At 30.9% G+C, this 144,179-nt stretch overlaps 5 protein-coding genes across 8 annotated transcripts; 3 read left to right on the top strand and 2 right to left on the bottom strand.

The window, feature by feature from the left end:
* The first annotated feature begins 7,063 nt into the window (after positions 1-7,063).
* mop (myopic) lies at positions 7,064-17,990 on the top strand. Its single transcript, XM_065505249.1, has 11 exons — positions 7,064-7,366; positions 7,617-8,369; positions 10,149-11,370; positions 12,552-14,116; positions 14,579-15,199; positions 15,261-15,800; positions 15,862-15,990; positions 16,068-16,249; positions 16,313-16,500; positions 17,108-17,227; positions 17,291-17,990. The coding sequence occupies exons 1-11, from the start codon at positions 7,283-7,285 to the stop codon at positions 17,401-17,403; spliced, it is 5,517 nt and encodes a 1,838-aa protein (XP_065361321.1). The 5' UTR covers positions 7,064-7,282; the 3' UTR covers positions 17,404-17,990.
* An 11,585-nt stretch (positions 17,991-29,575) lies between these two features.
* Positions 29,576-65,996, bottom strand: Mgat4a (alpha-1,3-mannosyl-glycoprotein 4-beta-N-acetylglucosaminyltransferase a). Of its 2 annotated transcripts, none has more exons than XM_065503980.1 (3): positions 65,780-65,996; positions 30,958-32,980; positions 29,576-30,787 (listed from the first exon to the last, which is right to left on the bottom strand). In XM_065503980.1, exons 2-3 carry the CDS (start codon positions 31,886-31,888, stop codon positions 29,907-29,909), a joined length of 1,812 nt encoding a protein of 603 aa, XP_065360052.1. In that variant the 5' UTR covers positions 31,889-32,980; positions 65,780-65,996; the 3' UTR covers positions 29,576-29,906. The 2 variants fall into 2 exon arrangements, with proteins under 2 accessions (XP_065360052.1, XP_065360051.1); XM_065503979.1 differs by lacking the exon at positions 65,780-65,996 and adding an exon at positions 41,866-42,214.
* Positions 65,997-67,838: 1,842 nt separating this feature from the next.
* Positions 67,839-76,147, top strand: DCP2 (decapping protein 2). 2 transcript variants are annotated; one of them, XM_065504918.1, is made up of 6 exons: positions 67,839-69,154; positions 71,473-72,572; positions 72,687-72,905; positions 72,974-73,978; positions 74,607-74,925; positions 74,989-76,147. In XM_065504918.1, the coding sequence occupies exons 1-6, from the start codon at positions 69,103-69,105 to the stop codon at positions 75,477-75,479; spliced, it is 3,186 nt and encodes a 1,061-aa protein (XP_065360990.1). In that variant the 5' UTR covers positions 67,839-69,102; the 3' UTR covers positions 75,480-76,147. The 2 variants fall into 2 exon arrangements, with proteins under 2 accessions (XP_065360990.1, XP_065360989.1); XM_065504917.1 differs by having other exon boundaries at positions 74,607-76,147.
* An 11,607-nt stretch (positions 76,148-87,754) lies between these two features.
* Positions 87,755-91,381, bottom strand: LOC135954352 (uncharacterized). Its single transcript, XM_065504495.1, has 4 exons — positions 91,244-91,381; positions 90,360-91,190; positions 90,144-90,290; positions 87,755-90,091 (listed from the first exon to the last, which is right to left on the bottom strand). Exons 1-4 carry the CDS (start codon positions 91,349-91,351, stop codon positions 87,842-87,844), a joined length of 3,336 nt encoding a protein of 1,111 aa, XP_065360567.1. The 5' UTR covers positions 91,352-91,381; the 3' UTR covers positions 87,755-87,841.
* Positions 91,382-92,275: 894 nt separating this feature from the next.
* Positions 92,276-111,477, top strand: fwe (Calcium channel fwe). Of its 2 annotated transcripts, none has more exons than XM_065503923.1 (5): positions 92,276-92,511; positions 92,714-92,834; positions 102,190-102,397; positions 102,485-102,592; positions 102,893-103,609. In XM_065503923.1, the coding sequence occupies exons 1-5, from the start codon at positions 92,509-92,511 to the stop codon at positions 103,026-103,028; spliced, it is 576 nt and encodes a 191-aa protein (XP_065359995.1). In that variant the 5' UTR covers positions 92,276-92,508; the 3' UTR covers positions 103,029-103,609. The 2 variants fall into 2 exon arrangements, with proteins under 2 accessions (XP_065359995.1, XP_065359994.1); XM_065503922.1 differs by lacking the exon at positions 102,893-103,609 and adding an exon at positions 109,998-111,477 and having other exon boundaries at positions 92,281-92,511.
* The last annotated feature ends 32,702 nt before the right edge of the window (positions 111,478-144,179 follow it).

A 144,179-nucleotide genomic window follows, 5' to 3' on the forward strand; every position in this document is an offset into this window, starting at 1 on the left:
CGAGAGAACTAGTACGTTCTATTAGCGAGCAAGTGTTTCATAACAAGCTCAGTTAATTTGGACTCAATAGCACCCCATTTTCTTACCACGTTGAAGGGTCGCCTGGCAGATGTGGTCGTGGTTATTGCGGTTCCCGGAGGTCAGTTAATTTGGACTCGATAGCACCCCATTCTCTTACCACGTTGAAGGGTCGTCTGGCAGATGTGGTAGTGGTTATTGCGGTTCCCGGAGGGGTTTTCTTGTCAGCGACCTCTCTCCTTTATGACGATTTTTCTGAGAGCGATTTCGCTTGCACGTTTTTGCAGTACAGTACTGTGTCGTTCACTCACGCTGCAGGACATTTCGACCAAAGTTTCTTGACTAGAGGCTAATAGGTCGTCTTCTGAAGATGATCCGAGATCATCGGTTTTCTTCAAGGTGTTGTTGTTGTTATTGGGTTCATTTTTGGCCTCACGAGTAGACACTTAAGGGGATGAACCATCCATGCAGTGATCATGGACTAGACAAAAGTAGTTACAACCGGCAAGTTTCCTAGCACCGGAGGGGTGTTGTTAGCGTCTAATCTTCTTTTACCACTAATTAGCCATTCAGGTTATCGGTACTGCTACCAACCATGTTAACCTTACAAGTGGGGGAAGGGATGAAAAAGGGTGGAGAAGGGATAAAAAGGGATTGGGAAAGAGATGGGAGGATAACCTTTGTTTTTTGAGTTCATTATCTCATAAGTTGACCCTACAAAAGCGGTATCCACAACCAAGATAAAAACCACAGCCAGCACTAAATCCGCCACAACGAGATTGTTATCCAGGTGGCAGAAAAAATATTAAATTATTTGATGTGCCAACTCGGGAGCAAGTCACATACACAAAACATGAATTTTCCAAATATAAGCCAGCAATAGTCAACGATTGGCCTTGTGCTTTGTTAATGGTTATAGTAAAGGCAAGACGAAACGTGCACTGGAGCTGCTTGAATTTATGTGGAAAGTCGTTGGGAATCATCGGTACGCGTGGAATCAGTACATATTTGCTTTTGAATATTCCAAAGATTATTTCGTTGCATAATTTTGACGATCCATTTTGCGTGTACCTATCTGATTCAGTTTAGGTTTGCAAGGGAGCTTGAATATCTTGCTGATGCTCTTTAAAGAACGACGTGCATTGAGTTCTTGGTGTATAATAATCAAAAATATAAATATATATGTGCATATATGCACGTACATAAAATAGCTTATTGCAAGCATATATTGTATGTCTGCTTGCATGTTGTTACAATTTTTAGCCTCAACACCAAAAATTCTTTTTGGTTTGTTGCTTTAAAGAATTATGGCTGTTGTTGCAGTTTGTTTTATATTTATCCCTGCCCCCTGCACTTCTTCTAACACATTTGAAATACATTTTTCTGGTCCACCCATAACAAAGTAAAGTAAAATAAAATCTAACGAAAATATAAAAAAAATCCACATTCACTTACACACTCTGGTCATAATATGCACATACATAAATTTCTACATACTTTTCTTCATGTGTATGGTACACTCGTATGCATGAATACTTGCATATTTGAAAGTACCAGTTTGTATGTTTCAGTGTACATCATGTAACTATGCAAAAATGCCCTGTGGCATTTGTTTTTTAAGCTTTTTCGTGTTTTAAACGTCAAAAAAAAAACTAAAAAAAGAGAAGTGAAATAAAAATAACAAAAATGTAACGAAAATATTTTATTTTAAATTGTTAGGAAATGTTTACACTAACATTATTTAGTTATTTCGTGTAGACACGAGTACAATGCAAGGCACACAATACAAGTGACTACAACTTGTAATAAATAGTGTTTCCTCTGCGTTTTGCTTATTTTGGAGGAGTTTTCTTTTTTTTTTCCTATATTTTTCTAGAATTACTCTGTGAAAAAGTAAAAGAAATGTCGTATTTTGTCAATGTCATTCTCACAAAAGAATGCTGGGAAATGTGGTTTATTTATATTTTATTTATTTTTTTGTATTGCAACGGAAATATATGATTTTACGGTTTATGGTTTTAGTATCATTTGTGTGACCCTTAAATTTATAATTTAAGCCATTATTCAAAAGATATTTTTTAGTAATGAACATTCATAGTTTGTTAATTCATTAACAAATCTAACATAGATTGCAATTCGTAAGTTTGACAGCTTCTTTTTTCACACACGATTTGAATAAACATTAGGTGTGTTCGCGTACTTTCCACAAAAAAATGTCCTGTAACTTTATTTTAGAGAGTAAAAATAAATTACTCTCAATCTGAAAACCCTGTCACTATTTACATTTGTAAATACATTTAATTTCTTGTGTAATACATTTAATTTCCTATATAATCATATTGTTAGGGATACTCATCCATTAGGGATACTGGTGCAGCCGTCCTTAATTTCACCACAATAGGACCAGGCTTCAAATAACTAGGACCAAAACAGTGTTTAAAATTGAGATATTTACATACATATATAAATAGGGTTATGGGTTTTTTGCCAGTTTTTTTAAATTAAAATAAAAATTTTCGTTTCGGAATTTATATTGAAACGACAATAAAAAACTAAAATTTGTTTTCTATATAAATTCCCAAATGGAAATTTTTATTTTCTTTAAAATAAAAATGGTAATTTCCACTAAAACCTTCCTTTTGGTGCACCCTGTAATGAATCAAGGTAAATACAATATATTTAAAGATCACTCTTTTAGCTAAAATCGCTTCATACATTTCTTATTCCTCAGATCAATAGTTTAAAAAGATACAATTTTTTATAAGCAAAGGATTGCATATTTTTGTTTAGATAAGTTAATTACACAAAAAAAATTCGGTCCAAAAGTACGCCCTATATTTTTAAAAAAGCAGACCAAGGAATGGCAAAATTTAAATTTTGAAATGCCAATAACTCGGTATAGGCATTGAGAACTATCTTTCCAAAAATATGTATAACAAGTAAGAAAGTATGGTCGGTCAAGCCCGACCATATAATACCCTACACCAAGTAAATGAGTAAAAATATTTTTCTTTTAAAATATCAATAATTTATATTTTTGAGTGATTTTCGGAAGTGGGCCTTATATGGGAGCTATGACCAATTATGGACCGATCACCATAAAATTAGGTCGTGTGATTTATGTCTATATTAAAGTTAACTATGTTGAATTTTGTGTGTATACCAACATTTTTAAGCGATTTATGCACGTTAAAGTGATTTTCGGAAGCGGGTCTATATGGGAGCTATGACTAATTATGGACCGATCGTAACAAAACTTAGTGACATGAATTTTGTATATATAAAACTTATTTGGAGCTAAATTTGTGTAGATACATAGATAAATTAAACATTTATGACCGATAAAGTCCAATTTCGAGGGGACATTTGTATGGGGGCTAGGTGAAATAATGGACCGATTTCAGCCAGTTTCAATAGGCTTGGTCCCTGGGCCGAAAAAGTAATATGTACCAAATTTCATCGAAATATCTTCAAAATTGCGACCTGTACTCTGCGCACAAGGTTTACATGGACAGCCAGCCAACCAGACGGACGGACGGACATCGTTTAATCGACTCAGAAAGTGATTCTAAGTCGATCGCTATACTTTAAGGTGGGTGTTAGACTAATATTTTTGGGCGTTACAAACATCTGTACAAACGCATAATACCCTAACAACTATGGTGGTGTAGGGTATAAAAATCATTGAAATCGGATGGGAAACAAAAAAGTGACACGTGTTTAAAAATTTTACATGTACTTTGAGCCCCCATAAAAATATATAAAACACGAGAACAACAAAGATCCGTATTTTCAACGCATGTGTCAATCGACCCTTTTCTACGGAAGTGAAAACCTGACCCGATCAGGCAGCGGCTACAAGTTTTTTTTATAAATAAAAGCATTATATGTGGCATACATAATTGGTCAATTCACAAAGTCTCCTATCATGTCATAATTTCCAGCTCTTTTTCTTGATTAAACGCTTATTGGTCAAGTTACAAACGATTTTAGATATTTTGAATATATAAAAATCACAGATCGAGCTCTTTTTTATGATTAAACGCTTATTTTGGTCAGAAATATGAGTGATCACAGATCGAGCTCCTTTTCTTGATTAAACGCTTATTGGCCAAGTTATTATCGAATTTAGATATTTTAAGTTTTTATATAAAAAATCGAGTTTTGGTCAGAAATATGAGTGAATACTGATCGAGCTCCTTTTCTTGATTAAACGCTTATTGGCCAAGTTATTATCGAATTTAGATATTTTAAGTTTTTATATAAAACAAGTAAGAGTGCTATATTCGGCTGTGCCGAATCTTATATACCCTTCACCAAATTATACTTCAAAATTTTAAATATTTTTAGATAAACAAAATTTAATTTTTTTTCCAGTTGTTTTTTTTTAATTTTTTGGAAAAAAAAATTTTTCGATTGTTTTTTTAAATTTTTTTTTTAAATTTTAAAATAAAAAATTTTTTAAATTTTTAAAAAAAATTTTTTTTTTTTAAATTTAAAACATTTTTTTTTGTTTTTTAAATTTTTTTTTTTGAAAATTCGGGTTAAAATTTTTTTTCCCGATTTTGGCCCATTGTAGGTCCAACTTACTATGGTCTTATATAAGTCGTTGCAAATGTCTTTGAAATATCTATCATTAGATATCCATATTGTCTATATTAATGTCTTAATAATCCAGATATAGGTAAAAAAAATTGGTCAAAAATCGAGGTTGTCTTGGTTTTTTCCTCATATCTCAGCCATTTGTGGACCGATTTTGCTTATTTTAAATAGCAAAATTCTCGAAAGCATGTCTGACAGAATTATTGATGATTTGGATCCCGAAGATATCTGGGGTCTTCAGAAAACTGATTTCAACAGACAGACAGACAGACATACAGACAGACGGACATGGCTTAATCGACTCCGCTATCTATAAGGATCCAGAATATATATACTTTATAGGGTCGGAAATGAAAAATGTAGAAATTACAAACGGAATGACAAACTTATATATACCCTTCTCACGAAGGTGAAGGGTATGAAGGGTATTTGGTCAGAAATACGGCTGATCACAGATTGAGCTCCGTTTCTTGATTAAACGTTTATTGGCAAAGTTATTAGCGAATTTAGATATTTTGAGTTTTTATATAAAAATCGATTTTTGTTAAGAAATATGAGTGATCACAGATCGAGCTCCTTTTTTGATTAAACGCTTATTGGCCAAGTTATTATCGTTTTGATATATTTTTATCGCAATCGATAAAAAAAAAAGCATTTTTCTCCATTTTAATCGTTTATGATCATCGATCTTTCAATCAAAATGTGTCACTCTCGCTCTGCCCAGCAAAAACTTTTCTTACAAATAAGCCGAAAAATAAGGGGAATTTGACGATTCAACTACTTATTTTTCTACTGTAAGAAGTCATTATTTTTGTTCGCGATGTCCCAAATATTATCCTTTATATTTTGGCCAGAAATAAGTTGTTTTGTTAGTAGAGTTATTTATAGAATTTTTATTTACACAAAAAAATAAAAATAAAAAAAATAAGTCTCAGACCCGATTCGAACCTGCAACCTTCTGTTTGGTAGTCTGCCGTTGTGCTCACTACACCACTTCTTAGTTGTTTCATTGTGCATCAAATAATGGTTTTCACACAGTAATGCAATATTCTTTTCTGTTTTTCTAAAAATAAACATGCAATAAAAAAATTGGCAAATTGAAAAAAAGTAAGTTTTTTTGTTTTGTTTGTTTATTTTGTTTTTTTAGACTTTACTACTTAAAAAGTAAGTTATTAAAAAAGACATTATTAAAAAGACATTGTAGCATTTGTAAGCGAAGTTTTTGCTGGGTGTTTGTGCTGGGTGTTTGTGCTGCTGCCAGCGCGCTGCTTGCGGCGTGCAGTCTTTTTCCTTGAAAACCGGGTTCGTTGTATTTTATTTATGCGAACTTTAAAAAAAACGAATATGGGAATTTTTTGGCTATTTTTTTTTTAAATTTTACTACTATTTTTTACAACTACTCTTTGACTTACTACTACTACTTCAATACAACTATGTAATGATATTCTAATTCAGCGATTTTCTAACAATTTAATTAATCCACGATTTTTTTTCATGTATGACGAAAAAAAATTATTTTAAATTTTTTAGATGATGATTTTTTTTTTATTCTTCGTCTATTTTTTTAATTTTGGCTGCGACGACATGCGACAAATAAATTTGGTTTATTTTTTTTCATCCAAAAAACAATTTTTTCATTCAAGAAGAAAATTAAATATTTTTAGATAAAAATAAGAAATTAATTTTTTTAGGTGAAATAATGGACCGATTTCAGCCAGTTTCAATAGGCTTGGTCCTTGTGCCGAAAAAGTAATATGTACCAAATTTGATCGAAATATCTTCAAAATTGCGACCTGTACTCTGCGCACAAGGTTTACATGGACAGCCAGCCAGACGGACGGACGGACGGACGGACGGACATCGTTTAATCGACTCAGAAAGTGATTCTAAGTCGAGCGGTATACTTTAAGGTGGGTGTTAGACTAATATTTTTGGGCGTTACAAACATCTGCACAAACGCATAATACCCTCCCCACTATGGTGGTGTAGGGTATAATTATTGATATTTTAAAAGAAAAATATTTTTACTCATTTACTTGGTGTAGGGTATTATATGGTCGGGCTTGACCGTCCATACTTTCTTACTTGTTAGAATATTAATTTTTTACTTTCTGACTTTTAAAACCATTGTCGTGAAAACATTGTTTATTAAACCGCTAAACAAAATCTCTAAATTACCAACACTGTGTGTGTCAAGACGAATTTATATATGGTGACCTCAACTATACATCTGTCCACAGCTGATTTCCCAGGCAAACGTCAAGCTCAATACCTAAAAAATAATTCGCCGCATCAACTAATGTCAAACTCCATATACAAACAAATAAACGAATTCGCCTGATTTTTTCGTGCTGCCACCTAGAATAAATTCGCCTTGGTGTGTGTGAAAGAAAATCAGCCGACTGCAGTTTTTTTATTTTGTGTGTCAGGCAGAGATTTTAGCAAAAAAAAATCAGTGTAAAAATTATTTTCTTGTTATTTTGTGCATAACAAATTAAATTATTTAATCCAATCAAGCCGATAATTGCAAAACGCATAAGCGTTTCCATAAAAAATTAATCTAATTGTAAAGATATTAATGAGAGAATTAAATAAATAAGCGAAAAAATTACGACTGATTGCAATAAATTGACGGTGAAATTTTTGTCTACTAACATCAACAATGGAGGCAGTTCCACGACTGCATATGCTGTCTTTTCCCAATAAATCCAGTCCGGAAGGTACTTCTTTTGCTGGCTTAAAGAAAGTAAGTGGGGATTTCTTAAAATTAAAAGAAATTTTAAGCGAAATTAACAAAAGAAAAGCAATTGGAAAATTTTTCTTTTTCAAAGGGGAAAGAGGGAGGGGTGTCTGATTGTGAAAAACTGACTCATCTGTTTTTATTGTTTTTTTGTTGTTATAATTGTTTGTTATTCCACCAAGTGCATTTACATTTTTTAACAAGTCTTTGTTGTGTTTTATCTGTTTTCTTACACTCCCTTAAATCAATAAACTAGTACATTGCCGAATTTTATCAGGAGAATCCCGACAATTATTCCAAAGAACTTTATGCTTTAGAAACTTTACGCAATCAAGCTTTAAATACACCCAAGGATAATTGTGCCATTCTCAAGCGTTACTTTTGCCAGCTGGAATCATTGCTCAATCGTTTTCCCAAGTTGCGGGACAAGAAAGTCATCTTCCAATTCACCTGGAAAGATTTATACAACAGCAAGGTACAGGAATATAATGATATCGGCTATGAACAGGCGGCTGTTTTGTACAATGTTGCAGCAGCTCATACACAAGCCGGTGCTGCAGTTAATCGCACCGACATAGAGGGCATGAAGTTGGCTTGTACTCATTTCCAGTGTGCCGCCTGGGCTTTTGGGGAGATACGCGAACGTTATATTAATATGGATGAGTTTGGTGACTGTTTTACTACCGAACTGTTGGTGTTTATGCAACAAGTCTCCTTTGCCCAGGCTCAGGAATGTATATTGGAGAAATCGTTGATTGATAATCGTAAACCAAATATTGTGGCTAAAGTAACAGCTCAAATAGTGGTGTACTATGGCGCTGCCTTGGCTGCTTTACTCACGGGCGGAGATGATGGCCCGGTGGCTCATGTTGTTGATTCTGCTGTTTACAAGCAGTGGAAGAAATATGTTCGCTTCAAGATTTCCTATTTGAGTTCAATTTTGTATTTGTATCAAGGCCAGCATGCTGAGGAGCAGAGGAAAATGGGTGAAAGGGTTACATTATATGAGGTGAGTAAAATTAAACGTATTTTTTTTAATATTATGTTTATTTTAAATATGTAAAGAAGGTCTTGAATTATATTTCTCAACAATGATGTTTACAATATATCTTGGACATGTAAGGTTGCTGAAGACCTCCTTGTCAGGATAGAAAATACATTCCAATAAGCTTTACAATGTATTCTTTGAATTATTACATATTAAAAACAAGTAAGAAAGTATGGTCGGTCAAGCCCGACCATATAATACCCTACACTAAGTAAAAGAGCAAAAAAAAATTTTCTTTTAAAATTTCAATAATTTATATTTTTGAGTGATTTTCGGAAGTGGGCCTTATATGGGGGCTATGACCAATTATGGACCGATCACCATGAAATTAGGTCGTGTGATTTATGTGTATATTGAAGTTAACTATGTTGAATTTTGTGTGTTTACCAACATTTTTAAGCGATTTATGCACGTTAAAGTGATTTTCGGAAGCGGGTCTATATGGGAGCTATGACTAATTATGGACCGATCGTAACAAAATTTGGTGACATGATTTTTGTGTATATAAAACTTATTTGGAGTGGAATTTGTGGAGATACATATATAAATTAAACATTTATGACCGATAAAGTCCAATTTCGGGAGGACATTTGTATGGGGGCTAGGTGAAATAATGGATCGATTTCAGCCAGTTTCAATAGGCTTGGTCCTTGAGCCGAAAAAATAATATGTATCAAATTTCATCGAAATATCTTCAAAATTGCGACCTGTACTCTGCGCACAAGGTTTACATGGACAGCCAGCCAGCCAGCCAGCCAGCCAACCAGACGGACGGACGGACGGACGGACATCGCTTAATCGACTCAGAAAGTGATTCTAAGTCGATCGGTATACTTTAAGGTGGGTGTTAGACTAATATTTTTGGGCGTTACAAACATCTGCACAAACGCATAATACCCTCCCCACTATGGTGGTGTAGGGTATAATGAACTTACTGTCGCATATAGTGTACAAGACTTTCAAAAACGTTAAAGAATACATTACTTATTATGTTTCTATGCTGAAAGATAACAATTGTTAATTGAAAAGATTTAATTCTACCCAGTAATCAATCAAAAGTTTATGATATTACTGGGCAAGTCCCACAGCACACATTACACAGATATGAATCAGCTGGTTGCAGTAATATGGCAATAGAAAACATACAAAAGAAAATATCAAAATTGTTGTAGTTTGAAAAGGGCGACAAATATATCACACTCGTTGCCTATTAAAAATGGTGTTTTCTTCTCTCGCCCTGCAAACCACAACCATTAGAAGTGGTTGTAAAACATTAAAATAACACTACGGACCGATATTGCTTTTTGAGAACTATCATTTGTTTCGTTTCTGTGTAATCTGTGCCCCCAACAAAATGTTCAGGCCGACTATAGATTAAAATCGGTAAAAATATATTTGAACCCGAAGTTTTTTCATCAAGATTTATTTTTCACCAAAACAATTTTGGTAAAAAATTCGTGTTAAAAAATATTTTTCCCGATTTTAACAATAAAAAAAATTGTACCAAAATAAATTTGTTTAACCCAAAAATTTTTCCCTCAAAATAATTTTCATCAAAACATTTCTTTCATCAAAAATTGTTTTTATTAATCTTTATCTTAAAGTATACTTTGGTGAAGGTTCGGCACAGGTTTTTAAATTAAATGAATTCAAAAAACTTTATATTTAGTAATAAAGTTAATGCAGTATAATTTATTGCTACTACTTACTATTAACAAGCATTTTTCATAATTTTCTCAGGCCGCTGGTGAAAAACTCGAAGAAGCTCGCAAAGAATCCAAAGGTCTACCCGATATAAAAGAGATCAATGAATCGCTCATATTCACCGCCGATGTGGTTGAGGCAAAACGTAAAAATGCTAAAAATGAAAATGAGTTCATCTACCATGAATCTGTACCCGAATTAGCCACCATAAGTGCTGTTCAAGGTGCAAATCTTGTGAATGGCATCGGCTTTTCTGCCACAGATCCCGATGTAGCTGGTGAGGATATATTTGCTCGTCTAGTGCCGATGAAGGCCCACGAGGCTAGTTCTATGTACAGCGAAGAAAAAGCTAAGTTATTGAGGAAATATGGCGGTAAAATTGAAGATAAAGATGGAGAATTGGCCAGTTTCATGAGTTCTCTAACACTTGATAATCTTAATATCAACGAAGAGAAGGCCAATAAAATACCCCAGGGTATTGTGGATAGATGTGCAGCCTTGAATGCCAATAAAACCGCCATACCCGAACTCATACAATCCATGTCACGTTTAGCTGAAGTTTGTGGTGATGTAGAGGCACACCTTAGTGAGATTTCGATGATTTTACAGCAAGAGGAAAAAGAAGAAAAGGAATTTCAACAGTTGACCGGAGTGCAACGCACCCCAAATGCTCATATTACCGAATTAACCAGAGAATTCCAGAAATACACTGAGGCCCACAATAGGGCGGGCGAATCGAATGACACTTTACGCAAAGCCATGGAGTTGCACATTAACAATTTGAAAATCTTGGCCAAACCTTTGCAAGATATACAACAATCTGTGCCCAAATTAAGTTCAGAACTCAATACCGCCGAAGTTTTCAAAGATGTGAAACTAATTGTTAATAAAGTTAATGAAATGAAGGCCCAACGTTCACAATTTCATGCTGATTTGCGTATAGCTGTCAATGATGATGACATCACCAGTAAAATTATAGCCCACGATTGTGAGGAAGATTTGCAGTCTTTGTTTGATCGTGAAATGGCCAAACATGAACGTTTAACCCAGTTGATAGATCAAAATCTCTTGGCTCAGGAGAATATTTTAAAGGCTTTAACTGAATCGTATGCCAAGGCAGCTCCGGTTCTGAAGACTTTGGCAGATGTTAAAAATAAACGTGAAGGTTTCTTTGCCTCTTTGGCGGCCTCGTATGATGTCTACGAAGATTTGTTGGCCAAATCGGTCAAGGGTTTGGAGTTTTATAATAAATTATCGGGTGAGTTTGAAGAAAAGTAGCTTTTTGGAAAAGTACCTTTTAAGAAAAGTACCTTTTAGGAAAACTACATTTTAAGAAAAGTAACTTTTAGGAAAATTATCTTTTAGGAAAAGTAACTTTTTGGAAAAGTATCTTTTAGGAAAGCAACTTTTAGGAAAAGTATCCTTTAATAAAAGTACCTTTTAAAAAAAGTACCTTTTAAAAAAAGGACCTTTTAAAAAAAGTACCTTTTAAAAAAAGTACCTTTTAAAAAAAGTACCTTTTAATAAAAGTAGCTTTTGATAAAAGTACCATTTAATAAAAGTACCTTTTAATAAGAGTTACTTTTAATAAAAGTACCTTTTAATAAAAGTACCTTTTAATAAAAGTACCTTTTAATAAAAGTACCTTTTAATAAAAGTACCTTTAACGAAAAGTACTTCTTAAAAAAAGTACCTTTTAATAAAAGTACCTATTAAAGAAAAGTACATTTTAATAAGAGTTACTTTTAATAAAAGTACCTTTTAATAAAAGTACCTTTTAATAAAAGTACCTTTTAATAAAAGTACCTTTTAATAAAAGTACCTTTTAATAAAAGTACCTTTTAATAAAAGTACCTTTTAATAAAAGTACCTTTTAATAAAAGTACCTTTAAAGAAAAGTACTTCTTAAAAAAAGTACCTTTTAATAAAAGTACCTATTAAAGAAAAGTACCTTTTAATAAAAGTACCTATTAAAGAAAAGTACCTTTTACTAAAAATACCTTTAAAGAAAAGTACCTTTTAATTAAAGTAAATTTTAAAAAAGGACCTTTTAAAAAAGTACCTTTTAATAAAAGTACATTTTAAATAAAGTACATTTAAGAAAATTACCTTTTAAGAAAAGTACCTTTTAAGAAAAGTATCCCTTTAAGAAAAGTACCTTTTCAGAAAATATATCTTTAAGAAAAGTACCTTTTTAGCAAAGAACATTTTAAGAAAAGTACCTTTTTAGCTAAGAACATTTAAAGAAAAGTATCCTTTAAATAAAGAACTTTTAAAGAAAAGTACCTTTTAAGAAAAGTACCTTTTAAGAAAAGTACCTTTTAAGAAAAGTACCTTTTAAGAAAACTACCTTTTAAGAAAACTACCTTTTAAGAAAAGAACATTTTAAATAAAGTACATTAAATAACTTGTTTTAAAATCATTAATTTCTTCTTTCAGCCAATGTGCAAAAACTATTATCACGCTGCAAATCTGCCAGAGATGTCCAGTCCGAAGAACGCCAGCAACGTTTGAAAAGTGTTACTCACAAACCCTATCCATCACCCATACCCACCTCCCAATTATCCACAGATTCCTATCAGCTTAACAATACAACACCCTTAAGCAATCCCTCCACCACCTCCAGTACACCAAAATTACGTGACTACATGAATGCCAAGAAGGCAGCTAAAGAGAAAATTAATTCCACAATGCCGGCTAATGCAAATAATGCCTACAATGCTGGAAATCCTCAGCAATACATACCGCCAGTTAGACCCAATCCTTTGGGTTCGGAAAATCCTACACAGGCTGTATGTTCAGGTGGCAGTTCTTACTATCCGCCAACAAGTGGTACCATGCCACCTACAGTGGGACCAAATGAGCCACCACCACCTTATACACAATACTACGATGCAACTGGAGCTGGTTATTCTAATCCCATGTTTTTGCAATACCAACAAAATATAGCACCACCGGCTTATAAACCACAGGCCTCTCCGAATTCACAATTTACATCATTAAATGCCAATATGACAAATTTGACTATGCAACAGCAGCAACAAATTCTGGAAGCTAATAATACGGCCAATCAAATGTCATCTACTGGAAATTACCAACAAATGTCATACAATTCTTTGGGTAATAATCCACAAAATCCTCTTGTCTATCAGGGTCACAATCAAAATTATCTAACAAATCAACCAAGTTATATGACCAACCAGCAAACTTACCTAAATCAAAGCAATAACACCACACACTCGGTATATACATCTAGCGCCTCTCCCGCTCCTAATATGACCAACAATTCTTTATATTCTTCACAATCAACGGTTTCAAATACTTCTCAAATGTATAATACACCAGCTGTTGTAACTACAGCTGCCACTACCTATACACCCCAACCATATTTCTATGGTACTAATACAGCAGCAGCAAGCAATAATTTGAACTCGAATTATCAACAAAGCCCTCAGCAAAATAACTATCAATCACCCCCCACAAATGTACCTACAAATCAACCTTTATATGTGGCCACCAATCAAACGGGTTTGCCTACATCCAACACACTTTTGCAATCATCGGGGGCCAGTGTACCTCCTACAATGCAGGCTCCATTTGTGGTTAATAATTTACAAGCAACACAAACACCACCAGCTCCACCACAAACAAACCTACAACAAACCACACCACAATCTCAAAATCCTTTACAAGTTGTAGGCAATACACCAACAGTTTATCCGGCTGTAGCACCAGCTACAGCTGCTCTAACTTCGAACGTTGTTAGTACTACCACTACTACGGCCTCATTTGGCTCATCAGCATCACATTCTACCATGCATCCCGGTTACAGTTATAATCCTCAAACGGGCAATTTTAATTATAATAGTGGCTATCAGCAGGCTAATCCGGCAAATCAACAGTTTTATGGTCAATACACTACGGGAGCAGCTGCTACGAACACACAAGTTGGAACTACCGACTCGCAGAGTGCTGGCAAAATGAATGTGGCTACTGGATTTGATGTAAGTATACAAAGTTTTTAAAAGTTTGCAGAAAAATAGTTAAGATATGAATTTAGAATAATAAATTCATGAATATTCATGAATTTTTTGCTGAATTCATGTGATCAGGAGAAACTGATTTATAGCTCTATAATGTCTATGTTCCGATGGTCAGACCGATATAATTATAACAATCCGCACGCCGTGGCGGTTACTGTAACGACATCTGATATAATAATCGTGAATGCCATCAAAAGAAAGCTGTCTTACAGGAATCAGAGTTCTTGGCAATCTCATGTTCAATAATCTCAGAAACCTATCAATGTTCTCAGAGCACACAGAAATTTTTTGCAAAATGATTTCCTTGAATCGATCAAATGGCTTTATTGTTCCTTAAATGCTTAAAATATTTTGAATCAAAAGAAAATTTCATAAACTCCAATGATCAATTTTGACCCACAAATACATTTTTTTTATTTTCAGTCACCCATAGTATCACACACCAAACCGACACCAGTAGCCACAGCAAATGCTGAATCAAAACCATCAACCGCCCCAGCCGACAGCACGAATTATTATAATGCTCCTTATGGTTATCAAACTAATGGTGCAACACCACCAATAGCACCCACACAAACCAATCCACCCCCTGCAAGTGTTGCGCGTCCAGCTACACCCCAACAGACTGTTTACCAGCAACCTCAAACAAATATTTATATGCAGAGTGGTACTGGCACCACAGCCAGTACACAAACTACCAAAAGTGGTAATACCTATGCCACCAGCAGTCAACAGTCCCCAATGATTCCAGCAAACCAACAAGAACAACAAACCCCAAAAGCTTCAGAAGCAAAACCAACAACTGCAGCCCCTAAGCCAGTGATTAATACTAAGAAATCTTCAAATATTGATCTGTTAAGTGACATAGATTTCTCGGGAGTAGCAGCAGTGCCACCACCAATATTACCACAACCAGTGTTAAAACCTCAGGTGGTTAGTAGTCCACCAGCCAGTCAAGTGGCTGAGCCCCTGACTCCCAAGAAAATAGAACAAAAAGAACCAGAACAAAATCTACATAAAGATGATAAAATCAAACAAGTAGAGGTGGGTTTTTTATTATATTTTTTAAAGCTTGAAGATCTTTGACGTTTTTTTTTTATACTAGGATTATGTAAACTCCACTGTGGATACACAGCTCTCGCCCTTAGCCGGCACTTCTCCTGCAGTACCTTTACAGCAACTCACTTCTCCCGTAGATTCACCAGCCGTCCGTAAATCCAGCTATGACAATTTATCCAATTGTTCAGACCTCTCTTCTTTGGACAACTTCGATTGGGATTCCGTGTCCATGCGCAGCGAAAAACCTACAAACACTGAACAAAAACATTCCGGTTCTACATTCCAACTAAAACCCATAGATCCATTTAGCGAAGACAAAACCCTCAAATATTTCCATAAGGAAGTGGAACGTTTTGAAAAATTCATTGAGTCTTTAAATGTTAAAATGCTTAATGGTCATACACCATTATCTACCAAATGGAAAGAATTGCAAGATCTTTTGGCTAAAGAGGCCCCCTCACGGACCACCGCCATAGCGAAATTATTCCCCGAGAAAAATAGATCATTAGATTGTTTGCCGTATGATCATGCCCGGGTTAAATTGGATAAAGAAACTGATGATTATATAAATGCAGCATTTGTTAAGGTTTGTATGGTGGTAATTTTATTTGATATTTTAGTTTTATCAATTTTTTTTTGTTTCTTAGAATTTGGGTACTGGCTGTCCAAATTTCATTATTTCCCAAACGCCTCAACAGAATACGATTAACGATTTTTGGTGCATGATTTGGTCACAAAAGGCACTAACTGTACTCTCGCTACATACACCAAATGAGGTAACAAACTTTAAACAAAATTTTTTTATTTAGAAAAAGAAATGAGACATTTTATTCTTATTTTTTCTTTTAACCAGATGCTTGATCCCTTCTGGCCTCAGTCGGTCGACAAAGAATCGAACTTTGATGATTTCACTGTTAAATGCATTAAAGTAATACAATTATCGCACTGCATAGAATATCAATTAAAGCTTTCCATGTTGGGCGCCGATCCCATCATTGAATTGTCAGTACTGCAAATTAAAACATGGACTAAAAGGTTTGCTATTTAAATTAGCTTTCTAGTGATTAAAAAATTAAACTTTCATCTTCTATCTTACAGCACTCCTCCCTTAGTAGTGGGTATAGCACGCAATGCTTTACAGGCTCATCAACAACGTTGTCTAGATTTCAATACACCATCTTCACCACTGGTTTTGAATTGTTTAACCGGTTCTGAACGATCGGAAATAGTGGCCATTGGCATAACTGCCATATTGTCTACACAATATAAACGACCAGTTTTAATAAGTAATTTATATTTTTTTTACAGGACTGACACGCGGAATGAATGATAGTGAGCTACATATTTAAATAAATCTTGGTGCATGTTTCTTCAGCTCGCATTGGCTTTTTATATAACTGACTCAACTCCTTAGCCTTGACCACAATACAGAACCGTTCGGAAAATTGTATAGTTTTAGCTCATACATCAACAAAAATAACCTCCTGTTTTTAATCAGACTCTCTTAACGCATTGCTCTTGGAACTTATGTGGAATTGAATTCATGATGCAACTTCGAAATTTATTTGAGGTCTTTACTGCTACTTGGAGAGTTACCTTCAATAAGGACTCTCATGTGTATCAGATTTTATTGATATTCATATTTTTACGCTAGACAGACGGCTATAAATCTTCTTAGATATTTAAACAATTAGTGTGAGAGTGTTATAAATACTATCACCGGTTTATGTTGTAAAAGGTCTTAGCAGATAGAGGTCGGAAGGCTCCAGAATTAAGATTTTTAAATATTTTTTTTTGCAGAAATAAGATCTACACCAACTTTTACTATCATTCATTCCAAGTTTAATCGTTTTTTTTTAACCTAATTTCAATTAAATGCATTTTTTTCTATAGATGTCATAGATGTTTGGTTGCGCATTTGCAGTCAACGTCAAAAGGCCTTGCGTGATGTGGAAACTTTGGAGCAATCTTTACAAATTGTTTTAAATCATGCTCATGATGTTTTAAATAAAAGTACGTAACATTTTCTTTGATAAATAAATATAAATAATGATATAATATAATTTTAATTCCTAGGAGGCATTATGACTTCGTATCAAATGAAAATTGCACCCCAAGTAACCGCCCAAGAAAAACAGGCCACCAAAGATCCTCTCAACGAACTGGATGCTTTATGGAAATTAAAATGATAAAAACCATACCATAAATCAGCAACGACAAATTTAAGGATCTATTTTATACACATACATACATAAATATTCCACTATATGTAGAGGACTGAAAAAAATTATGACTAATTTTTATTTATAAAACAAACAAAATCATTTTTTTTTAAATATGGCCTTTAAAAAAGGTTTTCTTTTCGTGTTTTTTCGCTTTTAAACTAATTCAATTGTTATTTCTATCATCTATTTAATCTTCGTATGCATATTATAATACATAAGTTCAAATTTCGAAATTTGTTAAACAAAAACAAGTATTACAAACAAAAACTTTACTAACATTTGATCAAAATCTTATTTATTTAACCAGAAGAATCTAAATAAATTATTTAAATTAAAACAAATGCAAATATTGAATATTTGAAAAAAATAAACGATTATTTATAGTAAATATCTAATATTTAATATAACACAATACAAAACATAACATAAATAACTAAATACTTGCTACACACATTTATTATTGGACAAGCACATACAACATACACGCATACATACAAACATAAATAAAAATAAATAAATAAAAATATTATTGAAAATATTAAAAAAATAAATTTGTGTGAATCTAAAGAATAAGAAAAATGAAACAAATACATTTGATATAACAAAGAAACAAAAAAAATAAGATAAAAAAATTAATTTATAAATCTTTAATCTTCTGAATTCGATAATATTTGGTATAAATGTTTTCCATAGCCATCGTAGATTTTTAAGTTTTTTTCTAGAAATCCGTTTCTTATCAAAACAGGATGAACGGCTTAATTTCATATATCTAGGTCCATTATTAAAAAGTACCCTTATTTCAGTTCTCATATTTTGGTACCTGATCCTAAATCTAACTTCACTCACATGTATATCAGCTAACTTTAATGTCGATAATTTAAATAATTTAAAATATTAAAAAAGTACCATTTGGAGAAAAGTACCAATTTCCCTTTTCCTTATTTCTTTCACCCGTCAAATTTGAAATTTAAAAATACTCTTTTTTTTGCCAAAATGTTTTGAGCTACAGACATTTCTCAAACGATTCAAATCTTTGTTAATGTTTTCAAGAAAAAATATGTTTTAAAAAAAAGTACCAAACTTTTTACCCGGATTTGGCCCATATACACCTTGCACAGTGGTATGAGAAAAAAAAGATGGAAATAAATCTGTAACTTCTAAACCCTTAGTCCAATTTGAATGAAATTTCCTCTTTCGCAAAGAGGAAGTGTTGTCGAGTTTAAGTTTTGAATTTGGACCTCATGACCCCACCGCGAGCGGGACCCTAAAGTAGGACACCTCGGATATGTTCAATTTTAAAAATGATCCTATTTCTTCGTTTGTGTTCCGATTTCAAAAAACTTACATATATAGAATTTTCTCATCGAGCACTACATAAAACCTCGTCGTAGCTATCAATTATCTTTTATAGCTTAGGAGATATTCGCATTTGAAAATTATATTTTCAACATTTTTACCCACCCTACTCCAGTTTTTTGACGTCTGGGTTGCAAATATTTCCCGGTTTTCTCCACTTTTTTATAGGATTAATAACAGATGTATATATCAAATAAAGAAAGAATTGGTTAAAAATCATGACTGAGTCCAAAGTTACATGCATTTGAATTTAAAAAAATAAAAAAGGCTATTTTTTTTCGCTATTTTTTGGGGAAAAAAGTACTTTTATTCTTTTTAAGTTATCTAAAAAATTTCTAAGAGGATGTATAATGAATTTGTACTTTTTGAAAAGCTAACTTTACATCAAATATTTTAAATGAAAAAAAATTATAATTTTTGATACCGAGGGGACCAGGTACATTCAAAAAATGCCTATTTTTTATGTAAAATTAAACTTTAGAGCAAAAACTCTCAAATCGCATAGTCGATATCAAATTATAATAATCTATTTTAGATGGCCCAATATGTTCTTAATTATTTTGTAAAGGGTTCCGATAACCCCGCCCCTAGCCAAAAAACGAAAAAATCCCATTTTTGGAATTTTTCAATACTTTTTTGGAATTTGCGGGATTCCTGATTACAAATTTCAAAATTTGTTTTCATTTTTCCATTTTCAATAAAAAAATCTATATAAATAAAATTTATATAAAATTTCATTACAAAATATTCATAAATAAAAATTTTATTTCAATTTGAAATATTTGTATCTATGCCAAAACTCATTAAAAAGTATTTTTTGTCATATTTTTCAAAAAAGTATTCCATGAATTTGTTCATTGTCAAAAGTTATATACATTATTGGAAAGTAGACAAAATCTTCTATCCATTGATATATAACATGTCTACATTATGTTTTTTACGTGGCAAATTAATTAGGGAAAAATTAACAACTCGCTGAGAATTTACCTAACATAGAAATTCATAAAAAAGCATGATGCCTACATAAAATTTTTATGAATGTACATAACAGTGCTAGGTAAATTTTCAATTCTCCCTGGTACCGCTCGTGGTGGGGTCATGAGATCCGAGTTCAAAACTTAAACTCGACAACACTTCCTCTTTGCGCATGTGAAATTTCGTTTAAATTGGACTAAGGGTTCAGAAATTACAGATTTATTTCCCTCTTTTTTTTGTCATACCACTGTGCCTTGGCACATGAGTTCCAAATAACACTCTGTTAGTTAAGTTTTGGAACCAATTTAAACATAAAAATTATCAAAATTAATAATTTCAAAAATAAATGTATTTCCCCGATGTACCAAAAAAAAATTTTTTTTTCGCAAATTTTTGCAGAAAAAAAATCAATTTCTTGCTCGGAAAAATAAAGCCCACAGACAAAATTCATTAAAATTGTGGACATAAAGCCTATTTGATTATGATTGATCAGAAAGAGGACAGTTAAAATAAATGTAATCCACTCCTAACTCTATTTTTATACCCTTCGCCATGAGTGACAATAATATCAAAGTCCATTGCAACGATGTATATAAGGCTATAGTAAATTGGACCTACATTGGGTCAAAATCGGGAAAAATATTTTTTAACCCGATTTTTTTTCATCAAAAAATTTTTTTGTTATAAATTCATTCCAAAAAAAAATTTTAAAAATTAAAAAAAAAAAATTTTAAAATTAAAAACTTAAAAAAAAGTAAAAAACAATTTGGAAAAAAAAAATTTTTAAAAAAAAATTAATTTTGTTTAAATAATATTTAAAAAAAAATATTTTTAAGTATAATTTGGTGAAGGGTATATAAGATTCGGCACAGCCGAATATACATAGCTCTCTTACTTGTTTTTTTTATGTGTCGATTATGGATGGCAACCGAAATTCAGTTGCGTCGCACAAATTTCTGGTTGCCATTTGACAATAGAAAATGATGCTGCCAGTTGCCATCTGTAATACCATTTAGGCAACTGACAACGCAACTAAAGTTCGGTTGCTATCCATAATCGACCCATTAAATTGTTGGTGGCCCAAAACTTTAATAAGCTGACAATCAGGTACATATGGTAACATAGAGACGAGACGTAATTGTCAAAAACATAAGTCTGTTGTCATAAAACCTAACTCTTGCAACAACAAAATACATGCTTGTGAAAAATCGGAGTGTTTCGCCTCTGTATAATTCTTTATGATCTGGTATCTTCAAATTTAAATCGATTTATCGCGCATCTGAAAAGTTAAATGACGTTAACAACTCTTACACACAAACCTTTTATATGAAATTTAGTTAAACAATTGAATACAAAAGAAATTGTTTTCAACATTTTATTTAACATTTTTTGTTTGGTTCTTTAAAATAATTTATAGAGTCCAACCGATTATTCGGTTTCCACCTAATACCAGTATTCGGTTAAAAATTTACCAAATACCAAAACTTTTATTAGGGAAACAAATTTTGAACATAATTAATGGAATACAAAACCGTAAATGTCTTTGCATCCAGTTAAATCAAAAAAACTTTTTAGTTCAAGATAAAAATGATATCCAAAATGTAAAATGAATGAGCTAAAACTGGCTCTAAAAGTAAAATAATATTTTTTTTTGAAAACTAATAGCAAATTTTAAAAGTGTCGGTTTGTTTCGGATTTTTTTTGATTTTTTGGCGGAATATTAGATTCGGTTCGGCCGGACTTCAATACTGGTTTCAAGCGGACTGCAATAATTTGTCTAATTTTTCTAATCTTTAAAAAAAATGTAAATAAAACAAGTTGTACTTTTAAAAAAGATTTATTTGATTTTTTTTTGTTTTGTTAATTTATTTAATTATAACGCATTTTGTTGTTGAATTTTTTTTTAAATGTTTGTAACATTAAGCAAACATTTGTTTGTTCTGTTTTTTTTTTAATTGAAATCTTGATTACCCCTCAGCATAATAACACAGGTCAAGAAATAAAGAAAAAAATGTTTGGTGACGAGATACCGTTGGTGGTTTTCTATTAGATGTACATTGGTAACACCAATAATGTTTTTAAATTATTTTTTGACTACCTGACTGCTTAGTCCTCGATCAACGCTAGACTTGGACTGTACAAGACGGTTATAAAACCAATATGGTCGTATGGCATCCAGCAAAAGAAGACAGTCAAGACTCTCAAGAATAATAACAGGTGCTCATTGCTACGTGAGAAATTGTAACATCCATAAGGATGTTCCTACAATACGCGAACTACAAGGAAAAGCTACAAGATAATCCAAAACTCCTTGTTAGTGAATTGCAATCCCTTGAGGGTCAGAAGAATATAATCCTTGGACCTAGTCTGATAATTTTATTTTAAAAAAAATTTTGTTACATATTGCAATTCAATAAAAACTTTTTTTATAATTTAAGATGTTAAGTATAAGATGTTAATACTTATTTCATATTTCTAAAAATAATGATTCAATAAGAAGTTCGGTTGCCATCCATAATCGACGCATTATTCACACTTTTTGAGAATATTGTTAATTGTATCATAAATAAATACACATAGATAGGAAACTCTGCAGTCAAAGACCTAACTCAGTTGTGAAAAACCTAAGTGGTGAGAATGTATTAGTAAAAAAAACTTTGTTAAGACAAAAACAATACTCGTAGATATTTTTAGTAAAAACAAAAACGATGGGGGTAGATTGATGAAATCAGTCCGTTTGTAAAACATCGAATTATTCATAGCAGACCCACAAAATTATATATGAAATTCTAAGACTATCTAGCTATGCCCGTCTATCTGTTGAAAACACGATAGGGATGAAACGAAAGGAGCTGGCTGAAATTTTCCAAAAACGTAAGATTTGATTGGTATTGAAAATGGGCAATATCGGTCCCTGATTTCACGTAGCCCCCATACAAATGTCCCCCGGAATATTGTTTGAGCAGCCATAAATATGTTGATTATTCGGCAATCCTGGTCAAATTTTGTACAAATTAGTTCCAAGTACTCTGAAATTACTGTAAATCAATGTATGGAGAAAATTGGTCAACATTTGTACCTGGTCCCCATACAAAATCCCCCTCAGAAAATGATTTGAACACTAATAACTGTCTTATAATAATTAATATCGGGATAGAATTTGACGTAAACATGTTTTATATGAACTTAAATCTTTCTACCAACTTTTGTGAGCATCGGACCATAATTGACCCTTACCCCCCTATATCAGAAAAATATTTTATTGTCAATAGCTAATTTATAAATAATGACATTAACATAAAATTCGACATATATTTGAAGTTTAAAGAAATTAATCGGACCAGTCTCCACAGAAGACCAAAACTACATATTGATAGTGGTTATACAAGATTCGGCACAGCCGAGTTTTTTCAAGTTTCCGCTTTGTATGATTTCCTCTATAATTTGTATCATTAACAAATTTTACTTTTATTTTAATGTTTAAAATGTTTGCAAGCTTTTGAAAAAAAATTAAAAAATACACGAAAGTAGTCAAAATTTTCTTTATTTCCAAAACTATATACAGTCCAGCTATTATGGCGAAGGGTATCCAAAATTCGTTTTAGCCGAATACAATTCATTTTAAATTAGTTAACTTACAATTACAAAAATACAAATTAATTAGCACACCAATGTTATTTTGTTGTTGTTTATCAACGCCATCTTATTTTACACATAAAAAAGCAGTCTAATTGCAAACAATTCATTTTTGTCGTTTTTGGCCTTTTTCTTAATAAAAAAACAAATCAATAATATGTTATTTTTCTGGTTTTAGCTTAAAATTAACATTTTACAATTATAATTTATTTATACATTGTGGTTTTAATTCATTGTTTTATTTTTTTGTTTGTTTATTTTACGTTTTTATTTGAATTCTTTTTTAGTAACTGAATGTTTTTTTTTTGTTTTTTTTTGCAAAATTTCGTTTTTTTTTGTTTGGGAAATAAAAAATAGTATTTTATTTATTTCTTGTTTTTTTAATACTTAAATTAATTAATAACAAATCACAGTACACAATATAATTAATAATAATTAATATACATTTAGCAATAAACAAGCCTTTTTTTCATTTGGTACAAAAAAAGTTAAATACAAAACAGGCTTGGACATATAAAAAATATTAAATATTTCTGTTAGTTAAAAATTGTTCCGTTAAACATTATTTCGAGAACTTATGATTAATATTATAAATAAATATATAACATAAAAAAAAATTAACAAAAGTTTTAATATATTTGTTTTACATAAAAATAAAAAAAAATAACATTTTTAAACATTTTATTAAAAACTAATAAATTTTTGAAATCATAAAAAATTGCCATCTTTTGATAAAATTTAAAAAAGAAATACTTTTAAAATGTTTGGGTAAGGGAAAAACTAGTTTTTGTTTATTAAATTCATTAAGGATTTTGATAACTTAACAAAAGTTTAGCTATATATTATAGTCATTCGAAATTCAGGGAATCAATTTGGTAGCTCGTGAACAATTGGAGATAAAGAGTGAGTGAAAAAAAACTTATACACACTATTCCAGCCAAAACTTATCCTTGCTCCAACAAATTATTATTTTTTTAAAAAATAATATCAGATATTCAGCCCAATCATGAATAAAAAATCCACGGGAGTTTTTTCCCTTTTCCCATTTTTAACACTGAATTTTAATAGGAAAAGGGAAAAAATTCCCGCGGATTTTTTATTCATGATTGGGCGGATTATATTTTTTAAATCATTAATTTTCAACTGTTCGGTCAAAATGGTCACCGAAAAAAATACGGGAAAAAAATATTTAAAACTTTCCAAAAATATCCAATCGTCTCACTGCTTCAAAAGCCTTTAAACAGTATAAGGAAGACTTGAACATTGAAAGAAAACCTGGATCAGGAAGAAAAAGAGTCTAACAGATATTGGTAAGGCAAAAGAAGTCGAACAACCCTTTCGAAGAGCACCGAACACTTCTATCAGAAAAGCAGCTCGTAAAGTTAAATGCTCTGATTCTTATGTGCGCAGAGCCAAAGCTAATGCTGGGTTGAAGTCGTATAAAGTTCAGAAAGTTTCAGATTGCAATGCGTTAAAGAACTTAGAAGCAAATAAATGAGCGAAAAAATTTAGATAAAATTTTATTAAAAATAAGTAAGAGAGCTATATTCGGCTGTGCCGAATCATATATCGTCCTCTCAATAAAACAATAGTGTATAAGTATATACACCATTATTTTAGACATAACTGATTCTATATGTGGTAAAAATTTGGTGAAATTCTACTTCCACAAAGTGGGTCAAAAGATCAATTGAAATATTACTTTTGTTCTAGATGTCTACTAACTCAAAAATATTAAACTCTAAATTTTAAATATTTTTAGGTAAAAAATAATATTTTTTTTCAAAAGTTGTTTTTTAATTTTATGGAAAAAAAATTTTTTGAATTGTTATTTTTTAATTTTTTTTTAAAAAATTTGAAAAAATTGTTTTTATAATTTTTTTTTTTAAATTTAAAAATTTTATTTTTTTTTATATTTAAATTTTTTTTTTAATATTTTGCGGAAAAAACTTTTCGGGTTGAAAAATATTTTTTCCGATTGTAGGTCCATTGTATGTCTTACTTGCAAAGGTCTTTGAAATATCTATCATTAGATATCCATATTGTCTATATTAATGACTTAGTAATCCAGACATAGGTCAAAAATAGGTAAAAAATCGAGATTGTCCTGGTTTTTTCCTTATATCTCGGCCATTTGTGAACCGATTTTCTCGATAGCAACCGAGCCGGAAGAATTCCCGACATATTGATGTATGAATCATGTATTTAAGTTATTTGGGGCTACGAAAAGTTGATTTCAACAGACAGACAGACGGACATGGCTTAATCGTCTCCGCTATCTATAAGGATCCAGAATATATGTACTGTACGGAAAATTATATTGTGGATATTACAAACGGAATGACAAACTACTAGGGTATTCAATTAATCTGGTTTCTGGTTTAATCGGTTAATCTAGCAAATAATTAATCTAGGTTTTGATTTAATCGGTTAATAATCGGTTAATTTTAAATTATTCGATTAACCGAATAATTTCTATTTTAAATTTAATATGAACAAGTAAGAAAGTATGGTCGGTCAAGCCCGACCAAATAATACCCTACACTAAGTAAAAGAGCAAAAACATTTTTCTTTTAAAATTTCAATAATTTATATTTTTGAGTGATTTTCGGAAGTGGGCCCATATAAGGGCTATGACCAATTATGGACCGATCACCATGAAATTAGGTCGTGTGATTTATGTCTATATGAAAGTTTACTATGTAGTATTTTGTGAGTATACCAACCTTTTTAAGCGATTTATGCACGTTAAAGTGATTTTCGGAAGCGGATCTATGTGGGAGCTATGACTAATTATGGACCGATCGTAACAAAATTTGGTGACATGAATTTTGTATATATAATACATATTTGGAGCGCAATTCGTGGATATACATATATAAATTAAGCATTTATGACCGATAAAGTCCAATTTCGGAAGGACATTTTTTATAGGGGCTAAGTGAAATAATGGACCGATTTCAGCCAGTTTCAATAGGGCCGAAAAAATAATATGTACCAAATTTTATCGAAATATCTTCAAAATTGCGACCTGTACTCTGCGCACAAGGTTTACATGGACAACCAGCCAACCAGACGGACGGACAGACATCGTTTAATCGACTCAGAATGTGATTCGGTATACTTTAAGGTGGGTGTTAGACTAATATTTTTGGGCGTTACAAACATCTGCACAAACGCATTATACCCTCCCCACTATGGTGGTATAGGGTATAAAAACAAACAAAATATAACAATTCAACAATCCTTTTTATATACAAATGCAACCAAACATTTCAAAAATTTTTCAATAAATTTTATTTGTTGGAAAATAAATAAAAGTAATTTAATTTATTTGGCAGAAAGTGGACATAAAAACGATGTTTTCAAACTTGGTACCACATCAAATAATTGATTTGAAACGCAAATATCGTTTCGTTTTATAAAATAAAAAATTTTTATTTTTTCGTTTCAAACGGAAACGCAAACGAAAATTCGTTTGAAGATACAAAATGAGGCCATAAAGGTTTTCCTTTTAAATGATATTTTTTTCTTTAGTTTTAATAAAAGTTGACTTGGAAAAAACTCTATCGTCACTGATTGTCGATGTTGGAGAAATCAAAAGTAAGGCATGATAAAGAATATCCAATTTCTCAGTTCTTTTTTTAGTAGATTTTGAATAGTTTCTTTAAGTTCTGATAAAAGACTCGTTTCTGTAATGTCCTCCGACTCATTTGGACAAAGTTAATCATAGAACATTCTAGAAAAAAGGTCATTTCCAAATTCCTTAGTTTCAGTTTTGGAGCTATACTTCAAAAAACTATTGTTAGAAGGGAATAGTCATGAGTTAACACATAAAATTTGAGTGTTCAAAACTATATTTCTATATAAAGTGCAAAAAAAAAAAAATTAATCGGTTTATTTGTTATTTGAAAATCGGCATTTTTAAATTATTCGAACAGTTAACCGACAAAAATTAATCGCTTAACCGATTAACGGTTAATCGATTGAATACCCTACAAACTACCCTTCTCACGAAGGTGAAGAGTATAAAAATACACCTGTTGTTGTGATGGATGATTAAACTTAGGTACTGGTAGACTTTTCACAATTTGCGGGTCAAGATTTTCATGTAGTGTGTGTGCCAAGCCAATTTGCCATATTTCTGGCCCGATTTGACATCATGTCTAGAGATGCTACGAGACTGATTTTTGAAAATCCCGGGGTTCGGGATTTGGTAAAGAATCCCGACAACGGGTTTTGGGATTTTCGGGAAATCTGAAATCCCGAAAATTATAAGAAAGAAACGCATGTCTTTACAATTGAAAATAAATTTTTTATTTGGCATGGCGAAATGCGCAAGATAGGATTTGGTTTTAAACCCATGGTTTCTTTAGGAAACTTTCTTAGAATTTTCCGTAGATTGCGTTTCTGCTATACGATTTTTTACTTTTTGATCGTCCATACAAATCGACCCAGCCTAATGTACATACTGGTAAAAAACAGTACTTTAGTAAAAAAAAACAGTGTTTATTTTAAATAGCTTCTTAAGAATGATATTGCAGATATGGTTTCATCTGCCATTCTGGAACGCATTTTGTTTCCGACATATGCTGCTGCCGAAAAACATCTTTCACATTGACAAACTCCTTTGCAAATACTTATAACAAATCTGCAAGTATTTTCCTCTTGTTCCTTCAGAAATAAAATGATCTATTTCTTTTGCAAGTTGCAAATCTATATTCTAATTTGGTTTCATTATTGTTATTTGGGTTTTTTACATTTATTAATAACTAGATGACCGTCCTGGCTTCGCCCGGTAGCTATTTATTAATGTAGTTCTTCAAGTTTTTCCAAAAAATGTCTCTTATTAAGAAAAATGAGAAGTGAAAAGAAGGCAATGCATATATTAAAAATTAAAATTTCTTTTCTTTACAAACCATCTCCTGAAAATTTCGAATCGAATAAAAAAAAATCGCTCCAGCCGTTCTCAAGTGATGCCATTACATACATGGACCGTTTCATTTTTATATATATAGATATCTTTTAGCCTTTTTACAATCGAAATATTTTCATTTTGTTCGAGCACCTCATCTGAGATAAAATCAATTTCATTTGAAGAGGATTTAAATTGAGTTTTGTTAGAAAACTTACAAATAAATGTGAAGAATTGATTTTCTAGAGCCCCACTCAATGAAAAATAAAATACCGTTTTCCTTTATTAACTATATTGTAGCAGGAGTTGAGCTTAACAACTTTTTTGAACATCACTTTGCGATATTCTGGCATGTAGAATGTCAAAATGCATGACAATTTCCCCTATTTATTTAAAATTAAAAAATCCCGGGATTTAAAATTAAAAAATCCCGGGCTTCGGGAACGGGATTCCCCGTTTGGCATCTCTAATCATGCCACTAGGGAAAGAAGGCCCTTGAGTGGTATTCAAACAATAATGTAAATTTTGTACCACGGGAGGCAAATCCACTCAAATGTCCAGAACTTCGGCCTGTGGGCTCTTGTAAAAAAATAATTATAGAATACAGGATAGGTATCCCAGATCATGTCCGATTTTAAGTGGACCATCTCGCCTAAAAAAGTAACGGAAGCAACTATAAAATCTTTAATAGGAGGATTTCCAGAAAAGGCACCGAATAATATGCCAATATTGTAATGTTTAATGAATTTGTACAATATTTTAATAAATTTGCGTATTTTTGAGAATTTGTATATTGAACGGTTTAAGTTTTATTTAACTAAATACACGTATAAGTTTTGTTGGGCTTACTCTTTACCATATTACTAAAACCAGCTGATTCATATCTGTATAATTTGTGCGATATATACTGGAGTTATTTTTGTTTGATTTATACATTGTATTTCGAAAATTCCTTCAAATCAATTAACCACAAATCCTTATCATCCTGGAATATACATATCATTTGATATTACATTTTCTTAATTTTTGAAAGGGTTGACAAACCAAAACTAGCCATTCCACTTTCACATAAAATAAATAAACAACAAAATTTCCAAAAAAAGAAAAAGGTTTTTCAAATTAAAAGATGGCATTGGAATAAAAAATCTAATCAATTATGGCATCATTTTCCATATCCTTGCTAATCCTTACAAATTCCTTGCTCTACGTTCAAGTTTTTTTTTTGTTACATTCAATACGAACTTGTTTATTTAATTTTTTACATTAGAAAAAAAATAACCAAATGTCACAACATTTTACACACATTTTACAAGAGAGCAGTTTTAGTTGCATGTGTTAGAAATACATTTATATATATATAAAAAAACACTTAGAAAACCCATTAGAAAAAACCAAAACACATTCAAATACATATACTGAAGAATGTTTACTTTTTCTATTTAAAAAATTTTTTGGTAATAATAGGTCATGGAGATAACTATATGAGTAGTTAGTACACAGCTTAAATTTGTTTTTGAGGAGTGTTTTTCATTTTCTTTTCTATTTTTGTATAAGAACTATTCCCCTACAACGCTCTCTATTCCCATCATCTTTTTGCGTCAACCTGTAAATCAATTTCACTTAATAATGCCCAATTTTCACTATCACCATGCACATGCAAACGTATCTCCTTAATAGCACCGATTTTCGCATCTACTGTACCCTCTGCCACACCCATGGTATCGAAATTACCCACTATCAGATAACCATCGGTGGTGGAATTGTAAAAACTCCACACCGGTGAACTTTCACTCAAAGTGTCGGCGGGTAATACCTCAATAGTGGTGTTGTAGAAACGATCCGAGGGATGTTCTGAATTGCCACTGCGAAATAGATAATGCTTAAGTACAGTGGGCTTTTCAAATATAAACTGTACAAAATCTCCCGGTTGTGGCAATAGGCCCCAAAAATAGGTTTCTCCCTTGTACGCTCTCTTCAGTTGATAATTCTTATAAGCGGCTATATTCGATTTAACTAGGGCTGGTGGATTATGGGGATGAGCATAGAAGGTGGGAACTTTAGAACCAAATTGTTTATCTTTCAGCTTTTGAACTTTGCCCTTAAGCGACGAACTAGTGCCGATGTGTTGAAACAGCGATGGACGATAGTGCAGCCAATATTTGGCGCGCTCTTGATTGCAGTGTTTTTGATCTTGATCGGTGCGGCAGACCTTGGATTCAATGAAGTAGCCCAACAGCCAGTCGACCGGTTTTTCGTTGTAGAACATTTGGAAAAATGTTATGAGATAGGGGAGTTCGGCGGACTTGAACATTTTACCTATGAAACCCAATTGACAGAAGTCCAGTAGAAACCATGGCGGCTGGTCGGGTTTTGTCAAAGCACTTTTGGTAATGGCAAATTTTTTCATAGCCGTTATAAAATGACGTTTGGCTAGGATATCATCTTCGAGTTGGACATAGAAGGTGCCTGCAAAGAAAGAGAGATAATAAATGATTGAAATATTGACAACAAATTTTGTTGGATTTAACTAGTCTTGTAGCACCCGAATATCAATAGTTTTGAGTTCATGTTTATTGACTTCTTTAAGGTTAGAGATCTTTAAATAAAGCTAATTTAATGAATTACTTGGCACTTACCTTTGGACTGGGCGTAGGCCATTAAGTAGGCAAAATCCAAATTCTGTTTACTTCTCCATTTCACCCGCTCCAACGAATCATTCAATGTTATACGCAACTTATCCAAATTCGGATAGTAGGATGGTGCCGGTGCTATTATCTCTATTAAACCATTTTCGAGATACGGCTCAAATGCAGTCTCCACTTTTTTCGCTATCACCTGCACCGTCTCCAAATCAGTTTCGCCTATAAAAACAATTATCAATGTTTCGTTCTGTTCCTCATCATTCATATTCTCGATGAGATTGTGTAGAGTGCCCAAAAGATATGACTGCTTTTCACGCACCACCGTTGGTATGCCCAATACAATGCTGACATCAGAGCGACCGTGTGATCTCAACAAAGCGGGCTTCAACGAATTGGGATCATCTAAGAGATGTGGCAGGAAATGATAAGCTGTGGGTAGACGTACATTGGCCGATGAGGTCAAATGCATTTGCTGTGATGTATGCAATTGTGAGGCATTGCGTAAAATTTGTCTAGCCTCAGCAGACAGGCCATCCAACAGTGATGAAGATGCCGCTGACGCAGAGGCAGAGGCTGTATTGTAAAACGTTGAGTTGTTCTTATCAATGTTGGCTGGCATTGAGGTCACCGCTGTCGCTGCCGTAACGTTTTGTAATTGTGCAACATATTGTGAAAGCAAGGCCACATCTTCCTGGCGTGTACGGTACATTGACTCCAAGTACTGAAGACGCATATGGCATTCACCCAAACGTTGTGATAACGATTGTTCGGTGGATAGTTCTGGACCCATTATCATTAGGACAATAATACATGGCAGCAATATAATGACTAACGTTAATAAAAGACAGCTACGTTGGCGTATTTTAAACATTTTCTTCTGTGTATATTTTTTGCTGTTGTTGTGTATTTTTAAGGTATATTTCATGGAAAATGTTACAAAAAAAAAACGAAACAATTCCTATGTGTTTGAAATTCTTTTATTAGCAGTAAAGTTAATTGTAGATTTTAGGTAGACAATGTAAAATTCATGTAGAGAATTGAGAATTTCTTCTTTTTTTTTTGTTAAATTTGTGGATGATTTCGATGGTGTAAGTTAGAGTTGGGGTTTTGTTTCAATGAATTATTCCCAAGTTGCGTTGTGTTGTGAAGAGCTAGAAGTTTGAGTTTGAGTATTTTTAATGCAGCCTGTGTAATGTAGACAAACTATAGTTTCCAAAAATAATGTAAATTTCGATGTTGTAAATTATTGTAGTAAAAAAATAAGAAATCTTATGTATGTATTACGATACTAGCTATAATATAGTTATAGACTTTAGGTAGACAATGTATGTATAAATCTTGTAGATAATTTAAAATGTTAATGTTTCCAACTGGGGGATTTTATTTTTATTGTATTATTATTATTTCATTATTCTTTAATCATAAGAATTCACAATTAAGTGCTTGGTATTATTAAATACATGAGAACGTACATGTAAATAATGTAAAAGTTTGCATCATGTAGAGTTATTCAAGATTCCTATCTGAACTTGGTGTCATACTCAATTATTTTTGATGGAAATTTGAATCGTTTGTTTTGTAGGTGATGTAGGTTTTACAGTTTCTTAGGTAAATTCTTTAATTAATGTAGTTTTTTTTTATACGGTTTAGATGTAGACAATTAGAAAAATTCTTAGTATTAGTTTTTAAGATTTCCACTTTTTGTAGTTTCTCTTCTTTTGATTTTCTTATAACTTATTTGTTTAATTCAGCAACTTTTAACCATTTTGTATTTTAAGTATATAAAATTTTCTTTCTTCGACGTGTAGACAAAAATTCCTTTTCCATATAAACAATTAAAATTTGTTGGTTGTTCATTTATTATATAGTAGTATTTCTTTTTTTCTTCTTTTATAGATAAATATTGGTTGAAATAAAAATTCCTTGTACACAATTCCAAGCAGATTTATACAGATGTATATTTATTTTTTAGGACATTGTAAAATGTTGTTGTCTAATTGTAATGGCCATAGAATATCTGAAAAGAAAAACAGATACGAATAAAATATAAATTAATTTTGAACTTGAAAAAAATATATAGAAAAGATAAAACGATAATCAATTAGTTCACATCAAATGAATTCAAGATATTGTAAAATAATTCAAACTTTAGTAAATAAGTAAAATACATCGATCCGATTGAAGCACTTATATGAATTAGATAAATATCATTCATACAGTCCATAGCACATAGCTATTAGTTTAAGATGTGGTACCTAATTTCCCAAACTTTTTCCATTCCCGGGAAATAATAAAAAAATCGGTTCATTCCAAGAATTCCCGGACATAGTTTAATACTAGTAAGAGAGGTATATTCGGCTATATATAAAAAAATTTTAATATTAATAATTATTTTTTAATTTATTTGTGAAAAACTTTTTATGAAAAACTATTTTTTTGGTGAAAAAAAATCGGGTTAAAAAATATTTTTCCAGATTTTGACCCATTGCAAGACCTAGTTACTATGGCGTTATATAGGTCTTTGAAATATCTATCATTAGATATCCATATTGTCTATATTATTGACATAGTAATCCAGATATAGATCAAAACAAGTAAGAGAGCTATTACATAATAATTAAAAATATTTTTATTTAAACAAAATCAAAATTTTTTTTTTAAAAATTTTATAAAAAAAAAGTTTTTTCAAATTTTTTTTTTAATTTTTTTAAAAAAGTTTTTTCAAATTCAAAATTTTTTTTTTTAATTTTAAAAAAATATTTTTTTTGAAAAAGAATTCATGACAAAAAAATTCGGGTTAAAAAATATTTTTCCCGATTTTGTAGGTCCAACTTACTATATATAGCCTTATATACATCGTTGCAATGAACTTTGAAATATATATCATTAGTCCATAGTCTATATTACTGACTTAGTAATCCAGACATAGATCAAAAATAGGGCAAAAATCGAGGTGGGCCGATTTTATCGATTTTAAATAGCAACCGAGCCGGAAGAATTTCCGATATATTGATGCATGAATCATGTATGTAAGTTATTTGGGGTCTACGGAAAATTTATTTCAACATACAGACGGACAAACGGACATGGCTCCGCTATCTATAACGATCCAAAATATATAAATACTTTGTGGGGTCGCAAATGTTGAAATTACAAACGGCATAATAAATACCCTATTACCCTTGCAACTCATGGTGAAGGGTATAATTATGTCAAAAACTACACCCTTTCCAATTGAATTTTAGAAATGTTCAATTATATTTCAGAATTTTCTAATTGAATTTCAGAATATTCCAATTAAATTTCTGAGTTTTCCAATTGTATTTCAGAAATTAATAATTGTATTTCGGAAACTTCCATTTGTATTTCAGAATTTTCCAATTGTATTTCAGAATTTTCCAATTGTTTTTCAGAAAATTTTAATAGCAATGCTAATGGAAACTTCTGAAACACAATAGGACATTTCTGAAATACAATTAGAAAATTAAAAATTCTGAAAAACAATTAGAAAATTCTGAAATACAAATTGAAACCTTCTAAAATACAAATGGAAATTTCTGAAATTCAATTGGAAATTTCTTAAATACAATTAGAAATGGTGTAGTAAAAATTCTTAAAAAAAATCGCAAATCATTCGAGCGATCAGATCGCACTATACGAGTTGTTGTAGATGGAATCTCATCAAACGAGTTCAAGATCAATTCAGGGGTACCACAAGGCTCCGTCCATTCTCCTACTATATTTCTTACATATATTTCTAAACGACCTTCTATGTCAAACCCTATCTATTCATTTGCAGATGACAGCAACATTTGCCATTCATTCAATTATTGACCGACCAAGCCTGTCGGAGATTGCGGCAATGAGGCAAAACTTCAATGTTACGCTTTACCAAGATCTTGTGACAATCTCTGAATGGGGTTGTGCGAATAAAGTCGATTTTAATGCACGCAAGACTGAATGTTTATATATTAACTCACAAACGCACGACAGATCATGTTGCTTCATCTGGATTTATGGGTGGTTTTCTAAAACGGTGTAGAAAATACTTCACTCCATCTGATCTCCTTAATATTTACACCACTAATAATAATCTTCCTGCTGAAGTCTTGCCTGCCACTTTCAATATAGGAAGATTCAAATCAAATGTCCTCAAACACTACTCCCTCTATCCTCCCTACCATAACCTATTTTCCTAGTTCCAACACAATGCATTGCATGAGTAAGGATCATCGCCAGAGTGCTGGTCCCAACAAAAAAAAAATAAATAAAACGAAGTGTGTGTGAGATATCATCGACATTATTTATTCATATGAATGGCCTAAAATATAACATCGTGCAAATGATGAAGAAAACCCCCCAAGAAAACTCACACGATCTCGGTAGCCAATTCACAACACCTCCACTTGAAATGGCCATGCCCTCAAATCGCTCTTGCCCGTAGCGCGTTTATCTTCCTGTATCAAACAAATATTTTTCTGTTTTTGCCACACAGAGAAAATATTAATCAAGTTATTCATTCTAAATTACCGAATTTTTGTATTGTGTCGGGAAAATTTTAGTTGTGGTGACAAAAATTTGGTTATTTAAATCGTAATTCTTCTATGTCAACAGATTGGCAGCAAATTATAACGAAACTGTTTTATATGTGTAGAAATAATACTGTAACTTTATGAAGAATACTTGTAAAGGAATTCCCGAAATTTTAAAGTCATCATATTTCAGATCATGTTGGAGTTATTTAAAAGCTTCCAAAAGTTTGAGGTAATGGCGAAGATATTCTTCTATCTAAGTCATTTGGGATGATTTACGTGATTTACAATCAATTTGACAACGAAGAATTGCCACCGCCCGTTTTTAATTTGCAAATGCGCAGTCCGTTTCACATTCTGCTTAATATTTATAGCAATTTAAATAAATGCTAAAGAGTTTTTTTAAATTATAATTGTAATTATTAAATAATTATTTAATAATTTATTTTTGCAATAAGTACAAGTACTACACTTCAAAATAACATAATTCTAAAATACAAGCTCTAAACGAACAAAAGTGTCACCCTACGATGTCAAAATAACCCCAAACCTTGTCGATGGATATGGTGGATAGAGATGCCGCAGCATGTTGTAATTATGCGGCTATCGGATGAATTAGTAAATTCCCATTTTTTTAATGGATCGATATACTTGTTGAATCGTCACCATATTATTATCAAACTGATAACAATTAACAAGCTTCTTAACTACATTAATTTGAACACCATTCTTTATCCAACAATTTATTTTTTTTTTTTAATAAATTTCAGTTCTCCAAAACGCTTTGTTTTGATTCTGCAAAATTAATCAAATTACGACAAATTGACAAGTAAACAGCAAGGGTGCGTGGGATAATGAACTTTGAAATATTTTCTGTTTATTATTTGGAGAAAGAAATACAAAAGACGTATTACGTACATCTCTCAAATATATCTTATCTAAGTAGGATTATAAACACATGTTTATACCCTACACCACTTTAGTTTATGAAGGTATTATTCATTTGTCAGGATGTTTGTAATGCTTAAAAATATTGATTTAACAGAGAATAAATTGCATCAGAATTCTGCCAGAATAAGGCTGTGGCTTTCATAAATATATTATATATTTATGAAAGCACAAATAAGTTTAATCTTTGTTAAAAACAAATTTATTGAAAGTAAGGACATAATTGAACATAACTTCCATATAAAAGCAACATTCGAAAATCACTTTGACGCACTAAAATATATTATAAATATTGAGCAACATTTCAACACAAATAACATCCATGAATAATGTAAAATTTTATGACGATCGCTTCCAGATATCTGACGAATCCATATCTTGAATTAAAATGTTCGAGAATTTTTGTATTGAACATGAGCAAAATATATGACTGTGATATAATCGTTCCCACGACTCACTCACACGGCCAAATATTTTCAACTCAGCGACAGCTGTGGCAACAAAAAGTTTTTTCCCCGGGAAGAACAACAATTGATATGAATAAAAACCCACGACTACATCGAATCTGGAAATATTTTTAAAAATCCAAATATCCATTTTTTTCTCCTCGTCAATTTGACAACTTCTGATGTAATCATTGTGTGTGAGATCATATCACGTTCCTCTAGAGCTCAGTGTGTTACAGGAGGATTTCCTCATTTTCAGAATATTCTACAATTTTTAACTTTGTGAACAGAATAACATCACACTTTTTTTTACAAGAAATAGAAGATACGTGACTTCTAGGTCAATCTCAATCAATATGTTGACATCATTTTGAATAATATGAAGAGCTTCAAAAGGTTAAGAAGGCCAAAATCGATCTTTGCTCCTGCCAGAGGATCATCGGTCTGAAGCCTTTTGAAAATGCTTAAAGCATTGTTTTACAGTTTACAGTTTTTTCTCATTGAGAAATGAGAAAAAACCGCGACTATATCTATTTGTTCATCTATATTTTTCCTCAACATTTTTTTTCACTAAAATTTTGTTACATTACAAATTTTTTTCGTCAACATTTGTTTACCAAATTATTTTTCATTACAAATATTTTTCACTAAAAATAGTTTCTAATATCATAAAGTATATTCTGGTGAAGGGTATATAAGAATCGTCCGGCAGATGCGGATTGGATAATCGATATCCGATATTGTCAAACCAGATTTTGAGAATTAAAAAATATAGTAAGGAATTGAATTGGAATTTCCCGTAAGGCTGTTCGAGGCACCCAATGAATTCAATGATTTTTGAAGTCTAAAATTCTTTAATTGTTTATATATTTATGGATAGATTTTCTCCATATCTCCAAGAAGAGATAATAATGGCAAAAAACTTCTGTACCACGGATGCCAAAGTTGATACGATTGTACTTTTTAGATACTATTTGGTATTGAACAAGTAAGAGAGCTATATTCGGCTGTGCCGTATCTTATATACCCTTCACCAAATTATATTTAAAATTTTTTTATTTAAACAAAATTAAATTTTTCTTTTTTTTAAATTTTTAAAAATTTTCCAAATTGTTTTTTAATTTTTTTTAAAAATTTTTTTTTTAATTTTTAAAAAAAAAAATTTGAAAAAAAGAATTTATGACAAAAAAATTAGTTTTATGAAAAAAAAATTCGGGTTAAAAATTGTTTTCCCGATTTCTTTAGCCTTATATACAGTGGTTGATAAAACAATGGAAACTTTTCCAAATATTTCATTAGTGGCCTAAAATCTGAAATAATTTTTTAAAAAATTTTACATTTTTGTAGTATTTTATTTGTATACTTTTATTAACTTAATTTAACAAAAAACAAAGGACATAATTAATTAAATTCTAAAAATGTGAAAACAAAATTAAAAGATTTCTTTATTACGGCATTGACAAAACAATGGAAACTGAGGTATTATTTTAACAAATATGGTCTAAACTTTGCAATAACTCAATATTTTGTTGGGTATCCCTTATTTTTTATAACTGCTACACATCGACGATGCTTTGAACCAGAGTCAATGGTCTCCTTTGAAATATTTTGCCATTCCCTTATAACCGCCCCCGATAAATCTTCCTTCCTGGTGTAATTTTGGGTCCTTATATTACGATCTACAATTTCCCATAGATTTTCTATGGGATTGAGATCTGGCGATTGGGCAGGCCACTTCAAAACACGTACCTCGTTAGATTGTAACCACTCGGTTACAACCCTAGAGGTGTGTTTCGGGTCGTTGTCGTGTTGGAATCACCAAACTAGGGGCAAATTTTCCTCAGCGTATGGATACATGACATCGTTTAATATGGTTCTGTATGCTATACCTGTCATGGTATCTTTTATAATATGAATTGGGCCCATACCTTGCCCTGAAAAACATCCCCATACCGTAATATTGCCACCGCCAAACTTTACAGTCTTATTTGTGTACTTTGGATCTAATCTTTTCCCTTTGGTCGTCTTACAAATGTTCTCCCATCACTGCCTCTTAAATTGTATTTGGATTCGTCGGAAAAGAGGACAGTATTCCATTTCTGTATCGACCAGTTTAAATGATCCCTGGTAAATTGTAAACGAGCAGAACGGTGGTTTTTTTACAGGACGATAGCAACCAAGACCAGCCTCATTTGCCCTGCGACTAACTGTTCGGGTACTTATTTCTAATTTTAGGCTATTAACAACCTCACGAGGAATTATTTCTTGAACTCTCTCGCTATTAAATTATCTTGTCTAGGAGTAGTCTTACGAGGTCACCTAAATGTTGAGTTTTTACAGAACCGGACTCACGAAATTTCTTTATAATTTTTGAAACTGCTGATTAATTTATTGAACATTTGTCACAGATACTTTTTTGTTTTAAACCAGCTTTAAAATCGTTAATTATTTTATTTTTTAAGTCTTCACAAATCTTAACTTTAGCCATTTTCGTTAACTTTGAAAAAAAAGCAATTATGCGAAAAACTTAGAAAAAGAAATTGTGAAAAATTACCAGAATTTAAAAATAAAATAACTGTAAACAGGATGCTTTTTACATCGTTCTTTTAAATATTATTTTCGTTTTACACTTCTTTCTTGCAGAAGTTTGAAAGTTTCCATTGTTTTGTCAGTAGCGAAATAATGAATCACCCCTATCGGCAATAACATGTGAAATTTTGTTCCCATGAAATATCCATTTCCCTCGAAGGGAAAATTGCTATCGGGAATATCACGATGAACTTTACATTCACAATAGTTGATTTTGTTCGTAGCAGCTGTTTATTGTTTACAAAATTCCATCTAAAAATTCCACAACAAGGGGAATTTTTTCAATTGAGCAAAGTTGATGAACGAAAAAAGGAAAAGGGAAAATATTTCATGTGAAATATTGATTCGCGATAGGTGTGAATATTTTTAAATTTGTTCCCTTTTTTCAGAATATAATTAATTATGTTGTTTGTTTGTTTTTCAGTTAATTTATATAAATAAAACTATACAAGTAAAATACTAAAAAAAAATTTTATTTTAAAAAAATATTTTAAATTTTGGGCTACATATGGAATATTTGGAAAAGTTTCCATTGTTTTGTCAACCACTGTACATCGTTGCAATGGACTTTGAAATATCTATCAATAGATATCCATATTGTCTATATTAATGACTTAATAATCCAGATATAGGTCATAAACAGGGCAAAAATCGAGGTTGTGCCGGTTTGTTTTTATATCTCAGCCATTTGCCGATTTTGTCGATTTTAATTCCCGATATATTGATGTATGAATCATGTATGTAAGTTATTTGGGGGCTACGGAAAGTTGATTTCAACATACAGACGGACAGATGGACAGACGGACATGGCTATATCGACTTCGCTATATTTATGACAAAAAAATTAGTTTGACGAAAAAAAATTCGGGTTAAAAATTGTTTTCCCGATTTCTATAGCCTTATATACATCGTTACAATGGACTTTGAAATATCTATCAATGTCTATATTAATGTCTTAATAATCCAGATATAGGACAAAAATCGAGGTTGTCCCGGTTTTATTTTAAATCAGCCATTTGTGGGCCGATTTTTTCGATTTTAATTCTCGATATATTGATGTATGAATAATGTATGTAAGTTATTTGGGGGCTACGGAAAGTTGATTTCAACATACAGACGGACAGATGGACAGACGGACATGGCTATATCGACTTCGCTATCTATAACGATCCAGAATATATATAATTCGTGGGGTCGCAAATTAAAAATGTAGAAATAACAAAAGTAATGACAAAATTATATTAATTACTCTTGCCACTCATGATGAAGGGTATAAAAATACCATGGTACTCCCGAGACTCATTTGATACATTCAAACAATTTTCAGTATTTTATGTATGTGTATAAAAGTAGTTTCTATAGAAAATATTGTGTATATCACTATTTTCTATAGAAAATCTTCTGTATAACAGTATTTGCTGTAGAAAATATTGGGTATTTCAGTATTTTCTGTAGAAAACATTCATTAGAGCAGAATTTTCTCTAGAAATTCTTGCGTATAACATTATTTTCTATAGAAAGTCTTGCGTATAACAGTATTTTCTGTAGAAAATCTGAAGTATAACACTATTATCTATATAAAATATTCACTATAACAGCATTTTCTATAGAAAATTTTTAATGTAACAATATTTTCTATATAATTTTCATGTATAGTACTCTGAGGTTGAAAAAAAATACCTGGTCTCTACTAATAATGGAGGCATTATTATCTCTTGTTGGAAAAAGATTTCAGCTACGAGTTGTAAACATGAGACCATCGATATATGTTTTTAATTGTGATGGTATAACATATCATCAATATATTTTTATTAATAAAACCACAAATTTATTTCAAACTAAGAATAGTCGTTTAAAAACAGTTTTCATTAAAGCAATCGATACATAACTCGATAACACAGGTCAACAAATAAAATTGTTGGTGCCGAAATACCGATAGTGTTAATACCAATAATGTTTTTATTTTTTTTTCCTACGTGTAGCATTCGATCTATCATAATTTTTCAATATTGCCTGTCATCAGTAAATTTGTGTGCCAGTTTCAAATTTGTTTTACAACGTAGCCTTGAAAAAATAAGTAGAATCAGGTTTTCGGATATACTTAGAATCTGTTTTAGTTTTGACGGCTCCAAAATCATTAAAGACCTGTGTAATTTATTTGAATTTGCCACTTTCATTAATATTTATTATCATTATTAATTATTTTTGCATTGCAATTTAAAAACACTTTCAGACGTGGTTTTTTCTCAAATAATACACACTGAGCTTGTTTATTTAAATACAAATGTTAATGAAATGTTATTTTTTTTTAATAATGTTTATTTTATATCCAAATGAATATAAATTGAAATTATTGCACGTTATTCCTTGAGATACATATGTTTTACCTAATTTTAATTTTAGACAATCCGGCAAATTGTATTTTTCAGTTGATTAATGTTAATTTAACAATAGTTTCTTTACATTTCTTATTTTGTTTGTTTGTTTATTTACTTTTTCACTTGTGAGTCACTTTGTGTTTTAAAAAAAAATAACGAATTCATTTGTTTTATTTTAGATGTATTTTTAAAAAAAAAAAATTTTCTCAAACTTTTTCTCACACAACCGGCTTAGAGCAGTGTCTTTGTATTACTAAGTTAGTTCTATGTACAAAGTAAATGTGACATGTCGTCTTGTGAGATTTTGTTATTGTTATTTTGTACGGAGTACACTACAGTGTACAAGTATGAGCACGAGTACGTACCCAGCAGTTGAGCATGTAGTCAATGTATCCCTTATAGACAGTAATTGTCACTAATGTCTTATCACTTGGCTGACTCCAATATATATGTATATGGGGGATTTCACGTCAAGTGAACCAAATTTTAAAATCCATGTCTTCCGATCGGGATGAAATTTGCACCAAGGATAGACCTATTGGATAGTAAACTCTAGGAGTTAGAGGGGTCAAAATTCAAACATGTGATTTTTCTCATCCATGTAACTTATTACCTATTGTTCTTAGCAAAATGTGTCCCAAATAGTTTAAATATGTAGCTATTTTTTCAATCTTTCGAAAAAAAAAAATTTAATATTTTTTTCCGAAATCAAAAAATTTTTGACTTTTTTCAAAATGGGACCTTTTTTCTAACTATTTGGGACACATTTTGCTAAGAACAATAGGTAATAAGTTACATGGATGAGAAAAATCGCATGTTTGGCCAAAATGTCAAATTTTGACCACCTCTAACTCCGAGAGTTCTTGACCGATCTTGTTGAATAACTATCCAATAGGTCTAACCTGAAATCATCCCGATCGGAAGACATTTATCGATTTTAGAAGTTGGTTCACTTGACGTGAAATCCCCCATATATTTTTTGGGTCATTTGACACATATGTGCTCTTTGTAGTGCAGAGAAAAGACAATTGGTTACTTTATACATCCCAAGTAATCTAACGTGAAGACAATTGCCACTTAAGTGTCTATAAGTAATCTAGAGTGTAGTCACTTTAAACGATTTGTGAGTAATTCGTACAAACTATTTTACTTTAAATAGTCAACTAAAATTAGCACTCGTAAATGTTAAAATAACTAGTTATGTAGCTGACGCTATGTAACCAGTATGTGATTCCAATGCGAATGTGAATCCAATTCGTTGACCACTTTGGACCAGCTATCGGACAGTCTCATTGTAATCAAAAAGTATCAATAACTAGTCACGTAGCTATTGAAGTAACTAGTTCCCACCCTAAATGATGGGTAAAATCACTAGTTCGAAACTGTCGCCTAGAATTGCTGGGTAGTATAAATGAGTTTGTTGTGTGTGAGTGTATATATATTGTATTTTTTTTTTTTTTTTGTTAAACAATCGGCTACTATTAAACTTAATTAAACTTATAGAGCTTGTTTTCTTTTTACGATTATTTTGATTTGTTTTTGGTTTCTCACAACATGCATGCACTTCTTATTAAATTGTTGGGTCCGGCCTATAGCCGACGAAAGGGGGAAGTCATCATTGTAATTTTTTTTGTTTTGATTTTGTTTCTGAACGTTGGTCGGTTTAAACAAAAATGTTATATGTCATTATATTGTGCGCATTTTGTATTATGATGTACCCTACACTACTGAAAGGGTAGGTTTTTAATTATGTTAGTAACTAACAGATAAAAACCAATGGATTTAGTAGTATAACTGCAATAATGTATTAGAAACAAGTTAGAACGGTATATTCGGCTTTGCCGAATCTTAAATACCCTCCACCTGCATACATATTTTTTAGGTTGATATATATGGGAGCTATAACCAATTATAGGCCTATCATCATATAATTAGGTATAGCGATTTTGGTATATATGGGGATTACTTATGACGAATTTCAACTTAATAGCGACATTTATAAGATATTTATGCTAATTTAAGTGATTTTCGGAAGTGAACTTTATATGGGGGCTATGGTCAAATATGGGCCGATCCACAAAAAATTTAGTGTTGTGATTTCTTTTAGCACGAAACTTATTTTTGCTGAATTTTGTATGGATACTGCAATTCTGAAGGTATTTATAGACCATAGAACCATATTTCGGGAAGAAATTTGTATGGGGGCTAGGAGAAATCATGAACCGATTCTTATAATTTTCACCAGAGTTAGTCCATTTATTATAAAAATAACGTGTGTAAAGTTTTATGGTATTATCTGCAATATATTTACACAAATAACCAAAAATATGTGAAAATTATAATTTTTTTTTTGTTTTTTTCACATTTTGGTTCATAGCTCTTGTTCTACCGAACCGATTTAGCTGATTTTCAATACAAAACAGCTTAGGACAACAATAAACATATTTATTGCAAGTCTACCAATTTTGTTTGCGTATTTTGGACGTGAGCGTATTTTACACAGACACACAGACGGACATGACTCAATCGACTTAGAATTTCATAAGGATCAAGAAAATATATACTTTGTTGGGTCTTAGATGAATATTTCTCAATGTTACACACGGAATGACAAACTTATATATACCCTCATTCACTACTTGTGGTGGTGGAGGGTATAATTACACATATATTATCATTGTAATTGTAAAGAACGTCACTTGAGAACGAAACATCAATTTACCATAACTGAGTTGGGGAATCGTCTTCTGTAGTCAAGCAGTACCCAAGTTATGTTTAGCCGTAATATAATTTGGACTTTGTATTTAATTACAGAAATTTATTCTTTATCCGTGTGTCCACTAGCAAGTCTCTTGCGGAAGAACTTCTGCAAGTATTTGCTGAAGTGCTTCCACTCAAAACGAAACTTGCGAAAGTCTGCTTCCAGAAGTAATTAAGACGAACTTGCTGCAAGAAATTGCAGACGTGTTTCCACACAATGTGAGTACAGCTTGCAGTACAGTTTGCCTTTTTCACGAATGACAGTATAAAAATATCTTGTAACAAAATAAGATTGGCAGCTGACATCGCAGCATATTTAATTAAAAAGAAACAAAATTAAGGTTAGGGTGAGAAATTAGATGCTTGAACAATTGCGGAACGAAGATTCCATGCAGCTGAAACATTTCCTGAGAATGTATAATGATGATTTTGAATACATTTTATATTTAAGGAGTGAGATCGAAAAATTCTTAACACACGTTTTTCATTACATTTTTTAACCCAAGTATTATTTGAATTTTTTTTTGATCAAGTTACCTTTGAAAAACATGTCAGTTATTATGTGTAATGTCAATTATATTAATTTTTTTGTTAATCTGATTAAAATGAGTGACCAGAAAAAAGTGCGTACTGAAATTATTAAATATTTTCAACAAAACCCAACTTGGTCTTACAAAAAGTTGGCCAAGCATACAAAGGTCTGCCGTCAAACTGTTTCCAATGTTATTAAACAGTACCGGGAGAACTTGTCAGTTGATAGAAAACCTGGTTCAGGTAGAAGGAATGGTCCACATGATGTTTCTAAAGCCAAAAAAATAGAACGCATTTTCAAAAGAGCTCCCAACACATCCGGTAGGAAAGCAGCCCGGTTAGCTCAGTGCTCGGACTATTTGGTACGAAAAGTTAAAGCTAATGCAGGTTTAAAAACATACAAGGCTCAAAAAGTTCCTGACAGGAACGCTACTAAAAATTTAGAGGCCAAAAACAGAGCACGGAAATTGAAGTCAAGTTTTATAAAAAAATAATCTTGCTGCATAATGGATGACGAAACGTATGTTCTGGCAGATTTTTCGCAACTTCCAGGTCAAAAATTTTATGTTGCTGATGCTCGAGGGAATGTTGAAGAAAAGTTTAGGACCCAAAAGCAGACAAAATTTCCCAGAAAGTTCTTGGTATGGCAAGCAATATGCAGTTGCGGCAAAAGAAGCCACTCATTTGTTACAACGGGCTCTATAAATACCGAAATTTACATCAAGGAATGTTTACAAAAAAGGCTGCTTCCATTCATAAGACTTCATAATGTGTCCACTTATTTTTGGCCTGACTTGGCATCCTGTCACTATGGCAAACAAGCCCTTGAGTGGTACAAGAACAATAATGTGGTATTTGTACCAAGAGAGGCAAATCCTCCAAACTGCCCGGAGCTAAGGCCAGTGGAGAGATATTGGGCTCTTGTTAAAAGAGAATTGAAGAGTACAAAAAAGGTGTCCAAAAGTGTGGTAGATTTTAAACGGAGATGGACTACATGTTCGAGCAAAGTGACAGAAAGCACTATAAAAACGTTAATGGAAGGGTTTCCGAAAAAGGTTCAAAATTTCATCACTAGTGATTAAAACTATAAAAATAATTTTTTTTGTAAATTGTAATAATAATTTCAATCAAATAAAAAAAAAATTAAAGCTGTAAGTTTAGTGGTTTCTTTTTTATAAACATATATGTATGTTAAGAATTTTTCGATCTCACTCCTTAATTCCAACAAGTATTCAAAAGCAGGGTACTAAAAAGTCGGTTACCGGCTTTTAGCTATTCTTCCAAAAAAAACCCAAAACAAAACTGAAAACAGAAGAGAATACCACGATCCGTTTACCCGACTTCTTCTGCAAGTCTTCAAAACACTTTCAGTTCACAGCAAGTTGTTCAAGTTTCTTCCAGCAAGCAACAAACACGTTTTTCAACATAATTGCTGCAAGCAACTTCGTCAATCCGTGACTTGTGGAAGTCGACTTCTAATACGTATTAACACAACAAAAACTTCTGAAATTCACTTCTGGAAGCAACTTCCGCAAGAAAACTTGATAGTGGACACACGGCTTTATATTGGGTGTATGACTTAAAAATGGGGTTTTTGTTTTCAATAACTTATACGTCATTTTAAAGGGCGTATTCTCACTTAGTTATTGAACGTTATAGTGTAAACAACAATGTTTTTTTGCTTCGAAAATATCGAATTTTGTACAAACGAATCATTATATGCGGGAAGTTTTGCTTTACTTCTTTGTGTTATATATATTTAATCATTTAATTCCCAGTGGAACATAGGACCGCAACAAATGTTTTTTATTTTATCATTACACAACAGTTTCATCTCACTCCAGAATATTTGCAGGTCTGCCTTGGGTGTTATATTCGTCGGACTGTCTAGTTATATCGTTAGCTGGCATTCTCATTGTGTGTCCCAGACAACCAAATTTGCGCGATCGTGTATTCAACCCCAAAGGAACCTGATTTATTCTATTCCACAAATCTTTATTTGATATAGTGGCTGGCAAGAATATTCTAAGTATACGCCTGAGGCAACGGTTTACAAAAGCTTGTACTCATTTCGCAGCCATATAGCAGCATAGATTTCACATTGCTGTTAAAAACTTTGTCTTTGGTATGAGTTAAGATGTACGCGATCTCCAGTCTATACGAACTTGTCTAGAAGTCTATTCTGAATATCTTTTTTGCTGCCACCAATTTTTGAAACTATACTCCCCAGATGCCTTGCCGCGAAAGCTGGAAGTTCGTGTTGCATGATATTGATTTGGTTTTGTTGATATTAATTTGTAAGTCAGCTTTAGCTCCACCAAGCTGGAAAGGCTTGGATCTTGGATTGCATGCTAGAGAAGCGGTATGATAGAATACAGACGACATCTGCATATTCGATATCATCTAGCCTATCGTGAAGGCCCCACGAAATACCATGCTGCATGCCCATAGAGTGGTTCATAACTACGTTAAGTACTATGTTAAACAATAATGGAAACAAAACACAATCATGACGAACTCCGACATTTACTTTGATGGGTTTGCTTGATGAGCCCTCATGAAGTATAGAGCAATAGCGAAATTATCTTCCCGGGAACTCCTTTGCATCTTACAGCTTCCGTGATCGCATTGTGTTGTAATGTTGCAAAAGCGCTTTTGAACCCTACGAACACTATGTAAAGGGGTGAATGTCATTCGACCGACTGTTAAACAATTAATTACCCTCAAGCTCTTGATGTGTTCAATGCATGACTTGTTTTTATCTAAAGCCCGCTAGTTCTCGTCTTAGCTGTGGTTCAATGGTGGTTGAAATGCTATTTTGCAGGATATGAGCTATGATTTTGTTTGCCATGGCGCACTCAGTAAGTTCCCTTTTTTTGGAAGTTTGATTATAAGGACTTCCCTTGAATCGTCAGGAATTTTCTCATTTAACCAGAAACTCGAAATTAAGGGCTTTAGTAACGTCGTTCTTAGGGTGGAGTCTGTTTTCAGAATCTCAGGAGATATTCCATCAGGGTCTGTACATTTACAGAGGTTCAGACGCTTAATTGCAGTAATTTCTCCGGATGACAGTGTTGCGATGTTTATATCGTTGTTTGCGTTATTTATATGATGCATTGGATCGCAATCACATATAGTTGTAGATACTGTCGTATTGACCAACAACAGTTGAGAATAATAATTACTTATTTTATTTGAAAAAAAAAAATGCCTTGAGAGTGATGGTTTGTGCGGTTCAGAAGTGGTGATTTTGACACGGAAGACAAAGATCGCCCAGGCCAGTCAAAAAAGTTTGAAGCCCATGAATTGGAGGCATTACTTTATGACAACAAGTGCTTTCAAATTCATTGAGAGCTACTCAATCAACAATTTCAAAACGTTTGCAAATGGCATGATTCATCCAAAAGCAAGGAAACTGAGAAGCATACCAATTGAAGCTTAGATACATTGAAAGACGACTTTGCATGTCCAAAATGATGTTTGAACGCTATACAAGGAAATCATATTTGAACCGAATCATTAATTGCAATAAAAAATTAATCCATTATGATAACCTGAAATGTAATAGATCGTATGTAAAGCCCTATCAACCAGCCGAATCGAAACCAAAGCGCTAAGGTAATTTTCTCTGTATTTGGTGGGAGGTGCCAGACATGAAACCGTAATATTCCATCATGATCACGCCCGGTCACATGTTTCAATACCTGTTAAAAACTATTTAGAATAAAGTGGTTGGGAAGTTTTTCCTCGATGCAGAAGGCTCTCTCTGGAATTCGCCTCACTTTGGAACAGAGTATCCGATATTGACTTGATTCATTTTTGGCCTCAAAAGATGAGCAGTTCTCTGTGTTGCCAGAGAGATGAGAAAAGTAGCTCAATGAATGTTTCAAAATAAATGCTAATAATTTGAAAAAATCCAGCATTTTTAAGTCATACTCCCAATGTATAAAAGAATAACGTTACTGAGTGACTGACTGACTGATTCAACATCGCCCAGACCAAACGCCTAAAGGTAGAGACGTAGATGAAATTTGGACTATAGGTTTACCTCGTCCTATGTAGATCCACTAAGAAGGGATTTTTGAAATTCGAATGTTTAGGGGTTAAAAACGGGTAACCTTATAACTTCTAAACTAATACATTCATACATATACAAAAATATCACATAAAACCATAAAAATTATGAAAAAATGTAATTGAAAAGCATCAAGTTCCAACAACAGAAAGCTATGATTGGGCTGGGGAAATAATTATGAAATTATACTTTGACATCTATTGTCATAGGGCATCATACAATCCAACTTGACCAACTACACTATATTACTTATATGTATTTCGTTGTGGTTGTTGTTATTTTTCTTTTAATATTTATTGCAAATATTGTTGTAGTAATTTTCTAGTACCAGTTGTTATTGTTGTCATTTATACATACATTCTTACAAATGCATTTTGACATTTTAATAAAGTCTATTTTTTATGACAACATACAGTATGTAGTTAGAAATATCCCAAGATATATTAGTACTTTAGTGGATGTGATTGAATTTTAAATGCCCTGCACGGAATAATTTATATGTATGTGATATACTAAATAATTTGTGGTACTTTTCTGGATTCGTCGAAACTGTCGTAACAGATGTCACTGTATAAAGTTTCAAAAACTAGAGAGCTTTTATAACTGACCTTAGATTCGCAAAAGCCGATAAAATCGCCATATATATGAACATGACAATTTCAAAGACACAAAATATATCTCGTAAGCTTAGAGTTTAAAGCAGATATGTCCACTTTTTTAATGAAATAACGAAAATATATAAATTTTATATGTAATTGTTGTTAGTTTTACTTATATTAAAGTTAAATAAAGTTATTTTTTTTATAAAAAGTGAACTTACAGCCTTTGCACTCTAAGCTAAACCCATAATAAGGGGTATATTCAAATACGAGTATGTAAATAGGAAAATGCGTAATTTTGTTTAGATTATTATATCATTTTATAAAAAACATACTTAAAAACCCAATAGGAAATTATTCACATAAATCATATGGACAATTTGACATTTATTTTAAAATAATTCACAAAATAACGTATGACAACATGCCACGAAAGACCTAGGCCCTAATTTTGTAAATCACGTCACCAAAGTGATATTTATATGGAAAGCAAAAACAAAATTTCAAAAATTTTAAAAATTTGGCAAATCAACGCTTGAATTGTGGTGCGTTTGTTCTGTTAAGAATTTGTATATAAAACAAAAACAAATTTTTAAAATTTTAGAAATTTTGTTTTTGCTTTCCAAATAAATATCACTTTGTGACGTGATTTACAAAATTGGGGCCTTAGTTAGCTTAGAATTTAATGTCGCTAAGACCATTTTATTATGGAAATAACTTTTTTGTAAATTGTGTATTTTTATTTGATATATGTTTTGTACTTAAAATAAATTTGTGGACTTAGTATCTTTGCAATCTAAGCAACGTTACTAAGATACCCCTAAAATGTGTAATTTTATTACAATAGATTATTGTATCATCTTATGATAACTTAGACTAAAAAAAATTCAATAAGAAATGGAACACTAAAACAAATTAGATAGTTTGACATTGAATTTATTTCACTCATAAAATAACCGTTATGTCACGGAAGCCTTTAACTTTTAATTGACACATTGAGCCCCATTTTCTCAATCTCTGGTTATTTTTTATTGTAACGATATACAGACAGTTCTCATACAAAAATTATATTAATGGAAGTTTATAGTTACGAAAAAAGGAAACCAGAGAAAGTGAAAGTAATTATTTTCAAATAAATAGATTTCTGGTAAAAGGACAAATCATATTTAAGAACTAAACGAAACCAAAGTAGTGAACATTCCAAAGGGTTATTAGTTATTTTGCTTTTGTTAAAGAAATTGAATGCTCAATGAGAGGAAAGATCTTTCGACTGTAGTGAAAAGCAAAAGTACTCCTCTCGAAACAAAATAGTTGGTCACTTGAATAAAAGTCTTCTAACTTTATTTCCGATAAACCCGTTTGGTTGCACATATGTGACCTACTTAAAGTCTGGAGTGCTGACTCAACTTTTACAGACACAACATTCAATCTCCTTGGATATGTTCCAAACACGTAATAATTTCCCATCCACTATAACAGGCATGTCCCGGAAAACTATCACCCAGAATCAAGTATGTTTTTCCTTTTCATTGGGAGAATTCTTGGACTATTCAATAGAAACAGATTCAGCAAACAATCTTTATAACAATCGATACCTGCGCCTGAAAAAGAATACACTATTCCATCAATCTGAAAGATACACTCGCCCCTGTCTGTGTATATTAGAAGATCCCATCTAAAACTGTATGTTTTTTGTCTTTTCAGTGAAATTTCTAATAAACTCTAACTATTGAATCGAACCTTTTCCATCAATCAGAAAGATACATTCATCCAAATCTGCGTAATATAGAAGCATAATCTACTACAATATACTTTGCCATATCATTGAAAAATTACTGGTATTCTCAGACTCTTCAATAGAACATAGTCCAACTCATATTCCATGAAATGACCAAACCCATAATGAGCAATTAGTAAATGACTCAAATAAATCCTTTTAGGGAAATAATACTTCCCAGTTGGTTCATATGTGATTGATACAAAGTATTTCCTGTCAAGGAAAAGTTTATGTGCGCAAGAAGTCCCCCATACTACGAATAATTGTTGGCTTTCATTTCAGTGTTGACTCTGAAACAAACTCATCCCAGTCTGCTTTCCATCCAGATTTGATCAATCAGAAAATAACTCAAAATAAATCCTTTTAGACAAATAATACTTCCATAGTTAGATACAAAGTACTGCTATCGAAGACAAGTTTATGTGGGCAAGAAGTCACCCAAAACCACGAAGAATTTCTCGCTTTCATTTCAGTGTTCATTCAAATCGCAGATTTTAGAGATGCGATTAATAGACAATCAGTACCATATAGCAAAAAGAGACTTAGATGGTGTGATACGCAGTGTATTCATCATGGCCAAAAGTTCTTAAGATCCTTTCGAAGAGCTTACAATGGATGGATTTTTCAAGATTAAATATAATGCCGAAAAGCCATTTGATATTAATGGATGTAATAAATTCTGCATATGGCCTTCCCGCATCAGTAAAACCATAGACAATCTTGTTTAAGTGTAAAGCTTTCATGATGGCTCCGGATCCAGTACAACTTCCAGATATTTTACATTATCTGATAGAGAGAGAGAGAGTTGCACCACATTCAATGGTCGTTAGAAAGAGAAGGAAACTTGGAATTTTCTTTAGGTGGATGGCGAAGGATATGAAGAACGCCAGGGTATCCAACATTGACACAAGAAAATCCCAAACTTTTCTATCGAAATTCATTCTCTGAATTATGAACTTTTGTTCAAGACTAAAACCAACATATATGTAAGAACCTTTTTAATTGTTTATCTAAATCCTGTGTTATTTATAGTACTCCAACAATATCCTATTAAGGTATCACTATTACTCCAATAAGTTAGGTTTAATTGGAAGACGCTCACTTCTTTCGTGGGTCCAGTGACACGTTGAGTCAATCCTACCATTTATCCTATGTTTCTTGCCATTCTTCATTCATTCTGTTCTTTTAATGAAGGTGTGGATCTTACCTAAATCATTTCTGGATAGACAAGTTTTGTCAACAACTATTTGTTGACCAATAATTCTTCGCCTCAGGTCCCCAAATACCGGACAGTGACTGAGATGATGGTCAGTTGTCTTCTCTCCTTCCTCTTCCTTACAGCTTCCGCAGATGTAGTTTTAAGGGATTCTTAACTTGAGCACATGTACACCTAAAGGCCAGTGTAAGATCGCTATGAAGTTTCTTAGGTGGATTCTAGGAAGATTTATCTCTGCATAGCCATATTTGGCCAGATTTTTCTGGGCTCTTTGCAAGTGAGTTTTTCTCCATCTTTCTCTGGCAATTGAATAGAGTTTTTTAGCTTCTGCAGATGTATTTTTAAAGGATTCTTAACTTGTGTACATGTACACCTAAAGGCCAGTGTAAGATCGCTATGAAGTTTCTTAGGTGGATTCTAGGAAGATTTATCTCTGCATATCCATATTTGGCCAGATTTTTCTGGGCTCTTTGCAAGTGAGTTTTTCTCCATCTTTCTCTGGCAATTAAATAGAGTTTTTTAATGGAGGTACATAACTAAAATGCGAGTTTATCCTACGTTGATTCAAGTAAATGCCAATATCACGTTTGAATTCGTTCGAATTTATTACAAGTGTAACTGATAAATATCCACACTCTCAGGATATCTAATGCCCACTTTCCTCTCAATATATATGTGGATATCCCTGTTCGATAACCCTTGATACTGAATTAGTTCGGCGGCGACTTTCTTTGCCATTAATTCAGCATTAATTATTTCATCATAAAGGGCATTTCATTAAGCGCTTCCTATCTTTAAGATATCAGCGAAATTTTTTATTCATTTGTAAGGCCTATCGATGCCATTTTGTATAGAATATAACATTGTGCAAATGTTAGCCGCGGCTTCACTGGGTTGCGCGCATCCGAAATCTCCAATTTTCCATGACTATGGCCCATAAATCAGGCTGATTTTGACCGATGACATGGATTATGCCGATTTTGAGGGCTGCTGTGTTTCTTGGTTTATTCCCATAGAACTGAGATCGTGAATCAAATCACACCGAGATCGTGAATCAAATCACACGATCTCGGTGGCCACTTCACATCATCTCCACATGAGTTGACAATTATATTTTATCAATTATGCTAACGTAATGTGGTAGCCTAAGGGACAGTTTCAGATACAACTGGTCCGTAAAGTTACCACATCCAGATCTATCCACTATATTCGTCATAAAACATTTTTCGAAAACAGGTTCATATAACGGTACCTAAAATGCTCTATTTCCATATCTGGTGGCACTCGGTAATAATAATAATATATACGTTGGTTTTTTTAAGGTCTCCACCAACATGTATGAACACTTGATTGACTTGATTGAATATAAAATGTTTGATTTTGAGTCCTCTGTTTTTGCTTTCTGTTCCAGGCGTTGAGTGATTTCACCGATCATATCACCGTCGATTACTGGCATGCAGACATCAACAGCAAACGAAACAACCAGAGTTCATTCCCACGACAGCCGGTTCTACGCACCGAAATGACCCGAGTTCATTCGGCCAAGGGATGTCAACTCAGCAATCACTGCTGCTACAACAACAACAACCAGATTTCACGGTTCTGAGATAGTTGTTGATGCCTTGGTGGAATAAATATGATCACTTAATTTCTAAGTTACAGTGGAAGGATCTATACGAAATCCATATATATAACAAGAAACTATTAGAGATTGCTTTGTAATCCTGGTCAATTTTTATGAAGTAAAGGATAGGATATTAAACAAGTGGCTATGAAATCCCAGTCATGTGTCTTTACGACATCCAATCTAGATCATGAATTCAGCGGGGCTGGTTCCTCATTAAAAATAGGAACTATCTTTTGATTTAGTTGATCATATAAAGGATAGGCTTTTAAATGATGGTACATTAAATCACAAGTGAGTCATGCGACTAACATAACCTTAGTTGACATTTCCTTCAAAATCTGACACTATCTGACACTGTGACGTAAATCTATAATTTATACAACACTGCTTAAGCTATTGTAAAATCAACTGTCAACTGTAAAATCGAATTACGTTGGAAAATGTATTGTAAAGAAGCTCCCAATAATTATGTATATTAAATTATATACGAATAAAAACTACAAATTAAAATCGATAAATAAAAAAAAAATCGTATTTTTTGCAACTGGGTTGGTTAATAGTAATGTATACATTTGTATGAATATATATGCTTGTGAACAAACATATACAATTTCACTATTATACTCTATTCACTATTATATATATTTTATGAAAAAAAAGTAAGCAAAAAAAAATATAAGTATAAAGAAATCATGAAAAGAAAGGGCGAAGGTTATAGACATTTCCTCCTACTTGCTGATAAGTTACAAAGCGATTTGACAGTATGACGAACATTAAAAACTGTCACATAGACGCACTATCACTGTCACACTAACTATCATCCATTCGACACAATAGTTATCGTTGTAGATACATAGTTGTTGTTATATTAGTTGTATAGCAGCAGCAGCAGCAGTTGTAGTTTACGTCTTTATTTGTTTGCTGTCATTTTCAACTCGCAACTTTGAAATATTGTTGTGTCAATTAAATTTGTAGAAAACTGAACTACTACTACAATTTAAATATGTAGAACGGCAAAAGAAATAAATTTGAACAATTAAAGTCATAAGTTAAAGTTTTTTTTTTCAGACGTTCTTTTTATTACAATAAAATGCAACAAAAGTAGAATATATGCAGTACAGTGTGGTTCAAGTAATTAGCACTTTTTATTACTACCTACATACTTTAGTTATATGATAGATGTGTACTTGAACTAACTTGTTGTTTACTACATTTTGTGTATGTCTGATATTTTGCTGCTAATTAGTTGACCTTTACTGTTTTGCTACGTAAATGCAGTGTTATAAGAAAGCACTTGTAATGAATTTTGATTTTTCAAGAATTCATAATATGTATCTTATGTTAACAAAAAGTTTTTAATTGAGTGATTGTTATCATATCGTTCTTACAATATTGTATAACGTATATATATGACTAAATTATGCTGTTAAAAGATACATTTTTAATTAAAACGTACTAGAGTAGTATTTTTTTTTTTTTGACACTTTGAGTGCTAAAAGTGAAACCATTTGTTTTAGTAATTATCTTCTATATATATAAAAATTAAATAGTCCATGTATGTAATGGCAGCACGTGAGAACGGCTGGAGCGATTTGGCTGATTTTTTTTTATTCGGTTCGAAATTTTTAAAAAAAATTAAATTAAATTCCGGGTAAAACTCCGAATTTTTTTTTGATTCAACTGTAATAAAAAAAAGCTCCCTAAAGTATGCAGTACAAATTTTGATATTTTATTTGCAAATAAATAAGAACAGGCCGGTGTATGTGGGTTGGAGAAACTTGAAGAACTAACATTAGTAAATGCTACCGGGGGAAGCCGGTCAACTAGTTTATTATAAATAGTTCTTTTCAAATTATTTTATTCATAGAAATATGTATCTTTGCTTTCATTTTTTGAATTAGAAATCAACGTGCTTTAATTAACAATATCAAACAGTCAAAATTTTGATTTTGACATACAAGAAATCAGCTGTTCTACACCATTTCCAATTGTATTTCAGAAGTTTCTAATTGTATTTCAGAAATTTCCAATTGAATTTCAGAAATTTCTAATTATATTTCAGAAAATTCCAATTCAATTTCAGAAATTTCCATTTATATTTCAGAAATTTCCAATTATATTTCAGAAATTTCTAATTATATTTCAGAATTTTCTAATTATATTTCAGAATATTCCATTTATATTTTAGAAATTTCTAATTGTATTTCAGAAATTTCCAATTGTATTTCAGAATTTTCCAATTGTATTTCAGAAATTTCCATTTGTATTTCAGAATTTTTATTTTATACTTAAAAAGTTTCCAATTGTATTTCAGAATTTTCCAATTGTATTTCAGAAATATTCATTTGTATTTCAGAAAATTCTAATAGCAATACCAATAGATATTTCTGAAATACAAATAGAAAATTCTGAAATACAATTGGAAAATTCTGAAATACAATTAGAAAATTCTGAAATACAATTAGAAATTTCTGAAATACAATTGGAAAATTCTGAAATACAATTAGAAAATTCTGAAATACAATTAGAAAGTTCTGAAATATAATTGGAATATTCTGAAATATAATTAGAAAATTCTGAAATATAATTAGAAATTTCTGAAATATAATTGGAAATTTCTGAAATATAAATGGAAATTTCTGAAATATAAATGGAAATTTCCGAAATTGAATTGGAATTTTCTGAAATATAATTAGAAATTTCTGAAATTCAATTGGAAATTTCTGAAATACAATTAGAAACTTCTGAAATACAATTGGAAATGGTGTAGTGACTACCCATAGTCGCTAAGACTAGGATCTCACATGGCTTAAACCAGCAGAGGCCCTGTGAACGGACTATACTAGAGGCATTTGAATTGTGAAGGCATTTGACACTGTCAGTTAGCCACTATTTAGCAGGGCATACACCAGTCCACAATGCCCAATAATACGAAGAGATAGATAGTAAATTATCTGAGTGACACGTAAAGTTTACAGAAAGATTCTAAAAACCCCGTAGAGTTAAACATGAAGACCCTCACCATGAAGGTCCATTCGCCGCTCCTGTTTAACTTCTACCCATCTAAACTTCCAGCGCCCGCAAAAGGTGCAGAGATAATCACATATATGATTATCTTAACGAAATCCACAATTTATTCACTGCACGTAACCTACAGTTATCAACAAATGATCAGCAACACTCGTCACCACCTGAGCGAAGCATCATTGACGACGGCATACAAATTGGGGGAGTGAACCAGAAAATATTGGGTGTGATTTTTTATAATCATTTTACCTCCTCTGCTCTAGCCTCTGCAATCACACACAAATTACGAAAAGGGTCTTGAAGCAATAGCCGACATAATTTCAGGTGTGGATAAAACATATTTCTAGCTACCTATATTTTATAGGATTGATCAGTGTGTCCTTGAGTGATATCCACTGGATAATTAAATATTCCCTAATGGCACAACAACACACCACCAAATATTTAAATGGCCAGCCAACCATACAACACTACGTCCAGTGGGTTTATGAACACATCCTGTCGAAGTAGCACAATTCTTTGGACTTGATCGCCATGCAGACCCCCCAAGTTATATTTTGTAAAAGGCTCTTACCTCCATGAACTATAAAACTGTTGCCTATGCGGTAGAGATTCGACAGTGGATTGATTGTAAATTCTAGCAAGACTGAATATTCATTGCATTCAAGGGGATGGACGGTTCCTATTGAATTGACTCTTGATAATAAACTGTCCTGAAATGCCAACATTTCGGCAATTACATGAAAGGCCATTACATAGATTTTACATAAAATAATAAAAAAAACTATTTTATTGGGTTTTCGTCTGGTCGAAAACACTAGAATTGACCTCAAACTGGAGATGTTTTAAAGGAGATACAAGATTCCAATTGAAATATTCAGCTCAAAATTTCGGACAACGCAAAATACCTGGGTATTTTTCTGGACAATAAACTGCACTGACAGACAAAGATCGTGACAAAGAAAACAATTTATGTCTGTATAATAGTCATATGCATTAGATTGGAGAATAGAACACTAAAATGGCACGGAATCTCTGTCTACTAGAAATACATGGCCTCAAACTTTATCTATACTATATTCGAAAGATAACTGGAGCCAGGACAATAGGATCTACGCTCTGCAATAACTCATCCCTTACTCGGCCAAAGATTTTCCACCCACAAAAAGAACTCTCGACAACAGTGGAGCTAATGTCCATATTGTGTGAACACAAATTCTTATCTAGAATAGGAATTACAGGCATCCTTTAATGTGATGGGTGCGTGGGCATAGCCACATAACAGGCAAATATGTTGGAGTTGACTGGACGAAAACAGGCGCTATGATCTCAGATGTAGATATAAACATATGTATATAAGTGTTAGTTAAGGTAAATAAGTAAACAATTGCACAATCACAATGATGATAGGGCATAGTTTTGGTCAAAAGCGTATTGCGAATCTCCATTGACTACCTAACGCTAACAAATTACTGTAAATTTGCATTACATTACAGCCCTGAGCCCTTTGGCTCTAGCTGAATACAACAAGTGCAATGGAGGCCATCTACCTTTAAGTGTCAAAAATAGAGGAGAAAGAACCAATTATGGTGAAACCAGAACTCTATAGGGTTCTGGTCTCTATATGGGACGAGTTGGTAGTAAACCACATAATTCCAGGATTTCTCATAGTAAAAATGCTGATCCATCCTACAATATAGTGACACTATCAAATTAACTACTCCTTAACAATTCCTTTCAAAGCAGACATAACCAATCCAGATTTACGATTATTAAAGTTTGCTTGTATAGTCAATAATAAGGACAACAGATTTATATTAGGCATAGATCATTTACTTAGGTCCATCGCCTACGTTTTGTAATTATTTGAGCAAATTTCCATTTGTTAAATTAAAGTCGTATTGTTTACTAGAGGGGTGAGTGGAGTTTGAATCATATTTTATTGATTCGAACATTGTATTCAAAACATTCTTGGCAATGTTGAAATAGGTGGTACGATTTGACTCCATATCGTCCTAAGCATTCGTGAGATAGAGATAGAAAACTTCAATAATGTTTTGGAAAATTCAGCACAACATATTGTTACGTTTTAACCTTTTCAAAACGTTGGTTTATTTCCTTTAAATAAACCGGATACTTTTGATTGCAAATAAAAGCCGTTTAGTAGTTTAAAAAATTGTAATAACTCTTTATTTATTTAAAATGCACAACAACAGAATTAAATAGTCACTCAAAGTTTTTTATTATACACGTTTATAAATTCGCAGAAATACAGACACACTTTATAATGTACACAAATTCACTTGAAAAACACAGCTCTTTTTAATGCACTCAGTTGATGTTTATTCGAAAAGCGTCTCTGATAAACTCAATAACGACTGCAACCTCTGCCACTATTTATAACACTGCCATCTACACTCTAGATTGCTCTTTAACTGTCTAGAGCTTTCTAATACATACGCCATCTGTGGTGTACTTTCTACAATGTTCTTTAACTGAATATTCGAATTCGAATATACAGTCACAGCAAACAGCGTTGCCATACTTACGATCAATGGTCAACTGAAAGCTTTTATTCAATGTTAATAAAGCCCACAGATATGTTACAGTTTGAGAGGCACTGCTATTTGAAAGCATTATGAAACTTTTAAATCAGCCGTTAAAATCGTTATATTTGAATTCAAGTACAATTTCGTAACAATATGATCGTGTTGTTTAAAGTATGAGAATATTTATTATTTATAATAAAGGCCTTATTCATAATCAATTTTTAAATTTTAGAAAGGTTTAAAAACAATGGAGTCTAACAATTTAAAAAAAAATATAGCAATCAATCTAAAGTTCTTACCTAGAAATGCTCTTTCAGTTGGCTGAAATATTAATCATTGATTGAATTAATCTTGGATCATTGCGGACTAATCATTATTACGTAAGTTCCGTCTATGAATTAATCTTTTAGTAAAAATATGTAAAATGTACTTAAAAATTCATGGAATTTTTTTATCTAAATTATCATTAGGTTAGGAAGCCTCATCAAAATTATTAAACATGAATGTGACAACTTTTCAAAATATTCAATCAACAAAAACAAATAACTCAAATTATTTGATTAACTATTCAACATGCAATTATTCTATTATTAAGTGCAGACATTATTATCTGGGCAGTTATTTATGGAATTAACCGATTAAAATGAGAATTCTATGCCAAAGTTCGGGAAAACTACTGTAATTTGAGGCAATCAGTAAAAGTTTCTTAATCCAATATAGACTAAAGGCTTATCAAATAATGTAAACAGTATGAAAATTGTAATATGTAATTAACTTAATATAGAATGTATTTATAGCTATAAAGTAAAAAAATTTATTAAACATTTAGTATAACATCAAACTCATATTAACCCTTTTAAATTTCATTTAACAAACATCCTAGTCATATCAATTTATAAATTAAACATTTATTTAAACGCTCCCCACAATTTTATGTTACATTTTATAAAAAAAAAAAAACTAATTTCATTATGATCTCACTCATAACAAACTAACAAAACTTATATGTATTTTTATTATTATACTTTTGTAACTTTCACACCTTTAGCTAACTCTCTAAGGAATCATTGTTTAGGCTTGAACTTTTAAACTTTGCCAAGTTTTCCTTACATTTCTTTCACTTTGTAATGATACTGTTTTTTATTCTTCTTCTTAAAGTTCTCACACTCTATTAATCATTCAAAATGAATGAATTTTTTAATAACAACTGCCACGCATTTCTATTACACACCAACAACACAACAGCAGCAACAACAACAACAACTATAAATTAAAACGGCGAATAAACAACAAGCAAATAATACCGTTACAAGGATACGACTGACGAATAACTAAACTTTGTTTGACTGTTGTTAAAAACTACATGCCAAAACCCTGTCTATACATGCAAGCAACAACAACAACGACGACGACGAAAATAAAGAAAGGAATGAAATAAGCAACAACAATAAAAAAGTGCAGTTAGTAATACATATCTTAATAAAAATAGGACACACACAGTGTAACTTCTGACATGCCGAATAAATATGTATGTATGTACATTGGGGTGGCAGCTTTTTGTATGAAAAAATCATTTTTTGGATCCTTGTGTGCTGCCCTTAATATTGTGACTACACCATTTCCAATTGTATTTCAGAAGTTTCTAATTGTATTTCAGAAATTTATAATTGAATTTCAGAAATTTCCATTTGTATTTCAGAAATTTCTAATTATGTTTCAGAAAATTCCAATAGAATTCCAATATAATTGGAAATTTCTTAAATTCAATTAGAATTTTCTGAAATATAATTAGAAATTTCTGAAATTCAATTGGAAATTTCTGAAATACAATTAGAAACCTATAAATAAACCATTTCCAATTTTATTTCAGAAGTTTCTAATTGTATTTCAGAAATTTCCAATTGAATTTCAGAAGTTTCTAATTATATTTCAAAAAATTCTAATTGAATTTAAGAAATTTCCAATTATATTTCAGAAATTTCTGAAATTCTATTGGAATTTTCTGAAACATAATTAGAAATTTCTGAAATACAAACGGAAATTTCTGAAATACAATTGGAAAATTCTGAAATACAATTAGAAAATTCTGAAATATAAATGGAAACTTCTGAAATATAATTGGAATATTCTGAAATATAATTAGAAAATTCTGAAATATAATTGGAAATTTCTGAACTTCAAATGGAATTTTCTGAAAGAGAAATTTCTGATATTCAATTGGAAATTTCTGAAATACAATTAGAAACTTCTGAAATACAATTGGAAATGGTGTAGACATAAAATTTTACTACTGAACATTTGTATATTGTTAACAGGATCAAGAGTAGACTTTCAGGAAGGATTTCCAAGACTTCAGTAACTCAGACACAGATCTGAGAGTTAAAGGGGTACAAGACAAAATATTCAAAATTCAATGAACAAAGATTCCTTAAACATCTTTTATATTTATTAATGCAATATATATTTCTTTACAATAATTGCTTCTGATAAAGTATGCGAGGCAATTGAACTTCAGAACTTTCTAATTATATTTCAAAAAATTCTAATTGAATTTAAGAAATTTCCAATTATATTTCAGAAATTTCTGAAATTCTATTGGAATTTTCTGAAAAATAATTAGAAATTTCTGAAATACAAACGGAAATTTCTGAAATACAATTGGAAAATTCTGAAATACAATTAGAAAATTCTGAAATATAATTAAAAAATTCTGAAATATAATTGGAAATTTCTGAACTTCAAATGGAATTTTCTGAAAGAGAAATTTCTGATATTCAATTGGAAATTTCTGAAATACAATTAGAAACTTTTGAAATACAATTGGAAATGGTGTAGACATAAAATTTTACTACTTTACTTACTATATTGTTAACAGGATCAAGAGTAGACTTTCAGGAAGGATTTCCAAGACTTCAGTAACTCAGACACAGATCTGAGAGTTAAAGGGGTACAAGACAAAATATTCAAAATTCAATGAACAAAGATTCCTTAAACATCTTTTATATTTATTAATGCAATATATATTTCTTTACAATAATTGCTTCTGATAAAGTATGCGAGGCATGGAACCTTCTAATCCTATTTGTAAACATTCTAATGGAGAATGTTACCCATTCATTAATTGATTAATTGTGATTGTGACGGATCGTTTAAATAACTGCAACTTGAGCGCAGGAGTTGACAAATTGGTCCATTGTCATAAATCTCTGTCTCTAAGCCCAGAAAGAAGGATGATAGGGTCGCGATTCAGCCAACACCACTATTCGAACTTTTTTATTGAGCACCCAGATAGAGATACCGCGAAGCGAAGCGTTGTTCACAAACTTCTTGTCACTGATAAACCACAACTTTTTGTACCTAAATAAGTTGCAGAAGTCATCAAAAATACCAAGCATTCCATGGCTATTGGGGCAGATGGAATTTTCATGCTAATGGTCAGCTGGGTCACGAAGATGATATACCTTTCCATCAAGAGCCTAATTATACCCGATGTCTGGAAAATGTGTCGAGTGATCCCTTTGGTTAAACCAGGGAAAACGCTGGTGCATCGCATAGACCGATCTCCCCCTTATCTCCAGCCGCGAAAACACTCGATGCTCTTTTCCTCACCACACTAGAATCATCCTAAAAAACTGTAATCTCTCATAAATTTCGAATTAGAAACAAGGAACTCAAAGCACTCGCTGGAAGTACTTGGGGTATGGACAAAGAAACCTTGTTGACTACAAATAAAACGATTGGCTCCAGTGTGGTCACCATCTCTGAGTTATACACAGTTGAGTAATATTAAAAGATTTCTAAATGCAGCGACCCGCTTATTCACGCGTCATATACAGCAGTTTTGAACGATACTCATGGAAATGCAGTAAACACTGCGGTTACAGCATGAATATCGTACTTGGAGACCGACCACCGCCTATTTCAGAAACAGAACAAACGCTGAGATCTGGATTAAGCAACAGGCTTAATATGCCTACTGGTCCTACATAGGCCGAACTGTTCCCAACATATGCCCACCCTGCCAATCCCACCTCACTCCCTCCTGAAGATCTTTGGACACACCCAGTCGAAGTGGTGTTACATCTAGGCCTTGATTTCAACGATGCAGAATCCTAACCCAAAACATTGCATATGCTGTTACAACAACAACCAATTCTCTATAAAAAAAAACAAGTAAGAGTGCCGAGTCATATATACACTTCACCAAAGTATACTTTAAGAAAAATATTAAAAAAAATTTTGGTGAAAAATCATGAAATGGTCACCCTATTGTACGAACTTATAATAAATATTAGCCAAGACAAACACCACCTCAACCACCTGCATGATAAACATTTAAATGGGTGGGCGTCAGTGTTACCAATTTGTGATTTTCATACAAATTTGGTAGGATTTTTTTTTAGTTTTACGGGATGGTGGGGTTTCTCATTCTGATAAAAAAAACCGAGAAAATAGCAAAACGGCAGTTTCGGTTTTAAAAAATTAAAAACCGATCGATTATTTGAATTGTAGAATTTCATATTGAAATTGAGGAAATTTTAAATCGAAAACTCTCCTGTTCAAGAACAAGCTCTGTTGTCAAAACCCCATATAGTGAGAAGAATGTGTTAGTAAAAAAATATATGGCAAAACAAAAAAGGCTTGGTTTTGGTTGTTATTGTTAATCAAAAGATTCAGTACAAATGAACGAAATTTTCTGTTGTGACAGAAAAAGCTTTGTTGTGGTGACAAAAATAAGGGTTTTTAAATCGTAATTCTTTATGTCAACAGATTTTCTGTTGCTAGTACGAAAAAGTTGCAGAAATAGAACAGTAATTTAAAAAGACTTAAAGAAATTCCTAAAATTAAAGGTGATTTTCTAAAGAATTAAACAAGTATTATTGTCATTCTTTACTGTAAATAAAAATATCATTAGAATAGAAACTAAGTAGACCAACTATAAAAGTTAATTCTTCTATTTTTATCACGCAGAAAAAATAGTTTTGGTTGTGAGAACCGAATTTATTCTTTATCTATTAATTAAGTCTAAGTGATCCAATTTTTTCTATTGTAGCTGAAAAATTATATGTTGTTGCGTTGACAAAAATTCGATTATTTTCGTCGTAACTCTTTCATGTCAACTAATATTCCGTTGCTAGTATCGAAAATATTAATGGGTATATGTATGTATTCGTATCATGATATTTGCAACAAATTAAAACTAGAAATAATACATGAATTTAGAAAGAAATCTTATAAGGAAATTTACAAAATGGTAAATTTATATTTTAAATTTGAATCGGATTTTGTAGAATTTTTCTCAAAAATTAGCAAGGATCAAAACTTATCCAGTGGTAACACTGATGGGTATAAAAAAACAACAAATTAAAGACGTCATACCGTTAAATTTGTAGTAAAATTTATGACAACCCACACTATTATTGCTCTCTCTAGTCCCAGTGATAGAGCATGAGATGTATTATTGAACATTCATGAAGAAAACAATAAGAGGTAGGTAGTAAATGAAGAAAATTAAAAGGCAAAGAATGTAAAAATAAACAAAACAGACAAACACTAATCGAACAAACAAAACTACAGCAACAAATATCAAACACTTTATCGATTTTGTTACCAATCCTTCATGAAATATTCATAAATAATAAGCAAATTAAATAAAATTAGTCTGACAATATTGATAACCATAAACAAAGTACTATGTAATTATTGCAACAATTAACGCCTTAATATCTTGATTTCATTTACTATTTATTTATATGTATTACCTTTTTTGGACAAATTTTTTCAAACGCAACAATAGACACCTCTTGACCACATCCCTCAATAGACAAAGCGAAGTAAAACACCAAAAATAACCATAAAAGTATTATTAGTTCACAGTATGTATTATTAAAATTCGATTAGCACATATGTATTTTGGTTAGCTAATTAATTATAGTTATAATCATTTTCGATTTAACACTTATAAAAACAAGGAACTTATTTTACTTTTATTTTAACTTAATTTCAATAAAAATATATTTATTTTTAATTATGTTTTTCTTATATTTTCGTTCAATTATGTATAATTTTTCGCACTTTTATTTTGAGTAAATTCAATTTAATTTTTCACATCATCTTTTCGTATTTGCAATTTCTTATGTAAAATTTTGCTTCTTTTTTCACTATTCATAATTTTGTTTTAAAATTTTTTTAAACATTTAAATCGTTGCTCTATTTTTATAAAAAAAATACGTTAAATAATGTTGTTGTTGTGTTATTTTATTTATTATTACAAAATATTTTTTATGCAAATTTGTGTATAAATTTTTGTCTATGTATGATGTACTAGTTTTTTGTTTCTTTTGTTTTCTTTTCAGCTCTTCTTTGACACAATATAGCGTGTATGTGTATTGAACATGTGGAGAGTTAGCAAAATAACGATGATACAGGGTTGCAAATAAAGGCATTAACAAGTATTTGTCAAAAAAGGTTTGAAACGTATATTAATAAAATGTTAACAATGCTAAATAATCAAAAAATTTGTCATCTTGTCATTTCTAGCTAATAATATTACCCATAAATCTTTCAATAAAACTCAGGAAACTCAATTAAACTACAAAATTATTTTTAAACTTCCAAAACTCACAACTCAGCTTAAAAATATTAAAAATGTTCATTATAATGAATGAATTAATGAATGTGTTTCAGTTTGAAAAAGTTAAATTAATTAAACCATAACCTGTGTTTTTAATTGCCTATAAAATTTCACAAATATTTTGAATTTATAATCGTTAACATGTTAAATTTAACTTGAATAATAGTGTTCCAAACTTTAAAATAAAAAATACAATAATAAATAAAAGGCAAATTAACATTAAATTAAAATAGAAAAATGAGATGATTTTGAAGTATTAGAATATTTAATAGCTCATTAAAAGCCACATATGAACATATGGATTTCGGAAGTCGACAAATAATTGTTTTGTTTTTCCAAAACTCTAAATTCGTTTTAAATATTGGCATATTATTGTCTTTGGAAATGCATGGAATTTGAAGGGTGTTGAAAAACACCAAAACTTTTCAAATGGTATTTTTGAAGTACATATTAATTTGAAGGTACATCAACATTTTTTACTATTACTAACGTTATAGTATAAAATAATTAAAATCATCGATCGTTAAATCCCGAGATATTCGGAATCCCTTATATTTTTAGATAAAATGTCCGAATATAATAAATAATTCAAACATTTATTTGGGATTTTTATAGCGATAAATATTACCTAAAGGGTAACAGCTGTCAGTGAAAATGTGGCAAAAACGTTATTATAAAAATATTAGATTTTGTTTTTGTAATTGCAGTGTTTGTATTATAGATATTTTTTAATTATTATTAATTTAGTTACCTGTTACACTAATATTTATGTTTTTCTTAAAGAGTATATGGTTATTTCCTGTGACTCTTTTTATTTATGTTTACATGTATCAGATCTTACAAAATTACATAAAAGTAAATATGGTTTTTACGCTCTAATGGGATGAGCAATATATAATTATTTCCTGTACCTGGGAAAAATAACAGTTCTGATAGAATGAGATAAATATAAAACTTGTTTATCCTATTTCTGGGACAGCTCTCTACAATTTGTGGTTCAGGTACCACAAACGATTATAGACCTCTTTGTACGCAATTTTCAATCATCCAAGTAGTTTACTACTTTGTGATAAGGGTTTCTTAATTGTAAAATATTATAATATCAACCCTGTTAGTGTTGCAATATTTAGCATAAATACAACTCGGCAACACAGTAACTGCGACCAACTTCAGTCTATTATCGACAACGCAGCAATTAAGATCCATGAAATTATAAAGGAGTGTGAAAATAAGCAATTTCCCAAGGAAAAAGCAAGAATTTTACAAGAAAATTAGTGAATTTTAATAAAATACAGTGTAAATAATAATAATTAACAAAATAAACTTGAAAATTTGTGATTTTAAACCCCAAAACAACAGCCTGAAAACGACGGAAATTTTTTAGAAAGTTCATACAAAGCAAAATAAAAGAAAAAAACTGCTTGTGTATGCGATGGACTAAAAAAAACAGACACACACAGACTTGAGTATAAGTGTAGTGGTAACAATACAACAAAAAGTACTAAAAACAAAAAATAAATATTAGTACTTAATATATCTCACCTTTTTCGTTTGGTTTAAAGAGTAAACACAAACAAAAATTTGTTTGTGAATGGCTGCTCTTTGTAATAAAAATAAAAAACAACAAACAATTAAACTAACAAAGAAAACAAACAATAAACTGAAAATAAATAAAAGTTTTAAAATCTCGTGTAATTATAGTAAACAACAGTTAAAGTTTAATTTGGTTAAATTGTTATTAAAACAACAAAATCTTGTTTTTAAGCAGCCATCTTTAATTTTTCCACAACGACCACTAAAAAAACAGCAGTTAAAGCAACAAGAACTAGCATAACAACAAGTAAAACAACGATAACATAGCAATAAATCCCACCATAATACACCACAGTAATAACGACAACCAACAACAAAAACAAATTGTACGTGCGTGTGTGCATATGTCAAATTGTGTTGTTTTTTACAGTTTATTTTTGCTCTCGATTTATTGCGTTTTGTTTTTGTGCTAAATCTACTAAAAAAATTGTTAAACTCACCACTACTACTACCACTACAATTACAAGACTGCTGCCTTTCTTTTATGTTTCGTGAAATTCTCCAACCTTTTATTATTACCTTTCATTCATACACAATACAACCAGAAAAAAGTTTCCAAGCAAATAATACAAAAAATATAAAAGAAAAAAAACCCTAACGAATTTGTATGTTAAAAGAAATTTTAAAATTAAAACGCAGTTTTAACTTCGTGGTAAAGATATCCTTAAAATTGCAAATTTTTAAAATCTATCAAAAAATTAAAAATTCACTAAATTTTAAAAACAATTTGTGTTGAAGAAAACAAAATCAATCTTTTAATTTTTTTTTTGTAAAATTGTGATAATTATAAAAACGAATAGTGTATAAAAAGTATAAAAAAATAAATAAAGAAGAAATTGACTGGAGAAGTTAACAAACATGGAAATTGCCTTAAATTCAGACACACCAGGAGGTTTCAAACATGAAAATGGTAAGTACTATAAAGAAGAGCATTTGTTTTTTGCCCAACAAATTTTTATTATGTATGTTCTATTATAAGCCAGGAATTTTTCTCATATTGTATAAATGTGTGATGTTTATTTAAAATATTTTGTCTGCATCATTACCAGCATGATATTTTACTTTTCTTAGGACAAGGGATGTGCTCTTATTGTACAAATGTGTGAATTTTATTTTTATTATTTTGGCTGTTTTATGTACAGCATGCTATTTTCATCGTATAGGACAAGGAATTTTATCTTATTGTACAAATGTGTTGTTTCTGCATTAACCACTTAAGAACATATGTACATTTGTATGTACCTACCTGGTAGGGGGTACATTTATTTTGTTCTATTTAAATTAGGGTGCCTAATTTCCCGAAATTTTTCTACTCACGGAAAATAAAAAATCAGTACATTCCCGAGATTATTTTATAACTACATGTAACTACTGCATACACACAAATTCCCAAAATTTCTAAAAAAATATTACCGGCAATTTTTTTCCGATAAGTTCCTAATTATTTGTTAGAAAACTTTAGATTTCGTAAAACTAAATAAAGCTCCTTATGTGAACTAAAAAATTCGATTTATGTTAATAAAATCGTACTTTTTATTCAGAATGCATAATTTTACAAATTTCGTCAAAAACTTTAGCTTGAAAATTTGCGGATTCTTTATATGACATGTACAAAGGTTGGTTCCTTCCAGACAGCAGATACCGATGCATATTAACAGCTAAGAATACAGCTTTAATCGTCTATGAAATTTGATCGACACAGGTCTCCGTTTTTATTTTTGAAAATTGAGTTAGAATTCGATTCATTAAAACTTTGTTGTTTGGTTAATTGAATAAAAATACTTGTAAATCATAAGATAAAAGTTTGCAATTGCAAAACCAAATAAATTAAAAAGACGCTAATCTAACGCCTTTTTTAGAAAATGACAGACAAAAATGCGTCATTGTGGTTATTGAAAAGCTCTAAATTGGCATCACTCTGCTGAACAAACGTAAATCAAAACAAAACGAGAAATAATAAAAACAACAATCATTTTCAAATATGAGTGTTGTTTTTGTATTAGTTTATTTTACAAATACCCTCTCACCACTTTTATTTTGACACGGGAGATTTCCCTCTATGTTTTTCTTTATGACATGAAATAATTGATGCCTTCACTTACTTTGTATTCATTACTGTTATATGGTTACCATAATGGAATGTGTTCTAATGAAATTACATAGAGAACTTGTTCCTGATACACGCAGATTTTTACACATTATTCATCAAGAATCTACCTATCCCTTTGTGGTCAGTAGACCGCACAACACACTACAGGCAAATTCGTTTTTTAGTCGTACTGTCCTGTACGTATGTAGAACAAAATTCCCGCTAAAGTCTTTCCTGTTACTATAAGTGTAGGAAAGTTCAAATCGAATATCCACAAAACTACTTCCTGTTTCCTCCCTCCCCTAACCTATTTTCCTAGTTCCAACACAATTCTTTGCATTCCCTGAGTCCTGGAACAAGAAGAAAAAAAATGTGTCCTTTATTTTAATAAAAACAGACGTAAAATTTTGATCAATTCATGGACAATAAAAATATGTGATTTAGATAAGACACAAAATATAAATTTACTTGTTGGTAAAATGCTTGTTCCAGGTGGTGCTCTGAATAAAAAAGAGAAATTCACGTGTAGATTTTGGGCAAAATATAACTTTCCTTTGTGGTTTATTACGAAAAAGAGTCAAAATTATTGTGCCGTTTCAATATAGTGGTTGTCTAACAAAATAATACACCAATCCGTTCATACACATCTTTTAAATTTCAAGTTTTGAGGATGGTCAATAAAGATTATATCAAATAATACAAAGTTTAACCAATCCGGTCATACAAATCCTTTAAATTTCAAGTTTTGATGAAATCAAATAATATTGTATATTTTGAAATCGTAAATGAGTCATAGCTAAGTATAAAGGTAAATTCATTTATATCTTTCCAAACGTCGTTGGCATTAGACATTATCAGATGACTCATCAGATCAGTTTTAGATTAAAACTACTTCCTTTGTTTTCGTTTTCTTTTAAATATAAAATTTTAAGAGCTATTAGCCCACATATGAATCAAATTTTATGAATTGCTGGAATTTTAATCTGAAATAAATATATGTTCGGTGGTATTAGACATTATCAGACTACTCTTCAATTAAATTTTAGATGAACACTACATCCTTTATTTTATTTTTAGTACATTTTGCATACCTATTAAAAACTTAATAACCCTTTATTTGTTTATAACTTTTTTTTCAGCTATAGCCTCTCAAAATGGATTAGCGCTCCTAGCATCAATTACGCTTAAAAATGCACTAAATATCAATAACAATAATAATAGCAACAATAATAACAATTGTACTATCAAAAATAATAACAACAACACAAATATCAATAAAACTAAAAATAATAACAACAATCATTTGAATCACAATAAAAACAATATCAAACATCATAAAACAGCACAGCCGCAACAACATGGTTTTAGTTCAACATCGACAATTGCTTCGTCATCATCATCATTATCATCAAATGCAGCAGCAACAGCAGCAACAGCATTATCACCATCAACAATGTTATCAACTTCAAATACAACAACAACAATACAAACACCACATTTACAACAGCAACAAATACAAGAACATACAAATATATTTACATTTACAGCAGCCGGCCTACACGCTTTAACATCAACAACTATATCAACAATTAAAAATGAGACAGGTGCGGTTGCTGTTAATCATCAACAACAACAGCAGCAACAAAATCCACAACAATTGCAAACATTATCAGCAACAACAGCACTAGCAACTCTTGCAGCGTCACCAGCTAATGGCAAGAACAACAAAACCAATCATCATAATACTTCTTTATCAACGAATCACCATCAGACAATTAACACCTCTAGTGCAAAAGATCCTACTGTAGCTTTATTAGAAGCCTTATCTATAAAAACAACTAAGAAACAATCAAATGTTTCAACACAGCAACAGCAAATATCATCAGCTAATGCACCATCATCATCGTCAACGTCATCAACAACAGTAACGACATCAACAACACATTCTTCGGCTGTAGGTAATGGTGGCAATAATAACAACAATACAAATACCAACAATACCAATAATAATGGCAATGGCAACAGCAATAAAAATAATTTTAGAATTCCGTCCGATATACTTGATGATTTGGCCAGTCGTTTTATAATTAATGTTCCCGATATGGAACTAAGTAATTTAATACGTATATGCTTTCAAATTGAACTGGCTCATTGGTTTTATTTGGATTTCTTTTGCGCATCGGAGGAAAGAAAACTACAACCATGTGGTATGAAACAATTTGCTCTGCAACTATTTGAGGTGAGTTTTAAGGTTTTTTTTAAAACATTTTTAATACAATTTTTTCGCCAAAAAATTGTTTATTTCTTTTAATTTTTATTTAATTTATAAAATTTTCTTTTTGAAAAATTCCAGCACATCCCATTCCTACGCCACCATTTATCTACTATAGATAAAATTTTGGAAGATTGGAAAAACTACAAATTATCCGTGCCCACCTATGGAGCCATTTTAATATCCGAGGATCTCAATTATTGCCTTTTAGTGCAATCATATTTTGCCAAAAGTTCATGGGGCTTCCCCAAAGGAAAAATTAATGAAAACGAAGATCCGGTACACTGTGCCACAAGAGAGGTAAAATAAATAACATATATTTTCAAAACAAATTGCAAATAATTCTCAAATAAAATTTATTCTTTTAGGTTTATGAAGAAACCGGTTATGATATCACTGAATTAATTGTACCAAATGATTACATTGAGGCTGTTATCAATTATCAATACACTCGTTTATATATTGTACGTGATGTTTCGTTAGAAACGAAATTCTCACCACGCACTCGCAATGAGATTAAATGCTGTGATTGGTTTCCCATTGATTCGCTGCCAGTCAATAAAAACGATGCCATATCAAAACCCAAATTGGGCATAAATGCCAATTCCTTTTTCATGATCATGCCATTCGTTAAGCGTCTCAAGAAGTGGGTCAACGACAAGCGCAATGGCGTCGAGACGCGACGTAAATACTCCGGTGGCGGTTCGCCCACCTCCACATCACCATTGACCACCATGGGTGGTGGCATGATGAATGGTCAAATGAAAACCAGTTGTAAGAAACAACAGAAACGTAATAATTCAAATAATTTTAATGATGATATAAATGCCTTAAATAATGCAAATGGTGGTGGTGGTAGTGGTGCTGCTGGAGCAGCTGCTTTAACAGCCGCTATCTGTGGTAATAATACAAATACAAATGCAAATGTTAATTGTTCAAATTCGAATTCAAATCGTTCTAAAAGACAACGCCATAAATCAATGGGTGATTTGGATGGTATTAAATTAAATAATTTTAATAATCAAAGTAATTGTAAGACGACAAATAATAATAATATTAATAACAATAACTGTGGTTCCACAACTTTAGCATCTTCGACAACAACAACAACAACGACCACTGCAAATAGTGGTGGTAATAATTGCAATAATACAAACATCAACAACAACAATCAAAAACGTCATTCAAAAATTGTTGCTGCTGGCAGCAATGTTTCCAATAACATTAACAATAACAACAATACTACAAATAATGGTTGCAATAATATTAACAACAACAACAGCATTAACAATGGTAACAACGGATCATCTTCGAAACGCCAACTGTTCCATAGCCAAAGTCAAACAAATAATTTGCAGCAAAACGGAGAAAAGGTGAGTTTTCTTTTGGAACAAATATTCACTAAATAATCTTTTGTTTTGAAAAAAGCTTTTTCACTAAATAAGCTTTTTTCAATAAAAAGGCTTTTTAAAGCTTTTTTTTGGTAACAAACATTCACTAAATAAAGTTTTTGTTATTGAAAAAAAGCTTTTTCACTAAATAAGGTTTTTTTCAATAAAAATGCAGGTTCACTAAATAAGCTTTTTTCAATAAAAAGGCAGGTTAACTAAATAAGCTTTCTTCATATTCACTAAATAAGTTTTTTTTTTCCAACAAAGGTTTTTTTTATCAATAAAACAGCATTTTTCACTAAAAAGGCTTTTTCAATAAAAAAAGCCTTTTCACTAAAAATAATTGTTTTGAATGAAAAGCTTTCTCACTAACTTAGTAAATAAAGCTTTTAAAAGCTTTTTTATAAACTAAGCTTTTTTATAAAACATACTTGCAAAAGCTTTATTTATAAAAAAGTTTTTTTTCACTAAAAATCTTTCAATTATAGAACAAGATGTTTTTTAAAAGCTTTTTTCACTAAAATTCTTTGATCACCAAAGATTTTGTATAACTTTAAAACAACGTTATTATTAATTACTTTAAATTCTTATTTCAATTATTTTTTTGCAGATTGTAAGTTCATTTGACTTGATACGCAAAGAGAAACAGCAAATGAAGGCTGCTCTAGCCAAGGCCCAAAAACAACAGCAAAATAGTAACAACGGCAATGGACGTCAAAGAGCCAAATCCCAAAGTGATAAAATGGGCATGCAGCAACAACAACAACAACAGCAGCAACAGCAAAAATCCAATGGCAATAATAAACAGCAACAACGCATACAAAAACAACAATCATTAATTGTTACCAATTCAAATATGCAAAATTACAATATGAACAACAATAACAACAGCAACAAAAACCACAGTAATAATAACAACAATAACAATGGTAATACAAAATTAAATGTAAATAATAGTTTTAATAATAACAATAACAATAATATGACAACAGGAGGATATAAAACTCCCACACCACCTCCACTAAGTGGCAATGATTTATTAAATTTGGCCGCTGCTGCAGCAGCTGCAACATCAATTGTCAATACAACAACGTCATCAACTCCAACAGCAGCTGCCGCAGCCGCAGCAACAGTAACACCTCAAGCAAATAATATGCAAAAAGTCTCCAAATCGGTGGTACAACAAAAACCCAGACCCTCATCAGTATCATTGCATTTCCCCGAGGTCTCTGCAATTAAAAGAGAAACCACAGATCTAATGATGGCCAGTGGCCATCAAATGCCACAATTACAGCGCATGGCTTCGGGTACAAATCTACGTATTTTAAAGAGATCAACATCCCATCAACCAACGCAACAAAATGTACAGCAACATCCACAGCCACCACAAAGACAAGCATCTGCTTTACAATTTACACCCAGTTTTAATTCATGGACTAATTTTACATTTACCAAAAATTTTATAGCCAATGTTTTTTGTTAAACAGAAAGTATAAGCGTGTGAGTGAGGCTGTTACAAACTCTACAAAACGGAGGGATTGAATGTAAGAATTTAATTTAACAGCGTATGATGGAAAAGGCCCTCAATATAAATACTTGTATTGCTCTGATGGGTCAAGGTCATTTATTGCATTATTTATATCTCTATATAAATAATGAGGTGAATTATTATTATTTTGTATTTTATAATTTTAATTTCTTTATACATATTAAGAAGTGGTACCCCCTTTTATAACTACTACTTTCCTTTGCTTTAATTTCAATTTTCAAAGGATATTTAGAATTCTTGTTTTGTTTATACCTACCTACTTATTTTATAAATCTTCTTTTTAAGGTACCCTTTAAATATTCAAAACATTTTTATTTTACTCTAATTTTTAAGCTTCTCTTATACTTCCCTCCTTTCCTTGTTTATTTTACCTTTTAGGGTTTTTAATGTTCTTAACATTTCTATTCTTTTAAGCTTTTACTTCTTTTAATTTTAAATTCTCTTTGATTTCCTTTCTCTTTATTATTTTTTGTTTTCTTCTTTTGAATTTTTGACCAAATTTTGTTTATTATATAGTTTTCTTTGAAAATAATAATGGATTTTATTTCTTATTTATTAACGAAATTTTGCTCAAAACAAATACAAATCTTTTGCTTACAAAAAAGAAAACTCTTAAAAATCGACTTTAAATATTGAATTTTTAAAGTGTATATTTTTATTTTTAATTTTAACTTTTATTACCTTCTGGGTTATGATTTCTTTACAGTTTAGTTGGATGAATTTATAATTTGGATTTTTTATTTTCTTTTCTTTTATTATTTTATTTTTTATTTTCTTTCTTTTGTTGTGATTTCATTTTAAAAATTTTAATTTTAATTAACCCAAATTTTTATTTTAAGTATACAAACATTTTAAAACAAATTTATACATTTTATTATCATTTTTTTTTATAATTAATAGAGAAAAGTAAATATTTTTTTATATTATTAATAAATGTTTCAAACTAACTAAACTAATACTCGTATTATACAAAATTTAAGGAACATTTATTGAAGAATTGTTTGATATTAATTTTCATCTTATAACAGGGATGTACTGCGTAACTCTATTCGAAAATGAACATGTTCGAATTTGTATGCTAAATAAATTGTAATTCGGCAGTGTTTTCTTTTGAATCGAATTATGAAGTATACCCGTTTTTGAAAAAAATCTGAAGAGGATACATTTTAAGGAAATACAATAAAATACGAAAATTCAAAAAAATAATTTGATTCAAAGGAAAATGATTCGAAATAGTTTGAAAATAAATTCTAAATTAAAAAATCGATGTTTTCAAACAAATAAAACAATTAAGACATTTATTGAATTTTGAAAAAACTACCAAATATTTAAGATTTTGTAATAAAATTCAATTTTGAAAATAAGATTTTTAAAAATTCGAAAATATTGAACAATTCTATGATTTATTTACATTAAAAAGAAATTCAAACATAAAAAAAATATATAGAATTATACTAATTCGAAGATTTTGAAAACAAATTCGAATAAATTGAAGAACAAATTTTCAAAAATATGAAAGATTTTTTTTCATAATCAGATTTTGGAAAAATACGAATTTTGAAAAAGATAATTTTCAAATTAAAAATAAATATATTTAAAAAATTCAAAAGTTTATAAAAAAATAATTAAAAACTTTTAAATTTAATTTTTTTCAAATTTCTAAAATCTGAATTTTTTTTATAAAATTTAAAAAATGTCAAAACTGTTTTAAAGATTTAAAAAAAATATAGAAATTTTACAAAAAAACTCAAAAATTATTAAAAAAAAAGATCAAAATTTTAATATGAAAAATATTGAGAAAATTTGAAAAAAAATTTTAAATGATTTATATAAAAAATTCCAAAATTTTGAAGATTGTTTTCAATTTATTTTTTTTAAATCTTTGATTTTTTTTAAATATTTATTCAATACCATTCTTTGCTTAAGGGCCTGGCTCACTAAATGCGAACGAATATTTTCATTCTTATTTTATATTGAAAACAAGAAATAAATTTGAATTTTTTTTTATTGTTTTCAATATAAAATAAGAAAAGTTTTTTTTAATCTTCTTTCTTTTTTATTTGTATTCATCAAAAGTTTTTCATTCAAATTGTATTGAAAAGTAAAACAAAAAGTTGCCTATTCAAAAAAGAATATAGTATTCACTGCCAGTTTCTCCATGTCGAAACAAATGTGAGCCAGAAAACGTGTATGGAAATCACTCGAAAGAATTTTAAAATCTGGGGCCGAATTACCGCATTCGATATCGAGCATGAAATTCAGTACATTTTGTTATAATTACGATATCGAAATCATTTGTCGATAAGATAGTTCATTCGATCACGAGTGCGGTAATTCGGCCCCTACAAATTTTATCTGACTCACTTTTATTATGACATAGAGCAACTGGCATAAAATGACCAAAATTAAGCTAAAAAATCGTTTCCAAAATAAAAATCTTTAATGCAGTAATAGAAAATTAAAGCGAAATTTTAAAAACCTACTTATCTATCTTATGTTCTATAAAAAATATTTACTTTTCTCTCTTTAATAAAATTAATTAGAAATGTTTATTTTGTAAAACATAATATTAAGCTTCTTTAAAGGATTTTAAATTACAAACATAATTTAAGGAAGCTTTATTATTATTAAGTAAATAAAAAATAACAAAAGTAATCAGAAAATGTTTAGTTTAAAAAAACAAAGTTAATTTTGAGTTTAGTTGTTAGTTAAATTAAGTAGGAAGGTCGCATCAGGCTCAAACGCGTCGACCGAATTTAACTAAACTTAACATAAACCCAATATATTGTTGTTTGTGTTTATGTTTGGTTGAAATCGGTCGACGTGTTTGAGCGTGATGCGGCGACATTGAAGGATACATATATGTCAAATATTTGCATACATTTTTATTTTCGAAAATTTGAATATTCAATAAGACATTCTTAATTGGTTTAAAACAAAATTTGGAAATATTTCTAAAAATTATAAAAACAAATTCTACGTTTTGAATGAATTCAAACACATTCTGGCAAGAAACTAATTACTTTTTGATGTTCGAATATTTTCGAAAACTTATTAAAAAAAAATTTAAATTAAACGGAAATTTTAATATTTTTGGAAAGATATAAAGAAGAAAATATTTAATATATTTAAATTTATCAAATGTAAAAGTCAGTATCATAGGTAAAAGTAATATCTACTTGGTTTAGCTTCAACCTGAACTCTTAGTTAACTTTGTATTTTCAATTTAAGGGCTTTCAAAATTATCAATAACAATTAAAAAAAACTTTTAAACCTAAGGATTTTCAAAAAATTATTCATGATTTAAAACCTTTCAATAATTTCTATTGCTTTTGTTGGTTTTTACTTTACTTAACCAAAAAAATCAAATGGTTATAGAATTTTCTTTATAAAACCAAAACTCTTTAGTTTAAAACTTGTAATTTTCATTAATTTTATGATTTTTTCCTTTAATTTCATTTAACACAAGAAAAACGTCTTCCTTTTAAAACACAAACAACAAAAGTACAATGAATTTTATATAGATATTTTTTAAAACTAAAAAATTCTCTAACCATTTGGTTTTTTTCACAAAACTATAAGAAAACCTCTCTACCCCGGTAATAACATCATTATAAAGTTAAACCTATTTGAAAAGGTTTAATTTTTATTAACCGAAAAATCTTACAATTTTATTTATAATTTATTTAAATTCAGAGATTATTAAAGAACTTTTTACGGCATTTAATAATAGGGTTTTTTGTACAGTCATCATGAAATATTTTTTTCAGGGGTAGTTAAAATGGATTTGAGCTTGAAAAGTTCTTTGTAATTGATAGAAATCATAAAATTGTAATGATTTTTTGAGAACAGCTTATTTAAGCTAAAAAAATAACAACTACCAAAAAATATCAAACTCTAAGATCGAATGTTATGTTTACATTGTTCAAATGTTTTGACAAAATAAAGGTAAGCACTATTTTCAGCAAATATTTAGGTGCTCTTACATAACTTTTGTAACAGCAAAGAAACAAAATAATATTAATTTAAACTGAGACCCTTTTCTTTATTAAAACTTGATTGATGTTATAAATATGTAGCTCACTTATATATTTGTTTAGTAATCACTTAAATTTTGCCTAATATTTGAACAATTTCAACGTATATTTTAGGTTCAGTAATAAAAACGAAATATTTTCTAAGAAAATTTGTGTGGAAAACTAAGAGGCTTATCCGTAATGAACATTTGTATGATATCTAACGAGCAGATAACATTTACTTATGGAAATTTATTCCTAAATTAGATGCACAGTTTGCAAGTTGGCACAGCAATTTTCATACAAAATTTCAAATCAATATTTTCGTTTCTGTAACTGAAACTGATCTTAATAGTGTAGTAGTTGCTTTTTAAAGAAATCCTTTTCGAAACATTTAAAATATGGAAAGGATTGTTACAAACATGTATTTTGTAAAATAATAAAAATTAATTTTTATTAAATTTTGAATAAATTTCTGTAATATAAAGAGCAGAACCGAACCTATGCTCTTTAAATAATTTCAAAATCGTTTATTTTGAAATTAACATTTCTCAAATTTCTATTCATAATTAATTATTCTCTTCAGGAAATTTAACAAAAATTTAACTTGATAAAAACTTGTTAGGATTACAAACAAAATTAGGCAGACAAAAGTATTACACCTCAATCTAAAAGAAAAAACTAGCATTGAAAAATTTTAAATGTTTCGGCAGCCAACTGAAAATTGTTTCCTTCCAAAGTAACTTGTTAAAGTATTGATTGAACTTAAACATCAACATAAACACAATCAAATTAATTAAACAAACATTTGTTATACATTTTTGATAAATTGTACAAAGTTTTCTTTTATAAAAACAAACTGCCAATATTGTACAATTAACATATAAAAATTGTTAATAAAAGCTCAACAGAACTTGTTTCAAAATCACTAGTTCTTGAACGACTATAACTAGAACCAGATTAACATTCTTTGATAACATTCATAGAACTAATGATATCGCAACTACTTCTAGAACCCGTTCTGAAGAACAATATTGTGATTCTTATGAAATTCTATAGAGTTTAATCGGGACTAGTTACACATTGGTTCTAAACTAGTTCTATAGAACACAAACTAGTTCCGAAAAAACTTCATAGAACCATTAAAAAACGTTTTGGAAAAAATTAAATTTTATTTGTAAAAAAATAATTGAAGAAAAATAATATATACAGCCCAATTATGAATAAAAAATTCCGAGGGAGTTTTTCCCATTGAATTTGAATAGAAAAAATGTGAAAAGGGAAAAAAACTCCCGGGGAATTTTTATTCATAATTGGGCTGATAATGAATGAAACAAGATTTCCTTATCTTTTTCCAAGAAATAGTTCCAAGTAGGACAATTTCGAATAAAAAAACGAATCATGAAAGGACTAGTTCCGAGTCGGACTATTTCTAGAATGAGAATGAGTACTGATTATATGCATGCGTTCTAAAACTAGTTATGAAAACTAATACAGTTTTTCCTGGGTTACGACTATTAAAACTTAAAGATATGTTTTGATTTCATATTAAAAAGAAATATTAGATAAAAGTTTGTCTTATACATACCCAGCAAATAAAAATTAAAGTGCTTCTTATGGAAGGAATCACACTTTCATCACTTCAATATCATAAGCAAACTGTTTACAGTACTGTTCTTTGCAAGTTGTTTTAAACAACTTAAAACAATTTCAAATGCATCACAATGTCGTCAAAATGTATCCAATACATAATTTTGAAGAAAATTTAAAACAGAAATGCTTAAATTAAATTATAAAAGACAACTCTATAATAATTTTACTGGGTTTCTATAGTATTTTCACTAATTCCCAATACACCATTACTTTTTCGCTTCTTTGCAAGATCATTTTTATGCTGGGTTTATGTAAATAACCTAAACTTTCATTAATATCAATTGCCAGACTAAACGTCTTATAAAATTGTATGACTGCCATTAAATAGAGTAAAAAATAAACTTAATATTATTTAAAGTTAATTTATCTCTCTAAAACTGCCAACATGTTTTAAAAATATTTTAAATTTCATAAATTACAATAATTTTCTTTTGTAAACAATAACATTAGTATTGTAATAATTGCTTAAATCCTTGTGATTTATGATTTTTTTGGAAAATCTTTAAGAGATTTTCTAAACTCGGAGTTATCTTATATATTTTAACAGCAGATTTGAAGTTGGTAATAGTATTTGTTTTTACCAACTAATAATAGTATTTGTTTTTACCAAAATAACGAAAATATACAGCATGTATAAAGTAACATGTCTGTGTTAGACTATTTTGTATTGAGAGCTGTTCCAATATCTTTGAAATCGGATTATTCAGAAACTTGTTAATTATTTCCGGAATTTGTCTACTAAGACACATTGTGTTTGGTTTACTTTAAATTTTTTTTCCACATTTTAGGAAAATATTGTTAAACAAAATTTATTTTATTAATATTTTGTAAAAAGTGAAAACCTAACCTAAAATTAAAAAAAAATATATTTTTAGGTTAGAATGAAAAACTTTGGAATTGAACGCTAAATTGTTAAAAATAGTAGAAAATCAACAACAAGTCTAAAGCTTGACGACACTAAAAGACTTTTTATCTTTGAGATCCGTTCAATATCTTTGAAAAGTGAATAATTGAAAAAGTGGCAATTGGTTAAGCAATTTCGCTATTAATTTTTATATATTTGGTTTAATTTCAAACATTTTACAATTTTTGAGAAAATAATTTTGTTAAACTAAATTTTTTAATTATATTTCCTAAAATGTGAACAAATTTTTAAACCTAACCTTCAATTTTTGAATAATATTTTTAGGTTATAGGTTATGTTAGGAAATAGTAGAAAATCAATAACAAATATGAAGCTAGAAGTCGTTATTAGACTATTTTGTATTGAGAGCATAACGTAACATAACGCTGTCATGCGGAAAATTCATAAAAGTTGCAGTTATTTCAGCAACTTCACTATTATAACATATTTTGTTTAATTTCAAAAATTATTCCCATTTTAGGTCAATAATGTTCTTAAACAACATTTTTTAAATCTATTTTGTAAAATTTTAATATTTTTTTAAACCTAACCTTAAATTTGTACAAAATATTTTTAGGTTAGAATGAACAATTTTGGAATTGAGCGCTTAAATGATAAAAATAGTATAACGCAGAACAACTCTGTTAGACTTTTTGTTTTAAAGCTCCATTAAATATCATTGATATGCGGATAATTCAGAAACTTGGCAATTAATTCAATAATTTGACTATTGAGTCATATATATTTGGGTTAATTTCAAACATTTTCTACATTTTAAGACCTTTTTTATTTAGAGACTAAAGTTAAAATTTATAAAATTTGTCTCTCAAATACCCAAAAATAGGAAAACGTAAAAAATTAAAAAAATTAAACGTAAAAAATGTAATTTTTGTACCGTTTATGTATTCACACAGCTTGATTATAAATATGAAATTAATGGGTTATTATGGATGGCAACCGATTTCCCTCATGTACGTGTTGGGTACATGGGAATAGTCAGTCGATCGCATTCGGCCACTGGTATAAATGTGTAGCTGAATACGTCTTTATAAAAATTAAAATTCAGTAAATGAAAAACATGTTTTACTTTTCCTCTAAACCCCTTAATTTAGAATACCTGATTTAGAATGTCCGTTTGCTAGACTTTTCAAATCCACCAAGTTTTTATCAAATTAAAAATTTTGTATTTCCCAAAAACAAATTTTCTCAACTTTAATTTTGATTGAAATTTCTTAACAAAATCATTTGGTTTGTGCGTTTGCTTGTCTGTTTTACTATTTTTACAAGCTTTGCAAAATTTTCAATACAAAAAATAAACAAACTATAGGATAATAGTAAAACTAGCACACAAATGAACAGACTAAATTGATTACATTTGTAAATTTGTTATAAAATTTACAAATTTCTTTAATTTGTTTAAAACAATTTTACTAATTTACACCCAAAAACGAATTGATTTCGTTTTAAAACTAATGTTTTGTTTAAATTTGTCATTAAACTTAATGCAGTGAGTTAAATTTTCTTTAAAAATGCTGACAAAACAATTTTAAAGAAAATTTTCAAACTTTAGACTGAAAGGTATTGCTTTGAATGACAAATTTTGTACAAAAACTATAAGAAAACAAATAGAGTGTTAACATATTAGATAGATTTAAAGGAAATATTTAGAACATTTTGTGTTTTAATTAAATTTTGTTAAACTATGGAGAATGTTAACACAGCTAATGTTTTTTTTTTTTTAAAAAAACTAAAAATATATATTTTATTCTTTTTTTATATGAAGTACAGAATAAAATCTTATTTTTTTTAACCACAAACGAACAACATTTTACCAAATAACCACCTTTTTTTACAGCACTAAATACAAACGTTTTATTTGTTTAAATTATTTTGTTTTAAGTATTGCTTATTACTTTTTAGTTTTTGTATATGATATTAAGAACTATTATATGAACTATGTATAAAGGATTTATAAATTTTTGGTGGGCCATAAGAAGGGGAGTTTTCAAAACTTCATCATGATTTATTTTATTACATTAAAAAAAAACATAATTGTCTAACAAAATATTTTAATTTTATAATCATTGCTTAGCAATTTATTAACAAAATTCAATAATAATGAGCAAACTAAATTTATGATTATATCGAAATCATCAGCCATTATTAATCACTTACCTGGGGGTTATTATGTAATACGATTTGAAAGAAGAATGAGTTATTTTATTTTCAAATCTTATTACAAAATAACTCCTTGGAATATTGGTTTCCGTCCCCTTTTAAATCACAGCATTCTACCTTAACTGCAAAAAAGCTATATTATTTGTAAGTTTTTAAATCTAAATAAATCCAATTATTAACTCCCCTTTTTATGTAAGAATATGGTTCATCACAGTTTTTGAATTTTTAATGATTATTTAAGTTTAACTATTAAGTATTTGGCAAGTACAATGTGGCCAAATTTTAAAGATTTAAATAATTTACAATCTTAAGTGATAAAAACCCAGTTGAAATATAAAAAAGAGAAGAAAGTTTCGAAAAAAAGGTTTTAAATTGTAGGAAACCCTCAAACATATCAAGTACAAAGAATACAAAATGCTCTAGAAGTAAGGGAATGGACATGGAATATGTTATGTGATTGGTTCCAAGGAAATAAAGTCTGGTTCTATAATATTAACACTTTATATAATAGAGACCTGTCTAATCAAACTTGTTCCACTTTATATATTAAGAATAATAGTGGTCAATAAATTAGATTGAAATAGTATTTATTTTTAACCAAATTACCCGATCACTTAACTAGACTAGAAGGCCTAGAAAAAAATGTTCCTAAATTTTTCGCTTTGGAGTTATATTAGACACAGAAAATAAGAAGAACATCACAGACCTTCAATAATCCCGATAAATACACAGAGAAAATAAAAAAGTTCATTCAATGGTCACGATAAATACAAACGTTTTGAACATTATTTAAATATTAAATCCACAAAGTGTTTTTGCAAAAATTAATAGCCTAATAATGCAATTAAACACATTCTAAAGAAGCTACCAGGGTTCACTGTCAAATTCTTTATACTCCATTTAGCTGCTTTAAATAAAATTAAATTTGTTTTTAACAAACAATATATTTTTCAAGCTAACCTTAAAATTTAAAATTTTTTAGTTTAAAATTAATTCAAATTAATGTCGGCCTTTTATTCAAACATTAAATTTTTAGCTTAATATTACTTTCAATATATCTGATTGAAATAGATAAACAATTTTGCAGTTCAAAACAATATATTTTTTAAAATAACCTTAAAAACACAGATTTTGTTAGGTTAGAATGAATTTAATGACTTGAAATTCAAGATAGTACCTCTAAAAAGCTAACTTATAAAGATTTATTAATCAATCTTTCAATTTCAACAAATGTTTCCATTCAATATTCGTTTAAAGTGTTCGAATTTTTGAAACTAACCTAAAAATTTGGAATTTTTTTAGGTTGTAATGAATTTGAAGCAATTTGAAGAAGGCTTTAATTCTTAGCAGTGCCTAAACTTTTGCCACAGTTAAATATCAAAAGGTACAGTTTAAAAGGCAAAATTTAAATTCTTGGCGCCTTAATAACTGCTTTACTAGAGTATCTTTAAAGAGCCTAAAAGCAAACACTACAATTTAAAACTTTTTTTTAATAAAACTTTAATTTGCTTTAAGAACAATAAATAAATATTGTACAACTTAAGTGGTCTTATCTACTATACTACAGTTTATGTATGTAAGTTCCTTTATTTTTCTATTATTATAAATAATATTGTACTTTTATTATAATTTAAGCCTACAAAATAATTGTATTGCTTTGCATTTGTTTATTTAGACAACACACAAACACAACTATTAATGTAAACACACATACACACTTTAATTTTAAGAAAATGTTAAGTTTTAATTTTATAGATTTTTTTGTTTAATTTCAACTTTTTTTTAAAATACAGGCCCTTTACGCTTAACAATGGTTGCCAAAAAAAAAATAACAAACAAACGCCTTAAGAACTGGTTGTTAAATTTAGAAATAATCTGTGAATTATGTGTGGCCAAATAAAATATTGAATATCTGGCCAGATTTATTAAATGTGTAAAAATAAAAAACTGTTTGAAAGACTTGTAAAAGAATATGAATAACAAACTGTGGTATTAACAAAGTAATTGAAATAATTTGTTAAACAAACAAATGAAAAAAACAAGAGTTTATTTTGTACTTTAGATTTAAAAATATGAAAAAAAGAAAAAAAACAACAACTAATAAAAAAAAACACCAAAAGAAACAGCAGAACAAAAAAGCAATGAAAATGAGTTTTATTTGGGGATTTGTAATGGGATAAGGGTAAAAGAAAGTGGAGCTTATAAAGCAAACATCTTTATGTAGTCTTCAACTTCGGTGCATCACCCCCAGTAGAGTTCCCCCATAGGGATAAGTGGGTTGAATCCGATCAACTGTTCGATGGGGGTGTAGTTTTCACTGACGGATCCATGATGAACTCTGGTACAGGGGCCTGAGTTTATTTGGTCGACAAGCATATTAAACGTTCATATAGACTATCTAACGAGTGCAGTGTCTTCCAGGCAGAGATCTTTGCGATCTGGAAAGCCACAGAGTTGATAAAGACACACGTCACTGAGGGGTCTGTAGTGCCTATATATGTGGACAGTCAGACGGCACTTAAGGCTTTGAAATGTTATTTAATACATTTCCAGTTTAGTGCAAGACATTAGGAGAGCTTTCAATGAGTTATTGGTAAGATACTTAATAGGATTGTGTTGGGTACCGGGGCACTGTAACATACAGGGAAATGAGGTGGTAGATGAATTGGCCAGACATCGTTCGGATTCAGATCATGGTACTAGGGAACGGGGGGTAAAACCTCTTATATGTCACTACTACAGTCTAATATTTGAAAGATTTCGTGACTCCACCAAGCAATCCTGGAGTAGTAGAACTTGAAGAGTGTTGCTGGCTGTGAACTGAGTAACATACTAGGTGTTATCAGGGGGATAGGTTGGATTTTTAAAGGTCTCTCTACAGTGTTTTGAAATCCGTAACCAATTTTCACTCCATGCAGATTTGAGATCTTCTTTTTCACTAATTTTTTCTCTACTTTGGACTATTGAAGGGTCTAATGGTCTCCGAGTGGAAGTGCACATAGTGCATACCGCTTCCAAACTAAACTGAACTATGTAGTCTTAGATTAGCTGCAATCGTAGGTCTTTATATAGCCTTAGATTAGCTTCAATCGTAGGTCTTTTTATAGTCTTTGATTAGCTTCAATCCTAGGTCTTTATATAGTCCAAGTTTAGCTTCAATCGTAGGTCTTCATATAGTATTAGATTAGCTTCAATCGTAGGTCTTTATATAGTCTTAGATTAGTTTCAATCGAAGGTCTTTATATAGTCCAAGTTTAGCTTCAATCGTTGGTCTTTATAGAGTCTTAGATTAGCTTCTTTATGAAATCTTAGATTAGTTTTAATCGTAGGTCTTTATACAGTCTTAGATTGGCTTCAATCGTAGATCATCACGTAGTCTTAGATTAGCTTCAATCGTAGAACTTAATGTAGTTTTCCTAATTCCAGCTTTTGATAACTTTTATTAAATAAAACTTACATTTACAGCGTACAAATAAAAAGTTTATTTCAAATTTTCTTAAAATAAATAACATTTTTAAACACAACTATTGAAAAAAATATCCCCGCTAATCTGGATCCTCACTAGAGAACTTCTCATTTATATTCATAAGATTTGTCTGCTTTTTGCAGGCTAGCTGCTGCATACTTTTAGGCATAATGGCTTTATTTATGCCCGCTAAATTCTTCTTAATATTCTCCAGTATCTCATCATTGTTTAAAGCCTGCTCTAAAACATCTTGCCACATATAGGAGTCCGTAGTTGATGAAGCCAAAGAAGCCTCATCATCTTCTGTAGAGGATAATTCGAATTTTTTAATTGTTTGCATAACCTCAATGCCATCTGGATCGGGATCTGATACTGTTGAATAGGCTGGAGAATTATGTACAGCATAAGCATTAGTTCGGCTTATATTCAAAGCTTCGGCTGCGTTTTTGTGTAACATTTTATGTTTTTTATAATTGGAGGCATCGGCATAGGATTTGGGGCATAAATTACATTTGTAGGGTTTTTCGCCAGTGTGAGTACGCAAGTGCTTGGTTAAGGGAGACTTTTGTTTGAAATATTTGAAACAATAGGGACATTGGTACTTAAAGTTGGCGGGCAGTTTTATTAGATTCGCTGTAGGAGGGTTCAAGTTAGATTTTGGCAGGGCGGAGATTGTGTTTAGAGGAGGCAAAATTTCTATTTTGGTTATTAAAGGTTTGGCAGATAAAAGGTTTGGGTTTTTTGAGTTATTCATAAGGGTTAAGGGGGAGATTTGTTGAGCTTTTGCAATTGGTTTTAATAATGATTGTCCTGAATTGTGGGGGCTTTTTAGAGGAGTGTTTTTACAGAGTAAAGACGTTTGGGAAACATTTGAATGTTCACTTTCTATTACTTTATATTGAGGAGTGGTTATATAGATAGGATCTTTTGATTTTGTAATAAGTTTATCTGGAGTTTTGTTAAGAGAGTTATTTAAGGAGTAATTTTTAGAAGACTGCTTAATAGTGGAGTTAAAGTCTGCATTTTTATCTAATAATTGGCTTAAATTACCAATATTTTGTATTTTTACAGGTTTTGAGGATATGTTGATTACTTTCCAAGACTGAGAGTTAATTTTTGCTTCTGTATTTAAAGTATTGGGACATTTAATTTGGTTGTCTTTATAAGAACTCATATTTCCAGTTTGTTCGAAAGTTTTCAAACTATTATTTATGATATTATGCTTTAAATCGTTTGAGGTTTTAAAGTCTAGCAGTGATGAGTTTGCTTCTGAAAGTTTAGAAATATTTATGAATTTGCCACCTTTTGTAAGTGTACTACCACTGGGAACTTCAAAATTGATTAGTTTTGTATTTTCAGAATGGTCTACATTCATTTTAAGTAATGATGCTGAATTTGGGGTTTTAGATTGAGAAGATGGTAAAATATTATATGAATTGCTGGTACTTGTAATGTTTAAGGAGTTCGTTGCAGAAGTATTGTAATCATTGTTTGGTAATGTTTTGTATTTTATGAGTGTGTTAATTTGTGCAGTATTTTCAAGTTCAAAAGACTGCTTTAAATTATCGTTAGCTATTTCATTTAATAACTCGTAAACTCTATTTTCACTTTCATTTTCTTTAGTTTTTTCCTGTTCATAGGGATTTGTATTCACAATTTCTAAAGATGTTGAGGTTTTTGTTTCATTCAATGGAGGGCTAACACATGTTTGATTAATTTGTGTAGTATTTTGATAGCTTTTTGGCAATTTTTTCAATTCTAAAAGTTCAGAGGAGGCTAAAGCTTTTAATATACTACTATCTATGTGAACCGTGGCGTTTTTAGGTAGATTTTTAAAACGCTGCTCAACTTGATCAATCAATTCATGAGATTCATCTTTAGATTTTGATATTTCTAAAGTTTTGTAATTATTATTGTTCATAACATCAGTTTCCGTTTTAGCAATATCTTCCAGCAACCCTTGAGAGTCAGCGGAATACATTTCACTGTTTATATTGTTTAAATCACTTGAAAAGGCTGTATCAATATCCTCCACCAACTCTTGGGAGTCAGCGGAACACATTTCACTGTTTATATCATTTGAAAAAGTTTCGAAGTTCGTTGACGAAATAAAATCTGTTATATTTTGTTCCTGAATTACTGACTGGTTTTCTATTTCACCAACCAGTTTAGATTCGAAAAGTTTTTCGTTTAGACTTTCCTCACACATCACACTTTCCTCGTTAGTTTTTGAATTATCAAGGACTGACTGATTTGTTGCATCTTTGAAATGTTTAACTTTCTGATGGTTCTTTAAATTTGTTTGGTGTGCAAAGGCAAAGGAGCAGAACTATAAAATAGAAAATTAAATAAAATCTTAAAAAAAATATTGAAAATCTCACCTGACATTTATATGGTTTTTCGTTGGTATGTGTTCTAAGATGGATCTGTAGTTCATAACGCAAAACAAACATTTTCTTACAAAAAACACATTCAAAACGTTTTTTGGGTATGTGTTTAGCCATGTGGTAGTCCAGATTGAATTTGTACTAAAATCAATATAAAAGATTTAACTTTTTTAACTATTTAATAGAATTATTTGTTTTTATTAGTTTTACCTTAAAACTCGCCTCACAGTATTTACATTTTAAAGGTCTCTCCTCGGAATGCGCAAATCTGTAATGTCTTCTTACAGCATAATGTTCCCGAAAAGATTTATCACATAATTTACAATAAAATAAATAGCTTTGCAGCCCCTCATCAAGAGTTCCATTTAATTGTTGTGTATTATGTTCATTCAAATGTTTTTTAAACTCCTTTTCGAAATGAAATACTTTACAGCAAAATTGACATATGATTCTCATCCTAGACGAAACGCCACTACTTTCAACTTCCACAAGTTTTGCAACATCAACACCATTAGTTAAACGTAATGAGGCCATTTGAGGAAAAATATGCAAAGACGTTTCATTGGATGTCTTAGTAACTTCTAAAGTGTTTATAGGATTACTATATGATTTTGTTTTAAAATCATCATAGCGTTTAGGAGGACGTCTTATACGCTTGGAAGATGATTCTATTGTCATATTGGTATCATGAATGCTTATATTTTTGCTTGCAATAGGTTTTTCGTGACGTTTCCTTTTCGCTGGAAGTTTTATGCGTAATTTTATAGGCTCGTGAAAAGTTTCCTCCTTTATGCCAGCTGGTTCAAATTGTTCTTGATTTAAGAATATCACGGATGGCATCTTTTGATTGGGCTCATTATCTAATTGTATTTTAGATAACACCGCTCTGTTGGGATCTTCTATTACTTGCCTTGAGTCTATATTTTCTATTGTTAGCTCCTGCTTAGCTTCTGGTATATTTTCCCAAAATGTAGCCACTGTCTCTATGCCTTGTTTGCATTTTTCACAAATTCTTAAAGGTTTATTATTGTCCAAAGCATCCTGTAATATAATTGTTATTTAAAAATGTTTTATTCTAAAATTTAAACTTTTACCTTGTAACCCTTCAATTTCAAGATAATCTGGGATAAAGATTTTATGCGATTATTGTAAATAGTCGTTAAATTATTATTCAGTTGTTGACATAGGCCACAATTATTCATAGTTTAATTTTTTTCTTGTTTAATTTTTTAAAATATTTCCAAAAAAATAAATTGTTTATGAAAATGTAATGTTTGTAAACAAACACAGCTGAGAGATTTCAAAAGATTCTAAAGTGTTGCCATTTAAGGAAGCAATTGTTTTGGCGTTTTTACTATTCCTTCGAAATATTCGCACAGTGATTCATCCTCGTATCACGACTGGACAAAAATTGTACATGAGTGACAGTTTTGCTCAAATTTCGCTTGTTTGATAGTGTGGTAACAAATGTTTATCAGTCAACAGTCAACCACAGAAAGTTTTGTGGTTGATTCAGCGGCATAATTTGTTTTTCAATGATAGTGTGTATCAAAAAGTGCCAGTCAAGAGTTATATTTGTGGAATAAACATAACAAATTGCTATGTTACGAAAAGCAACGTTCCAAGTTGACCACGACTTTCGCTAATGAAATCGCTACGAAGTTTTATTGATAATTTCTCTGAATGAGCTCGCCTGTCGCTCAGTTTTTGCCAGCAAATCCTTCGATTTCGAAGGCTTCCTGATATCTAGTTTTTCGAACTCGATACTGAGAAAAGTTTTTAATAAGTTATTTACTAACAAGCTGATATACAAGTTTTACGATATCGAGAAAAATTCTTTCAAGATATTGCAAACAATTTGTTTCGATATTGCTAAGAATTCGTCGGTAATGCAATTGGCAATACTTCGATAACGAACATTTTGGGAAATTTTGCCAGAATCCACACTTTGGATAGTAATTTTAAATTGATTTGAATATTAAAATTACGGTAAAATCTATTAAATAAATATAAATACAAAAAATCGCCAAGTTGTGTTATTTTACTACTTTTCTTATAAGAAATCGTACTACTTTTAAAATGCAACTCTGCCGCATAGTTCTGATGTGTCAACGTCAGATAAAAGAGAGTGGGTAAAAAATAAGAGTGAAGAAAAAGAACAAGTGAAAAATTATATTACTGGTTTTAACGCAAGAAGAAAAAAAGGAGGCGGAAAATATATAGAAAAAAAGAAGTTATTTAAGTGCATCTAAAATTATCAAAAAAATATATAAAAAGCAATAAAATTACAACAATAATATAATAAAAAAGCTAAAATAAACTTAATAATTGTAAAAATATAATAATAAAAGCATAAAAAATGGTGAGTTGTAAGAGAAAAAGTGAAAAATTGTCATACAAAAAAGGAAACTTAAAGACAAGAAAAAATTGAAATTCCTGCTAATTGATGATGCAGCATAATAAAAAGATTATAGGGGAATTTGATATGTTCTTTAAAGAAAATAAAATAAAAACTAATTTCAATATGGAATTGATGTATAATTTTTCTTATTGCAACATTTTAGAGTTTTGCGGAGAAAATTGCCAATTTAATGGCCAGGCCAAATCAGCAACCTGGCCCAACCGATGATCAGCCCTGGTATTTAAAATATGGCGTTAGATTTTTAGGAATAACCGGAGCCTTCTGTAAGTATATTTCAAACCTAATTAAGGTAAATTTAAGGAAATTGTTTAATTTGGTAAAATTTTGTCTAAAATTCTTTAGCAGTTTTTTTCTTTTAGTTACTGTTAACGATTTGATCGATTTTTTTGTGTACCTTAATTTTTGTTCTCCTCCTCTATGTGTCTTATCTGTGTATTCATATTTTGCTCTACTGTCTTTCTACTCTGTGACGGCCTCGTATAGAATGTACGGGTAGCTGGGTGGTTTTGTTAAGGTTTTGCTAGGGTTTTTTATGTTGGGTGGGTGGTTTTTGTTTTATTGTTGCCACTGTTCGAGGTTGTTGCTGTTCAATTCTTCCGTAGATACATATATGTATGCTTGACATTGATATGGAAAAAAAGCAATGGAGCAAAATAATATACATACACGCATATATTTTGTATCCTATTTTTTATTTTTTTTTATTTGTTGTCCTCAAATATGGGTTAAATGTGTTACCATTTCCTTTTGTTTACTACGACCCTATTTCATATCAGTATTGCAAGCGCATTTTTATATAGTGATTTTCAATACGATCTAGTTGTATTATATAATGACTATCTGTATTTGAACTATTTCCTATTATTCATGATTTAAATTAAGTCTATTTTAAATTAATTTATTGTATTTTCTGTATAGGCTTTTATGTATTTTTAATCCATCTCATGTTACGGTGAATGCCTCAATGGCTTTTGTGGTTTAAGTATTATTTTAGTATGTAGTACTATTGAAAAGTTAATGTAATAAGTTTATTATAAGATGCATGTGACAAGTTTGTTAATGTATTAAGTAAATAGTATCAAATGAAGATGATTACAAATAGTTAGTTATAGTCTTTAGAAGTATTTCCAAAAACATACATAGTAGTTTTTCAAACTATAAATAATTTCCAATACATTTTTGTTAACAGCAATATCTTGGAGCATCTCTCAGTTTCCTTTATGAAACTATTTAAAAAAATAAGGCAAATTTTTACGAATAGAATAAGTTCCCCCAGAACCTAGCAGATTTTTCAGCATTTGCCAGAATATTACAATATATAAAAAATTTGTCCACCATTGACTAGTTTTTGCGTAAAGTAAAGAATGGTGCAGAATTTTTTTTATTTATTTTTTATATAGAACCATTTTCCAGCATGTGGTATATTCTTTGTATAAAAATATTTTCCAGCATGGAGCAGATTTTGTATATATCGCTCATTTGCTGCAACGTCATAATTCAAAAAAGGCGTTTCGAGAAAAACGACCTTGAATGTTTTACTATTTATTAAATAAATTGTCAACAAATCATACGATTTCTGAAATGAAACCTGATTTAAATAGTAGATATTAATATCTTTCTAATCTGTATTTAACCCAAATTTTACTTGTCAAATATACGAGAAAACATCTATTTTAATTTTGACGTTTACAACAAAAAACACTCTCATACAAAAAATAATTGACTTTTTTTAAAACTGATAAAACTATATGAAAGACTAAAGAACAGCGCAAAACATCCAGATTTTGAGTTATGACGCTGTTGCAGCAAATGAGCGATATGTAGATACCAATTTTGGGGCAGATTTTTGTATAGAAAAATTTTTCAGCAAGGAGCAGGTTTTCTATAAAGAAAACTCTTTTATATAGAAATATTTTCCAGAATGGGGCAGATTTTCTGCATTAGACAACTTTTTTTTAATGGGCCAGATTTTCTGTAATGATGCGTTTTCCAGCAGATGTATTATTATTGTCATAACAAACTTACTACGTGGGGCTGATTTTTGTGATGACAAATCTTCGAAAATCGATCAGATTTTTTATATAAAAAATGTCTATTAATGGAATGGGACAGATGTTTTGTATTGGAAAATTGGGCAGGGGCACTAAGGAGCATTTAACCAGAAAACTTGGTGACCATAAGCTGATGTCGACAGCACAGCTGATTATTTTTTTTTCTTCAAAACTAAGTATTCAGCTCGATAGACAAGAACAATTATTAAAATTGATCATGTTTTTAATTTAATTATGAATATTGATGTGAATTTCTGAAAGGGACTTTATATTGGGACTAGGGTCGAATTTGGTTCGATTTCTTTGCTAAATTATCATGATTATTGAATGATTTACACTTATATACGTGTAATTTCGAGATGAATTTGTATCGGGGCTATGCGAAATCATGAACCAATTTCAACCAAAATAAGTTGGGTTCGTCCGCCTAATTAATCCTAAAATTATCAAAAAATCAGACATGGCTTTATGTGTATAATTTTATAATCAAAACAATTGCATTTTTACTTTAAATAAGTTTAATTTATTATGAAAATTAAGACAAAATAAAAATACAACTAAAGGTTTTTATGGAATGGGGTGGTTAGTTTATTAACCACCATGGCGGTTGGCATTAAAAATAATTATGACAAACATTTTCGTAGCGTTTAAATTTGTTTGAAAGCTAATCTTTTTGATTAAATTTTCTGACAAAAAAAAAGCTGTGTAGGTGAGACATTCTCCAATTCTATTATATCATTTGGAATACCCCCACATCACCCGGCTCTTCCAATCGAAAGTTTGTTCACCATTTTTATTCCACCACAGCAGTTTGGTTAGATAAGTCACTAACATAAGTATTAGCCGAGCACCATCAGATCAGTTTGATCCTCATAATTCTCTTCTTCGTCGGATTCAAGACTGTAGACACCTTCACCTTCCGAAGGTATACAAAATATCTTCCATATCACGCTGCTTACAAAATAACATAAAATTATGTAGAGAAACACATTATATAAAACAAATTCTGAAAATCCAGCACTATTGTCTGACATGGCTAGAGAGAATAAAAGTCGTGTCGGACATACAGTGGTTGACAAAACAATGGAAACTTTTCCAAATATTCCATATTTAGACCAAAATTTAAAATATTTTTTTAAAATAAAATTTTTTTTTTATTATTTTACTTGTATAGTTTTATTTATATAAATTAACTGAAAAACAAACAACATAATTAATTATATTCTGAAAAAAGGGAACAAAACTAAAAATATTCACTATATCGCTACTGACAAAACAATGGAAACTTTTAAACTTCTGCAAGAAAGAAGTGTAAATCGAAAATAATATTTAAAAGAACGATGTAAAAAGCATCCTGTCCTGAAATTTCGTGAGACCGGTTATGTAAAAACTCAACATTTAGGTGGAAGACCTCGTAAGACTACTCCTAGACAAGATAATTTAATAGCGAGATAGTTCAAGAAACTCCCAAAAATAACTCCTCGATAGGTTGTTAATAGCCTAAAATTAGAAATAAGTATCCGAACAGTTAGTCGCAGGGCAAATGAGGCTGGTCTTGGTTGCTAACGTACTGTGAAAAAAACACTCATTTCTAAAAAGAACCGTTCTGCTCGTCTACAATTTGCCAGGGATCATTTAAACTGGTCGATACATAAATGGAATACTGTCCTCTTTTCCGACGAATCCAATTACTATTTAAGAGGCAGTGATGGGAGAACATTTGTAAGACGACCAAAGGGAAAAAGATTAGATCCAAAGTACACAAATAAGACTGTAAAGTTTGACGGTGGCAATATTATGGTATGGGGATGTTTTTCAGGGCAAGGTATGGGTCCAATTCATATTATAAAAGATAACATGACAGGTATAGGATACAGAACCATATTGAACGATGTTATGTATCCATACGCTGAGGAAAATATGCCCCTAGTTTGGAGATTCCAACACGACAACGACCCGAAACACACCTCTAGAGTTGTAACCGAGTGGTTACAATCCAACGAGGCGATTGTTTTGCCCAATCGCCAAATCTCAATCCCATAGAAAATCTATGGGAAATTGTAGATCGTAAAAAAATGACCCAAAATTACACCAGGAAGGAAGATTTATCGGAGGCGGTTATAAGGGAATGGCAAAATATTTCAAAGGAGACCATTGACTCTTTAATTGGTTCAATGCATCGTCGATGTGTAGCAGTTATAAAAAATAAGGGATACCCAACAAAATATTGAGTTATTGCAAAGTTTAGACCATATTTGTTAAAATAATACCTAAGTTTCCATTGTTTTGTCAATGCCGTAATAAAGAAATCTTTTAATTTTGTTTTCTCATTTTTAGAATTTAATTAATTACGTCCTTTGTTTTATGTTAAATTAAGTTAATAAAAGTATACAAAAATGTTAAAATTTTTTAAAAAATTATTTCAGATTTTAGGCCACTAATGAAATATTTGGAAAAGTTTCTATTGTATATTTCACTCTTATAGAAACATTTGCCCTGAATAGAGTATAGAAACATTTGTCTTGAATAGAGCATAAAATATAAAAACATTTTCCCAGAATAGCCAATATTTTTCATTCATTTAGTAAAAGTTTGATTAAATTATAGGAATATTCGACAAAATAGAACAGATTTTTTCTAAATAAACTTTATCACATTTCTAGTTGTTTCTAAAATTGGATTTTACTGAACTTTTTTAATCCGTTCCAAATGATTTAATTACTGTTTGTTGTTTTTTTATGCAAATGAGAGCAGTACATACATTTATAGAAGATAAGATTACCTTAAAACAACTAAGGGCATTGTATTGTTATGGCTATGGTTGTGTGTAATCTCAAATAGATTTGAATTAAAAAAATTCATTGTCTTAACAATATTTTGAAAAAAAACTCTTATTAAATAAATGATGGTTAGCGGAAAGTGAAATTATATATGGAAAACATGAAATTGCGTGTATTTTCTAGACACTCACAAATGGAGCTGATAAAATATGTAAATTTTAGTTGTAAAGAGTTTGCCACATTCTTTAAATTAAAAATTTTGTTTAAAAACAAAATTTGAATTATTCTGAGATGAATGTTTCTTGTAAATGTCCCATAGATGAAATCAAATTTGTGCTGCTGCTGATATTTTTGTCAAACTCGCCAAACAAACTTCTTCTTTCTCATTTTATTTAAACATTTTTGATTGTTATCATTAGGACAGATAACTTTTTGATTTATCAAATTAAACGCCTCCTAATTAGAAACTAAGCATAAATAAATAATAATATCATTAAACAATAGTTGTGGTTGTTTAGCATACGAATAAGCCTCCTCCCTCTGCATAGTTTTTTTGACAATACATTGAACTTATCATAAAAACAATCAAAAAACAATACCCAGGGAATTAAGCTACATACATACATATATTTTCTGTTTACCAACAGAATCTATTTTAAACAATCAAGATAAGAATTATGACTCCCTTTACTTAATAAACAAAACAAATCAAATATTTAAAAGCTACCAAAACAATAAATACAAAATTGTTAGTAGTTTTTTAATTTTACCAATCACTTATCAATGATCTACTTTGTTTTAACTGTTTTTATATGAACCAAACAAAAAGAAAAGCCAAACACATACATACATATTCCATTAACCTTAACTATTTGTTTTATATTATTCGTTGTTCTAAATTAAAACATTTAACTCATTAATAACTGTAAAAACTTAGCTTTTTAAAAATCTAGTTTTCGTGTAAACGCATTTCGTAATTGCTTAAATAAGATACAATGCTGCTGGCTGTTCAGCTAACGGGCTTGGCTTTATTTATCTTAAAAACCCTCTGTATTATGATGACGAACGCTGCCAGCGAGATGATTGACTTGTTGTTGGCTGGCTGGCTGTTGTTTGCAGCAGTTTTTTTTTTTGTCTGACGTTATGAATGTGTCATGAAACTGGTTCCATATCATTGCCTTTTTAAGTTTTATTATGCGCTTATGACGTTGTAGAGTTTATTAAACTTTTTTACAAGCAAGTAAGCCGGCCTTTTTAGGTTTTTCTTTCTTCTTTTTTGTTAAACTCTACAGAAATTAATTACACAAAATTGTATGTGTTAATGCATTGGCTTGGTTTTCTTTCATTTTGTGTGTGTTTTAGCGATTTATTGAACTAAAATAATTATACTGCTTGTTCGCTAAAAGAGAGGAGAGAGTCTTATAAATTTAATTTGTTGATAATTTGTTTTATTTCGAAATAATGTATAAATACTATACCTACTTATTAAATAAAACAGCTGATTGTGACTCATAGCGGGTATTGTTATTAAACAAATGCTAATGTGTAAATAATTTGTGATAAATTGCGTTTTAAATGTTTTTGTTTTGGTTTTGATATATGCTGGGTTGCTTATTTTTATCATATAAACAAATGCATTTTTTTGTGTTTGGGGGCAATAAAATGAAATTGAAAACATAAATATTTTAAATTTTAATTGTTTACAAAGTTAGTCCCTAGCTGAACATATTATTTATTTTTCATAAGAAAAGTTGACCATCTTTCTTTTGTATGAACAGTTTTGCAATAAATGGGGCATATTTTTCAGTATTTTATAAAATTATAAACGTAATTGTTCAAATAAAATATTGAAATAAATTTGTGTCAATGGCCAAATTTGTCCGTTTAAAAATTTGCTCAATGGGGCAGATTTTTCTTTATAGTAAAATTTTCACAGAATGTCGCAAATTTTTCATTCGTATAGAAAAATGTTCCCATAATGGGAAAAAATCCGTCTCTTTTTTAATGCAACAAAGGTTTTTGGATAAAAAATTATTTTTTTCTTTTTCAACATAGTTTTCTTTGAGCTCTATGCACTTTGTCCAACGTATCTCCAATTTTTTGTATCACTTCCAAAAAATAAGATTTGTTAAGTTCATCAAAATAGGCATTTTTAGTGATATGTTTTCATCGTTGGATTCAAACATCTTTCCGCCGATAATACATTTCTTAAGGTTTGGAAACAAGTAATAGTCACTCGGGGCTAAATCCATTTGGTATCCCAATTCATGGATTTTTGTCCTGAAAACTGCAAAGGGTACACATTTTATGCACCAGATTATGAGCAAATGCGGTAGCCATCTTGCGGAAAGCTTTCCCATACCCAAATAATCATTCAAAATTGATACCAATGAGCCATGTGAGATGCCTATTAGATGTTTCCACAAATCTCTTGCACTTTCAATCTCCTATCGTCCAGCACCATATCGTGATTTTTTATACCCTTCACCATGAGTGGCAAGGGTATATATAAGTTTGTCATTCCGTTTGTAATTTCTACATTTTTCATTTGCGACCCCACAAAGTATATATATTCTGAATCGTTATACATAGCGGAGTCGATATAGCCATGTCCGTCTGTCCGTCTGTGTGTTGAAATCAACTTTCTGAAGCTCCCAAATAACTTACATACACGAATGATACATCAATATCTCCGAAATTCTTCCGGCTCGGTTGCTATTTAAAATCGAGAAAATCGGTCCACAAATGGCTAGATATAAGGAAAAAAACAGGACAACCTCGATTTTTTACCTATTTTTGACCCATATATGGATTACTAAATCATTAATATAGACAATATGGATATCTAATGATAGATATTTCAAAGACCTGTGCAACGACTCATATAAGACCATAGTTGGACCTACAATGGGTCAAAATCGGAAAAAATATTTTTTAACCCGAATTTTTTTTCACCAAAATTTTTTTTCACTAAATATTAAAAAAAAATTGAAAAACTAAAAAAAAAATTTTTTAAAATTAAAAAAAAATTATTAAATTTAAAAAAAAAAATTTCGAAAAAACAACTGGGAAAAAAATTAAATTTTGTTTACCTAAAAATATTTAAAATTTTTATTTTAAAGTATATTTTGGTGAAGGGTATATAAAATTCGGCACAGCCGAATATAGCTCTCTTACTTGTTTTTAATTGTTTCGGGTGTAGAACGTGCGACCACAACGAAATTCAATAAACCCCTTTTTTACCATTGAAATTGATGGTGCAGACTTCCCCTAGTTATCATGCTTAGCCTTTATTTTTTCGCAACAAATAATGCTTAATGAACAGACGAAATTAACCTTTTTCCAATTTCTCCTCAAGTCTGGAGGTAATCTGCCATCTAAATTACGCAGAATGTTAAAATTTTGACAGGAGTCAACTGACAGATGCCTGTTGTTGTAGCAGCGTAAACAATTTTACAAGGGGTTCTGCATGTAGATCAACTACAAGGAATTGTGCTACTCCTACTGGGTGGGTTCATAAATCCACTGGACGTAGTGAAGTAGGGTTGGCTAGACAGTTGAATATGTGGAGGGTGTCATGAGGACCCTGACCACAAGCTGGGCGTAAGTTGAGGGCGGCACGGTCAATGTGGGACCAGAACGACTCTTATTTTACGCAGCAGAATCTTTTCGGCGTCTGCTATCGGTGGTGGGCGATGTCCAACTACGACAATCATACGGTAACCTGTTACGGAATTGATGGTATCTCTATGAATGTCGTTCAAAGCAGTCATATACGAGCTTCGATCAATTGGACTCTGCACATACCTCTGTATGCTCTCCTCGTATTTTCTTAGGTCCTGTCTGACATCCCACAGGGAAGACTCCAACTGTATGATGTTGAAGAATGAATTGTTGCTTCAACATGACGTTATGTTCCATGACCGGTAGAACCTTAGTTTCCCTGTGAAGGTGGTGTTCGGAGGTAATTTGAAGGCAGTCTGTGACTGTCCTCAAGGCTGCATTTTGAGAGCTTGGAATATTTATCCACTGAGTATCACTTAACGAAGGCGACCACACTGGAGCAGCATAGTTAACCACTGACCGGCCAATTGTCTTGTAGGTTGCTAGCAAGGTTTCTTTGTCGAAGGCGACCACACTGGAGCAGCACTGACCGGTCAATTGTCTTGTAGGTTGCTAGCAATGTTTCTTTGTTCCAAGTGCTGCTAGCTAGTGCTTTGAGGAATTGTGGATTTCGTTGAGATAACCATTTACCATACCGCAAAGCTTATCAACATTGTGAGAGGTGGTGAAGTTAAACAGGAGCGGCGACAGGACCCCGTCCTGAGGTACTCCATGTTTGACAGTCCACGAACTACTGTCTGCCACTCAGATAGTTCACTATCCATCTCTTTGTGTTGTTGGGAATTGTGGACTGCAGGATGTCCTGGAAGAGTGTGGCGTGACTGACAGTGTCCAAGACTTGAGTGGAACATATTTTTTTTGTTTAGAAACATTTGCCCAGAATGGAACATATTTTTAATTTATTAAAAATAAAAATTTCCTTGAATAGGGCTTATTTTTCATTCGTATTGAAAATTTTAGCTCTCATATGAAAACTTTGGCATAAATGGATCATATATTATTTGAGAAACCTTGTTCTAAATGGATCTAGATTGGACATATTTCAGTTTTAATATAAACATTTTTCCTAAACTTATTTTCTTATTTATTACAATTATTTGTAACACATTTTCTCTGTTAAATGATTAATTCAATTTTATTTATTCTTTTTTTTACATTTACAGTTTGTATATTATTTGGTCTCTTCAATGCTTTAACAGTACTATTACTAAATATCAGTTGTTTAATTGGTGGCATACTGCAAATAGTCATAGGTTTTCTAGTGATGGGCTTAGAAGCACCCTGCTGTTTCTTTTGCATAGACCATGTTGGACATTTGGCTGATATGGCAGATGCTAGACCCATGTGGAACAGAGCAGCACTTTATTGTGTGTAAGTTAATATAAAATTATTGCATACATTTATAATCGACATAACATCATTAATTTATAATTTATTTTTCTTTGTTTTTTCTTACAGAGTCTCAATAGTCCCGCTTATTTTCTGTATAGGTTTAGGCAGTTTATTCCCCTGCGGTTTAATCTTTGCTACTGGTGTTATCTATGGCATGATGTCATTAGGCAAAAAGTAAGTTTAAATTAATTCCATATCATTAAAGCTATAATAATACAATAAAATAAATAAGAGTTTTAAGCTGCTATGAAACCTTAAACAATTTTAACAGAAAGCCAGAGGAAATTTATTCATTAATTGTGTTATTATTATTATTTTTTCTATCTCTTTCCTCTATACCTTGCTTACAAAATTATTACTAAAAACAAAAAAAAAAAAAAAACAAACAAAAAAACTTAATAAATTGGTTGTGAAAAAATTAAAAAAAAATGTAAACAATTTAAACAACAATGTTTTAAAATTAAATTAAAAAAGAGCTTCACGTGAGGAAATGGCTGCTGCTGCCACATCACCCACACAAATGCAGCCTGGTGGTGAAGGACAAATGCAAATGAGCACTGATCAACATATTACATTAATGGAAGATCCTGATGTTTGGCGTCCAACATAAATTCATTAAATGAATTAAAAACACACACACTTACCCATACTTATAAAAACAATACAAGAATTCCATTTAAAAATTAAAAAAAAGCAAACAAACCGTTACTACAAAAAACAATAACTACACTATATATATGTATATATATCGAAATATATATATAAAAAGCAACAACAACATCATCATTTAAATTATCACAAAACCTAAAACACAGTTTGTTAAACAATTTACTAATACAACAACAATTATATATATATATCATAAAGTTTTAAAGAAAGATTTAAAAAAATAATATTGATTATTAAGCCGTTACAACAAAACAAAAAAAGCCCCACCAAACATCTTTATAAATTGCAAAACATTTAATCCAAATGTAAACAAAAACCAATAAATTGATCTCAAAAAGCTTGTATGGCAAACAAAATATATTTTTGGATTACATTACGAAGAGTTACTCAGAAAATTTAAATGAAAAACACACACAAAAACGTAAACAGAACATTTTATTTGCTTCCATATTAAAACTAAAATTAAAAAATAAAACAAAAACAAAAAAAATATGCAAAATAAAGCGGTACCTTGAAAATGAATTATATCTGCAAAAAATTGTTAGTTAAATAAGAGAGAGAGAGAAAGAAAGGAAGTGAAATTCAAAACAGAACATTTAACAATTTCTGTATTTCAAAATGGCATGGAAAATTCACTACAGCAGAACTTTTTTCAAAAGACCGACTTTTTAAATAGTTTATATTAATTTAAAATTTAACTAAAGATTGTCCAAAAAGAGACTCGTGTGTAAACTTCTTCTCAAAGGTCAGCTCGTAATATTTCCTTTTACGAATTGTATAATATTTTATATAAGAACAATCTGAAAAGAAAATATTTCTAAAAGATTAAACAATATGCTACATTTATTCCACATGGAAAAATATGCTTCATTTCGGCAAAAAATATATAATTTTGTAGCATAAAATGCTGCATTTTCTTGCATATAAAAAATTTGCATCTTTTAGGGAAAATTTTAATATTAAAACTGAAAAATAGGTCCCATTTAGGGTATAGTTTTCAATTCACATGCCAAATGTACCCCATATGAAGGAAACCTTTCTATAGGAATTAAAAATATTCCCTATTTATTTAGAATTTAATGAAAAATATGCCTCATATATGGCCAAGTCTTCTATTCGAATGAAAAATATGACCTCTAAATGGGTCATATTTTCTAAATGTTCTAAAGGAATGAAAAATCTGTCTTTTTTTATGTAAAATTTTTCTATACAAATTAAAAATCGTGATTTTTTGGGCCAAATTTTTCTATACGAATGAAAAATCTTATATTAATGGTAAAATTTTTCGATACGAATAAAAAAAATTGCATTTTTGGGCCGAATTTTTCGATATGGTGAAATTTTGGGTAACATTTTTCTAAGCGAATGAAAAAAAACCGGCCATTTTGTGTAAAATTTGTCTATACCAATTAAAAATCGTTTACTATATACGAATGACAAATCTGTCATTAAGCTTCAAATGTTTCTATACGAATAAAAAAAATCAGCTATTTTGGCCCAAATTTTACTATACGACCTTTTGCATACAATTGTTTTCTATATGAAGGGTTAGGTTAGGTTATAAAACAACCAGTATTACCAGCTCACTTGGGTATATGAATTGGTCCCTTTGTGATACCCTAAAGGTCCTCAAGAGGTCCTTCACATGTTCGATACAGAACCCACCTGATGCACGAATAAACGAATTCAACTTCCTAACGTCTACTCTCGATAGATCCGTTAGGCCGAGGAAGAAAGGACTATCCATTGTCGTGCCCTTGTCCCCGATAGAGCAGAGCAAAGACATAGGAGATGTTAAACCGTTTCCTCCTCTTCTTCAACATGATAACTTCTACAGAAGTCATTATAAGGAGTGTTCAGTCTCCTTGCATGCGCAGCAATTAACCAGTGCTCTGTAAGTACGGCTATCAAAATTCGTAGCCGAGCACGTAAGGGACATTGTCCTATGATGATCATAAAGACATGTAAGCCTAGATATTGAGCCATTTGTCAAACTAGACCGTCTGAGCTGAGCAGACTCAAACAATTTACGCTAGGGTTTATTCCCCAGGTTTACCCAATGGTACTTCTACAAGCATAAATTGCTGGCTTACACGCTTTCGCTGGAAATCTAGAAATATACCCAGATACTTCGCACTATCCGAGAGCCTTAGTTCCACCCCATTAAGACGCGCTAATGGGTGGGAGGGCATTTTGTTCTATATGAAAAGTTTGCCAAGATTTTTTGTGGCAAATTTTTCTATATGAAAATTTTGCCTTTATTGTATAAAGACCTACGATCAAAGCTTAATTTGGACTATATAAAGACCTATGATTAAAGCTAAACTAGGACTATATAAAGGTTTACGTTTAAAGCTAAAATTGGACTCTATAAACCCCTACGTTTAAATCTAACTTGGTCGTTAATGACCTTCAATTAAAGCTAAATTTGGGCTACATAAATATCAGCGATTGAAGGTGACCTTGAACTATATAAAGACCTACGATTAAAGCTAAAAGTGGACTATATAAAGACCAACGATTGAAGCTGAATTTGTACTATATAAAGAGCTACATTTGAAATTTGGACTATATTAATAAAAAATCTGCCTTATTCCGGCAATCAATAGCAATTTTCAGCTAAGTTTTCTTCTTAGTCAATAGCGGATTGAACTACAGTAGCTCAAGAAAGTTTCATAATATTTTGAACATTAAAGCCCAAAAAACCATAAAAAAAAATTTCGTTATTTGACTCAGAATCAATAATTCTAATAACGGTGAACTTTTGGGCGTTATTTGAATTTTTAAGTGATGTTGTTTTAATCTTTTTTAGTGTGAATTTATTTTTTTTAACAAAAGAAATTTTTCAACTTTAATTTGAATTCTTGTATGTAGACTTTATTGGCCTACTGTATATTCAATATAAGATTCTTGATTCTTTTCCAACATTCGAAATTGTTTCAATATTTATGCAAGTGGATGCTTTCTTACGATCTTAAATTGTAATATTCTGTTTTTTTTGGCATTTGTATAGATATTTAGCTGACAAATTTTAAACTTTTTATCTCTTTACAAGTGTCACAGATTTTATAATACAACTCTCTTCACATCTCTCTCTCTTATTTAACTAAACATACATTTTTTAAAATTCCATTTTATTTAATCTTCATAAATTAAACATGATAAACATATTTTTAATGCTACCTTTTATGTAGTTATAATTTAAAAATATTAATAAAACTAAAAGTAAAAATATTGCTAAACAAAATGTTACTTAAATGTAGTAAAATTAAAACATAAAAAACAAAAAAAATTAAACATAAAAAAAACAAAATGGTTTGCTCATTGTTAAAGTTAATTAAACAAAATTGATTATATACATTATATGATGATATTGCATTGAATTTATCATATATAAACTTATCTTTTTTTAATATTTTATGCTTTATTTGTTTAAATTCCTTTAAGTTGCCTTTAATCTATAAAACCCAGCAACAAGTACCTATATAATGAAATTTAATATAATACATTAATTAAAGGCCTTTTATAATAATTGAGTACTTTAAAGAAATTAATTTAAAATTTTGCTAGAAATATTTGTAAAAGTAAATGTTAGAATTTTGAAAAATTTTGAACTAAAATTGGACATTTTAATATGGGAAAATCTGACCTATTATGGAATAGGGACATTGTTTTCTAGAGGGAAAAATATGTCACAAATATTTCTCTTACTGGAAATTCCTAGAAATTCTGCATTTACTTTTCAATAAATATTAAGCCACACATTTAAACAAATTTAGTTTTTTCTTTGAAATATAAAAAAATAATTCTTTAAGAATTTCAAATTTTTAATCATTCATAAGTTTCCTTAAATATAATTTAAAAAATTATAAATTTTTATTCAAATTTATTTTATATTTTTAAAGTTTTTTTAAAAGCTTTTTTCTTAAAAGACATTATGATATTAATTTAATTAATAATTTACACTATAATTTAACATTACATTACACTACACAAAACATATATTTTTTATTCTAACATCAATTTGTTGTTGGCGCCAAATATCGTTTTATATCTATGAAAGTATTGAAAAACAAACACCACACTTTAAACCAAATTTACAAACACAAAACAAAACACAACAACAACAAAAAATCTACTGCCAATTTAATAAATACGAATATTAAGTAAATTATAAACGACTACAGTTATTAAAAATGATTGATTTTGCTAATAACTTTATAAAGCAGCCAACTAATTCTGCAACATCCATTTCTAAAATACAAAAAAAAAACATCATTGCATCGACCCGACCTGCATTTGACTTTGTTAATAAAATCGAAAAGGCAAATATCATTTTCATTATTTTTTCTATTCATATTCTAATATTTTATATAGTAACTAGATGATTTATTAGTTTAATCATGTGCGCTAGCTAACCAGCAATTATTTCCCAGTAGACCAGCCACCCTTTTAGTTAAATTTAGCTTAACTAACGTTGGTTTAGTTTAGAACATAACTTTCCTTTTTTTTGTAGTTTTCCTTTTAATTTACATGTTTATCATGTTTGTTTTCTTAATTCTAATATTTAATTTTCATTTGTAGTTTTTTGTTTGTTTCATAATTGCAATCAATATCATTTGTTAGCTACTTTTTTTTTTTGTTAAATTTTGCTTAAAGAATTCTCAAGTTTTTCCCTTTTATGTAATTAAATTTTAAATTGAATATCAAATTGTCTATAGTCTACTTTTTGTTTATAAAATAGCTAAAATTAGATTGGAAAAAGTGCTACGATTAAAGCTAAAATTGGACTGTAAAAAAAGCTACAATTCAAGCTAAAGTTAAACTGTTAAAAGGTCTGCGATTGAAGCTAGACTTGGACTATGTAAAGAGCTATGATAGAAGCTAATCTTAAACTATGTCAATACCAACAATTGAAGCTAATCTTAGAAGTTAAATTGGACTATATAAAGACCAACGATTGAAGCTAAATTTGAACTGTAGGAGGATCTTTGATTGAAGACCTCCGATTGAAGCTAAACTTGGACGATGTAAAGACCTACGATTGAAGATAAACTTGGACTATATAAATACCAACGATTGAAGCTAAACTTCGACTACTTAAAGATCTACGATTGAAGCTAAATTTTGACTATATAAGGACCAAAGATGGGAGCTAAATTTGGGCTGTATAAATATCTACGATAGAAAATAAACTTGGACTATATAAGGACCTACGATTGAAGCTAAACTTGGACTATATAAAGACCTACGATTGAAGCTAAACTTAGACCATATAAAGACCTACGATTGAAGCTAAAATTGGACCATATAAAGACCTACGATTAAAGCTAAACTTAGACTATATAAAGACCTACGATTGATACTAAATCTGGACTATATAAAGACCTATGATTGAAGCTAAACATGGACTATATAAAGACCTACGATGGAAGCTAAACTTGGACTATATAAGGACCTATGATTGAAGCTAAACATGGACTATATAAAGACCTAAGATTGAAGCTAAACTTGGACTATATAAAGACCTACGATTAAAGCTAAACTTGGACTATATAAAGACCTACGATTAAAGCTAAACTTGGACTATATAAAGACCTACGATTGAAACTAAATCTGGACTATATAAAGACCTACGATTGAAACTAAATCTGGACTATATAAACACCTACGATTAAAGCTAAACTTGGACTATATAAAGAACTACTATTGAAACTAAATCTGGACTATATAAAGACTTAAGATTGAAGCTAAACTTGGACCATATAAAGACCTACGATTAAACCTAAAATTGGACTATATAAACCTCTACAATTAAAACTAAATCTGGACTATATAAAGACCTACGATTAAAGCTGAACTTGGACTATACAAAGACTTAAGATTGAAGCTAAACTTGGACTATATAGAGACCTACGATGGATGCTAAACTTGGAAAATATAAAGATCTAAGATTGAAGCTATACTTGGACTATATAAAGACCTACGATTTAAGCTAAACTTGGGCCATATAAAGACCTACGATTGAAGCCAAAATTGGACTATATAAAGACTTACGATGGAAGCTAAACTTGGACTATATAAAGACCTAAGATTGGAGCTAAACTTGGACTATATAAAGACCTACGATGGAAGCTAAACTTGGACTATATAAAGACCTATGATTAAAGCTAAACTTAGAATATATAAAGATCTATGATTGACTATATAAAGTCCTATGATTGAAGCTAAACTTGGACTATATAAAGACCTACGATTGAAGCTAAACTTGGACTATATAAAGACCTAAGACTAAACTTGGACTATATATTCGACTATTGAAAGTCCAATGATTTATAAATAAATTTGGCCTACATAAATAAAGTGATACGAAGACTGAAGCTGCATTTGAACTATTTTTTCCAAACGGAAAAATCTGTCACATTCTGACAATTGAAATTTTTTAAATGCAAATTTTTCTAAACGAAAAAATCTGCCTAGTTTTTATGGACGGAAAAATCTTTCCCACTCTAGAAAATTGTTCTGGTCGGAAAAATCTGCCCTATTCTGGAAACTTCGAAGGAAAAATCTAGACGAATTATTAAGAAACCAGAAACATTATTTCAACTTTATATAACCATTTTGAAATTTTAAATTTTTACTGATTTCCTCATTTAGTTCTTTATTATTTCTCTCCTCACAAAATTCACTATTGCACTTTAAATTTTGATTTCGTTTAGTTGATAAACACTTTGCACATGTATTTTTTTTCATTTGTTCGAAATTTTATTATATATTAAAGCAATAAATGTTGTTTTATTTTTCTTTTGAAAACCACAAGAGCATGATTAATCTAAATTTTGTATATAAATATAAATTTTTATTAATTTAAAAAAAAATTAATTTTTTACTTTTAATTTCTCTTCCTTAGAGCTTCGGCGGCTGAAATGAGACAAGCGGCTGTCAACACTGGCATTGCTGGTGGACAAACAACAAATGATCGTGCTGGCATTATAAATAATGCCCAACCATTTTCATTTACTGGAGCTGTGGGCACTGATAGTAATGTGTGATATGAAGGCGTTTAAGAGGACTGCAGCTAGACACACACACACACACACACACACACACACATACACTCACTTTACCAACCTAAGGATGCCACTTGAAATGAAAACAAAAACCAATTTAAATTTACAAAAGAGAATAAAAGTCAAATATATAAATATATTTTTTATTACTTGTAATGAAAAGGGATTAAAAATTATGATAATTGAAAAAAGTTGTAAAACAAGATCTCTGTAAAAAAAATCCATGAATAAGGCAGACAGACATATTGAAAATACATGTATTTTGTAGATTTATTTTTGTATGTGTATTTTTTCTTATTATTAGTATTTTGTTCTTATTGTTTATTTCCAGAAAAAACAATTGTATTTTGTGTTGAGTTCATAATTTGTAATTTGTTTAAGTTGCCCATAAGTTCTTCCAAAATTTTATTTGAAATTTAAAAATATTAAAAAAAAACTATTCATTCCATTATTTAAAAAAATGTCTTTAACACACTAATTTGTTTACAAAAAAAAGCCTTCTCAGGCTTGAAATTTAATAATTTATGTTGATTTCAGTTATATCTATGTCAAAGAATTTGTGCTTGTTTAAAATTTTTTTTAAAAATTTCTTTAAAAATATTGAAAATTGTAAAAACTATTAATATTATATTAATAATAATAAAAGACCTGTTAATTATATAAATAAATATATAAATATTACAAAATAAATAACAAACTTAAATATATATCATCTTGTATTTAAATTGCATAAATCCTATAACAAATTTAATGAAAATTTCGTTTTTTTTTTCCTTGTAAATGTATAAAAAATTTTGTAAATTAGCAGGTTTTTTTCTAAAAACAATACAGAAAAAAATACACAATTAAATTACTCAACATTTTTAGTCATTTTAATTAAAAAAATAAAACAAATTAAACAAATCCGATAAACTTAATAGCAATTGTGTTAAATTTAAATAAATTATATTAAAAAAAAAGAAAGTCATATTAATCCTTGATTATTTTGAAAAATAAAAATATATAATTATATTAAAAACATAAAATTAAACAAAAACAGAAGAAACATATTTCATTTATAATTATAATAATTATAAATTAATCATTAAATTATACATAAATTATTAAAAACAAAGAAATTAATATTAAACAGAGATATACATACATTATTCATATGAAACGTATAACAAAAAAATATATATATATAAAACAAATTAATAGTGTAAAATTTAATTGAAAAAGAAAAAAAAACAAAAATAAATGAAAATATGTTTAATAATTAAAAAAAAAGTAAAATAAAACAAATAAATTAAATAAACAACAAAATGTATAAAAAATTAATGTTTAGAGATGTTTTAATGAGTGATAAGAATTTAAATGTTTAAAGTGATTTGATTCCTTTAAATCTCCAGATCCTAATAACACCATTCCAGCAGACATTAACACTTCAATACCACGACTCCTGGTAATCTTCAGAGCCTGCCTGCTTTTGTCTCATATCCCATAAAAGTTGTCATCTTACAGGATTATCTTTATTCACAAAGTAGAGAAATCATTCATACCAAAGCTAAGGATTTCAGGCCAATTTGCTTCTCCTCCTTCCTACTTAAATCTTTGAATATAATCATTCACCCTTATTCTACTTGGCGTCGTCGACATCGTCGTCAACATTGAGTCAAAAATGGTATATGTTACGCCGATATTGATAACAATTGGTAACTTTTGACAGCGTTTTGTACTTTAACACGACTTATAAAATTCTGTCAAAAGTTAACAATTGTTATCGATTTCGGAGAAACACATACCCTTTTTTGACTCAATATTGACGACGATGTCGACGACGCCAAGTAGAATAAGGGTGATTGATTTATATTGTTACATTTTTACCTTTTAAAAACATTTTTACCTTATAAACCGGATACTTTTTTTGTAACAACTCTCTTTATTCAAATGTACTACAACAACAGAATTAAATAGTCACTCAGTGTTTTTATAAGCGTTTATAAATTCGCAGAAATACAGACACACTTCACTGGAAAATACTGCACACTTTAAAGCACTCAGTTGAGGTTTATTTACGCAGCGTCTATCATGAACTAACTAACGACTGCAACCTCTGCCACTATTTATACACACGCCATCTTTCGTGAACAATCTACAACGATCTTAACGGACAACTACTATATTCGAATTCTAGAGCTTTCGAAGTTAATGTTTAAACATTCAGTGTTGCCATACTTTCAAACAATGCTAACAACCGCATGCTATCATCATTCACCCCTATCGCGAATCAACATTTCACATGAAATACATATGTTCCCTTTTCCCATTTCTCGTTCATCAACTTTGTTCAGGGGAAAAAATTCCACATGTTCACCCCTATCGTGAAAAAATGTGAAATTTGTGTTCCCATGAAATATCCATTTCCCTCGAAGGGAAAATTGCTATCGTGATATTCCCCTAAACTTTTCATTCACAATAGTTGATTTTGTTCGTAACAGCTGTTTAATGTTTACAAAATTCCATCTAAAAATTTCACAACATGGGGAATTTTTTCCCGTGAACAAAGTTTATGAACGAAAAATGGGAAAAGGGAAAATATTTCATGTGAAATATTGATTCGCGATAGGGGTGGTTGTGAAATTTTTAGATGGAATTTTGTAAACAATAAACAGGTGTTACGAACAAAATCAACTATTGTGAATGAAAAGTTCATGGGAATATCACGACAGCAATTTTCCATTCGAGGGAAATGGATATTTCATGGGAACAAAATTTCACATGTTATTGGCGATAGGGGTGATTGTTGATAAGTAGAAGCTTCTACTGATGGAAATGCCTACAAAAACGATGAATGCTGCTGACAGACGCTACCTTACATTCAAATTGCTAGTGCAAATTCTTAACAATATGTTACACATCGCCACCAGGTACTCTATAGCGGTAGGAAGATCTACCAGAACTGTCCTACACTCATTAGTAAGTCATATAGAAAAATTCCTGAACAATACGGAATACACTTTAAAAATAATCATCTCTCTGCTCTCTATAATGACGTTATGAGGCAACTGGACTCTTAAAATACAGGTGATTTGAATCTGCTCCAGGTGTATCGTTTACACTACTCTGAAATCTTAATACCAACACACTGATAAAAGGAAATACAAAATTCTTCAATTGTTTCTCCTAGGACCAAATGAATGACACTAACATTATTACGACAATGACAGAAATGTACAATTTTCCATGACACTAGCGTATAAATCAGGCTGAATTTGACCGATGTCATGGTTTATGTTGCTTTTGAGGGCCGATGTGGTTTGTGGCTTATTCGCATAGACCTGCGACTTAAGAAAACCCCACAAGAAAAAAATCGAACGGGGTCAAATCGCACGATCTCGGTGACCAGTTCACTTCACCATCACATGAGATGACCATGCCCTCAAATCGCCCGTGCAGAATGTCCAATGTGACATGATCTGTGTGGCAAGTATAGCCATCCTGTTGAAAGCACATGTCGTTGGTGTCCATATAATTCAATCGACCTATAGCGATCTCCGTTGACGGTGATGTTCTGCCCAAAGTCGTTCTCAAAGAAATATGGACCGATGACGCCGTAAGCTCAAAGATAGTGATATCGGGATGCATTAATATACGATTTCGTATCCGAAATTTTTTCGGAATCGTTTTTGATTCGAATCGAAAAACATTTTAACCCCCAGGGCAATCCAGGACAACTAAAGCGAACACTTCAATGTATTTCGTAAACATTGGCCTCAACTGGGGAATAAACCCTAACAACGGCTATACGATTTTGTTATCTAACCAATTCTATTCTAGGGGGCAGCGGTTTGGTGGCTAACGTTGGAAAAGAAAAATTACCAAAGCAGGTACGAACGTATTAAGAGAATGGTGGTGATTATGAAAACAGGTTTACTTAGGACAACTTCATCAATGTTTAGGAACTGTGGTCATATCAATATTGTAGCCGTGATCAATAAGCATCTTCCTGTTAAATGCCCAACACCTGAATCCAACTTCAATATAGTTTTTATGGCGAATATACCGGATAGATCTGACTATCCCCTCCGTACAGTAAACTGAATCCGAGTAAAGTTTTTTGTTTTGAAACGAATTCACATACTTTGATGTTCTGTAAATCGTCTCCACAATTCTATAGAAGCTGTAACGACCAGGAAGATGAGGAAACAACTGAATATTATCTCTGTCATCGTCGTAGAATCTTGAATGGCTGGAGAATGATTGCAGTCAAGAAATATTGAACGAATTATGCGATAGATACAAGCTATCACAACGAAACATGGACCCAAATGAGCTATACTTCAGGCGGCTACCAATTTAACCAAACGTAACCTAATTCAAACCGCTTGTTTGGGAATATAAATCCTGATATATATAACAGAGATTTATGTTTGTTTCTTAATAAATTTTAACTAGGTTAGGCCCCTAGCCTCATTGAAATATAACACACTTCTTCAGCATCGGTCCCGCATGAATACCTTTGATCGTTATGAGTTCTTTCAAACTATAAAGTTCATCGGATTTAAATCTGGGACATATATGACTATCTCTCCATCCCATTCTAACAACTTCTACGAAATTCATTATTTAGTGAAAACTCCTACTAGATTCCACACTTTAGCTCTTGGAATGTTCGTTACAGTAATCGACCGATGACAGTCGTTGAGACTTCTCTGAATCATACGGTACCCTGACATATTGGACAATTTACACTTCTAAATGCAAAGAGGGACTTGTTTCCGATATGATTACAGGGTGCACTTTGTTGAGCAGTAGAGTTCAATTATGAAGTGGCTCGTTAACAAATATCAGTGAAGGACCAAATTAGATGTCGTATAGACACTTGGCTATAAGTATAGATCAGAATAGCGGTACTGTATATCCAACTCTAAGGCCTCTTAATGGATTAAATCTCAGCATATAAAACATCTTATTAGTCCGGAAATCTGAATATCAACTGCGTATATCCGAAAAACCTTAACTAATTTTCAGTCTGAAAGACACATTACACCCTCCTTTGTCTATGAGCCACCAGTAAAGATCTCAAAGAACTCAGCTGGAGAGTTTGTTCCCCCAACCGTTTAGTCACGATCTACAAGAAAAAGTATGCCTTCCCCAAGACAGACATTAAGAAAATGTCTAAACGAATAAATTTAATTTGGAAAATTGTATTAAGAATTAATTTGTTCGAACATGATCACTTCTTTGGCAATTAATTTTTATTATATTAATAAGATTATTATTTAATGAATAGTGGCTTACTTTTTAAATTTGTTTAAATGTTTTTCTTTTTAATTGGTCAATTTGTCATAAAATTCCAATTGGGTTTTTAAAAACTAATCATTCACAATAGTCATAACAAAAATAGCTGCGCCTTAAAGTATGCTAACGAATTTTGATCATATTTATTTGTAGTTTAACCCTGAAATGTACAGGCAAATGTTTACAGAGTTTAATTTAGTTAGACAGCAAGTGAAAACTGATTAAAATTAAAAAAATTATTTATTTTAAAGCTAAAACACAATTAACAATAATATTAGAATATATTCTACCTTCTAATAAATCAGACCAGAGTATCTGGTGGAAAACGAACCTACAACTTTCCGCTTCACAGTGAGGAAAAATTTCTAAATTAGCGGAGAGAAAAAAACTAAAGTTTTCAAGAAAAATATAAACGCATAGACGAATTTGTATGTAAATACTTTCTGTTAAAGAGAAATATTGACTTAAAATTAAGTTATCATATCAACTTTTGTAAGAAACTTGTGCTGCAGTATATTAATTTGCCACAAAAAAAAAACTACTTCACTGCAAATTTCGTACCCTATTAAAAATAATAAATAGGAAGCCAAAACTAAAGTTCTTTTAAACGACCGCATACACGCCTCACATTACAGACATGTCATTGTGCTACTTTCAACCAATTCATGATTTATTTTTCTTAAAAAAAAACACTTCATATTTGAACGTATACAAGACATGCATCCTTCGAATTTTATCAACGTCACGTGATCAAGCACAAAACCAGTTAAAGGATGTTAAAAGACCATTCAACAGCAGAAAAACAACAACAAAGAATTTGATCGCTTGATCATTTAGCACACATCTGCTGTGTGTACTTCTTTTTTCTGTTTCTTCCTTTTAGTGTGTCTGTCTCAATGTCTGGCAGATACAATCGTTTGCCTTTTGTGGTCAGCACAAAAAGTTGACCATTTGCCAGGGGATCATACAAAATGAGCATTTGAGTTTTTTTTCGTTCTTGCCGGTGATCTTAATTTGCCAACAATAAGCCCTGGTTCTTTCTTCTTTCAGGTCTTGTCGAGATTAATCAGCATTTAGAAAAAATTTCATTATTGAAATTTTTTTTTGTGTGTTTGCATCCTTTTTTTTTTTTTTTTTGGGATTCATAATGAAGATTAAAATTATGTTAAGAAAGAAAAAAAAATTTAAAAGTTTTAAAAAGGATCTTTCTAAGGACCGGCTGTTTTAAATTGCAATATTTTAAAGATTTTTTTCGGTAGACAAAAAAGTATACAATTTAAGAAAATTTACTGAAGCATAATTTAATTTTGTAATACAATAACTTTATTATGGCAAAAATATATCATTACTTGTTTCCTTCCTTTGTTGGGAAATTTAATCCTTGAGTTCCGCTTGGAGGAAGCGGTATATTAAATATTTATTTTCCAAAAGACTGACTTTGTTTGGTTTTTTTCTTCAATGAAGAGATTTAATCAACTAAATAATTGCTCATTTAATGTTAACATAAACGTGATATGAAAGGAAGTATTCAGGAAAGGAAATATTCAGATTATAATGTATTATATATATCTTAAAATAAATGAAAATAAACGAGGACTATATAATATCTTATACATGATACGATCATCCAAGTCATATGCGGCAAGTTTTGCTTTACTTCTTTACTGATTGCTCACCAAAACTTATGGTGAATGTGTTCCATCGGTTTCAACGTACGAGAGATAATTTGTGAGTTTCAGAAGTGGTGATTTTGACACGGAAAACAAAGATAGCCCAGGCCAGCTAAAAAAGTTTGAAGACCAAGAATTGGAGGCATTACTCCATGAAGATTGTTGTTAAACTCAACAAGAGCTTGCAATTTAAAAACGTTTGCGAGCAGCTGGATTTATCCAAAAGCAGGAAAATTGAGTACCATACGAATTGAAGTCGAGAGACTTTCAAAGACGATTTTCCCTGTCTGAAATGATGCTTGAAGAAAATCATTTTTGCACCGAAACATTACTTACGATGAAAAATGGATCCATTATATTAACCCGATGCATAAGAGATCGTATGTGAAGACCGGCCAACCAGCCGAATCATCACCAAAGCCAAATATCCATGGCGCTAAGGTAATGCTCTGTATTTGTAGGGGCCAAAAGGGTCCCATTTATTATGAACAGCTGAAATCTGGCCAGACCATCACAGGGAATCTGTAGCGAATGCAATTGATTGATTGAATTGATGATATTCCATCATGACAATAGTGTTGCCTCACCCGCTTTATAGAAAGACCTACGATTAGTTTGGTCAACATAAAGAGCTACGATTGAAACTTTAAAGCTAAAATTGGACTTTATAAACCCGTACAATTGAAGCTAAAGTTGGTCAATATTAGGATCTACGATTGAAGCTTAATTAGGACTATAGAAAGACCTATTTGAAGCTAAAGTTGGTCTATATAAGTATCTAAGAGAGACCTATCTGGAGCTAAAGTTGGTCTATATAAAGGCCTACGATTGATGGAAATATTGAACTATATAAGGACTTACGAATGAAGATTGAGTTCGTCTGTACAAAGACCTTCGATTAAAGCTTAAGTTGGAAGCAACGTTAAGACATACTATTGAAACTTAAGCTGGTCTATATATGAACCAAGCAAATTTAAGCAAATCTTGGACTAAATAAATTTAGGTTGGGAAAGAGACTGGAAATAGAACAGCTCACTTGGTTCCATATAGTAGTAGATCCCTTTGTGTTACCTGAAAATATAAATAAAAGAGGGCCAGATAGAGATGAAAAGAGAAGAGGAAAGTCTGATACAGTTAAGGAGTGGAAGAAATAAAGAGGAGGATATCAGAAGAGAAGTAAGGAGAATAGTGTGCAACAGTCATTTGAAAGAGACAGGAAATAGAACAGCTCACTTGGGTCTATATAGTAGCAGGTCCCTTTGTGTTACCTGCAAATATAAATAAAAGATGGCCAGATAGAGATGAAAATAGAAGAGTAAAGGAGTAGAAGAAACAAAGAGGAGGACGTCAAAAGAGAAAGGAGAATAGTGTGCACCAGTCATTTGACGGATATTATATCACTCCGTGGAAATTCCTGTGTTTGGCATGAGTAGCCAATTGCTATTCCTAATAAAGGCATTGCTACATTTTAACTTTATGTCCGATAGTTCAGAAAGAGTATTGAAGGAACGATGTACCAGAAACCTGATGCGTACATCTCCTAATGCAGGGCAATGACAAAGAGATGAAAAATGGTCTCATCCTCTTAATCGTGATAGCTTCTACAGAAGTCGTTATAGCTAGGCCAAGTATCCTCGCATGGTTGTCCGGTTATCAGCGCCACTGCATTGCTTAATTGTGAGCGTGTCGGGCCAGAAGTCCGCCCTCGGTTTAATCGTACAAGTGGGTTCACACCCCCCATCTTCTCTGAGCGAGCCCATGGTAAAATTTACAAATTTGCAGTTTGCATTTAGGTAACGGAATCCCGCATCTCTCCGTCAGGCATCATTGCGCCTTTTTCCACCAAATCATCAGCAACGCAGTTGCCCAAAATATTTCCGTGTCCACGTACCCAAATGAGTACGACTGTTGAAAGTCTCGACATTCTATTTAAGAATGTCCGGCATTCCATGACAATTTTCGATGTTGTATACATACCTATCAGAGATTTTATTGCGGCTTGATTATCAGTATATATACGAGCATATCTACCTGAGATCTTGTTATAACTGAGTCAGTTATGTAACAGTCGGGCTTAAGGTTGGGTGTTAAAAGAGACAGTTCGGTGTTCTTGTGCACCGGCTCCAGCTCAGATGGTGTGGGAACTTGTCTATACCTTGAAATTTGCCGAGTTACAAAAAAAAATAATAAATAACACCGAAAATAATAAATAACAAACAAACAAAATAATCGGAAAAATAAATAATTTTCTGGTTGAGAGCACCAGCGAGTAGATCGAATAATCTCGCTGTTGAGGCCTATCTTACCCTCCCGCCTGTTAATACCCAAAAGGCCATATAAAAAAAATCGGATATTCCCTAATACAACAAATGTTCCTATAATTTATTTACCTCATTATTAATAAATATTCTATTCCATCACGAAATAAATACAAATTAAATTACAATTAACATTAACATTTTTAATTGGTTAATTTTTAGATGCAAATTTTAACAAAGAAAATAACTACTATATTTATTTTTTTAATAGAAATATTAATTAAAATTGAAAATAGTCAAAAAAAAAAGTACCATAAAAAAAATTGTTTGTATAACGATATTAAGAAAAAAAAAATTTCTTTATTACTCACCCTTTATCCGGACGATGAACAGAGCTCTCTTCACTTCAGGATCAGGATTTTATCAGTTGAAAAGTTAGAAACAATTATTATATACAATCTCTTTTTTTTATGGTATTACAGTAGAAATTAAATAAAACTAATTTAAAAAAAAATTATTAAAAAGTATTTACGTTAAAAAAAAATAAACAAAAATCGATTAAGTTTGATTTCAAAAGATGAAATATTAAAAAAAAATTTTGTCTTTAAAAAGACAGATTGAACAAAACAAAAATGTGTCTTTAAGAAGACAGTTTAAACAGGAAACAAAACAAAAATGTGTCTTTAAGAAGACAGTTTAAACAGGAAACATAACAAAAATTTTGTCTTTAAAAAGACAGATTTTATCTTTAAAAATATAGTTATTTCAATAACAATTCGTAAATTCAGCCTTCTATTCGATTCTCAATGTTTAGTGTTGTAGAATTCCTTTATCAAACATTTGAATTGGTATAATAGTCAAGGAATAAAAAATTTTAACGGCAACAAAATTTGTTGCCGTTAGCTTTTGAAAATAGTACTATTGAAGGGAAGTATATAAATATACAAATTTCTTCTGTACTCAATCACCAAGAACAAAGTTTATTTTCTTATACTGCTCACTTTTTATACCCTACACCACCATAGTGGGGAGGGTATTATGCGTTTGTGCAGATGTTTGTAACGTCCAAAAATATTAGTCTAGCACCCACCTTAAAGTATACCGATCGACTTAGAATCACTTTCTGAGTCGATTAAACGATGTCCGTCCGTCCGTCCGTCCGTCTGGTTGGCTGGCTGGCTGTCCATGTAAACCTTGTGCGCAAAGTACAGGTCGCAATTTTGAATATATTTCGATAAAATTTGGTACATATAATTTTTTCGGCCCAAGGACGAACCCTATTGAAACTGGCTGAAATCGGTCCATTATTTCATATAGCCCCCATACAAATGTCCTCCCGAAATTGGACTTTATCGGTCATAAATGTTTATTTATATATGTATCTACACAAATTTCGCTCCAAATAACTTTTATACATACGAAATTCATGTCACCAAATTTTATTACGATCGGTGCATAATTAGTCATAGCTCCCATATAAGACCCGCTTCCGAAAATCACTTTAACGTGCATAAATCGCTTAAAAATGTTGGTATATACACAAAATTCAACATAGTTAACTTTAATATAAACATAAATAACACGACCTAATTTTATGGTGATCGGTCCATAATTGGTCATAGCTCCCATATAAGGCCCACTTCCGAAAATCACTCAAAAATATAAATTATTGATATTTTAAAAGAAAAATATTTTTACTCATTTACTTGGTGTAGGGTATTATATGGTCGGGCTTGACCGACCATACTTTCTTACTTGTTTTTAAAAAATATTGTTTGTTTTATTTTCTTTATATTTTTTTTATTTAAATATTTAAACTCACACAACACAATTGAAACAAGACTGATAAATTTTCCAAATTTTCCTACGCCTTATATACACTCAAATTTCCAACCAAGCCTGCTACCAAAAATTAAAAAATTTTAAAATTCAAATTCTAATTCAAAATAGAAAAGTAGAAAATACTACAAGTAGAAAAACTATATAGAACTAAAAATTTGGCTTAAATTAAAAAGGAACTGTTCTGGCGTCACAGTTAGCCGCCCTTTTAATAGCCGATATTTCAGCTTGAATAATTCTCCAACTCAATCTTCCTTTCTACAACCGTCCGTATAGACTGAGAGATTCGTTGCGTAATGTGAAGGTCCATGCATTAATCGATAGGAAGGGCCTGGATGTGCAATAATCTATATTATCTGGAAGATTCTGTATACTTGCGATTAAACTGGCGTAGCCGTATGATCCATGTTTTCATGCACCAATCGATTTTAGCCTGAAAGTCGCAGTGAATGCCATTTTCTGGCCATTCGATCCACAGGGATCCAGTTTAATATTGTAAAGAGGGATTTGTTACAGTCGTTCTTAGGCTCCTGTTATCAGAATTGCCAATATCATTAATAGATAAATTTGGTTTATACAAATATCTACGATTAAGTTGGTCTATATAAAGACTTACGATTGAAACCAAAGTTGGTATATAAAAGGACATACGATGGAAGCTAAACTTGATCTCAAATATTTGTCTGTTTCGACATCATTCCTAAAATGGAACTAATCTCAAATCTTAACATCAAATAAATTTAATATTAATATTGATGTAAACAGTGCTGCGCTAGAATGTTTTCAATATTTTTCATAATTCCTGCTGCTCTCTGGCAAAAGATGACCTGCTGTTTAACACATTAACACCATGACGAAGAATGAATGTAACGGTCAAAGTAGACAATCAATTCACTCAATTCACTTCAACCCTCTCAGGACCAGCTGTAGAATTCTTAGGAAAAATGTCGCATGCAGTTTATAACTTTTTGAAGATTTTTTTTTGGAATAACCTTTGAAAATTTTATTATTAATAGGACACCAAAAATAAGAAACCAGCATGAAATTTGAATTTCATACATCATAATGATCAGGTCAGTTTGATGAAAGTATTTAAATTGTAAAATTTTAATACGTTAATATTCAGTTGCTGAAAATTGTTCATGTCCAGACAAGATAGTGAAATGAGTTCATAGTTTCCATTAGTAAGATGATCTCGTTGATCACTTACAATAACATGTTAACTGTGTTTCCAAGATAACAACTAAGGATTCTGATATTCGTGTCTATACTGTTCTCTAGAGTGACATAAGAATGGAGGTTTCTCCAATGTCTACCTGAGAATCAGTCAAAATAACGATAAAGAAGATCACTTGCAAGATCCAATGATTCGGAAAGAACCAATGATTCGCATTGGAATCTGCGAGGTTTAGTGTGCATATATATTCCGTAGAAGTCTGGGTGATTTTACCCATGCTAATTTCATTCCTAGATTAAGACATAGATTATAGATAACTTATGGATATGACTCAATTGAGCAACCTGAAGTGGTGACTTGATCCTTCTATATCTTACCTGAAAAAATGTTAAAATGCTTTTAAATTTTAATGAACAATTTACATAAATCTTTAACATTTCCATTGATATGTTTTTGATAGGCTACTCTCAAACTTCATTAAATCATTGAATAATTAACATTCGACAGCTGAAAATGTTTCTGCTTCAATTACTTTAATACGTAAAACAATTGGCGTAAAAGTTTCTGTTTCAGTTTAAATTTTTCGTTTTTAATTTCTTTTTGGGTTTGCTTCTTGATAGGCTGCTGATTGCTTGTTTATGTTTATGAATCATCTTTTGGTTTGTTTGTATTTTGATATCCTTAAATATCCTGCGCTATTATCTGACGTTTCATTCTTGTAAATAATAAGAGGAATATTAATTAATCTAGCGTTAATAATGCATTCAATACACACGGCTGCTATCGATACATTAATGAATAATAAAAGATTTAAAAAGAAAAAAAAAAAACAGCAAGTACCGAATAAAAAATGAACACAGGATAATGTCTGAAGGATAAAGGACGCCAGCAAAATAAAAGGAAGTAACAAAATATATGTTGAGTGTATGAAATTTTAAAGCACTTAAGGATGTGGGTTTTGGCATTGTTGTTGTGGAGATGATATTTTGATTATGAAAAGTATCAATTACAAGGATATTCATATAATGTTAAATATTAAATGATTCAATACTTAAATAATGAGCCATTGGGTTGTAAAAGATTGTTTTTGTTTGAATAACAATTTATTAATTGTATCTTTAAGGGAAAATAAACACGAATTCTTAATACCTATGATTGAAGCTAAACCTGGACTATATAGGGACTAACGATTGAAGCTAAATTTAGACTGTGCAAATATCTACAATTGAAGTAAATCTAAGACCAACGATTGAAGCTAAACTTGGACAATATAAAGACAAACGATTGAAGCTAAACTTGGACTATATAAAGACCTATGATTGAAGATAAATTTGGACTATATAAAGACCTACGATTGAAGCTAAACTTGAACTATATAAAGACCCACGATTGAAGCTAAACCTGGACTATATAGGGACCAACGATTGAAGCTAAATTTAGACTGTACAAATATCTACAATTGAAGCAAATCTAAGACCAACGATTGAAGCTAAATTTGGACTATATAAAGACCTTCGATTGAAGCTAAACTTGGACAATATAAAGACCTACGATTGAAGCTAAACCTGGACTATATAAAGACCAACGATTGAAGCTAAACTTGGACTATATAAAGACCTACGATTGAAGATTGAAGCTAAACCTGGACTATATAAAGACCAACGATTGAAGCTAAACCTGGACTATATAAAGACTTACGATTGAAGATTGAAGCTAAACCTGGACTATATAAAGACCAACGATTGAAGCTAAACCTGGACTATATAAAGACCAACGATTGAAGCTAAACTTGGACTATATAAAGACCTACGATTGAAGCTAAACTTGGACTATATAAAGACCAACGATTGAAGCTAAACTTGGACTATATAAAGACCTACGATTGAAGATTGAAGCTAAACCTGGACTATATAAAGACCAACGATTGAAGCTAAACTTGGACTATATAAAGACCTACGATTGAAGATTGAAGCTAAACCTGGACTATATAAAGACCAACGATTGAAGCTAAACCTGGACTATATAAAGACCAACGATTGAAGCTAAACTTGGACTATATAAAGACCTACGATTGAAGCTAAACTTGGACTATATAAAGACCTACGATTGAATTTAAACCTGGACTATATAAAGACCAACGATTGAAGCTAAACTTGGACTATATAAAGACCTTTGATTGAAGCTAAACCTGGACTATATAAAGACCTACGATTAAAGCTAAACTTGGACTATATAATGACCTATGATTGGAGCTATAGTTGGACTATATAAAGACTTACGTTTAGAGCTAAACTTGGACTATTTAATAATATTTGTTAGGTCAGGGTACACTAAATTTCCATGTTTCATCTGTTTATAGGACAGCAGAACAAAACATGACCACTTAATCAAGAAAGACTGGTCACTGAGTGAATGCTATAAACCCGCCTTTGGTTTTCAGAGATATGATCATTTTGCATCCATTACACATCAAATGAAGCAGCATGCGAAGGCATTAGACAAAACTGGTCCATGTTTTGCCTTTCTTTCAAGAAAGTTTCCAGGTTTGAACACAGAAAAACTAAAAGTTGCTAGATTTGATGGCCCACAAATAAGACTTGAGAAGCAGTGGCTTAGAAATCTTTTTTTGCCCTTGTGAAAAATTTGTTAGGAAATCGAAAGGCTGAAAATTGCGATGAATTAGTTATAGACCTTTTAATGAGCTTTAAAAATACCAAGATCGCTGCTATGAATATATGATGGCATATTACTTTTGAAGTGTCCTAAGAAGAAAAAAAAGCTTCTAACCTGTAAAATAATTTAATAAAATGTTGTGAAGTCGTTTATTTTCGTTTTTTAATAAAGGTTTCCATCTATGCAGTGTTTAGATCGACAAAATTTCGTCCTTCGGAAATACCATCAGATCTCCAGTAGAGCAAACACTTCGGAGTCCATTTTTCAATTTAATTATTTAAATAGTTTGATTCGATAATGCAGAACAGATCGTGATTGTAGTAGTTATCGCTTGTGATAATTCATATCGAACTCGAAATGAAAATCATTTCACACTCGCTCAAATATCTTAATCCTCTAAAGGTAGAATACAAAATTAAGTGCAAACGATTCGGAAACTTTACTCTAAAAGAAAATATATTTATTATTAGATCTTTAGTTAAACAGAATACTAAGTGATCTGAATATTGAAATCATATAAACTTCTTTCACACAATAGAAAAAAACTGTTCAAAAAAATATCAAGACCAACTTTCTTACTATCAGCTATGCGATGTATAGATCTGGGATCTCCAATAAAACAAATTTGGACTACATTTTGAGTGGCTTGCTTAAAATTGGTTTCAGCGAAGATCTTGAAACTTGTTCGATCCAGGAAAGCATCGGGTTTCTATGAATGACTCCAAGTCGGATGGAAAATAGCTGGTTGTTGCATTCTCTAGGCTGGAATTTTTTATTTTAAACTAGCTGACCCCACAGACGTTGTCCTGTCCTGAGTTATGTTTGATTTACATTTGATTTTAAAACATGTACAATGAATCTGGTCATAGAATAAAATATACATAGACGAGTTACTGAGAGACAAAGAACCTAAGTTTGTTGTCAAAAACCTAAGTCTTGCAACATATTTTGAGTTTTTATATAAGTAATCGAATTTTGGTCTGAAATATGAGTGATCACAGATCGAGCTCATTTTCTTGATTAAACGCTTATTGGTGAAGTTATTAGCGAATTTATTTATTGTGAGTTTTTATATAAAAAAATCGATTTTAGGCCAGAAATAAGAGTGATCACAGATCGAGCTCCTTTTCTTGATTAAACGCTTATTGGCCAAGTTATTTTGAGTTTTTAAATTAAAAATCGATTTTTGTTCAGAAATATCGGTGACCACAGATCGAGGTCCTTTTCTTGATTAAACGCTTATTGGCCAAGTTATTAGCGAATTTAGATATTTTGGGTTTTTATATAAAAAGATCGATTTCTGGCGTGGAAAATTTTTCTTACGAATTTTACTACGAACATTTAAAAACAAATTAGCCAAATAGGATAAATCGAAAAAAAGTGGGCGTGGTCAATTTTTCCTTCAGTAAAAACTTAAATTGGATAACTACGAACATTTAAACAAAAAATTAGCCAAATAGTGCAGCTGTTTTCCGATTTTAGATAAATCGAAAAAAGTGGGCGTGGTCAATTTTTCATTCCCTATAAACCTAAGTTGGACTATGACAAACATTTAAAAAAAAATTTGTCTAAATGGTGCAATTACCAACGAACGACATTTGATTTTTATTTATACAAGGTGGCGCAAAAGTAATCCTCCTATCAGAAAATGCTATAAATTTTGCGATTGGCCCCTAATGTCAGTTCTGTTTTGACATTTGTGTAGTAAACACATGCGAAATACACGTTAATAAACAATGTTACGCTACACTGCTCCAGAACGCGGAATATTGCTGACTATTTATTTGACCAATAATCGGTCGGTTTTTTCATCAAAAATAATCATGAGTGATGAGGCCCATTTCCATCTTAGCGGGTACGTAAATAAGTAAAATTTACGCGTGTAACCCAGGAAGAGCCATTACACCCGCTCAAAGTCACTGTATGGTGTGCTGTTTTCGCTGGAGGAGTCATCGGACTTTTTTCTTCGAAGACGTCGCGGGCCAAACGGTTACTGTGAATGGTGAGCGCTACAGAGCAATGATCAACGAGTTCTTTTTGCTGCAACTTGATGAATTGGGATTGGAAAACATGTGGTTCCAACAGGACGGTGCAACGGCACACACTGCACGTGCCACAACCGATATGCTGAAGGATGCATTTCCCGGGCGCCTAATCTCCCGTTTTGGCGATTTGCACTGGCCAGCAAGATCGCCTGATTTGACTGCTTTTTGAAGTCGCGGGTTTATGTCAACAAGCCTCAGACTCTTGCAGTTCTTAAAGACAATATCCGTCAAGAATGTGAGGACCTATCGCCGGAAGTTTTGGCCAAAGTGATGGAAAATGCCATAAAAAGGGCTCAAATGACAATCAACTGTGGCGGCGCGCGTTTTACATGACATCATATGTAATACGCGGCGGCCATTTACATGACATAATATTCTCGACTTGATGTAAAAAAAATTAAAAGACCAAATAAAAATAATCCACAAGAAGAATCAAAGTTTTTCATTTTTTTTTTAATTACAGCCAAAAAACATCGGAAGTTTACTTTTGCGCTATATGTAGATGGTTTGAGTTGTCTGCGGAATATATTTTTCGGCAGATCTCTCTTTGGCAGGCTTTTCTCTGTAATGAATCCTACTGATATAATGTGGTATTCTGACTTAGAAGAGTGGAGGATTTCAATTGTCCGAATTGGGTTAAAAATTCAATTATCACAATTAAACTATCTATTCGTTTACTGGCTGTTCCTTATAATGATCCCTATTATACCAATAGGATCATCTATTTCTTAAGAATGCACAGCTGGGCTTTACGAAAGACTCTAAGTATTTCAATAAATTCAAGAGTGAGGTACGGATAGCGGTTACTGTGATCGCCTGGGAATTGGCTGAATATTGGTGATCTTCCAACAATATGGAAAAATATTGACGAAGTATAAAAGTATAAAACGATTGAGTGCTAAGCGTTTTTACTGGAATTCAAGTTGAAAGCAAGTGTAATTCAAGCCTAAAATTATAGTCAAATAATTGAATTGCAGTTATTTCCCAGTAAAAAGGAAACATAAATTCAAGCCATATATTTTTTGTTTGAAAATATTTAATTTTTTCAAATATTTTTCCAAGTTTTTCCACTTAATTACATTTGCATTCAAGACAAATTCCAACAAAATGTTCAAGTGCTTGAATTTTTTGGGCTTTGGTGCTTATCGGGGAGCAACACATTTTCGAAACAGTCAAAATATTGGATCAGCCAAAATGTTGATCTTCTTTTTGGGTTCACTTATAATTAGTTAATGACTCAGATGAGGAAGAATTAAGATACCGGTACTATTTGAAATTATCTTGATAAGATAACAAAAACTGTAGCCAACGATGATTATTATTTCTTTGAAACTGTCATCCGGATCGGGGTATTTAATTATTTTGAGTTCGAGCAATACTCCTCCAGCGAAAACAGCACACCATACAGTGACTTTGAGCGGATGTAATGGCTCTTCCTGGGTTACACGCGTAAATTTTGCTTATTTACGTACCCGCTAAGATGGAAATGGGCCTCATCACTCATGATTATTTTTGATGAAAAAACCGACCGATTATTGGTCAAATAAATAGTCAGCAATATTCCGCGTTCTGGAGCAGTGTAGCGTAACATTGGGATTGCACGACCTATTGATGTAAAAATGAAACTAGGCTGTCCACAAATAAAAAGTTTCTTACACCAAATTCTGGAAATTTTTCGGCAACTTTAAACAAGCAACATTAAACAATTAAAATAATTGCTTAAAAGTGTTTTGATCCATTAGTAGTATGAAATTGTAGTATGAAATTCAAATTTCATGCTGGTTTCTTATTTTTTTGGTGTCATATTAACATTGACAAACTATTTAGAAAATTCTTCAAATAGTTATAAAATCCAGGCGACATTTTTCCTACGAATTTTTCAGCTGCTCTTTTCCAATGTTAGCAGTTTTGTCATGGTGCTAATGTGTTAAACAGCAGGTCATCTTTTGACCTAAAGCAGCAGGAATTGTGAAAAGTATTGAAATGATTTTAACATTATGTATGTACTTACAAAATCTATATTTGAAATTATTTAGAATTGAAGGCAAGTTTATTTGTTGTATAGGCTATTTTTAAGAAAAACTAAAGGCCTGTTTCACGATGTCGAAAGAAAGATGATTCGAACAAATTTGTATGAATGATATTCGAAAGAATTTTAAAAACTGAGTGTTTTTCATACAAATTTGTTCGACTCAGTTTTCTTTCGACATCGTGGAACAGGCAGTAAATATGTTGAAACAAAATTGTGATCATCATTTCAAATTTAAATTTTTTTACTAAATAAAAACATTTTTAATTTAATGAAGGTATTCAATTTGACATTTTGGAATGATAGACTTTTATATTTTTTCAATGTACTATTTCAATAGTGTAAATGAACTTTAAAACTTCTAAAATTTAAATAATCAATCTAAAAAAGTATTGGTTTAATTTATTCTCTATTCATTTCAAAAAATATAAAACAAAAGTTTGTTATTCCTTTCTATAAAACTGTCCAATAATTGAACAGAATCAAAAACAATAATAATCTGTAACATTTTCATTTTGAAATTTGTTCAGCTCTCTTTACAAAATTTTCATCTGTTACGCTGTTGGAATTTTCTTTAAAGAAAATTTAAAAATCCTACTCAGTAGTAAGACACTACTGGTGGATTTTCTTCTTTTTGGCAAAATTAGCAAAATTAACAGTTAATAGAATTTATCTTGGTGTTAATATGTTAAACAGCAGGTAACTAGACAAAAGGACTCTTTTTAAACACCGACACTCGTATTGTTATAGAGATGCAAAAAGTAACACAACAATTGAAATGAAACTGGACATGACCTGGTGACAAACTGAAATTCTATTATAATTCATAATAACTGCTAGGCACAGCGGTACAGCGGCACAGTAGTAAACAGCAGTTTTCAAAAGGACTAAAAATAGAAGACGATGGAAAAAAAGCTGCAAATTTACTTTAGAATATATAGGGCGTTTGTTAATATTTAGCTAAATCTGTAGGGGTTTTGTAAAGATTTGTGTTGAAACAGAAATTCTTAGAATAAGTAAGAGAAATATGAAATGTCGTTTATTTATTTCTTATAATAAAGGTGAAAAATCACTTTCAATAAGTGTTGTAGTTTCCAGTAAAAACTTGTAATAAAGACATATTTGAAAAACATACTTTGTTTGTGAATACTTTATACCGTTTACATTACTTTGAGGTAGTTTAGTAGTGACTGGCTTATAATCTGGTATAAAAATACAGTTTTATTACAAACTAGCTGACCCGGCAGACGTTGTCCTTCATTTTGAAATGAAGACACATAGAATAAAATATACATAGAAGCGCTACTGAGAGACAAAGAACCTAAGTCAGCTGTCAAAAACCTAAGTCTGAAATATGAGTGATTACAGATCGAGCTCCTTTTATTAGCGAATTTAGATATTTTGAGTTTTTATATAAAAAATCGATTTTTGGTCAGAAATATGAGTGATCACAGATCGAGCTCCTTTTCTTGATTCAACGCTTATTGGCCAAGTTATTAGCGAATTGAGATATTTTGAGTTTTTATATAAAAAATCTACTTTTTGTTATGAAATATGAGTGATCATGGATCAAGCTCTTTTTCTTGATTAAACGCTTATTAGCCAAGTTATTAGCGAATTTAGATATTGTGAGTTTTTATATAAAAAATCGATTTTTGTTAAGAAATATGAGTGATCATGGATCGAGCTCCTTTTCTTAATTCAACGCTTATTGGCCAAGTTATTAGCGAATTTAGATATTTTGAGTTTTTATATAAAAAATCGATTTTTTTGTCAGAAATATGAGTGATCAACGAATTTAGATATTTTTAGTTTTTATATATAAAAATGATTTTTGTTAGGAAATATGAGTGATCACGGATCGAGCTCCTTTTCTTAATTCAACGCTTATTGGCCAAGTTATTAGCAAATTTAGATATTTTGAGTTTTTATATAAAAATTAAATTTTTTGTTAAGAAATATGAGTGATCACAGATCGAGCTTGATTAAATTTATACAAAAAATCGATTTTTGTTAAGAAATATGAGTGATCACAGATCGAGCTCCTTTTCTTGATTAAACGCTTATTGGCCAAGTTATTAGCGAATTTAGATATTTTGAGTTTTTATATAAAAATATCGATTTTTTACCAGAAATATGAGTGATCACAGATCGAGCTCTTTTTCTTGATTAAACGCTTATTGGCCAAGTTGCTACCGAATTTAGATATTTTGAGTTTTTATATAAAAAATCGATTTTTGGCCAGAAATATGAGTGATCACAGATCGAGCTCTTTTTCTTGATTAAACGCTTATTGTTCAAGTTATTAGCGAATTTAGATATTTTGAGTTTTTATATAAAAAATCGATTTTTGGCCAGAAATATGATCGAGCTCATTTTCTTGATTAAACGCTTATTGGCCAAGTTATTAGCGAATTTAGATATTGTGAGTTTTTATATAAAAAATCGATTTTTGTTAAGAAATATAAGTGATCACAGATCGAGCTCATTTTCTTGATTAAACGCTTTTTGGCCAAAATATTAGCAAATTTAGATATTTTGAGTTTTTATATAAAAATTCGATTTTTTGTTAAGAAATATGAGTGATCACAGATCAAGCTTCTTTTCTTGATTCAACGCATATTGGGCAAGTTATTAGCGAATTTAGATATTTTAAGTTTTTATATAAAAAAATCGATTTTTGTTAGGAAATATGAGTGATCACAGATCGAGCTAATTTTCTTAATTCAACGCTTATTGGCCAAGTTATTAGCGAATTTAGATATTTTGAGTTTTTATATAAAAAGTTGATTTTTTTGTCAGAAATTGAGTGATCACAGATCGAGCTCCTTTTCTTGATTCAACGCTTGTTGGCCAAGTTATTAGCGAATTTTGATATTTTGAGTTTTTATATAAAAAATCGATTTTTCTTAAGAAATATGAGTGATTTATATAAAAAATTGAATTTTGTTAAGAAATATGAGTGATCACGGATCGTGCTCCTTTTCTTGGTTAAACGCTTATTGGCAAAGTTATTAGCGAATTTAGATATTTTGAGTTTTTATATAAAAAATCGAATTTTGTTAAGAAATATGAGTGATCACAGATCGAGCTCATTTTCTTGATTAAACGCTTATTGGCCAAGTTATTAGCGAATTTAGATATTTTGGGATTTTATATAAAAAATCGATTTTTTTGTCAGAAATATGAGTGATCACAGATCGAGCTCCTTTTCTTAATTCAACGCTTATTGGCCAAGTTATTAGCGAATTTAGATATTTTGAGTTTTTATATAAAAAATCAATTTTTGTTCAGAAATATGAGTGATCACAGATCGAGCTCCTTTTCTTGATTCAAGGCTTATTGGCCAAGTTATTAGCGAATTTAGATATTTTGAGTTTTCATACAAAAAATCGATTTTTGTTAAGAAATATGAGTGATCACAGATCGAGCTCCTTTTCTTTATCCAACGCTTATTGGCCAAGTTATTAGCGAATTTAGATATTTTGAGTTTTTATATAAAAAATCGAATTTTGTTAAGAAATATGAGAGATTACAGATCGAGCTCCTTTTCTTGATTTAACGCTTATTGGCCAAGTTATTAGCGAATTTAGATATTTTTAGTTTTTATATGAAAAATGATTTTTGTTAGGAAATATGAGTGATCATGGATCGAGCTTTTTTTCTTGATTCAACGCATATTGGGCAAGTTATTAACGAATTTAGATATTTTAAGTTTTTATATAAAAAATCGATTTTTGTTAAGAAATATGAGTGATCATAGATCGAGCTCTTTTTCTTGATTAAACGCTATTAACGAATTTAGATATTTTGAGTTTTTATATAAAAAATCGATTTTTGGTCAGGAATATGAGTGATCACAGATCGAGCTCCTTTCCTTGATTAAACGCTTATTGGCCAAGTTATTAGCGAATTTAGATATTTTGAGTTTTTATATAAAAAATCAATTTTGGTATATAAATCGAAAAAAGAAATATCTTTAAATGGACAACCAGCCAGACGGACGAATGAACATCGCACCCTTACGCCGATTTGACTGAAATTGCACATGCGCAAAGAGGTAGTGTAGTCGAATTTAAGTTTTGAAGTTGGACCTCATGAGCCCACCAGGAGCGGGACCAGGGATTCCCAAAGTAGGACACCTCGGGTATGTTAAATTTTTAAAATGATCTTATTTCTTCGTTTGTGTTACGATTTAAAAAAAAATTGCACATTTAGAATCTCCTTAAACTCGACTACAGTTCGTCTTTGTGCGTGAAATTTCATTCAAATCGGCGTAAGGGTTTAGAAGTTACAGATTTATTTCCCTCTTTTTTTATTCTCATACCACTTTGCATCGTTTAATCGACTCAGAAAGTAATTCAGCAGTTTTCTTTTTTAATTTCTCAATAACAAATATGTCTCCTAACATAATTTATTTAGGCTCTATATTTATTATTCTTTTAAACCAATCCTGTTTATAATACTAACAAGATTTAGGCTATTTTATTTGTTTGCTTTTTTTATAGAAAATAACAAATTTTAAATAAACATCTGCAGTTTATTTTTGATAAATAAAGACATAAAACTAGTGTCAACATGCAGACAAATGTTAAGAATGGAAACATTTGTGTCCACAAAACAATTGAATTTTCCAAAAAAAAGAAATCCAAATTAATGAAAATAAAAAACCGCCTTAAAAAATTATAGAAAAACTATAAAAGATCATTATTACATCAATTACAACAATATAAAAGACAACAAACAAAAAAGAGATATACTTAATCCCAGATACAAAAGAGAAATCTTTCTTAGCTGCTTGTGACATGTAATGCTTTAAAAAAGGACAATTTACCATGATTATGGCAAATTTTCTGGAAGTTAGTTTTAACTAAGGTGTGGGGTTGGCCATAATTGCACTTTTCATGGACGATCAGTGGTTGTTTAAAGACGGTGACAGGGCACAATCTTAAACATTGAAACACAATTGAAAGGATCTTGTTTGAAAAGATCTTTCTTTAGAATTTTTGTCATGTTACAATGATTTGTCATGTTTTATTGTTAGAATGCTGCTAACAAGGGTGGATATGCCCAAGTAACAGATCAATTATAAGGAGGATTTGCAATAACAAAAAAGGATACAAGACTTTTTTCATCTTTTTTTACAAGATCACTGTATAAAACATCATAATGTATAGAAATTTCATTGTCATGCTGTTGATTGTCTTTTATTTGTACAAAAAGTAAGAAAAGAACAAGCAGAATTTTCAGGATGATGTCATTTTGTAAGGATGATAATGACAAAAGTACCTCCTGCTGCTGTTGCTAATGCCTGCCGACTAGTTGCTCACTTTAGCTTAAGGCAAGTTGCACAAATTACTTACTGCTGTATACGCCTTTATGCCAACTTACTGCTCTAAAGAGCCTTTTGATTTTTCAGTCTAAGGCAAAAAGTCTGCAGTGGCAGCGTGCATTTGTTTGGCGGCTTGCCTTTTTGGAAGTAGGAGGTCCTTTTTTATTGCCTTTCTGCGTTTTATGGTCTCTAGTCATAATCAAGCCAGCAAAAGAAACTGACTTCTTTAAATTTAACATCTAAATTATTTTGGCGCGCTGCAACTTTTTCTTTCCTTCTGAATTTATTTGACTTTGTAGTGAGTGTCCTTTTTTAATTAAAAGGACATTCAGGCAGCTGCATTTATTTGGGTATTTGTCATTTATATTTGATTTAATTTTTTGGGTTATTTATTAGGGGCTTCTGTTTTGATAACTTGATTTGCAGCAGCCAACTTCTTACTACTGACCTTTTTTTTATTCTTGCTCAAATGTTGTTATGGTTTTGTCTTGTGTCTAAAGATCATTTATCTTGAATTTATTACAGAATTTATATTGTTGGAAGAGTTTGATTTCTTAATATCTGACCATAGCAAAAGACAACAAGGTGGCCTACTAATTGCTGGACATCTTGTTAGCTTGTTAGAAGAGATAATAAGCAGGGCAGCTGTAGACAATTCTTCTGCTAGAGTAGCAAATTGTCTTAGTATCTTAGAGTTTATTAGGAACTTTATCTTGGGTAATTTTAGGGTAATAATTATATTGCAACCTGCTCAGGAAACCTTAAATAAGACAATTATACGGTTTGTGATATATATATTAAATTAAGAGCATAAAAACAAGAAATTCTTTAGTGTCTCGTGCACCTTGCATGTCCTTCAAACCATAGCATGGATTTGATCTCAGCTCCATTTGCTGAATAAATTCGAAAATAATCCATAAAATTTTATGATAAATATCTCATTTTGTTTCTATTACATGTGGCTTTATGATAAAATAATAAATCTGAACAATTTCAGCCATTATCGATTTTTCATGATTTTTGAAAACAAAAAAATTTGCTAATTTTACGTAAAAAATATTTTTTTTCTTCAATTTGTTATTATAACTTCAAAACTATTGAGCCGATTGTAACACAATATATATGTGAACATTTGTACATAAAATGGGGAAACTGTTTTCAAAATTAAATCAATCGAAAGAAGAACATTAACTACTCAATTTTATGAAAATCAAACAAAAAACTAAAATTTTGTGAATTCGCTCCACTTAATTGTGAATAAATTTGAAAATAATCCATAAATTTTTATGATCAATATGTCATTTTGTTGCTATTATATGTGGCTTTGTTATAAAGTAATAAATCTGAACAATTTCAGCCGTTTTCGATTTTTCATGATTTTTTCCAAAAAAAATTGATATTTTCATGTAAAAAATTATATTTTTTTCTTCAATTTGTTATTATAATTTCGAAACTATTGAGCCGATTGAAAAGTAAAAGTAATATATAAACGGATTATAGGTTATGTAAATTTCAACTTGTCTAAGTTTAATAACATCGGACTAACCCTTTTTTTTTCATCATTTATTTATTGTATCTTCATTATTTAATGAACTAACAATAAGTGGCTCAAATCTTATATCTAATAATTATTATTTAATTAGTCCAGCCAGTGCCGGACGAAAAAATTGGGTGATCTTCAAGTTTTTTTTAAATATTTTTGTACATTTTTCGAGATTTCAGTTTTTACAATGGGCACGTTTAGATCTTTGTGTATATTCGCGTTTTTGATATACCAGGGGGCAACTGTGATCATTCTTAGAAACTTGTTTTGGCGTCTTTGGATCTTTTCTACAGTTGACGCTGAGGCCGTGCCCCATAACTGTATGCCATAACACCATATCGGTTTTATGATCATGTTATAAAGTAGAAGTTTACAATCTAAACTAAGCGTAGAGTTTCTGCCAATAAGCCAATTAATTTGAATTGATGTCAATTTCATTTGAGTCAACTTTGCATCTATATGACTTTTCCATGTAAGGCGACGATCGAGATGTATTCCGAGGTATTTCACTTCCGATTGTTGAATTATTGTTTGGTTATTGATATGAATAGTGGGGGCATGATTCTCTACGCAATGTAAATGTTATGTGTGTACATTTTTGCTCGTTGACTTTAATTTTCCATTGTTTTGACCATTTTTCTAATTCAAATATGTAGTTTTGTAAGTAACGAGACGCTTGTTGAGGGTTTTCATGAATGCTTAGAATAGCAGTATCATCAGCAAATGTTGATGAATGAATATATCAAATATAAAAAAGGTCCCAGGATACTGCCTTGGGGGACTCCAGCTTCAATGGGTTGTGCAGTACTTAAAAAGTTTCCCTCTTTAACCTTAAAAGTTCGACCAGTTAAATAGCTTTCCAACAGCTTATGTGTGTTTGCGGGTAAATTTTGCCTCAGTTTGTATATTAATCCAGCATGCCATACCTTATCAAACGCTTGAGAGATGTCGATGAAGAGTGCGGAAAAGTATTTCTTTTCTTCAAACGGTTTTCTCACCATATTTACAAGTCTATGGGTTTGTTCGATAGTACTGTGTTTTCTTCTAAATCCAAATTGATGATTCGGAATACAATTGTTTTCAGTTAACATCAGGTACAACTTGTTCATAAGTATCTTCTCAAATAGCTTTGATATATTAGACAATAGGCTGATGGGTCTGTATGATTCTACTTTTGTGTGATCTTTTCCCGTCTTGGGTATCATGGTAACCAGTGAAACCTTCCATTCTGGAGGATAATATTCAAGTCGTAATATAGCATTAAAAATAAAAAGAATTATTTTTATTGCTATCCGGGGTAGCTCCATAAGCATCTTGTTGCTGATCTTATCCATACCAGGCGCTTTCTTGGGATTTAAATCAGCAATAGCATTTTCGATCTCTCGAATCTCAAAACGTAGGGTTACGGCTGCTCCAAAATGGGGTGCAACAGGTGGCAACTCAATTGCATCGTTTGATGTGTTCGGTGTAAATCCTTTTTTTAAATGATTAACAAACAGATTCCCTTTTTCAGTATCATTTCATGCCCAACCGCCACTTGAATTTCGCAAGGGGGACTTACATATAACGGGTCTTTTAAGACTTTTTGTTGCTCGCCATAATGAGTAATCCGATTGCGGGGTTGCGTCCAGGCTTTCTAAATATTTATTCAATGATTGCATTTTTCGAAATTCCAAGAGCTTTTTAAGTCTTTCTATACAATCTTTATGTTTCGATTTTAGTTGGGGGGATCTGTGCAATTGTCACTTTCTGCGAAATCTTCTTTTTTCATTTAAGAGCCGTTCGACATCTGCAGAATTAATTCTATTATATCTGATTTGTCGGGGGGTTTGGGTAGCATGTTGAGCAGCCAGTTTGAGATTTTTATCGAAATTGATAAGAGAGTGATCGATGTTTTCTGGTGTTCTTAGCGGTATGTTTTCCAAACAATGTGTACTGAGATATTTTTTATATTTGAGCCAATTTATTCTTGTGCCTGCCATCGCTAAATTACCAGTCGGGGATACAATTTCTAGGGGGCTCAATAAAGTAATAATAGTGGGTGAGTGATCTGAAGATAGTTCCAGCGAGGATTCAATTTGAATCATTTCTCTAGGGATATTTTTCATCACGTTAAAATCTATAACATCCGTAAGTAAGTAGGTTGGCCGCTCGAAAGCACATTCAAATCCATTTTAGAAATTGTATCGAACAAAACACGACCTTTAGGGGTAATCAGTCGTGATCCCCAGAATGTGTGTTTAGCAGTATATTCGCCAGCAGCCAGGAAACGGGGGTCTAGTGATTTAAAAAATCTATTATATTGACTTTCTGTAATTGAAAATCAAGGGGGTGAGTATATCGATGAAATCACTAAGTTTCGATGAAAATCTTCAAGACAGATTGTAGTAGCTTGAAGATAATCTTCGCAAAAATCACACATTAAGTAGTGTTTGATTCAATAACATTGATTGCATCTTAAGCATTTCTTGCATCATGTTACTCATTGAGTTTGTAAAGTTATTTACCGATTGCACAAGAGTGTCTATTGTAGATTCTAGTCGGGTAAAATTGAAAATTGGCGTTTGCTCTTTTACCTCTGGGTTCACATTTTCGTTTTGGAGTTGATGGACTTGCGTCTGAGTTTGGTTGTTTCCAAGTACGTTTGCATATGTTACTTTGTTGTCATATGTCTGTTGCAACGGGGGGTAGTTAAAATTGTTGTTATTTAATGGCTGAGCGGGGAAAATCTTTGGTTTCTGGCTTTGTGATTTTTTAACAATTGAGTAGACAGGACAACCCCTGTAGTTTGCTGTGTGGTTACCTCCGCAATTGCTGCATTTTTTTATTTTAGGATCATCTTTGGATTTGTTACATTGGGATGTGTTATGCAACTCCCCGCAAAACCCCGCAAAACCCTTTTTGAGTTATCATTAATTATGTGGAGATAAGTCTAAAAAAAAATTATAATTTTACTTAAACATTTTTTTTTAAAAAAAACCTCCGCATAGAATTTAAAATTTGGACCATATTTGTACTACTGGACCCACAATACATCAAAATTGTGCAGTGCTTTAAAAAGCCTTCAACTTTTTTCGATTTTTCCAAGTAGCGCGATCAAAGGCGTGACACTGTACTATAAGGCTATTGGTAGGCGATCAAGGACCCACCAACTGGTTTTAGCTCATATCACGATTTTATTATAACTCTTTTGAAAGAACAATATTTTTCCAAATCAAAAAGTGTTCAATAACTACCTAAAAACATTTTATTTAAACAAAATCACAACTCTAATTAAAACCCAAAAAGAAACTATCCACAATTCTTGAAATTGATCATAAATTATAACAATTTTCCACAAAATAAAAGAACTTAAATCAATTAGCATATAAATCGAAGTATCCTTTTTCATTACTAAAAGAATAGAAAGAAACAAATAAACCCAATAACATTTAGTTAATAAAAATCATAAAAAATCTATTTCACTTTATAGACAATAATACAAAATAACTACAAAACAAATTATTAAAACCATTTAGATGGCTGTTTGGTTTGTTCAAAAATTCTAACTAACAAAAGGTTTATTTGTAATTATTACCATTATAAGGGCCATTTATACATTGTACTATTCTAAACTAAGGCGCCAGCCATATTTATTAATAAAATTCGTCTCCCTGTACGAATTTAAACAATAATGGTTATTTTTATTTGTTACGTTATTTTGTTTTTTGATTTCAAAAAACCATAAAACATTTATGAAATTTTAGATTATTGTATTCATATGACTTTTATTTTAGTAATCATAATTTTTTTTATTTTGTTGTTATATAATTTCTAGGAATTAAAACAAAAAAAGGGTTCTTTTAAATAGTTTACAACCTACAGACTGTATTGTTGTACGGTTGTAATAGCTGAATGTGTGTAAGTCATATTAAATAATACATAGTTAGTGTTTAGCTGTAAAGCGGTTTAAATTGGATACATTGGTGGTTATTTGATTAGGGTAAAGTAAAATAATTTTAGGTATGGAACTTTGGATTAGGACCAGTACTTTCAGCACAAGCTTTATATGGACAAACAAAGGAAGGTTCAGACTATATAAAGAGCAACGATTGAATCTAAACTAAGACTATATAAAGACCTGCGATTGAGGCTAAACTAAAACTATATAAAGACCTTCAATAGAAGCTAAACTAAGACTGTGTATACCTACGATTGAAGCTGAATTAAGACTATATGAAGACCTATGATAGAAGCTAAATTAAGACTAAGGAGTGAGATCGAAAAAACCTTAACACACGTTTTTCCTTACAACTTTTAACCAAAGTATTATTTGATTTTTTTGGATCAAGTTACCTTTGAACAAGTAAGAGAGCTATATTTGGCTGTGCTGAATCTTATATACCCTTCACCAAATTATACTTCAAAATACAAATTTTAAATATTTTTAGGTAAACAAAATTTTTATTTTTTTTCTAAAGTTGTTTTTTTTTCATTTCTTGGAAAATTTTTTTTGGAATTGTTATTATAAAATTTTTAAATTTTTTTGGTGAAAAAAAAAACGAGAGAAAAAAATATTTTTCCGATTTTGACCCATTGTAGGTCCAACTTACTATGGTCTTATATATGTACGTCGCACAGTGGTATGAGAAAAAAAAGAGGGAAATAAATCTGTAACTTCTAAACCATTAGTCCGATTTGAATGAAATTTGACATGCGCACAGAAGAAGTGTTGTCGAATTTAAGTGGAATTTTAGATGGAATTTTAACCGCATGGGCCTACCGGAGGTGCGGCCAGGGTTCCCCAAAGTAGGACACCTCGGGTATGTTAAATTTTTAAAACGATCCTATTTCTTCGGCTGTGTTCGGATTTCAAAACGATCACATATGTAGAATCTCCTCGTCGAGCTAATAACTAAGGAGATATTCGCATTTGAAAATTAAATTTTCATCATTTTTGCCCACCCTACTCCAGTTTTTTGATAACAGCGGGTCCAAATATTTCCCGATTTTCTCCATTTTGCTTTTATTGAACTAACAATAAATTTGTATATCAAATATAGAAAGAATTGTTTAAAAATCATGACTGAGTCCAAAGTTACATGCATTTGAATTTAAAAAAAAATTAAAAAGGCTATTTTTCGCTATTTTTTTTGGTATAAAAGTACTATTATTCTTTTTAAGTTATCTAAAAAATGTCTAAAAGGATGTATAAAGAATTTGTACTTTTTGAAAAGCTAACTTTACGTCAAATATTTTAAATGAAAAAAATGTATACTTTTTGATACCTATGTGACCAGGTCCATTCAAAAAATGCCTATTTTTTATGTAAAATTCAACTTTAGGGCAAAAATTCTCAAATCGCATACTCGATATCAAAATATAGTAAACTATTTTTTGGAATTTTTCAATACTTTTTTGGGAATTGCGGGATTCCTGATTATAAATTTCAAAATTTGTTTTTATTTTTCCATTTTCAATAAAAAATCTATATAAGTGTAAAATTTCATTAAAAAATATTCATAAATCAAAATTTTATTTCAATTTGAAAAATTTGTATCTAAGCAAAAACTCAATAAAAATCATTTTTTGTCATATTTTTCAAAAAAGTACTTCATGAATTTTTCAATTGTCAAAAGTTATATACAAAATCCTCTATCCATTGATATATAACATGTCTACCTTGTGTTTTTACGTGTCAAATAAATTAGGGAAAACTTAACAACTCAAATGCATTTAACTTTGGACTCAGTCATGATTTCATCTATTATTTCACATCTATTGTTAATCCTATAAAAGAAAAATGGATAAAATCGGGGAATATTTGGAACCGCGGTCACCAAAAACTACTCCAGTTTTTTTTGGGTAAAAATGTTGAAAATTAAATTTTCAAATGCGAATATCTCCTAAGCTGTTAGAGATAATTGATAGCTACGACGAGGTTTTATGTAGTGCTCGACGAGGAGATTCTATATTTGTAATTTTTAAATCGAAACACTGACGAAGAAATAGGATCATTTTAAAAATTGAACATACCCGAGGTGTCCTACTTTGAGAACCCCTGGTCCCGCTCCTGGTGGGCTCATGAGGTCCAAATTCAAAACTTAAACTCGACTATACTTCCTCTTTGCGCATGGGAAATTTCATTCAAATCGGAGTAAGGGTTTAGAAGTTACAGATTTATTTCCCTCTTTTTTTATTTTCATACCACTGTGCCGCATTGAGCTGACTTTATCAGAGGGAACCAAGTATTTAGGGACATTTCATGATAACAAATTATCATGGAAGAAGAATAAACAGGAAAGTTCTGTCTACTACACATATAAGAATTCTATTGGTAAGAATTGGGAACTACGATCGGCTATGGTAAACTGGATTTACACATCGGTTGTAAGTCCCATTATTACTTATGGTTGCACGGTTTGGTGGCAGGCTGTTATGGGTACTCAAAGAGAAAAAGTAGTTATAGGAAGATACTTAATAATGTTTAGAGATGTGCTTCCATTGGCATAATGGGTGCCATCGGTAGCACACCTCAGGCAGCTTGGATATAATCCTTAACATACAGCTTTTTGAGTCTTCTCTGGTTAGACCAAATCTGGTAGGTCACACTAAAGTTTTATACGAGTTAGGTCTAATTGGTCAGGCTAATATTCCTACTTGCATTTCGGACCATAAGGTAACGTTGTATACTTTTTCGGTATTTCACTCCGAATTGTGTTTCAAAGTTGGGACGAGTTGGTTGGATATGGACAGCTGTTTGAAGGGGTGCAGTTTTTATTGATGGGTCCAATATGGAATATGGCACAGGAGCCGGAATTTATATTGGTGTCATACGAACTCCCAGACGAATTCAGTGTCTTCCAGACAGAGATCCTAAAGATCTGTAAAGTCACGGATTTGAAATATCATATGGTACACTCGAGCATAGTGTTTAACTGTATGAGGTCTCTGGAAGCCTTTTTGGAATTATAAAGAATGATATTGTGTTGGGTACCAGGTAAAAGAAATTGAAATAGTAGATGATCTGATCAGACAGAGTTCGGATCTGGACTACATTAACAGGGACTGAAAGTCTAAACCTCCTATATGCCACTAATATTGGTTGATCTTCGAAAGATACCGGGACTCTACGAACCAATTCTGGTGTATTAGGATGTATTGCAGGACTGATAACCGGTCATTTCTCAATTGGTGCCTACACTGGTAAATGGGATGACTTCTGTAGGATGTGCGACGATATTGAAGAACTAGAGACAGTGAAACATATTCTGTGTAACTATCCTAGATTACAGGTTCTTAAGCAAAAATGGCTAGGATGAACTGTGGGATATAGCTAGATTTAACCAGTGTTTAAAAAACTAGACTACAAGTAGCAGTAGCAACGAAAAAACACAAGTAGTCTAGTTAAAAAATTAATAAAAACTCGGAGTCAATAATTACTACTACTACTGCTACCTTCACATTTTGGTAGCAGTAGTTGTAGTAGTACTAATAAAAGAAAAAATTAAAAGTAGCAGAGTAATTTATTTTCTATTGCTACCTTAAAAAAGAAAAAGTTTTGATGTAGCAATCATTAGTCTTTTACTAATTCTGCTACTTTTAAAATTTAGTAGTAATATAAGTAGCATTTGAGGTAGTAGAAGAAGTAGCAGTTAAGTAGCAGATGAAGTAGCAGCTAAGTAGCAGTTGAGGTAGTAAAAATCTTCAGCCAAAAAAGTATATTATGTGTTGTTGTTGTGAATTTATATTTGTGTAAGTTGGTCGTGTTGTAAACAAAAGTTTAGTTATACACACAGAAAACACGATCTTTCTGTTAGCAACACGAACATCTGAGACGAATAAAAACGAATAATTCTTTCAAACTCTCTCAAAACAAAAACAACACACAGTGTTTTATTCTGTCAATTTTGGTGTTATGACTGAAGATTTTCTTTTTTGACTACTTTTATTGCTACCTTAACTGCTGCATCAACTGCTACTTTACTGCTACCTTAAAAATTAAAACTCGATATAGAGCAGTAGCAATGATTTGTATTTTTATGCTACTACTCCATTTACAATTCATGTTTTATTACTACAGCTCTGTTAAGAGTTTTATATTTTGAAGGTAGCAGTAGTTTTAAAAAAACAAGAAAACGAAAAAAGACAAATGCTACTGCTACCGCTACATACACTTTTTTGAAGCAGTAGT

This window comes from Calliphora vicina, chromosome 3 (assembly GCF_958450345.1).
Source record: "Calliphora vicina chromosome 3, idCalVici1.1, whole genome shotgun sequence".
NCBI lineage: Eukaryota > Metazoa > Arthropoda > Insecta > Diptera > Calliphoridae > Calliphora > Calliphora vicina.

Coding starts and splice junctions, on each gene's coding strand:
- DCP2 (XM_065504917.1), top strand. CDS start 69,103: ATGGAAATTGCCTTAAATTCAGACACACCAGGAGGTTTCAAACATGAA. Junction 69,155..71,472: donor AGGTTTCAAACATGAAAATG/GTAAGTACTATA, acceptor CTTTTTTTTCAG/CTATAGCCTCTCAAAATGGA. Junction 73,979..74,606: donor TGCAGCAAAACGGAGAAAAG/GTGAGTTTTCTT, acceptor ATTTTTTTGCAG/ATTGTAAGTTCATTTGACTT.
- Mgat4a (XM_065503980.1), bottom strand. CDS start 31,888: ATGAAATATACCTTAAAAATACACAACAACAGCAAAAAATATACACAG. Junction 30,788..30,957: donor GGCCTACGCCCAGTCCAAAG/GTAAGTGCCAAG, acceptor CTTTCTTTGCAG/GCACCTTCTATGTCCAACTC.
- fwe (XM_065503922.1), top strand. Junction 92,835..102,189: donor AGGAATAACCGGAGCCTTCT/GTAAGTATATTT, acceptor TTACATTTACAG/TTTGTATATTATTTGGTCTC. Junction 102,593..109,997: donor ATGATGTCATTAGGCAAAAA/GTAAGTTTAAAT, acceptor TCTCTTCCTTAG/AGCTTCGGCGGCTGAAATGA.
- mop (XM_065505249.1), top strand. CDS start 7,283: ATGGAGGCAGTTCCACGACTGCATATGCTGTCTTTTCCCAATAAATCC. Junction 7,367..7,616: donor CTTTTGCTGGCTTAAAGAAA/GTAAGTGGGGAT, acceptor TCAATAAACTAG/TACATTGCCGAATTTTATCA. Junction 15,801..15,861: donor TAAATGCAGCATTTGTTAAG/GTTTGTATGGTG, acceptor TTTGTTTCTTAG/AATTTGGGTACTGGCTGTCC.
- LOC135954352 (XM_065504495.1), bottom strand. CDS start 91,351: ATGAATAATTGTGGCCTATGTCAACAACTGAATAATAATTTAACGACT. Junction 91,191..91,243: donor TGAAATTGAAGGGTTACAAG/GTAAAAGTTTAA, acceptor ATTATATTACAG/GATGCTTTGGACAATAATAA. Junction 90,291..90,359: donor ACTGTGAGGCGAGTTTTAAG/GTAAAACTAATA, acceptor TATTGATTTTAG/TACAAATTCAATCTGGACTA.